The 144179-nt window shown below is 31.8% G+C and overlaps 9 protein-coding genes across 9 annotated transcripts; 5 read left to right on the top strand and 4 right to left on the bottom strand.

Annotated features, from left to right (window-relative positions):
• Window positions 1-3532: 3532 nt before the first annotated feature.
• Window positions 3533-11184, top strand: LOTGIDRAFT_230562 (hypothetical protein; the record flags this gene model as incomplete). The annotated part of the gene is made up of 3 exons (XM_009049062.1): window positions 3533-4201; window positions 9697-9808; window positions 10192-11184. The coding sequence occupies 2 exons, from the start codon at window positions 3533-3535 to the stop codon at window positions 9718-9720; spliced, it is 693 nt and encodes a 230-aa protein (XP_009047310.1). The 3' UTR covers window positions 9721-9808; window positions 10192-11184.
• A 3502-nt stretch (window positions 11185-14686) lies between these two features.
• LOTGIDRAFT_157304 (hypothetical protein) lies at window positions 14687-19720 on the bottom strand (the record flags this gene model as incomplete). Its single annotated transcript, XM_009049061.1, has 8 exons — window positions 14687-14699; window positions 15832-15908; window positions 16485-16624; window positions 16780-16895; window positions 17299-17435; window positions 17587-17691; window positions 18647-18743; window positions 19596-19720. The coding sequence occupies 8 exons, from the start codon at window positions 19718-19720 to the stop codon at window positions 14687-14689; spliced, it is 810 nt and encodes a 269-aa protein (XP_009047309.1).
• Window positions 19721-28883: 9163 nt separating this feature from the next.
• LOTGIDRAFT_111267 (hypothetical protein) lies at window positions 28884-42675 on the bottom strand (the record flags this gene model as incomplete). The annotated part of the gene is made up of 17 exons (XM_009049060.1): window positions 28884-28989; window positions 29440-29546; window positions 30078-30212; window positions 30698-30839; window positions 31245-31473; window positions 32079-32194; window positions 33288-33427; window positions 33718-33822; window positions 34362-34864; window positions 35376-35580; window positions 36042-36109; window positions 37032-37264; window positions 38121-38209; window positions 41018-41130; window positions 41349-41463; window positions 41997-42092; window positions 42547-42675. The coding sequence occupies 17 exons, from the start codon at window positions 42673-42675 to the stop codon at window positions 28884-28886; spliced, it is 2631 nt and encodes an 876-aa protein (XP_009047308.1).
• A 4195-nt stretch (window positions 42676-46870) lies between these two features.
• Window positions 46871-63893, top strand: LOTGIDRAFT_111562 (hypothetical protein; the record flags this gene model as incomplete). The annotated part of the gene is made up of 17 exons (XM_009049059.1): window positions 46871-46977; window positions 48738-48945; window positions 49690-49812; window positions 50666-50765; window positions 52453-52586; window positions 54095-54339; window positions 55180-55262; window positions 55661-55812; window positions 56072-56175; window positions 58072-58205; window positions 59669-59907; window positions 60735-60836; window positions 61315-61440; window positions 61763-61870; window positions 62316-62435; window positions 63024-63185; window positions 63705-63893. 17 exons carry the CDS (start codon window positions 46871-46873, stop codon window positions 63891-63893), a joined length of 2436 nt encoding a protein of 811 aa, XP_009047307.1.
• A 10733-nt stretch (window positions 63894-74626) lies between these two features.
• LOTGIDRAFT_111385 (hypothetical protein) lies at window positions 74627-87378 on the top strand (the record flags this gene model as incomplete). Its single annotated transcript, XM_009049058.1, has 21 exons — window positions 74627-74793; window positions 75142-75385; window positions 75812-75880; window positions 77607-77723; window positions 78112-78191; window positions 78326-78415; window positions 78668-78773; window positions 79409-79549; window positions 79774-79874; window positions 80120-80273; window positions 80628-80729; window positions 81405-81584; window positions 82015-82170; window positions 82811-82900; window positions 83166-83291; window positions 83578-83853; window positions 84504-84696; window positions 85137-85480; window positions 86045-86162; window positions 86647-86770; window positions 87210-87378. The coding sequence occupies 21 exons, from the start codon at window positions 74627-74629 to the stop codon at window positions 87376-87378; spliced, it is 3147 nt and encodes a 1048-aa protein (XP_009047306.1).
• A 1861-nt stretch (window positions 87379-89239) lies between these two features.
• On the top strand, window positions 89240-114567 carry LOTGIDRAFT_203463 (hypothetical protein). The gene is made up of 8 exons (XM_009049057.1): window positions 89240-89304; window positions 99723-99840; window positions 105378-105491; window positions 106538-106651; window positions 108831-108944; window positions 111174-111287; window positions 111636-113176; window positions 113203-114567. The coding sequence occupies exons 2-7, from the start codon at window positions 99732-99734 to the stop codon at window positions 111671-111673; spliced, it is 603 nt and encodes a 200-aa protein (XP_009047305.1). The 5' UTR covers window positions 89240-89304; window positions 99723-99731; the 3' UTR covers window positions 111674-113176; window positions 113203-114567.
• A 691-nt stretch (window positions 114568-115258) lies between these two features.
• Window positions 115259-119384, bottom strand: LOTGIDRAFT_230554 (hypothetical protein; the record flags this gene model as incomplete). Its single annotated transcript, XM_009049056.1, has 7 exons — window positions 119337-119384; window positions 117968-118393; window positions 117420-117612; window positions 116613-116814; window positions 116338-116418; window positions 115864-115986; window positions 115259-115540 (listed from the first exon to the last, which is right to left on the bottom strand). The coding sequence occupies exons 2-7, from the start codon at window positions 118350-118352 to the stop codon at window positions 115259-115261; spliced, it is 1266 nt and encodes a 421-aa protein (XP_009047304.1). The 5' UTR covers window positions 118353-118393; window positions 119337-119384.
• A 106-nt stretch (window positions 119385-119490) lies between these two features.
• LOTGIDRAFT_212681 (hypothetical protein) lies at window positions 119491-122863 on the top strand (the record flags this gene model as incomplete). The annotated part of the gene is made up of 4 exons (XM_009049055.1): window positions 119491-120157; window positions 120670-120891; window positions 121327-121501; window positions 121812-122863. Exons 1-4 carry the CDS (start codon window positions 119750-119752, stop codon window positions 122861-122863), a joined length of 1857 nt encoding a protein of 618 aa, XP_009047303.1. The 5' UTR covers window positions 119491-119749.
• A 3244-nt stretch (window positions 122864-126107) lies between these two features.
• On the bottom strand, window positions 126108-140266 carry LOTGIDRAFT_157294 (hypothetical protein; the record flags this gene model as incomplete). The annotated part of the gene is made up of 17 exons (XM_009049054.1): window positions 126108-126285; window positions 126599-126658; window positions 126993-127144; window positions 128153-128226; window positions 128620-128688; window positions 128903-128951; window positions 129231-129297; window positions 129908-129972; window positions 130408-130477; window positions 133184-133261; window positions 134045-134125; window positions 134696-134762; window positions 135045-135110; window positions 135535-135562; window positions 137243-137429; window positions 139990-140039; window positions 140147-140266. 17 exons carry the CDS (start codon window positions 140264-140266, stop codon window positions 126108-126110), a joined length of 1461 nt encoding a protein of 486 aa, XP_009047302.1.
• Between the last annotated feature and the right edge of the window lie 3913 nt (window positions 140267-144179).

The following is a 144179-nucleotide window of genomic DNA, read 5'->3' as shown; positions in this document are numbered from 1 at the left end:
AGCAATAAGGGAATAATAGTATTTTATTCGAACAGGTGTATGTTATTATTTGTGATCTATATTTTAAGTTGGTTAATGGTTGAAAAACCTTATGTCCATGTCCTACGATTATTATTAGACTTTTTGACAAGCTTTCGACAATTATCTAATATTTAGTACTTTAAAAGTAGTAATGTTTTTTTTTAAAATATTTATTGTTATACATCGTTGGAAAAAAGATTTCAAGCGTGATAGGGATCAGAAGAATTTTTATTAAAGAAAAAAATCGAAGTAAAAATCTTACAACAAAACTAAATGTATCGTTTAATAGATTTCCTCGAGAGCTACCAAATTGTTTGGGGCACAAGCAATTCACCAGTAAGGGTACAGGGGGTTGGGGCAAAATATGATTTTCATACGCTTTTGCCCCAAAATATATGTCAGAATGTGCCAAATGTATCCAATTTTCGAAAAAAAAATTAGGAGAAATTTTTCAGACGCTCCATGAGAGACTTGCGTCTCTGACGACTCCACAAAATTTGGATTCCGCCCAATACGTCAGTTTGCCCCCTATTTGTATCCATTGTCTCGGATGTCTGGCGCCGCCACTGGCCACAAGATCACAAAAGGTCACGGTATACGAGCCATCGGACTTTTGTACTACATTAATAGAAAAAAATATAGCAAAATCAAAATTCAGAAATCGTTTCCCAGTATTCCCAACAACATCAAAATTACATATTATATCGGTCATTTCAATATGACATTTGACATAAACACACCTCCATTGAGGTGTCGTTAGGGTCCAAAAAAGGTTTTGTGATTTTCTTCAACTACATACCTAGAGCTAGCCTATGATGCAAAATTTAAAATTTTCTACCGAGCCCTTTTCTAGAAATTCGTACATAAACAAAGAAGTAGGTGAATTTGGTCAATTTGGCGTGGTTGGCTATGGGGCGCTTGAAAAAAGTTGCAATTTCTGTCAGAAACAACAAGTTTTCATTGACATGGCTGTTAGTTGATGTCTAGAGATACAGGGCCCAACGGTATTCGGTCCCAGTGAGCTAAATAAAAAAAAAACACAACGGAAGTGTAACAATTTTTTTCTTCTTTTTTGTATTACCGTAGGTAAATTTGTAGTATCGTGTATTTTTTTTCTTTTTTGTTACAAGCAAAACATCATCTGAATTTTTAACAACATATCATAAACTTTAAAACAATTAGGGTTTTATTTCTTCTGATTCTTGTAAGATCATGAAATCCATGATGGCGTCGGCGCCGAACACAAAAAGCGATATTTTCGCTATTAAATGCGATACAATTACTATGAATTGTCTAAATATATATATCTTCAGGCCAAGAATCTAATGGAATCGTCAAATTTATGTAATGTTGATCTACATGCTAAATTCCAAAATGGCCACTGCGCATCTTAGATGTTTAAAGAGGAATATTCAAAATTTTACAGGCCCCGCGACTACAAACCTATTTTCATGCTTAGCTGATATTTTACTCAAACATGAAGCAGCTATTACTAGTGCTGGCACGGTGAATCGATGTATCGTGATACGACATGCCACGATACGAGTATCGTATCACGACGTCGTGTATCGAAACTTGACGATACCTTTTATTCCATAAAAAAGTTGAGATTTTTTATAAGTTGGGTTATGAAATTGTTAGAAACTTTTTATAAGACAGTGGACATTAACCACTTCTATCAACTATTTTACCAAATATCACAGTTATAAAGTTATAAATTAATATATATATAGAAACTTTGAAGATAAAATATTAATTTTTATCCCATTAACCCATATCGTGATATGTATCGTATAGTGACTCTTGTATCGCGATACGTATCGTATCATGCCATGATTGACCATGCCCAGCTATTACAGGTGTATACTGATAAAAGAAAAAACATATATATCAATCTATTCCTTAGAGCACAATGTTTCTTGCATTATCACATTAATCTTCAAATTTTATCTTGTGGGCGAATGGGCCTCCCTAGCTTGAAGGTTTTTCTTAGTTTCATCTTCTATGCTTTCAATAGGGAATAGTGGTTGTAACATTGCGTTGAAAAGTACATTACGAAAGCACAGGCACAGGACGTATAAGTTTATAGTTCTAGAAAATGGAACAAGATCGTGTGTTAATAAGTAATAACTTTCATATCTGTTGTTATCTCAATTGTGGATAATCTGAAATAGTATCCCTTTTTGAAATCATAGATTAGAGTCAATTGAAAAACATGTTATTCACAGTAAGACCAGCTAAATAAGATACTTATGTTGCAATGTTACAACCATTATTCCCATTCGCCCAGACCTATAGGATTGGATATTCATCATAATGCAGACATAGCACCCTTTGTTGTCCAGTTCAATACCACCAGTAATCAAGCAAGTAAGATACTTTCGGTTTCCTGTGGCTCCCTTCGTCAACCTACGCCTACATTTGGCCACACTCTGCCGAACAACGTGGGAAGATCGCTTGCGGTGAGAAACGGATCTTTGTCGTGTACCTACTCAAAATCGATCGCTCGAGGAACATCTGTGATTCGTAACCCCGCAATAATCCAGTGGTGGGACTCAATCTGGTCAAAAAGGGGGACGATTTGAGTCCATTCAAGACGACAATCGGGCCGATCAGAAAAATAAATCATCGGGGAAACTCTGGTTCAGATCGGGCCTATTGGTAAAAACAATTCTTGCTGAAATGGGGGTATAAGGTGGAAAAGGTGTTCTGAATAGTCAGTCGCTATTTACTTTGTTTTAGTTTTCATAGAATTCAGCTTTAATATATTTACGTCATTGTATGTCTATATTAGGTAATATAATTTTCATTGGTCCACGTGACCTTTTGTTGCTCCTCGTGTTAAATCGCCATATTCATTCAGAAGAGTCGCCTTCAACTTTCGCAGACATATTGATAATAATTTAAGGTCTAGAGACAAAACCCTTCAGGTACCTATTATATTTTATTTATAAATGTATTCAGCATATTATTATAGCCTAGTGTACATGTGTCAATGCGTTTTCTATGAGTATTTCCTGTTTAAAGTGTCAGAATTGTCTAGATCATAGTTTGCATTTCATAGACACAATTTTCCTGTCCGCTAAGATTTATTGTATATTTCCTAGTTATACAACGTATTTTCATAAGTCTCAATATATTGTCAGTTTCATATCTGTATTGTATTCAATATGTTAGGTAGGTAATAAGAGAATGGAACTTATAGAGCCAACTTGTGTGCGTTGATCAGTTAAGTGTAGTCTGTAGTCTTGCTAAACGAGGTTACGTGCCTTTAGTTGATATTGATTCTTATCAGTATAACTTTTCTCTTTTCAGAATAAAATTTTATTATTTCTGTAACATAATTCTGCTTGGAATAAAAGACATTACTGGAAGTTTGTCTTATCTAGAACCTTCTTCGCCCCCTAAGGATAGTCTGGAACATACAATTTTCTGAAGGGAATTCTGAGAGAATTTATTGTTTATGATTCCTGTTGACCAGTTATTTCCTGAGTAAGAAGAGAGAATCAATATGTCTGGTTCGGAGGAGACTGTGGCAGATGTCCATGCTGGTCCATCTATTGAAGTGGATGAAACGTCAGAGTTGGTAGATATCAAAAACAAAAGAAAGATTCTAAAAGGTCGAATAACACGAGCTATAAACCGTGTGAGAGAATCTTTGAGAAATAATGATACCAACATTAGAAGAATCAAAAGAGAACTGAGTGAAATTAAACAGGATTGTGAGACTGTGAGAACCTTAAATAATAGTCTTTACAATTTAGTTCTTTCTTCTGAGACAGTTAAACTTGATAAATGGGATGATGATTTACTTTCCACAATATTTGATGTGGAGGAAGAGATTGAAGATTACATTACTTCACTAAATAGACACAATCAGAGCATTCGTTCCCCATCTCCTGTTGTTGTGCCAAGAAACCAAGATTTGCTAGAAGCAAATGAGAATGACAATTTGTTGAATCCTACACCATCACATGTTCCCGTTAGTCCATCTATGGATGAGAGTCCCCCTAGTAATTTGTCAACTACATCAGAGATACATGTACAACCTGAGTTAAACCCCATTACCCATTCTACAGTATCCAGAGAAACATCTAGAAATGCTACTTCATCCTCACCTTCAAATAAACCATTTGACTCATGGATCGATGAGCTGAAAGAATACACTGAAACTGATCTGGTTAGTGAAACAAGAGACCTATCTATTGCTGAGGCTTTATTAAAATTAGAAGCTAGTCGTGACATTCCTTCTATTCAAATATCGAAATTCAACGGTGATCCATCTATGTATATTGAGTTTATGGAAAAGTTCAAAATTCACATTCATAATAAACCTCATTTAAAAGATGAAATGAGAATGATTCAACTAACTATGAGTCTAGAGGGAGAAGCAAGTCGTGTTATATCAGGTATGGGAAATCAAGGCATTATGTATGCAACTGCACTTAAAACTCTTAAAGAAGAATTTGGTCAAAAGAGTGTTATAGCTAGGACATTTATAAACAAACTGACAAAGTATTCAAAATTGGCGATTTCTGAGAGAAATAAATTAAGGGATTTTTCGATGGACATAATTAGTTGTATAGCTGCATTAAAAATGATATGTTATGAGGCTGATGTTAATGCTAGTGAAACTTTACGTTCTATTGTGAGACGTTTTCCGGATCCATGGATCACTTCATGGAACAATAGACTCCCTGACATCAGAGAGAAAGGAATCACACCTACAATTCGTCATATTAGTGACTTTGTTAGAAAAAAGGTTAGAAGTATTTTTGATCCTGATATTGGTGAAATCATCAAACCAGTGAAAAGTGACAATAATAGTAAACCCTATCCTTCACGTTCATCTAACTTTGGGAGATCAGTCAACTCTACTCAGAGAACTTTTGATTATAAATGTCCAGTGTGTGAATTAAATCACAGAGTATTTGAGTGTCCTACATTCAAGAATTTATCACATGATGAGAAGACAAAAAAGGTTGTCGAACTCAGACTTTGTTTTTCGTGTTTAAATAAAGGTCACATAACAAGAGATTGTCGTAATAAGAGACAATGTAATATTAATAACTGTACACGTCTGCATAATAAATTGCTACATACCGATCCAACCCCTGTATCAAGCACAATGTCAACTCTAGATAGAAATGGTATGTTACCTGTCCTTCAAGTTAAAATACGTTCACCCAATGGTCGATATCGTAATGGTAATATTTTCATAGACAGTGGAGCTACTGCAACACTTATACGGACACGATTTGCTAAAGATCTAGGTCTTCAAGGTCGTCCAGAGAAATTAGATTTAGCAGTAGTAGGTGGTAAATATATAGAGCAGAAATTAAGCAGACGATTAACTTTCTATGTGTCATCATTGGATGGTGGAGAAGAATTTAAAGTAGAAGCACATGAAATTGATTCAACTATCAACAAAGTGCCTCCAATTGATAAAGAATGGTTGAAATCCTTTGATCATTTAAGAGACATTGAATTTAATCATACATCTGGAGAAATAGACATCATTTTAGGTGTACAGTATAGCCACCTTCATGCTGAAGAAACATTGCGTCAAGGTTTACCCTTTGAACCTTTGGCAAAGAAGACCAAATTAGGTTGGTATGTTATAGGTCCTGAGAAAAACACTAAACAAACTCCTGTTTACTCTGTCAACTTAGTGAGCAAAGTTAACTTACAAACATTTTATGACTTTGAAACTTTAGGAGTCAAAGCTCCTGCTTGTAATTGTCCCATCACACCAATATCTTTAGAAGATAAACATACATTAAAGATCTTTGAAGAATCTTGTACATTGAAGGATGGTCGATATAGTATTGGACTCCCATGGAAAAGAGATCCAAGCGAATTACCTGACAGCTACCTGACAGCAGAGAAACGTTTAGCATCGCTCGAGAGACAACTACTAAAAGACCCAATTAAGGCTAAGTTATATGATGATGTGATTAATGATTATGAGAGAAATGGTTGGGCTTGTAAAGTGAATAAGGGAGATAACTACACATATCCTACTTACTATCTTCCACATCATGGAGTGTATAGACCTGATAAACTTAGTACTCCATTGAGAGTTGTGTATGATCCTGCCTGTATCATTAATGGTGTATCTTTGAACTCATTTTTGTGTAGAGGCCCCTGTCTAATAGGAGACCTTCTGAGTGTATTGATAAGGTTTCGAGAGAACAGAATAGCCTTTGCAGGGGACATTTCTAAAATGTTTTTACAAATATGGAAGAGAAAGACACTCATCTTCATCGTTTCCTGTGGCGTAATCTAGATTCATCAGTAGATCCAACTATATTTCGTCTGATGAGAGTTACATTTGGGGATAAATCCTCACCTGCAATGGCGAGTTATGTTATGCTTCATATTGCAGAACAAAACAAGGAAACATTTCCCTATGCAGCTTATATTCTTCAAAATGATCGTTATATGGACGACTTAATTCATTCTTGTGAAACTCAAGAAGAAGCTTTACAGAGTATCATGCAATTAGAAACAGTTTTAAAATCATCTGGTTTTAAAGTGAAAGAGTGGATTTGTTCGTCACAGAGTGTTGGTCAGAGACTCAATACAGAACATTCCGATTCCACAGTGTCTAAGAATATTCTACATGAAATATCATTTCCAGAGTTTGGAGTAAATGGAGAGAGTGGTAGTAACACAAAGACATTAGGCGTAGGATGGAATTCAGCATCTGACACTATTCATTTTTCTGTGAAAGATATAGACATCAAAACATTCACTAAGAGATCAGTACTTTCTAGAATTTCAATGTTTTATGACCCTTTGGGATTAGCTGCTGCAGTGACAATAAGAGCCAAAATTGCCATGCAAGAAATTTGGAGATTAAAATCATATGATTGGGATGATTTATTACCTGATTCATTGAGAGAAACATGGATTGACATTTTCAATGAGATCAAACAATTAGAAACTATAACCTTTCCTAGGTGTGTAAAACCCAACAATGCAGTTGGACTTCCAGAACTTCATGTATTTGGTGATGCCAGTATAAATGCCTATGGAGCTGTATCTTATCTATCATGGAATACAGACCAAGGAAGACAAACACGTTTAATGTCAGCCAAGGCAAGAGTTGCCCCCCTTCATCAAACCACAATTCCCAGGTTAGAGCTTATGGCATCTTTAATAGCATCCAGATTAGCAACAACTGTTTATACTGAGTTGAGAGTAAAACCTAGTAGAGTTATTATTTGGTCAGATTCGCAAGTGGTTCTTCATTGGTTGCGATCTGAGTCCGCTACATTAAAGGCATTCGTTGGAGTCAGAGTTGCTGAAATACAATCTACATGGGACATTTCCAGTTTCAAGTACATACCAAGTCGTCTTAATCCAGCTGATGATTTGAGTCGAGGTGTCCAAGTTAAAGATCTACATGGTAGATGGATGAGTGGTCCAACGTTTTTAAATTGTCCAGAATCTGAATGGCCTGTGGAAAGTTCAGAGTTAGATACTAATTTGAATTTAGAAGTTAAACCTGTTAAGATTTTGTGTCATGTGACAAAATCAGAACTATTTATTGACATTGCAAGATTTTCAAATTGGTCAAAATTAGTAAGAGTAACAGCATTTTGCTTACGTTTCGTGTCAAAATTACTTAAGAAGTCAAACATATCTGAGAGAGTTCTACAACCAGAAGAATTAGAGTCTGCTGAAAATTTGCTACTTCGTAATGCTCAGAAAGAATTTATATCAGATTTTGAGAATCGATTTCGAGACTTAACACCTTTTGTTATAAATGACATTGTTAGAGTAGGTGGCCGTTTAAGTAAATCTCGATTGGATTACGATGAAAAACACCCTGTACTTCTTACACCTGACTGTTACATTTCAAAACTTATTGTTCGTGAATATCATGATAAAAACAAACATTGTGGAGCCGAACGGACATTAAGTGATGTGAGAAGAAAATTTTGGATTATTCGCGGAAGATGTTTTGTGAAAGGGCTCATTAGAGACTGTGTAAATTGTCGGAAACTCCGTCAAAGTGTTCATCAAACTCTTATGGCTGATTTACCTGCTGATAGATTAAAACCTCATTCACCACCGTTCACAGTGACCAGGGTAGATTTGTTTGGTCTGTTTCATTTGAGAATATCCAGAAACAAGTGCACTAAAGCATGGGGAGTTATATTTTCATGTGGTACAACCAGAGCCATACATTTGGACATTGCTGAAAATCCTTCAACATCAGCTTTTCTTCATACTTTAAGGAGATTTGCAGCTCAACATGGGTGGCCCAGTGTTATTATATCAGATAATGGTTCAAATTTTGTTGGGGCCCAAAAAGAACTCAAACAGTTATTTGAAAATGGGAAATCTCAAATAGAAGATTTTGCAATGCTTCATAAAGTGTCGTGGAAGTTTAATACACCACTTAGTCCTCATCAAGGAGGAATGTTTGAAAGTCTAATCAAACAAGTGAAAAATGCTTTAAAAGTTTCGGTTGGAGAACAAACTTTATCTTGGAATGAGATGTCAACTGTATTTTCAGAAGTGAAGTGTTTAGTCAATAGTAGACCTATTACATTCTCATCCAGTGATCCAAATGACTTACAACCCATCACACCAAATCATTTTATTTTGGGTAGAGCTACAGCAGAAATTCCTCAAGGACCTTTTCAAGAAACAAAAAATTTGCATAAACGCTTTGAATTTGTTCAAACTATTGTAACTAGATTTTTTGATAGGTTAATCAAAGAGTATTTTCCTACATTAATGAGACGTGTCAAATGGCAATCTAAAGGTCGTCAATTACAAGTTAATGATATTGTATTATTAAGAGATTCTAATATTGCTCGTGGAAAATGGCAACTTGCACGCATAATTGAAGTATATCCTGGAACAGATGGCATAGTTCGTAATGTTAAAGTTCGCACTAAGTCTAATGAGTATAAAAGATCTATTCAAATGTGTTGTCCAATATTAGAAGTGTCAAATTTGTAAACTTTGTAATAGTATGTTTAGTTAATTAAGTTTATATGTATGTTAAAATATGTACTCCGTCACTCCTTGGCCCCTTGGAGGATTGTTCTGAATAGTCAGTCGCTATTTACTTTGTTTTAGTTTTCATAGAATTCAGCTTTAATATATTTACGTCATTGTATGTCTATATTAGGTAATATAATTTTCATTGGTCCACGTGACCTTTTGTTGCTCCTCGTGTTAAATCGCCATATTCATTCAGAAGAGTCGCCTTCAACTTTCGCAGACATATTGATAATAATTTAAGGTCTAGAGACAAAACCCTTCAGGTACCTATTATATTTTATTTATAAATGTATTCAGCATATTATTATAGCCTAGTGTACATGTGTCAATGCGTTTGCTATGAGTATTTCCTGTTTAAAGTGTCAGAATTGTCTAGATCATAGTTTGCATTTCATAGACACAATTTTCCTGTCCGCTAAGATTTATTGTATATTTCCTAGTTATACAACGTATTTTCATAAGTCTCAATATATTGTCAGTTTCATATCTGTATTGTATTCAATATGTTAGGTAGGTAATAAGAGAATGGAACTTATAGAGCCAACTTGTGTGCGTTGATCAGTTAAGTGTAGTCTGTAGTCTTGCTAAACGAGGTTACGTGCATTTAGTTGATATTGATTCTTATCAGTATAACTTTTCTCTTTTCAGAATAAAATTTTATTATTTCTGTAACATAATTCTGCTTGGAATAAAAGACATTACTGGAAGTTTGTCTTATCTAGAACCTTCTTCGCCCCCTAAGGATAGTCTGGAACAAAAGGTATACTACGTCTTAGAATGAAAATAAAATTTAAGAATTTTAAACTTGGCCATAAGAGCATATATTCATCAGTAGATTTACCTGGTGTCATAAATAACATAACAGGATCCTTATATAATCGGATATACTCATATTGACCATTCTTGAGAAATTAAATTTTATGTTCGTTGTATACCTAACAGAAGATTTTTAAAACGGTATCATAATTATGACAAAAGGATAAGTATTAACTGTAGTAGGTGTTATTACTTTCATTTTGATATTTATTTCGCAGTGGGCGAGGGGTATTAAACAAAAACTTATGTTACCAACCCGACACTGCGACAGTGGGTTTTAATACTAGGCTGATTTGAGTGTAGAGTTGCTTATGTTTTACATTATAGATTAAAAATTTTGACCTATTGGTAATACAGGTGGCATATTTTGGTAGATGTGGACAAATTTCAATGACATGTACTGGGCTGGGCCAGTTTCTTATCTGAGAAATCACATGTTGTTCGTTTCTTTATAATAAGGTTTTTTCTTACGAAACATTGCCATTGACCGACCAAGAACATTAGATTAGTTGGAAAACCTTGGACAAAATCACATCCATAAGATCTCGTGTACTTTAAAAGTGTTATTTAAAAGAAGCATCATACGTTTAAGGAAAAATAAATTAGCCGATTTGATCATTATATTACCTAGAGGTGTTTTGAAGTATATTAAAGGACCTCTCACTTACAGGTGTAACAGAATGTTCAAAATAGTTCATATATTGTTGGCTGGTTTACTCCTCTGGACCACAACTTTAGCTGATGTTGGAAGTGACAGTGGTGCCAAGTACATCAAGAAAGAATACAGCCAACTGGAAAAAGCTAGATTACTCGGACAAGCTCTATTAGACAACGATCATCTATTTAGACAATTAGAAGCTATATATTTTGCTTATAGCGATTTTAAAAAGACCCTACCACCAAGTCAAGCTAATGGTGTATTCGGTGAAATAGTTCTTGGTATGCTTCCAAAAATCTTACGTAGTCCCGGTTTACAAGATATTACTCATATCATCATTGATGAGGTTGGTATGGTTAGTACCTCTAAGGTGATGGAGATGGCTAAAGCGAATCATTGGCAGCTGAACAATCCTAACGTGACTAAAGCTTTTATGTACACCTACCAACAAAATCTCGACTATACGCGTCTTATCAAAAGAATAATGAAAGCATTGTTAACATTCAAACTCTGAAATGAAACTGTATTTTCTTTCCTTTTTGTATGTTCCTTGAAATAATGAAGCTTGGCAAAAAACACTTTTTCTATTTTACTTTTTCCTGAACTGATATTTTTATACGCTTACCAACTTATACGGTTTTAATAAAATTTTGCATGCATTTCGTATAATTATTTTAATCTAATGTTTTCCCTCGGGTGACCTATAACGTGGCTTATAGCGATCAGAATGTGGACGACACCCAAATTTATCATTTAGTCCTGGTGATTGTTCGCCTTGAGCCTTGTAACGCTGAGGTTCGTGCCTGGATGGCACACGATTTTCTATGGCTCAACGTTGACAAAACAGAAATTAAGCGCTTCTCCCACTGGGGGGTTGACCGACCATGTCAGTGTGTGTGTTTGTGGTTCAGAGATCCCCGTCTATTTCCAGGCCAGGAGTCTAGGTGTCATTTTAGACAGTGCTCTCCATGAAGTATCAGATATCTGCTGTGTCGTTCGATGGGATTTCACCTTCGCAGAATTGGTTTAATTCGTAAATACCTCACAAAGTTCACTACTGAACAGCTTGTTCACTCCATGGTTACCTCTAGATTAGATAAGCGTAATTTATTGTACTCCAGTACCAGTGGTAATCAAATAAAGCGTCCACAGCTTTTGCAAAATACTGCCGCGCGCATTGTCTCTAAACATATTACTCCTGTGCTTTATGATCTACATTGGTTACCGATAGAGTATCGGATTGAATACAACATTTTGCTGTTGACATTTAAATCAATACACGATCTTGCACAGTCATATTTGTCTTCCCTTATTCAGTGGCATTTGCCAGGCAAATCCCTACGTTCTATGGAACGATTTGAGTGCAAAAAGAAGGGTGTCAGGACCGGCGAAAAGTCCTTCGACAAAAGCGCTCCAGCTTTATGGAATTCATTACCAACAGCTATCAGAAAATGTTTTGAACTAGATTCTTCTAAAAAGAATCTCAAAACCCATCTTTTTGTGGTATTGTGCAATATTTTAATTTTTTTATACATTATCTGAATTTTCAATTTTCAAATTTTGTATCAAGCGCAATTGATAACTTGTTTTATTTTTATTTTGCCGTGGATAGTTACAATAAAAAAATATTATTATTAGTATCATTATATATAACCTAGCAATATAGCAATATGTCTTTTATCTATGACCCAATTATAGAAAGGTAAATAAATATTAGTTTAAGAGAGTCATACCCTTCATGATGATAACCTACATAATCGTTGTTAGGTTTTCAATGAGATTATATGGATTGTAAGACTCTAAATAATAAAAAGAATTGAGCCTCTATCTTAAAGAAAAAGAAAAGTATCAAGGTTTGCACAGTACGATACATGTTGTAATGTCTGTTATTTTTTAAAATTACTAGTTTTTAACCGAAGAACCTGTTTGTGTAAGGCTAACAATAAAACAATTACTTGGTACCAGTTGTCCAGGATTCTTTCTGCCAGACGGGCATCGTAAGCGTCGCCAATTTTTATTGTGAGTTGGAATCTTTCATTCAGTTCTTGTTAAGTGAGGTCTGTATTCTGAAAATGTATCGGTAGTTGCTAGCAGTCGAAAATACGTTTGCGCTCAGAATTTTGAAGTCATAAGGGTCACTTGTGCCAAGGTTTAATTTAAGACAATAACTTGATCAGCCTCCCCTAATAATAATAATAATAATAAGCATCACTTTATTAAGGTTTAAGGCCAAAATCCGGTATCGCATTTCGACAAACAAAATTAATCAATAACAAATATATATGCAATATAAAATTGATACGAAATGACATATATGATTATTCTTTATGCATTAACCTCCAGGCATATTCGTGTTAAAGATTTCTCGACAGTTGGAAACCGAAAAAACGAGCAGGCTAATGCCGCCCGTCTTCATTAGCCCACATGGTGCAGAAAAGTAGGACGTAAAACTCCATTCATTTCATTTCATTTTGTGGTCGCTAGCAACTAAATATTACAACATATTTCCAAGATAATAGACAATGTCGAACACATATCATTAAACCAGTATTGTGAAATATTTAGGACAAATTGTTAAAATCGCTGCGGTTTTCTGAACAGCTATCAAAAGTTATTCCGTTTTCTGCAAGTGAGGGTTGGGTATATGTGTTTAATTTTATAGCCTTCATATAATGATATATGTCAGAAAAAATCAATAGAAGTCCGGTAAGATACCACTTTTTATACGCCCACGTGAAATGGAAGGCGAATACTGTTCTCATACGTTGTAATATTAACATAAAGTGGCCTTATATGGGTATCGTTATCAAGGCTGATATTTGGTAGGCTACACAAAAAGTCATAAATTATAATAATATGATATTTTTGCTATTACAAGCGATACAGTTACATAAGAAATGTCTAAATATATATTTGTGAAGATTAGGAACCTAATGAAATCATTAAATTTATGATTTATGTATGATCTGCTTGCCAGAAATCAATCTTAATTGGCCTCCGCCCACCCGGACTGTTAACTATACCTTTGGTTTTAGAATAGATTACAAAACCATCAGGATACAAAAAAGTATCCAGGTATATAAAGACGATACTTTTCACAAAGATTACCTAATTAACAAGCCAACAAACGGATATTACTAAAAACTAAATGATTGCACTACGGGTTCAATATAACGTCTAATTTCTGAAATCTTTTAATCAGGAAGATGGAAAAAGTCGCACTTATTAAATGCCTGGCTTTCATTTCATTCAGTTAATACTGAAATATTATTTTTTGAATGTAATAGAAAGTAACACATCGATCTTCACAGTCTTCATTTATCCCTGGTTGAACAGTTTTGTTGTTCATACTGCTTCAGGAGCTGGTGGATTCAACAAGCAAACTGAAGAAGGGTTTCTTGAATCTGTATCAAATGGTTCCTGCTTGTGTTGCTGATAATTTAAGTGTCCAGGGTTTTGCTAATATGACCACTAGGTATGGGGGAGTGCGTCGGTGAACTGTTTACTTAGCTGCTACGTAATGAATGTTACTTCTACAGCTATGCCTTCCGATGCTTTAGAAGATGTTAGTTTTGATACCAAGTACAAGTACGACCGCGTTACAGAAGTTAAGAAGAGAGGGGACGATTACAGGAAATCTAGCATGGTGGGGGATAATGTCAAGAGATGAGAGGAGGAGAAGGATGATAAGAGGAAAGAGGATGATGTCAAGATGATTGGAGGTAGTGAGAAGTAGGAGGCTCGTGTGAGGGAGACGAGCGGAAGGGTAGTGCAGGGCCAGAAAAATACGAAGAGTTTATTTTTCAAATATATTTTTCATTGATGTTTTCATTTAGACCTTAAGGTTGATTTTTCAACAAAATACAATTAAACTATTTCCAAGGTGTTTTTTTTTTACATGGCTAGAATGGTTCGAATTTATAAACATAGTAAAATGAACAGTCCACGTGGTTATTACTCGTATCTATATTTGTTTGGGAAAATAGACTATAAGTTATCTAAGACACCTTTAATAAATAATAATAATGATATAAAAATATAATGATATAATAAATATATATGAATTATTGATTTATTATGATAATTTATTCTTGTCATATGATAATTGTTGAGTTGATTTTAACAAACAAAACCATTTCATAAAAGTTCATGTAGCCTAAGCCTTCAGAAAACCTGCCTGGAATGAAAAATTAATGTGGGTTAAAATACGACTATAGAACCTAACAACTTTTTCGTCCAATCAGCATTGTAATTTTTCATTTAGTGGTTCACTTAAAGGGATAGGCAGGCCATATTTTTTTATCAATTATACTTAAATCTCAGAAACTGGATTATTTTAGCTGAGCTAATCAGTAAATGTGTTCACAGCTCAGCGTTGAAATTTGAGCCTTCAACTCTATGTGTCAAGAATTATATGCGTTTGAATGTTAATATGACGACTTGTCAATTTAAGATACTCTGTGATATATAGAAAAGACATATATAGAAATAGTGAGTAAAATTCCTAGTTTGAAGTATTTTTTTTTTAAGGAATAATGTGATTTTGTACATTTCTAGTAATTCTGAAGACTATTAAAATATATTAAGACTAAAATTAACTCCCCAAAATGGCATACTTGTCTCTTTAATGCTTATTTTCAAATTAAACGGGCAAACTAGTTTACAGAAATCCATTTTCCAGTCCATTCCTAACAAGCTTCAATTTAATTAAAATTAGATCACAATTTCGGATCCTTTTTTTTTATATTTTTTATCTCCATTGTAATCTAACGAATTTTCTTCCACAGACCCGTTCTAATGACGCTGTCTTTAAATGGACTTTTGGTAGAAAACCTATTAGATTTCAATGAAGACTAAAAATATTAGAAAACGAAAACAGAAAAAAATGGAATCTAATTTTAATTAGATAGTGCAAGTGCCATCATGGTCGTAGTTTGAAATTACATGCTGTGATAGTATGATACCCAATGAAGTTTTTAGGTTGGCTGAAGTTGACTGGCGAATCCTTAAAATAGACATACTAGCAACTATGATCAACTGGACGGTGACCAGATTCTGACCGCTCGGGCCGACAAGGTCCAGATTCTACCATGGTCAAAGTTGATCTGAACACATCCTATATAGCATTACATTCTAACAAATTGTGTCAATATTGCAAATATCGTGATCTTAAAACAACATTGTTAGCTCAAAAAGAGTAATACAAACAGCTGAAATTGCTAGTGCAGATGACATCCAGGACAATAACTGGATAAAATTTAAAAGAAAAAAAAACTAAAAAAAGATATCCAAAAACATAAGCATTCTACCTTCCTAAAGTTAACGGAAAGGTTATAACTTTATTTGACGAGACTTGTTTATTCAACTTCTTCATAGTTTTATATCTCTGAAATCAATCAAATTAAGTGTATAGTCACATTATAAAATTAATCAACCGGAATGTAAAATACAAAAATCTAATTGAACTACGACTTTAGAACCTAACAGACCTTTTCATCAAATTAGAATTTTTTATAGAGTGGTTCACGTAAAGGGACAAGTAGGCTATTTTTTTCACCAATCATATTTAAGTCTCAAAAACTTTAATTTTTTTAGCTGAGCTAATCAGTAATAGTGTTCACAGCTCACCGTCGAAATTTAAGCTTTCAACTCCATGTGTGTCCAGAATTATCTGCGTTTGAATGTTAAAATGAGGACGCGTCAATTTAAGATACTCTGTGATATATAGAAAAGACATATGTATTTCAAAAGGAATTATGTGATTTTTGTACATTTCTAGTACTAATGAAGACTAATTATATATATTCAAAATGTCACACCTGTCCCTTTAATTGTTAAACATTTCCCAATCACGTAACATTTTGACTGGCAGCTAATGTTAGATGATTATAAGTAAGTTAAAAAAAGCAAAAATATTTGAGAGTAATGGTCTAAGGAATTCAATATTCTTGTAAAATCTTACCATAGAGGCCTTACAAATGAGGGCACTGGTTTCTTGATTAAATTGTGTAATATATGATTTATCTTTACTAACAGGAACGAATATCTCAGACTCGACATCATACATGTCAATATCTTCTCCTTTTCGTATATAAGTTTGACCTTTAAGTATAACAAAGCAAATTAGTTAAAATCTTAATTCAAATTAGTTTAAATCAGGTAAGAACGGACAGCATGTAAAAATTCATTTTGTACTTTTCTTTGTGAAAGTGCTTTCTTGCAGAGTAAGATTTAATACAATTTTGACAGCTGCTTACCATTATTAAAACTGGCAACGAAACATGTATTTTTAGAATTTTCCATCAGCATGCATTTCATAGACTTTGTATACACGATAATCTTGGGTGTTGTGGCTTTAACTAACTCAACAAACCTGAAAATAACAATTTGGGGAAATTAAACGTTAGTCCTCTTTACTAAGCTAATTAAATCCAAAAGACAGTGGAAATAAACAAAAAATAATTACCCAGTGGCGGAGCCAAAGTGGGGGTGGGGTGGGGTGGCAGTGGGGTTTAGGATCGCTGACTGACAGGGGAAAACAAGATTGAATTGACTTTTCTTTTCAAGCCTGCGTTCAAGAGAGAGTGAAACCCAGTCTAATTCAAATTACATCGGACTTTTAAAACGTTTCTATTAGCTTTTATTTTCAACTTAGCGAAGTTTGGTCTTTTATAATTGAATGAATACGAAAAACATTCAATGATAAAAATTGAACCTCGGAGCATTAGACTGGTGCACAAACGTCAACACGAACAGTAATTAATTATAATTCTTACTTTGTTGCTCGGTCATAATATTTATATAGTTTCTGTGGTAAAGCTTCTAAAGTATATGTTTTTCTTCTGACAGAGTATTCTGGTTCGATGATATCTGTATTGTATTGTGGTATCTCTCTACACTGTGTGTAGGTTATCTGGAAAATTAAATGATGTTATAACTTTAATTCAGACATTCATCTACAATACTTTGTTTATTCCATAAAAATTTCATTGTATCGCCGACCACTTTATACAATAGGACACGATCGGGGGTTACAAAAACCTAAATTGAGTACATTGTCCTACCTGCATTCCATTCTGTGAAATTTCAACTGATTCCGTCAATAAAATACCAGAGTTTCTTGATTTCGAATTTTCCAATCGCACGGTGCCTGATTCTGTTATTAAAAACTAAAAAATAAGAAATAATAGTGTAAATGTATGAGCCCAAAATTTTGAGGTACTTGAAATATCTGTCCGAAAACACATTTATTTTATGTCATTAGGCCCCAAATGCCAGGGCTAATGCCAGAAATCTATGCGGAATTATAAAGTAATCGAACAAACAGAAGAACCTCTTCAGTTTTGATCAATGAAGGATTAACAGAATATCAATATAGAGTTGAGCGATATGGGTATTTTTCTGTATCGCGTATATGAAATTTTTTATCTCGATATGTTCAAATATCGTGATATAGAAAATTTCCGGAAATGAACTCTTTATGATGTTATAAAGTATCTCGTTTATTGTTTCTGCTTAAAGGTATTTTAAAACTGGCGCATGAGACCAAAGCTCTAATGTAGGGTTATTCCTGATCCGACACAGTTATATTTTTCGTCTATTAAAACCTAGTGTTGCATTGCCGATGTTAGGCATATAATGTACGTTGTATCATTCTCTTATTAAACTCTAGCGTTTACAGAAGTATTGTAACAAAATGCCAAAAATAACTGAAATAAGGAATATATTGATGAGGTAGGTACACGGTTTCTTTTTTTTAGCTCAGCGCCAAAATCTCATGATATCGTCTGATATCGCTAAAATAACGTCATGATAATTATCGCAACGGTATACCGGTATAGGAAAAATGTGTTTTTCTCATACCGTTTTTTTAGATATTGTAATATCGCACAACTCTATATCAATATAGACCGAAACGTATGCCTGTATTCCAGCCTCTGCTAGCTATTTTGATAGTTGCTGATAAGTGTCAAAATATCTATCAGAGGCTGGAATAGAGGCAGATGTTTCGAACTACATTGTACACTAATATAGTTCACATAGAGAAAAAGACCATAAATTCGCGAATTTGATATTATTTAAACCAATGCCAATTTATCCAAAAATTGACCAATATAGACTTACCCGTGTATTTCCTACTCTTTCACTGCAGGGCTTTAAACGGTATGTATTTAATGGTAATGGTTTGTATCTTATTCGCTCTTCAGACACCAAATTGTTCCTGTAAAGTGAAAGGAAAATAAATATAGATGGTATAGTCGTTGGATAGTGCTGTAGACCATAGTAATACTAGAACGACTGATAATCAAAACAGGCAGAACTTGTATAGTGTTCTGTAATTCGCCGTTCGTGATGGTGGAAATTTAAAACAAGGATTGTACAATAAAGCTGACATTATCCTCCGCTCTAAAACAACATTAGGTACCTCTGGAGAATAAATATAGAGCACTACTGCTGCACCACAATTAAGTTGTCTGCAGACCTGTTTGCAGAGAATCAAGGGTTATGTATATTACTGTCTTGTGTAGCACAGGTGTGGGCACACGACCGGTCTTGTCGGAGACATTTGTCGCCGATTAGAGTCTTGTCTTGAGTTTCAACTACTGACACGGGCACCAGTCGTTTTCCACCTTGTAGATAATCACGTGCGGACATGCAATTGGAAGGAAAAGGAATCCGATTGGATGATGGCGGACTGTCTTGCAACTTGTTTGATAATATAAATCATGTCGTGGAAGCACGGGCACACGCTAGATTTTACTCAACATTCGTGTCGGAGACAAATATCTCCGACCAAAACCTCTTGTGTGTCAGCACCTTTAAGTGTTTTAATAATGGTTAATAAAATATATGCAAAAATACTATGTTATGTCAAATCTAGGTATTGTAGGCCTATGCCGAATCCACAAAACTAGTAACAGAGAGGTATTGGAAGAGATGAGTAAGAAAGTGTTAACAAAGGTTAGAGCTTGAACACATATAAAGACATAAAGCAACATTCTGAAAGGCAAAATCCTTAATATAACCAAAACAAAGGCATTCAAATTTCACAGATGAAATGAAAATGTGTTACCTTTCAATCCCCGCATTATCAGATGTAATGATCGATCTTGTAAGTAATTTCTTTATCATTTGAACACAATTTTTCGTGTCCAGTGTATTCGTCCTCAACAATCGCTGACTTTCTTCTCTTGCCATTTTAACGTACAATGTCGGTAAAATAGGGATGATTCGACACAAAATGTTCTCTTTTTAATATATAGCAAATCCTTTAATCCTGCTTGATTAAAGTGAAATTGTATCGTAGTTACTAATCTGACTTAATTAATTAGTAGCCGGCTTAATCCGTTTGACTTGAGACAGCATGATGATGACCAGAAGTTATTGAAATATTGTTTTGACATTAAAAAAAAACACAAACAAGTGAGGGTAGTTGTCAGAGAATGACAGTGATTATGTTTGCCCCTGGGTCCGTTTACATCTTAGTCAGGATCTGTTCACAATTATAAATCATAATTTTATAAGGTATACGAAATCTGGCGAAATTTATATTGGCAAACGTATTTTAGTGTAGATCCGGATTCTGAGAGAAGTGACACGACTAGCAATCAAGCAAGTAAGATAGGCATAGTCCATGCCCATTATGAGAGTCTGGTAGAAAAATTACCCCATGTATAAAAACAAAAGGTGATTGTTGCATATTTAAATAACTTAAATGGCACTCTTGTTTATAGCAAACAAAAGCCCATCAGTATGTAACAATCTAACCTCTCTTATTAATTGAACAGAAGAAAAATACCCAGCATGCTGTTCCAGATCGTTTATTCCATTTTCTTAATGAAGTATGAGTTCAAGTCGAGGCCTGTACATTTAGGAGAATCAAACCCTCCTTACCCTCAAATTGCAAGTGCAATATCTCATAACACCGGAACATCATTATCATATGTATCATCATTGACATATTATGCACTAGATTTAATTGGCAATCAATATTTGTATCATTACTGATAGACTAGATTTAAATATTATTATTATTATATGTATTATTATTGACCTCTATTATGGACTAGATAAAAACACTATTAATATCTGTATCATTACTGACCTATATAATGAACTAGATTAAAACACTATTACTATTTTCCCCGCATTGGAAATATTTTCACTGTATACCGTGAAATGCATCAATTGAGCTATTCAGATTTTCCTACCATTTTGAAAAAAAAACCTTGACCTCAAAGTGACAAATAACATGTGATGGCCCACCTAGTGACCAAGAAATTTGACAAATTTGACAAGTACAGCAGGCAATGTGTCTATTAAGGAGAAAAATAATCATAATCAGTTACTACCTGGAATTTTGATTTCATTTTAACACGCCCACATGGAATAGGGGTGTATATTGTCGTCACCCACGTCGGTCCGTCCGCCCATTTACTTTGCTCGTAAGCACTTTAGAAGTCACAATTCTTGATGGATTTTGACGAAACTTGTTATGAGTGTTTGTAATCAACCAAGGATGAACCCTATTGAAAATCAGAAAAATCGAAATATATTTAGTATGAGTTATTGCCCTTGTCGTTGAATTGCTCTTAAACACTTAAAAAAGCACAATTATTAACGGATTTTGACAAAACTTGGTGCGAGTGTTTGTAATCAACCAAGGATGATCCCTATTGAAAATCAGAAAAATCGAAAGATATTTAGTATGAGTTATTGCCCTTATTTTGAAAACGCGTTCGATTTTGCTTGTAAACACTCTGGAAGGCACAATTATTGACGGATTTTGGTGAAACGTGGTCTGAGTGTTTGTAATCACCCAAGGATGAACACTATTGAAAATCAGAAACATGGAATAATATTTAGTACGGTATAAGTTATTGCCCTTGTTCTTGAAAACGCATTCAATTTTTAGCTCGTAAACAGACTAGAAGACGCAATTCTTGGCAGATTTTGGTGAAGTGTTTGAATTCGCCAACATCAAAAATTTTTTTTCGTTGACGCCCAAGAAGGCACAATTCTCGACAGGTTGTAACGCAACTTAACGATATTGTTTATTATCGCCCATTGATGAACCCCATTGAAAATAAAAAAATGAGAACTATCATATATGAGTTATTGACCGCAATCTTGAAAGCGCATTAAATTTTTAGCTCGTATACTCAGTTCACACCAACGGCGCTTTGATGGCGCTTTAAAGCGGCGTACACAGCGGTACCAAAGCGTAACAAAGCTCGAAAGCGCCAGGGTCGTAATAGATCGTTGGAAAGCTTTGAGTAAAGCTGGATATTCGGCAAGAGCGCCAAAAAATTTTAAACTGTTTAAAAATTTTGGGCGCTCTGTCACGAATTGATTAAAGCGCCGAGAACGTATCAAAGCTTAACAAAGCGTAACAAAGTTCAGCAAAGCTTGACTCAAATCGTAGGAAAGCTTAACAGAGCTTTATTCAAAGCGGGGACCCCAGTTTTCACGGTCTGTCACCACTTGATCAAAAGCGGCATGAAATCGGCCATTTCGAAATTTTCCAATGCGTAACAGAGCTTAACAATGCATAACAGAGCTTGATAATCGTATCAGAGCGTGATTTAAAGCGTCATAACCGCATCAAAGCTTAATAAATGTGATTTAAAGCGTAACAAGGCCTGATCAAATCGGGAAATAATTCGTCCCCAAAGCGTAACCAATTCGTATCAGAGCTTATCAGAGCGTAACATTACTTAGGAGATCGTGATATTTTTTGAAAAGTAAACAAAAAATGATGGCGCTTTGCTCGCCGTTGGTGTGAACTAGGCATAAAAGGCACTTCCCGGATTTTGATAAAAACTTGGTAATAGTATTCATTATCGCCCAAAGGAGTTTAAAAGAAGTGTAGGATTGAAGGTTGAATATTTCATATCTCATACAAATTTAGTAAGTTTTGGTAGACATTTTACTAGCAGAACATAAATTTATGATCTTCAATTGATTCAAATAAATATGGAGCTGCAAAAGCATCATTTAGACAGTTAAATTATGTAAAAGTGTTGATTTTAAAATTAATTCTTTACTTTATGGGTAGCTAGTGCAAATTACGTAAGACTGGAGTTATGTGCTGAGAGATCTTGGTTCTGGAAACAATCCTGGCAGTCATATTTTGAACCTCCTGCCGTTAGTCTAAAAGATAATTTGGTCAATCCTAAAGTAAACAATTACAATAATCTATGCGGGTAATGACAAAATGGCAACAAGATTTAAATACCAGTAATATCTCTGTCATTACTGATCTCTGTAATAGACAAGATTTGAATACCATTAATATCTGTATCATTACTGACCTCTTTTATAGACGAGATTTGAATACCATTAATACCTGTATCATTACTGATCTCTTTAATAGACAAGATTTGAATACCATTAATATCTGTATCATTACTGATCTCTTTAATAGACAAGATTTGAATACCATTAATATCTGTATCATTACTAATCTCTTTAATAGACAAGATTTAAACGCAATCAATATCTGTATTATTACTGATTTCTATTATAAACTAGATTAATATAATCATTATCAATATCTGACATCTATTACAGATTAGATTTAAAGATCATTAATATTTGTATCGTTTCTGACCTTTATTATAGGCTGGATTAAAAGATAGAAAGATACTGACCTCTTTTATAGTCTAGATTTAAGCACCGTCAATATCTGTATCATTACTGATCTTTAGTATGGACTGGATTTAATGATCATCAATATCTGTATCATTACTGACCTTTATAATGGACTAGATTTAAAGATAGATCATTACTTACCTCTTTTATAGACAAGACTTAACCCCATCAATATTTGTATCATTACTGACCGTTATTATAGGTTAGATTACATCTATAGATTTAAAAATCCGCAGTATCTGTTCCATAACTGACCTTTACCATAGATTGATTTAAATATCACAAGTATCTTTATCATTATTTGTCTTACTTTAAATTAGGTCTAGACACCATCAATATCTGTATCGTAACCGACCTCTTCTGACTTTAACGCAAGGTGTCGAATCTGAACGACCAGACTCTTTTTCTGTGTCAGGCCCTCCGATCTGCATCATTGACGTGGGGAAACCAGATAGAAGAAACCAATGTTATGTCTCAATCTATTCTAGTAAGATATATAAGATTTATTGTATATATACGTTATATGTATATAGTTTCAAGAGAATGTCCGTGGGGAGAAATCCTAGATGGCATAAGTTCTGTCGTATCGCAAACCACGATCTGCGAGCTTTCTTTATTTCATCGTGATAAACTGCCTTAAAACTTGAATTGTTTTGGATTGTGATACCCAAATAAACGTAGGAGTCAACAGTCAAAATAGCATGTTCGTTCATTAAATAAAAAAAAAGTAGGCTTTTGGTTCATATTTTTGTTAGCAAAGATTAATATTTTTGTTTTTTCAATATTTACTTGGAGTTGCCAATCGGAACAGAAACGAGAAAGGTTGCCTAACTGAGATTGTAAAGTTTGTTTAGATGATGTCAATAGCACGGGGTCATCAGCAAACAAAAGATGTGTTAATTATCGATCATCCAATAAAGATGCCCCTGATGGTTGGAGGTATTTTTTTAAGTCATTAATATAAATATTTAACAACACCGGGTTCAGATTGCACCACTGTTTGAGGCCCTGTGTAGAAGTAATTCTACTTGATATATCACCATTGGTTTTAACCTGATAACTTGTCTTATGGTACATTGATTTTATTATATCAAAACAATGGCCGTCTATATTGTGATTCAAGAGTTTGGTAGAAAACGAAAAAGTCAAAAACGAATGACTCCAGCATTCCGGGAAATTTCCAGATTGTAAAATTAGATTAAAAATTTGTATATATTGATCAATGAGAATTTCAGACGAATTTTTTATCATTTCATTTAGAATGAGGTCAGGGTCGTTAGATTTATTATTTTTAAGAATTTTGACGGCTAATCGTAATTCCGAAGCGGAAATTGGTTTATTAATGTCACTATTTTTTGGCGGTAATATTGAACATTCATTTAGTCTTTTTTGAATTTTTGTCAAGTTTTCCCGGTTAATCTGAATATTTTGGGTAAATTGATTTGTAAAATGCTCTTCCCTTTGTTTAGTATCAATATTTGGAGATTTTTCCTTGCTTTATTTTTTATCTAGTAAATTGTTCACAAGCTTCCAATATTCTTTAGGGATTATTAGTTTCAAGTTCATCAATCTTCTTTATATTTCTTTTTACTTCCACTTAAATCTAGTTATCTTTTTATAGTCCTTTAACTCTGTGCATACTGCTGTAGCAAAACTTAATTTTGTGGGTTATTAGAGAGCAGCCAACTTGCTTTTTCAGATCGAAAAATAACCGCTTACAATCTTGGTCAAATCAACTATTTTTCTTTTTACGACGATTCTTTCCAGGTTTTATCAATTTTAAACTGGTTTTGGCGGCAGCTAAAAGTATATCATTGAATTCTTTAATTGCACTATCAACTCAATGTGGAGTATCGTTAAAGTCAGTTAAAAGAAATTTATTGGCTGATTTATTTATATTAAATTATTTCAAACGTTGACATTATTTATTGGTTGAAATAAAAAAAAAATGATTCTGCTAACATTTATTTTATTTTTCTAAGATCATAAAATGTAAAAAAAAAACATAAAAAATTAACAATTTGAATTAAAAATCGTCAACAACAAACAGAATGAAACCATGCAAGAAGAAAAACAACTATAGATGAAGTACAGGCTATATTCAAAACACGTAGCTCACACAAAGTATTTCCAATCACCCATCCTATATATTTTCTGTAGAAGTAATCCTTTTTGTTTTTTGAGTCAAAAATATCAATTACATAACATGTTATAAAATACAAATCAAAATATTACATTTTGCCTATATTTCAAAATCTGAAGATATTTATAGGAAGGATAAGTTCACAAATACTCCAATCAAATATTCAGTGAGGGCAAAAGTGAATAATCTTATATAAATTGAAACCAGCAAAATCACAATTCTACAGTCAAATAGCGTGATACAGGTGACACACCCAATGATTGAGTGCCATAAGGTGTTCCAGGAGTTTAGAGCTATCATTCTGGTGGAAAAATCTACTGTTTTCTTTTAGACTTATACTAAATATTATACAAAATCAGCATTTTATTCAGTAAGTTCAGTTTTTCTTATTCATTAATGTCAAATTTTTGTTCAATGTCAGTATATCATTTAGTAATGCCAAGTATTTTAATCAGTGTCAATATATATATCTTATAGTGTCAATTCTTATTCAGTCTCTAAATTTCATCTATGTTATTTATCTTATTGTTATAACTTACACAGTACCTATCAACAATTCATCATAGTGTTATTTCATATTCAGTGTCAACATTGTTTTCATTGTCAATAATTTATCCTAGAGTTATTTATTTTTCAGTGCCATTATTGTTATTGTAAACAACTCATCCCTGTCTTGTTCTTGTTCAGTGTCAACATTGTTACCATTGCCAACAATTATACTAGAGTTATTTCTCTTACAGTGCCAATATTATCTTAATAGTTAAGTTTATTCAATTTATACATAATATTCAACATCAAACATTTATCTTTGTGCTATTATTTATATAATTTAATTAATAATGTATTCTATTACACAATTTATGTATGGTTCTTACATGGAAGTAACACACACGAACGTAGTTCACAGCTATAATAGATTTATCTAATTAGCCTTTTAAAAATTTGACTTATGAAGTCCAGGTAGAGATTGAAAATGGTTGTGAACTGCGTTCACGTGTGTTATTTCCATTTAAGAACCATACGTAGTTTAGTATGAATTTATTTCATGACACAAACTATTGCTTTACATACTAGATGTATTCTTATATTGAATTTCAGGTACAGCTATTGGGTTGATAAACTGTCTATTTTAAACAAACAAAATGATAAATTGAATCAATTCTCAATAAATTAATAATCACTCACTGCACTCTCATACTAACATGTATCTTTATCTATATTAATTAAAGGTATATAGATATCTAAACATTTTCCTCCTGATGCAGGTCAATTTTTGCTGTTCATGATACTTTTCAGTACGAAAATCAATCTTCTGGTTCTGATGTTATTTCAGAAAATTATGCAGAAGTCATGACTGTAAATATCAACATATTAAGAGCTTTTCTTACCATAATTAGCACAGTTATGAACACATTTTCTAAGGAGCACAAAAACAGATGCTAATACATCTGTCATCACTTCTGCCCTTCCGTTTTTCTGAAAAACCTAATGTTGGATTTTTATTCGAAAAAACAGTTAAATTGACCTACATCAAAAAGAAAAAAAAAACAATTTAGATTGGTATATCCCTTTAATCAATTAAACAACCATGAATATGACCGTAAGAATATAATGATACATGAATTGAGTTTTCAGAATATAATGATACATGAATTGAGTTTTCAGAATATAATGATACATGAATAGGGTTTTCAGAATATAATGATACATGAATAAATATGACTGTTAGAATATAATGATACATGAATAAATATGACTGTTAGAATATCATGATACATGTCTAAAAATGACAGTAATAATATAATGATACATGAAAAAATATGACTGTTCGAATATAATAAAAGATGAATTTATATGACCTTAAAGATGGGTTCCCTTATTTTCATTTATATGAATAGAAAGTAGAGGTGTTCTAATAATTGCAAAAATACCAGTTTGTCTCATATATATAAGATCTATTGCAATAGTGACGTCATAAAACACATAGTTTAAGTGGAATTGCAAGAATCACAAATTGGATTGGTACAAATTTATGCTATCTGTGTCCCTTATACCTGTAAAATTTGCACAAAAGAAAGAAAAAAACAACTATATTTTACAAGCATCATTTCTACTAGCAAAACATCTCAGCATTGATCTTTCTCGGATTATCAGAACCCATTTATATGAATTATGAGTGAAGCTGAATTATTCACTTTCACATGCCAATCATGATAGTCAAATCTTCCATCATCATGTCTAGTTTCTTCTTTCCAGAATGCAGAACAAGTATTCCCAATTTACTCAAAGTTTTTTTTTTAATAATTCCAGGCATGAATCACAAGATTGTTTATAATGGCTGACAACTTTTGTTTTCTAGAAAAAAATAACTCTTTTGACATATAAAATGTTACCTAAAAAACTAAATATATTTACATAAGATTTTAAAATTTATAATAATTTTTTTCTAACTATTTCTGTACTAACTAAAATTCTACCTTAAAACAGTAAATAGTCATAGTCTCACATGAAATTTAAGTATGTGGGGTTTAAGCTTTATTTTAAGTCCTTAATTGTGAAAAAATGCCACGGTTAGCTGAATTTGAGCTTAATCATATGGTTGAGATAATATTTAGATGACTATATATTATATTCCTTTTGAAGATAAATGAAAATCTACAAAGAAAACTATGATGCACCATAAGAGAGGCACCAATTACCAATAACAGAAAAGTATATCTAGCACAATAAGATGAATAGATAAATGAATAATAATATACATATTTACATATGTACATATTATAACAATTGTAAATAGTAATTATAATTATGTACAGTAAGCTACATGTACATATTTACATGCTAAAAACAATTCAACTAAATACAAAAGAATGAACATTGTTGAGACCAAACAATCTGATGAAAATACAATTCTTTCATGTTTTGTGTCTGTAGACAACTCCACTGGCTGCCAATGATCTCATGAAATTTTTAAATATCTCAAGTTTAGAATCATATAATAATCAACCAATAAAATGCTGTGATCAATAAAAGATTTCCTTTCTACATTATATGTGAGTAAAAGCAAAACTATTGCTCACCATTCCAAATAATTCAATTAACTCAGGCCTTGCCCACTTGAAGAGGACACATAGCTCATGTTGTTTATTCGACATATTTATTTAGAAAACTTTAGAGCTTCTGGGCTAAATTCGACATAATATGATTTAAATAAGAATTTTGTCAGATAATGAACCAGATAAGAAACCTGCAAAAAATTGTATTGATAAAAAGACTTTCTTCAACATTTTTTAAATGCATTAAAAGGAATATTGTAGATTCAAATAGCTTCATAGGTTGAAACTATTTCCAATACAATCCCATCCTGCTATGTTTAGTAACACAATTCCCCCATACTTTTAAGTGCAATCTTAATAAGTGCAATATAAGGCATAATTTACACTTTTGGCATATTTAAGGCCACAGAGAATAAAGCATGAAATTTGGTATGATTGTGTCTGTTTGTTAGTTTAATGTCTAATGAAGTAGTATTGAGCAAGTCTATACTATACTCATGAAACATTGTTATCTCATGGAGGTAGATGATTTGGTTCGTAGGTACTCTAATACTACTGGAACTTTTTCCAACTTTGATTTGACTGTTTCAGGTAATAAGTCACTCTTCTGATACCTGTAATAAATAACCATACCAATTAAAATACTACATACTAAATCGAAATATCTGAGCCAAATAAAATAAATAGTCTGTTTTACAGGTCTTTTTAAAAAAAAAATTATTATTTATAATTTATAATTTATAAGCGCTTTTTCATATTTTCAACTGGAAAAAATCAGAGCAAGCGAAAGTATTTATAATTTATTTCCACAAAATGAAAGTAGGTTTTATCTATTCTCAATACATAGTAATCCCAAACTGTATTCACTAACGTACAACCAATCAAATGGCTGCTGTTAAAAACTTCAATGATACATAAGAGGCTTCATCAAGGTGTAAGTACGAAGTTCGTTCAAGCTTGATATTGTAACGACAAATTCTAGAAAAGCATATATTAAGATGACCATAATATGGTATACATTATGATATCTCTTCAATATTATTTATAATGATGAATATACTTACTTATAAAGTTTACCATGTTGATCAATATAAGTTACAGTGGTAGCTGAAGATTTAACACTTAACTGTGAACCATCATTAAACTTAACCCAAATCTCCCCATTACCATGCTGAGAATTCAAAATATTGAAATATAGTTTAGGAGAAAACTAGAGTGGAAATCTAAAGGTACTCTTTGTCCAATTTAGATAAAAAATTCACATAAAATTTTTGAGTCAAATAGGTATTGAATATCTGATCTGGTAATGATTTGGATGCAATTAGGTGACTCAGACAGTGCTTCTAAAAGTCTGTTGGCTTTCTCCTGACCCAGACAGAAAACCTAATCTAAATCTTGTTTTGAGCACAATTCCTTCACTAAACTTAACTCATTTAAAAGGGCAGTAAGTAAATATTTCATTATCAATAACGTTGTAAATTATACCCGAAAATATTTCTATAGTCTGATATTTACATCAATGTATATACACTTGATCAAACTGAATTCGTTTTAAATGTTTTAATTAAAAACAGATTGTACTCAGAGTTAAGGAAACAGCCCACACTAGGTTTGATGTTGGGCATCAAAAGACTCTACCAACGAAAAAATCATAATGCCCTTTCAAAGATACTTTTCATCTCAAAATTGACGATTAACCAACCTGAGCTGCCCAACCAATATTTGGTACAAACATCTGCCTGACAACTTCCTGTCTAGAATGTCTGGTATTGATTTCAGAAGAAGCATTAGACATCACTGTTAGTTGTGATGTCATTGTGTTGTTATGTGACATAGTCTCTGTCATAGTTGACATCACTGTACCATTAAATGATGGCATAGGCTGAAATAAAACAAAGAAAGATATAATATAGTGCTCAAATTGCTACTGATATGTTCTACCCAACTATACTTGTTATGGATGTCCACTTTATCAATGCATAAGGAAATATTTTGAAACTTTTGATGTGCCATAAATTGAATTTCTACCACCTAAAGAGCCCACTTTAAACAGATATTTAGAATATCACTAAACTTAAAAAAAAAAGGCATTGTCATGGTTTCATGATTTATTTTTAGCAAAAGCCTAGTCTTTTCTGATTTACAACTGTCAACGCCCCTCAGTCTAATGTCCTATCTAATTGACTGATAGAGGTCAACATGGTTAAAAATTCCCAATCTACAACCCAAATCCATGGAATCCTTTTCTAGAGGGCAAGCTACCAAATAATAAAAGTACTAGTTTTGTGAACAGAAATGTAGTCTTGATATCTCAGATACAACAGTGAGAAATTGAAAATTTACCATTGGTGATTTAAGTTGAAATTTGGAGCTATCTGATTCACTAGGTGTAGGTGTATTTTTATTATCACCAGGTGTTGAAGGTGTTTTACTACTCTCACTACCATCTGATGAATTTGGTCTCCTGAAACATGTTACATTATTTGATTATTTTGATTATTTATATAAGATTTGAACGACATATAGAAGCGAGGAGCACATATAACAAAAACACAAGACAATATCCCTTATATTATAATCTATACCTTAAAATCACTACTCCAACCACTGTGAATTTTTTGTTTAAATCTATTTTCACTTTTTACTTGAATTTAGCTTGGATGCCTTAATCTTTGCTTTTTTACCAGATACCTTTCTGAAAAAAATCTGATGCCTGTTTGTCTACAATCAAGTTTTTATCAGGTCAAGGGCAATAACTCCAAGAGTTTAAATCAAGCTTGTCTGAAATGATCATTACACATATATGCTACTTCCATCTATTGTGCTCATGTTGACAACTTGATAAGTAGACATGGGTATCTATTCTTACCTTCCAACAATAACAGGGAAGAGTTGTTCTTTCATTAAGCCTGTTTTCTGTACAGTAGTAATAGCAGTTTCTAATTCTAGACATTGATGTCGACACTGTTTAACAAATTCCAGACAATCTTGTGTCTCTAAACACAACCTGGATTCAGCTTCTTTTGATTCTAATGTTAAACTTGTACCATTACTTTCTATAATCTTAATACCTTTATTATTAGCTGTGTATTTAGCACCTACAATATCATATCATACATAAATCATTTACTCTTAATGTATAAGCTTATAGTGATTTAATCAACAGCATTGTGGCTTATTGTTTACAGAATTTCTGTCCAGGGCACAAATACACGTATACAGAATGCAACACATAAGTGGATGACAATCGCTTTGAAAGTTCATGACATTGACCATGACAACAGCCAATAAAATCGCTGACAGCTTTCAAGAAAATGGCGCAGAAAATTTTCATTCAATCAATCTAAACTTTGCAATAAATAAACATAACAAGGTGTTGACACGGATGGAATTTAGTGTGGATATGTTTTTCTATGCCTGAAGCGCATATTTAACTCGTGGTATGTTCACAATTTGAACATAAATTCTGTCTACACTGTGTAGACCTATCAGCCTAATTGCCATATTTTTAATGCCTTTAGCTAATGTTCTACGATTGTGACTATTATTGGCTATAAGTATTCGCTAATATATAATCCAACCAAAACGCTGCATTTACAAACTTCTGTGATACGAGACAGGTGGCTATTTCAATTGAGGTATAAGACGAATTCATAAGATTCACATTGTGAAGATAGAGCTTTGGTCAGGAAATTGCACTTACCTTCATAGAAAATTGCCTCAAAGTCAGGTTCAGGGGAGTTTTCCATCAACATACATTTAGCTCTGTGTGTATATAAGGTTACTTTGGGTGTTTTAGATCGTACTAAATTCACAAATCTGTAAAAAATATGAGGATTTCTGACTTTCTATGCTTTATTTAGAAGATATTGATATTTTTTCTAGTATTTACCTGGTAATATTGTAAATAAACTACTTACCTGGCAGCATATTGATATTTTTTCTAGTATTTCTCTGGTAACATTGTAAATAAACTACTTACCTAGCAGCATATTGATATTTTTTCTAGTATTTCTCTGGTAATATTGTAAATAAACTACTTACCTAGCAGATTATTGATATTTTTTCCAGTATTTCTCTGGTAATGTTGTAAATAAACTACTTACCTGGCAGCATATTGATATTTTTTCTAGTATTTCTCTGGTAATATTGTAAATAAACTACTTACCTAGCAGCATATTGATATTTTGTCTAGTATTTCTCTGGTAATATTGTAAATAAACTACTTACCTGGCAGCATATTGATATTTTTTCCAGTATTTCTCTGGTAATGATGTAAATAAACTACTTACCTAGCAGATTATTGATATTTTTTCCAGTATTTCTCGGGTAATATTGTAAATAAACTACTTACCTAGCAGCATATTGATATTTTTTCTAGTATTTCTCTGGTAATATTGTAAATAAATTACTTACCTGGCAGCATATTGATATTTTGTCTAGTATTTCTTTGGTAATATTGTAAATAAGCTACTTACCTAGCAGCATATTGATATTTTGTCTAGTATTTCTCTGGTAATATTGTAAATAAACTACTTAACTAGCAGCATATTGATACTTTTTCCAGTATTTCTCTAGAAATGATGTAAATAAACTACTTACCTAGCAGCATATTGATATTTTTTCCAGTATTTCTCTGGTAATATTGTAAATAAACTACTTACCTAGCAGCATATTGATATTTTTTCCAGTATTTCTCTGGTAATGTTGTAAATAAACTACTTACCTAGCAGAATATTGATATTTTTTCCAGTATTTCTCTGGTAATGATGTAAATAAACTACTTACCTAGCAGCATATTGATATTTTTTCCAGTATTTCTCTGGTAATGTTGTAAATAAACTACTTACCTAGCAGCATATTGATATTTTTTCCAGTATTTCTCTGGTAATGATGTAAATAAACTACTTACCTAGCAGCATATTGATATTTTTTCCAGTATTTCTCTGGTAATGTTGTATAGGTAAATTTTTTGGAAGGTAAATCTGTTGGTGGATTAGATTGATCTGATATTCTAGTACCATGTCCATTATTAGGTTGCCACATAGATATCTGCAATATAATAAATTTGTTATATATAAACAATATTAGCTATGTGGACTCTCAAAAGGGATTCTGAGTTGGAAAAACTAGTTGTAGAGTAGTATAACAGAATCTCTTAATAGAATAATAGTACTATTGACTACTATATGACTACTTAGTCTTTAAATGGCAAGAAAATATTTTTGTCGCTTCACTTGAAAGAACCTTATATTTACAGTGCAATTATGCATTGTGCACAACACCCCATGTCAACCTTTATACAACTTTAATTACTTGACGTTTACTTGACATTTACTTACATTTTGACCATCTGGTGATATCAAAAATATCTCTACAACTTTTTCTTCTTTACCTTTCTGTTTTAAAAATTCTAGGCATACTTCATTAGACTCTAAAATATTCACCTAAAATCACAGAAAAATAGATATGACAGTAAAAACATGCTTGGTTTGAATTTTTTTTTCCATTATATTTTATCGTATTATATTCTCTTCAAAAACCAATTGTTAACGTAATCGTATATTAAAACACATTCTATAATTCATATATTTATTCAGCTGTACGTCTTCACTCCAGGGGGATAACACATGAAGTAACGATATTAAAAGATGAGCTCATGCACGAAGCCATTACATGAATGTGCTATGAATATTCATTTACATGTTGAATATTCATATATGTTAACACCAATAACCGAAAGTTAAAAATCATTATATGGTTGCATGTCCAACATTTAAACGAGATTGAAATTAATCTCTGCAGCATATGGATTAATCAATTTTAGATGCCAAAAATCTTATTAGATATCGGATTTAAACTTTGCAGTTTACAAATGTAATTGAGTGCCAAATTCATACTTTATCATAATTCCAGGAAACTAAGAAAGAACCCCTGATTCATACTAGATGAACTTTTTCTGAAAATAAATATGCTTACTACATACCACTGCATTTTTAGTCTTCTGTCTAATAGGTCGTAGTCTTTCCGCTACAACTGGATTGACAAACGTTTCAATTGAACCACCTTTAGATACAGTATTATCACTACTAGCAGACGGTACTTCCCATCTAGGACTCATTAAATCTTGCACTAAACTTTTAGTACTTTTACATTCATTTTGTTTAGAGTTAAACTCTATAGGTCCTGGAAGGCCTTTTAACTGTGAAAACTTGTCCATAGTTTGGGAATGACTACTTTCATTTTTATGTCGTTCATGCATACTGTTTGTTTTTGAGTCTGAATTAAAACTGAGCACTCTTTTAGTATTTTGAAGGTTAAAATCCAAGTCTCCCTGCGATGATAGATCTGAGCTACCACTTAAATAGTTTTTAGATGATGTCACATGACCATTAGAACTACTAGTATCTGTAGATGACCGAAGTCCAGTGGTCACTACTTTGCCGATATCACTGCTATGGATTGAAGAAGTACCACCATTTGACCAGCCTGATGAACTAGGTGTTTGTGATGTTTCTTGGTATCTAGATGGATCAAATTGTTGTTTACCATAAAAATGATTCATCTTAGCTTTCAACATTTCAGATTCTCTTTCACTGTAATAATCATTATAAAGTTTAATCAATAAAGAATTATTAGAGATGAATGATATGAAATATGGATGTCATTTTGGCTACATCTATATAACAAAGAATAGTCTTTCTTAATCTTTTGCCAGTTGATCCAATCATAGATAAACTGGATATCAGATTATCATTGTAAAAAGTGATAACTTATCAATTGAAAAGGTTAATAACAAAAGGATATAAATGCAGATGGAACAAGAATATAAGATAAGCAAATAAAATAACTCTGTCTTGTTTTGGATTTTTAAATTGTGAAGAGTGAAATTCTTGTCTAAATTTCATACTGATCATTATTAATAATAATAATTCTTCTAAAATCATTACAAACCTGTCTCTTAGTCTCACTGGAGGTGAAGGTGGGTGACGAAAAACACCATTAGAATTTTTATTAGGCTGTGTGAACATTTGAGCATTACTTTCATATCTATTGGTATTTCTGTTACATTTGTCATTGTTTTCATCCACCTCACAAATATCAGAGATAGGAAAAGCTGGGAAAGGTTTGGATCTACTACTAGTAGTTGAGGTGGCTCTAGATGACATAGTACCTTGACCACTGTCCATTGACATCTCAGCATACTGAAATATAAACAGTTAGGTAGTCAAAATATTATCAGTAAAGAAAAATTGCTTGGAATGTAACAAATCTTCACATTATCAGGTCCTTATGTAGATGAGTTTGAAGCACCTTGTCAGTAAATTTATTTCATGGAAATTTTTCCAGGAAGCACTCAATGATGACAACCGAATGACAACTTTCAAAAGACCTGAAAACATTTCCTTGTTTTCGTCAAACAAATGGTGGTTGTAGGTCCTAATCTCAGTCGGCGTGTGAAAGTCTTGTAACCGTGAATAAGTCACCATTTCTCATTATGTATGGATACTGATAATCAATACTAAGAAGTTTAGCCAAGGACAAGCTTGTGAATCTATTTGTTGTCATCCTTGTAGTAAATTGTTGTCTCTTTTTCAGCAATTATTTAGATAACATTTGAATTTTATTCTGCATACAAAATAAATGGAAGAAATATAAATGGTACCTTTTTAGAGATTTTTCTAGATATAGTTGGTAATCCTGATCTGGTCATAAAAGGATGTTTAACTAAATCTGTAAAGTTAAACAAGATGATTGTCATAATAATGGTTTGATAACACAATAACTCGAAAATAATGTAATATCAAGACTATCATTTAATATCATGTACTGCAGCTTGATATTAATTATTTTTCCAACTATATAGCTTTAAAGCCAAGGTTCCGGACCCTTTCAGGTAGCAATCCCATTCCAGAAACTCAGATTAGATTGTGACCCTTCAATGTAAAAACAAAGCTTCAGGTTACAATCAATTTTATTGTGATATTGTAATCACAGTTCAATATTTGACAGCAAAAGCATTGATCAATGTGATTGTCGTGTCCATTTCTCAGTGACGAGTTTTAAACACAGTACAACACCACTCAGCACAACAATCATGTCCTTCTCTATTTGTAATGTTATGATGACAATCATTTCACAAACCATATCAATTTATAAAAAGTCAAGCCTGTGACCCAAAGAAAAGTGTGTTACGACCCAGAGGTTGCGAGTCCAGGCTTTTAAGGATTCAAAAGTGTGTAAAAAACATATGACTTATAGCTGTTTTTTTTTTTCACCATTTAAATTTCCTGCTCAATATCAAAATTTATAACCAAGTTATGTATCAAAATGATTAGTAATAAAAACATTTGAGTTTTTGGTGGAATTTTAGTCAATCAATAAACTTGTAGGTTGAAAACAATCAATCAAGAATAATCTCTTGCTGGGTGGAATTTAGATCTTTCAGAGGACCCTTGATAAATAGTGGATCTTAAAGGAGTGGTTATTTCAAAAGAAGTTGTCTGATTTAACATGTACCAAGTCTTGGTGCATAAATACATGATAAAAGGGACATAATTTGCATTAATCTGTGGTACAGTGTTTTTCTGAACCTGTGTTACGAACAAGGGAACAGTAGGGTACTGTTGTTGTGATAAATAACCATTATTCCTACCTTTTAAAGAAATTCTGTCTTTAGGATTTTTTCTCAGTAAAGATTGGATGAGATCTGTGGCTTCAGGTGACAGATGATTGGGTATTTCATAATCAGCTAAGATTACTCTATTTAATGTACTTTTTACAGCATCTGTATCAAATGGTGGTTTCCCCACTAGAAATGTATACAACATACATCCAAGAGACCATACATCAGCTTCTAAACCATGGGCAGATCTTGAAGCTACTTCACTATAAACAATGAACAAAATATAAAACAGTTTTAAAGACGGGTTTCCTTATTTTTTAGTGTCAAATTAAGCAAACTCTTTGATTAATTGGTGCTTCTAGTGAGTTATCATGCATTCTTAATCATATCATCATGTTATTATTGCATATAATTAAGTGTTCTAACCAATCATAAATGTCCATGTATGTACTGTCTGGATAAACAAAAACAAGACTTTTTTGATCTTTCTTGATCGGTCACTCATTGGAATTCTGATGGTAATTCTCTTCTAAATTAGCTTATCTGAATTAATTATGGACATGTGAGACAAACTGGTATTTTTCTAAGTCATTAGAACACCTCTACTTTCTATTCATATAAGTATTAGCAAATTGAAAATAAGGGATCCCATCTTTAAGGCAAAGATATTTCCGATTTGAGATTAGAAATAGAAATTAACTAGCATAAAATGGCTCAGCTGGCTATCGTATTATATTAATAATATTTTGTTACTATTTTTTTTTCAAACTATAGCCAATAGATCAACACACTGAATCACATTTATAATAATATAAGTTTAAGCTTATATAATATGTCTTCTTTGGCTTTGAGCCATATCAATGCTTGAATCTTTAAACCTTTTGATAGACAGGTTTTTTTTGTTCTGCAGTTTAAGATACAACAAATATAAAAAGAGTACATGATTTGCAGCCAAAAAAAGAGAAGGAGAGATGATTTTCAACCCAACATTGTGCCTTTATGATGGAGAGAGAGTTAAAAATAAACAAATAAGACAGAATTAAATGGCTTCTGAGGGCACGAATCTCCCAGCATACACCCTTTAATTCAATAGTCATAGTATTAACAATAATAACTTACGGTGAAATATAGTTAGGAGTACCACACATGGTAAAATGTTTCTCATCTGGAACTGATAACTGTGTGGCTAATCCAAAATCTGCTATTTTCTATAAAAAAATATTGTTGTTAAATGGCAGGTGATCATCATTTAGAACATTTCAACCCTTTTCTTTCCATTACACATTTCTGGATCCTTGATCCAATACATTACCACCCTGACACCTATAAATTCTTACTATTTCCTAATTTTCTCATAGATTTTTCCCTTAAAATCTAAATAGTCTTTAAGTTTATATAATATGCATAATGTATTTAAATTCCAGCAATGGACAGTTATGTTTAAATGCAAATGAACTATAACGAATGGAGTTTTACATCCTACTTTTCTGCACCATGTGGGCTAATGAAGACGGGCAACGCCATGCAGGTTGCAATGAGGGAAATTCTACCAGGACAGAGGTATTAGCCTGCTCTTTTTCGACGGGGGAGAAACCAGGTTGAAAAATCTGAAGGTATTATCTCAACCTATGACAGGACCTTCAGGTTAGAGAGCAAGCGTGTAACTCACTGAACAACCATGGCCCCCATGTTTAAAGTGATACTAGTCTTAGAATGAACATGAAATTTAAGAATTATAAACTTGGCCAATAAGAGCATATATTCATCAGAAGATATACCTGGTGTCATAAATAACATAACAGGATTCTTATATAATCCGATAAATCTAAAAAACTTATTAATTATCCATAAATATGCACTAAACTATTGAAAAACGCTTAATATTAAGATTAAGTGTTTTTCAGTAATTACTTAGTTTTATGAATTTTCAATTTTCTAGATTTTACAGGGATTCTGTTGTAACTTTATGACACCAGGTTAAGTTCACTGATGAATATAATAATACTCATTCTTGAGAACTTCAATTTTATGTTCATTCTAAGACGTATTATCACTTTAAAACCAAGACCTTTTTCTACTTAAAAATGGATCAATAAACGGAAAATGTGACAAACTATATACCATATAACTTACTAAATTATTATCTCGACTCAATAAAAGATTAGACAATGTTAAATCTATTATAATATACCATGAGAATGAATATAACTTACTAGATTATTATCTCGACTCAATAAAAGATCAGACAATGTTAAATCTATTATAATATACCATGAGAATGAATATAACTTACTAGATTATTATCTCGACTCAATAAAAGATTAGATAATGTTAAATCTCTATGTAAAATACCATGAGAATGAATATAACTTACTAGATTATTATCTCGACTCAATAAAAGATTAGATAATGTTAAATCTCTACTATAATATACCATGAGAATGAATATAACTTACTAGATTATTATCTCGACTCAATAAAAGATTAGATAATGTTAAATCTCTACTATAATATACCATGAGAATGAATATAACTTACTAGATTATTATCTCGACTCAATAAAAGATCAGATAATGTTAAATCTCTACTATAATATACCATGAGAATGAATATAACTTACTAGATTATTATCTCGACTCAATAAAAGATCAGATAATGTTAAATCTCTACTATAATATACCATGAGAATGAATATAACTTACTAGATTATTATCTTGACTCAATAAAAGATCAGATAATGTTAAATCTCTACTATAATATACCATGAGAATGAATATAACTTACTAGATTATTATCTCGACTCAATAAAAGATTAGATAATGTTAAATCTCTATTATAATATACCATGAGAATGAATATAACTTACTAGATTATTATCTCGACTCAATAAAAGATTAGATAATGTTAAATCTCTATTATAATATACCATGAGAATGAATATAACTTACTAGATTATTATCTCGACTCAATAAAAGATTAGATAATGTTAAATCTCTACTATAATATACCATGAGAGGAATGAATATAACTTACTAGATTATTATCTCGACTCAATAAAAGATTAGATAATGTTAAATCTCTATTATAATATACCATGAGAATGAATATAACTTACTAGATTATTATCTCGACTCAATAAAAGATTAGATAATGTTAAATCTCTACTATAATATACCATGAGAATGAATATAACTTACTAGATTATTATCTCGACTCAATAAAAGATCAGATAATGTTAAATCTCTACTATAATATACCATGAGAATGAATATAACTTACTAGATTATTATCTCGACTCAATAAAAGATTAGATAATGTTAAATCTCTATGTAAAATACCATGAGAATGAATATAACTTACTAGATTATTATCTCGACTCAATAAAAGATTAGATAATGTTAAATCTCTATTATAATATACCATGAGAATGAATATAACTTACTAGATTATTATCTCGACTCAATAAAAGATTAAATAATGTTAAATCTCTATTATAATATACCATGAGAATGAATATAACTTACTAGATTATTATCTCGACTCAATAAAAGATTAGATAATGTTAAATCTCTACTATAATATACCATGAGAATGAATATAACTTACTAGATTATTATCTCGACTCAATAAAAGATTAGATAATGTTAAATCTCTATGTAAAATACCATGAGAATGAATATAACTTACTAGATTATTATCTCGACTCAATAAAAGATTAGATAATGTTAAATCTCTACTATAATATACCATGAGAATGAATATAACTTACTAGATTATTATCTCGACTCAATAAAAGATTAGATAATGTTAAATCTCTATTATAATATACCATGAGAATGAATATAACTTACTAGATTATTATCTCGACTCAATAAAAGATTAGATAATGTTAAATCTCTATGTAAAATATACCATGAGAATGAATATAACTTACTAGATTATTATCTCGACTCAATAAAAGATTAGATAATGTTAAATCTCTATTATAATATACCATGAGAATGAATATAACTTACTAGATTATTATCTCGACTCAATAAAAGATTAGATAATGTTAAATCTCTATGTAAAATACCATGAGAATGAAGATAAAACATTCCTTCAACAATCTGCTTCATAAAATGACGTGCTGAAATGAAGAATCATATCAATTTATCAAATTATGGTTAGACCAAATTATAAATTTGGAATAATTTTTTCTGTTAATAAAAATGTTTAATCAATTTATCTGTTCAATTCAAAGCACATACTTCTTCATTAACCTCATGCTGAAAGGCATATTTTTGGTCTTTGGCACATGGATAACTACAATTGAGCTATATCATTTAAATTTAAGTTTTAACATACCTTCATCTTCAGATAAAACTTTACAATGTGTTTTTAAATAGCGCTGTAATTCACCATTATGACATATCTCAATAACTAAATATACATAATTATTATCTTCAAAATAATTATATAACTGGAAGAAAAATATATTTATATCAAAAACTTAAACTAAGTCTTAGTTTTTATCTGCTGACCTTATTTCAGATAGAGCATCCAATAGTCATAGTGTGGTTATGTGAAAGAAATGTCGTTCATAGGTTCTAATCACAGTCAACAGTAAAAGTGAAGTGATCTTGAATATGGCACCTTTCTTCAATATTCCAGTTGCAGTGCTGCAGATAATACAGAAAAGACTAATGTCAAAGGGTAATGACCAAGGACTAGCTGAAAGACAGAAACCCTGTGATCCCATGTTGTTAACCTTTGAAAAAGATAGTGAATTTTCTCATTTGATCTAAACTTTTTGGTAAATATAAGGTTTATGAAAACCTGTTGAAAATTAATGGAGTAGTATTTTGAGATCAAGGGGGGTAACTCAAATTGTTGCAAACTGTCCAACTTTATTTTTTGATGGTATCTTGATAGAGAGATGATTGAATATCAATTTTAAAGTTCAGCTGTGGATTTGAATCATTAGATTATAATCAAAAAAAATTTTCAAAATACCTCTAAAATAGAAGGATGCTTTAATCTGGAATGGATTTCAACTTCCTTTTTAACTCTTGTTACCATACCAGCAGCTTTCATCAACTTTTTATCTATCTGTAAAAACAGATCATACATAATGTAACATAATAATTAAATTCAGATAATATTGAAACAAAAGATATTCTGAAGATAACCAGACTAATCAAGAGTGTAAATGGCATCAAATGAAAGAACTATGAATATAAAGTGTAAAGAGAAAAAGCCAGTCCAATTCATTCAGAGAAACACATTTGATAAACTTAAACTGTTATAGTCTGGTATTGTCATAGTTATAGAAATAAATCACAACATCTTGTAAGAAATTGTTTCCCAATTATGTATATTTGTGAAAAATATAATTCAGTACAATATGCCATAGCTAATTCAGTCATCCATCAAATGCCAAGTACAATGAAAAATAATCATTCCTCTCTTACACATACAAATTGATATCATTCATGATGCAATTTAAAACTGATGACATATCAAATGCAGCTTTAGATGTTTTACAAAGCATAGATCTACTTACCATTTTGATAGCTACTTCAACACCAGTTTTATTGGACCTTGCCCTGTATACACAGGCAAAGGCCCCCTTCCCCAGAAGGTTGAGGACCTGGTAGTCCTGAAATGATATGGAATAACGTTTTAAACACATTTAGAATTAGGTCTACATTATATAATGGCAACGTTTAATATATTGAGAACATGTGGGAAGCACACCTTAATTGATTCAGCCATATCAAAACTAGACACTAGCGGTTGTTAATTTGAAAATATTTCAACCACTGGATGAATGACTTGTAAACGCACTGTCAGGATTGATTCTACTGTATTCAGGTAGAGTATAATGGAGGTAATTAGAGATTAATTAATGAGTCTAATCAAGGCTATTTAACTTTTACACATAATCCTAATAGCTCACTAATGATATCCAACTGCACAGATGTACTGCACAATTAAACATGTCTTGACCTAATGATGATAAAATTTTAAATATGAACTCTGCAAATAATGTCAAAAAATGTTTCCTAACATCTTTCACATGCACAAGCTTATATGAAGACAATGTTAAACACGTAGAACATGTTAATTTATGTTTGAGCTTTCTTAACTCAATCAAATCACCAATCAAATGCGAATCGGTCAATCAATCAGTCGAAAATAGCTCAAGTTCTTTTATGAATATGTATACACATACCGAATTTCATTTGATTCCATCAAAAAATCTAGTTAGAGAGCTTTTACAAGCAAATATAGGTTAGGGGTATAAAAATGAAATGAATGGAGTTTTTACATCCTACTTTTATGCACCATGTGGGCTAATGATTACCAACTGTCCAGGGATCTTTACCGTGCACACAAGGTCTCGGTTTATTGTCCCATCAGAACGACTAGACGCTTTTTTCTATGTCAGTCCCTCTGACAGGGCGAAACTGACTTGAAAAATCCAAAGGTATTATCCCGCCCTATATAGCTATTTTGAACTCACAGAGTTCCCTTGTTTTTTTCCCCACACAAAGTCCAAAAAACCTTAGACACTTGGTTGACTTTTTAATCTTGTTCCTAAACTAAATAAAAATTATTGTTGACAGCTAGGTAAACAAGATATTTGAGTAAAAAAAAACAAGTTGGCTATTAGCTTCTTAATCGACTATAACCTATGTTACATTCCCCTAAATTCCCAAAATAGCTTTGCTTAAAAAAAGAGTCCACATATTAGTTGGCTAATATATGTATGTTTTGATCACCTTTCATACATATTGACCAAATATGGCCTATATGCAATTCTGCCAAATTCACCAATTTGACTCTTGTTTTACTATTTTCCTACTAATTAGACTCCAAGGACTTCAAAAAAGCGAATTAAAATCAGTTAGTTTGAAAACTAACTATTTGCAGTCTGCACAGTGGTCCACAAGAAGTGCTAAATTCATACTTGTCAACTGTCATTTTTCCTATTCTGAAATAAACCCCACATAACTCGACCAGTTTAAGAGCCAGGCTTTATACGGTATATAATTTGAAAAATCCTAAAATAATCCCATCATAAAACCTATCATTTATTATACTACCGTACCAGCACCGGCAATTATATTAATAATCAATCATACCTCAGCTAATCCAACTTTAAACATAGAAGGGGAATTACCGATATTATTTTTTGAATCAAAAGAATCGTTAAAAAAATATGTCTCCCATCTGGACACAAGTTTATAAATTTCTGCCTTTACTACTAGGCTATACAGTGACCTAAATTATTCTTACCACAAGACTTGACATAATCTACACTTGGAAGGAAAGTGGCTCTTTATAACAGAAAATCTGCAATATTTGGATTCAGGAGTCCTAAATATTTTCTATTATGGCACCGGTACCATAATAATAGATCAGATCTTAATAGCCTAGCATTCTGTTCAGTCTGCCTCTTCTTTCCTAGATTCCTCAGCCTGAGTAGGGTAGGACTAGTCAACAAAATGAAAATAAACTAGATCTCAAATTCTGATTTTCATTTAAGAAACAGGGCATCTAGATTTAATACTTTATACACTATTTAAATCTGCTATCCACATTAAAATCGATAAATACGGATAAAAGAGGCATAACCGTTTTTCGTTCAGTCCACCATGTTTTGTTTTTAACAGGATCGGACATGTCAGTTGAGCTTCAAGTTCATCTTGACAAACAAGAGAAACGAATGTAAACCATTTCAAATGAAGCCTACCTCAATTCCTTCGCCCATTTTCAGCTACATAAAAAAGAGCTATTATGTAATTCTCCCTGATATTATTCCAGACAAAAAGTCTAAGTAATCATGACTAAAATAACGGTATCGATTATAAATTAATCACGAACTTCTTGTTTGTTTTCATTTGAGAAAACCGTTCATAGAGCGCGCCTCGTAATCTTACCGGAAGTTAAGCCGCAGCAAATGTCTAAAACGTAGTCAATATAAAATATACAAGGAAGTAACCATGAGTTTTCTATAGATCACTTTCTACAAGCAATTGTATTAAAAACCACTGTAGTAAAATATTTAATATCCTTATTCTACTAAGATAAGATGAGTTGATTGCTTGAATTCATTAAAGGGACTATTGCTCCATTTCGGAGGTTGATAAATAATCTTCAGAAGTAATAGAAATATTAGCAAATCCTCAAATAAACTAGGAGGACGAGTCGTCTTTTATACACACAAACGCGGAAAATTCTGGCCACATTGGATCGAAGGATCAAATTTCGACGGTAAACTGTGAACACTATTGGCGTAGCTTAGTTTATTGTAGATATAATGTACTTGGACTTCTATGTCACTATCTGATTCGTCTGCCATTATGTTGTCCAGCTTCTCCAGAAAATGTGCCTCAACTCACGTGGACATAGTAAACGCGGCTACACGTCATTTTTTTTTTGGCGTACTGGTCACGTTACCCGCTTCCGAAAATTTATCTGCAGCATGTGCGTTTTGACTCTTAAGGCTTGTGTCCACATACCGTGGCATGCGTGATTTATGTTGCGTTTTCATACCGGCTAAAACTCGTCCGCGCCGCGTTGTACTATGTCCACATGAGGGTATAGGCTAATCAAAAAATCAAAAACACTAATGGTATGATTCTTGCCGGATTTTGACAAAACATGGTTTTATTATTCAGTACCGCACTGAAGATTGAATATTTGCCTTCTAGAGTTTTTATGAGCTCAAAATTGAACACATTTCAAGAACAAGGGCAATAACTCATACTCAATATTATTCAGTATCACCCTAAAGATTTGCATTTCAAATATTCTATATCATTCTTTTAAACTAACTTCACAAACATTGCTCTATCACTAGAGGTTACGCCTACATGCCTGTGCCTGTGCTTTCGTAACATTGCTTAACCGCAATATTACAACCTTAAATTCCTAAAGAGTTCAGAAGAAGTGTATAACTGAAAGTTGAATACTTCATACTGGTGATTGTTACTGTACTGCTAAATATTTTTATTCAAAATCAAAGCTGCCATTGGACATATATTACCTCGCCTGGCAAGCTATCTTTCTATAATCTTATTGTTTTTAGGTCTTTTGACTACGAGTACGAATTTCCATTTTAACATATCAACCTTAACATTGCTTTAACCCTAGCTGTGCCAGTGCTTTCTGTTGGATAGTAACTTGTTACCTTTCAACCACCCTAACCACTAAAATATTCTCAATTGCTGAGAACATTTTTGCAGGTTTCATAGAATAATATCATAATATTGGGAAACCGGGACAGTTTTGGGGAAAGTTATTCTCTGTAAATTGGTTACGGATTATAATGCACTGCACGCACTTGTAATGATATGTGGATACGGTTTTATTTTACAGAAGTCTGCATTGCCTGCATTAATTAAAATTTAACTTATTTTTTAAATGTAACGCCATTGAATATAACTTATTGTAAATATTTGCGTGTCGCATATTTTCTAGATTTTTCCATCATTGTTGTCTCAAGATACTTTGTAAATTTAGCCAATCAAATCCGATTCCGCACTTTGCCGCAATTGCACTCATCGAATCGGCGATGAACAGAGGCGTTGTGATTCACGTGTTCTGGAAATTTCTTGGACTGATTAGAAAATTCTCGACTTGCAAGCTTGTATGAATAGCTATTGAACATTTTTCTGTTTAAGCTAATACGTTTAATATCAGTTAAAACGAAAATCGCATTTGATATACCACTCAAGGACAACATTATTATAATTTTCAGATTTGAAATTTATTGATTAGAAAGGCTTGAAGAAGATTCACTCAGAGGAGAAAAGGAAGAGTCACATTTCAGAAGTAAAAGGAACTGGAACTATTAAAAGAGATAAAAAGACGACAGAATGTCTGTTGTTGGAATAGATTTTGGAACCTATTCATGCTACATTGCAGTAGCTAGGGCTGGTGGTATTGAAACCATTGCCAATGAATATAGTGACAGACAAACTCCGTAAGTAGATAAATAAACCTTTTTTTTATTCATTTATTACACTAGTTGTGCATAGATTGAGATACTTACAGTGGTTCCCCACCTTTTCATTTGAGGCTATTTGAATTTGCATTAAACTTGCTACAAAACTTTTCTATTATGGAATGTGTGTAGCAAATCCTGTTATAAGATTTTGGATAATGAGTTGATTATGATAATCCACATCAGAAAATTAACCATTCACAAATAAATTTATAATTGAAAAGCATAGTAAACATGCCAGTCGAGGAGGCCTTAACTTAAAGCATTTTGAGAATCTAAAATGAAACTGAAAATAACCATAAAGAAGAACTTGAATGCAGTAGCTCAGTAGGACCTTGTTAAACATATGGCTATCCCTACCTAACCCTAAAGTAAACCACATATTTGACACTATCCTCTCAAAAGTCTGTGGGCTACACTCTACAGGTATTTTTGCAGCACACTTAAATAATAAAAAAAATAGATGCAATTGGTCTGCCTTCTAAAAATTATACGAAAAATTGTTTCATATCTTGGGTGACAATATAACCTTTACACTTGATTTTTCATGACAAAATTCTTTCTTGGCATAATTTTAAGTGGACATTGGGAAAAGTTCTGCACAAATATACTGATTCTAAGTTCATATCTTTGGTCATCATCTGACTGTTTGAAAGTAATCACACCACTGTGGAAGAATAATGCATGTGATAATGTAAAACAGAATTCATGTCAACTGATTTTTAGAAGTAATATGGGTGCTGGCCTGATTGTCAATGACTTAAACCCAAGAGTAATTATCGAAAAACATGTATTACCAGTATAACAAGATTAACAGATGACTGTTTTTACTAATATCTACCAGATCATCTATTACTATCTTTAGCTCAGTAAATAATAATGTAGAGATAAAACTAAGGTTTCTTTTTGTTGGCACATCAATATAGTTATTGTAGAAATTTAGAGACCCACATCTTGTGGACATATTTTTGTTCGTTTTAGCATCTACCTGTCTATCATTCAGTTTTTCTTCTAACACAGTAAATGTTATAAACTAAGTTTATGTAACAATTTAAGCTTATGTAATAATTTATGAGAAAAGTCTTGAAAAAAGTGATACCAGCATGCCATAAAAAATTTCATTTCCTGGTTTGGATGTCAAAGTTGAACAATGAATGTCAAAACGACAACTTTTTGTGGAGATCTAATTATTTATTTATGCAATATTCAAAAATAAATTTAGTACGGTACACTGTATACAGATATATATAACATTATTAAGCTTATAAAATATGAAATCTTATATTGTAAAATGAGAAGTGAAATCTGCACATTAATAAGATCAAGTCCCATTGGATAGATAATGATCTTACAATTGTTTAAAGGGATACATTTGTCTAAAAAATTAACCAATAACTATAACTGTACTATAATTTTATATTGAACTGTTAAATATTGACAGTATATTGGTAGTGGTGATGCTGATGCCACTAGGGGTACTTATAGAGGCAGGAAAACTTGGGCTTTAGATTCCAAATGTGGAAGCACATTGTGAAAGTCTTTCATTGAGTGTATGAGTAGGTTCTCCTCCAGAAATATTGTGAAAAAAAGAAATGCATTCGGACACATAGTTTGAGGCAGAAAGTGGGGATACAAACAATTTTTTCTGAGGCCCCCTATTTCCCTAATTTGAATTTTATTTAACAGGCTACCGCAATTTTCTTTTTGAAGAATATTATTCAAATTATTTGATTTTGTAGATCATACATATCATTCAATGAGAAGAATAGATGTATGGGAGTTGCTGCTAAACAACAAGCTGTGATGAAGTTTAAAAATACTGTTGCTGGAATCAAACGTTTAGTTGGTAGAAAATATAATGACTCTAGAGCTCAGAGGGAAATGAAGATTCAATTCTCACAAAATGATATTTTTCATGATACTAAAGATGGAAATATATTTATCAAGGTATGGTTGTATGTAAAATAATTTACTTTCACACTCCATTGAACAATAATATAAATATTAGAAGTTATATATGCAGTAGATTGGTTTTCAAGGAAATGAATTAACAGAAAATGTAAATTATTTTGACCTCAAATTTTCCTTAAGATCAATGTATGAAATATTTTGATGTGCAATGTTAACTGTGGCATAGATTTCATTAGAGGGACTGTTTAATGTGCAAATCAAGACACTTTAAAAGCTAGAAGTTTTCTTTTGAACTAAGCTTATAGTCACAGCTCTAAATCCCATCATTAAGAAAAAAGCTCACTGCATAAATTTGTTTTACAAGCTGGATAGAACAAATAGTTAGATCAACCTTTTAATATTGGTTTTGAGAAAAGGAGAGCAGAAGTCTTCAGTCATTGCAACAAATGAAGCATCTGATCTGTCAATTCCTTTTTTTTTTTATAGAATTATGAAATTGTTAAAGGAATTATAAAGAGGTTTTCTAAAAAAGTTCTGTGTATAGGGACATTGATATCATCTGTTTGCACTATTCCAATCTTCAGAAGGGCCTAATGTGATGCAAGCATATTTTGTGATTAGTGACGTCATCGAAAACTGTGGAATTGCAAGAACCATGACGTCTGACTGAAAATTAGAATGGTCCAAATTGATGCTGTCGGTTTTCCAGAGGTTTAAGATAAACCTCTTTATAATCCCTTAAATATAAAACATATTGATTAAAATCTGTTACATTTGTAGGTGGATTATTTAGGAGAAAATCAACAGTTCAGTCCAGAACAAATAACAGCCATGTTATTTACTAAGTTAAAATTAACAGCTGAAGCTGCATTAAAAACTAAAGTAGTTGATGTTGTTATATCAGTAAGTAAATTTCCACAGCTTCAAAATTAAGATATAGGAAAGTTGGAAATTACAGTGCAAGCTACAACTGTTGAAAATGTTAACTATTGTTAATATTAAAAATAGGACCAAGACTCTATGCTGTAGCATCTTCACAATGGTCAAGGTTTTACAATGTTGTCATATACCTTGAGTACAATAACCACTTTTTTGTATCACTGCAGGTTGTAAAGGCAGTGATTTAATTAGATTGTATGCTAGTGAATCAATCAGCCCATGACAGAAAGTCTGTAAAAAATAAGCCATATAAACAGTCTTTCTGTTGACTCTGATTGGCTGCACAATCCAATCAAATCGCTGTATTCCGTGATACAGGAACAGTGACTATTGTAGTCAAGGTATAAGACAAAGTTCGTAATACCTAGACCATTGTGAAGATGCAGCAGAAAATGTCTTTAAAGATGGGTTCCTTGTATTTTAGTGACAAATTAATCAAACTTTTTATGAATTGGTGTTTTGAATGAATTATCATGTATTCTTAATTATATCATCATGTTCTGATTTCATATAATTAAGAGTTTTAACAAATCATAAATGTCTATGTATGTACAGTCTGGATAAACCAAAAAAGGACGTTTTGATCTTTCCTGATCGGTCACTCATTGGAATTCTGCTGACAATTCTCTTCTAATTTAGCTAATTATGAATTAATTATGGACCTGTGAGACAAACTGGTATTTTTCCTAGTCATTAGAACACTTTCTATTCATATAAGTATAGAATTTTCATTTTCATAAATGGAAATTAGGTAATCCATCTTTAATGATTTATTTCAAATATTTTTAACTTATTCAATTGTTTTCTGAAATTTTAGGTACCATCATATTGCACTGATGTAGAAAGGAGAGCATTTTTAGATGCTAGTCAAATGGCAGGATTAAATTGTCTCCGTTTATTGAGTGATACTACTGCAGGTAGGTGTGGCATGTTCAATTCTTAAAAATTCTTCAGAAAGGTGCAGTGCATTGGATTATATTTTAAGTCTATTTTGCTTTATAATTGTGGGACCGGAAACCGGAAGTGTCACAGTTCAACATGTGCAAAAAGTTCAAAATCGGCTCTAGAAGGTGCATTTTTACGTTGATTTTCATTTTTAGTGTCTGTAATCTCTGATCTGATAGCACTTGCAAATTTTGCACTTTTTTGATCAAATTTTGCATTTTGTTTTTGCATCGATTGATCTAAAATTTAAAATGCAAAGAGATATCATTAAGTAAATAACATGTTACTGTCAAATATTTAGTGTTAAAATGGTTAGTGAATTTTACAACCGGGTAATCATCTGCAATAACCATTTGTTACCTGGTTAATTACTAATGATTATAAAAGGAGTTAAAAACTACATTTGCGGAGGTAACTCACCGTTTACTAAACTAGAGTAACTGTAAATGAATACCCAGGAAGATTTTGGTTAGTTCCCTGCGAATTGTCTGTACAAATCAACAGATACCAAACAAACCATTGAAGCGTCTGCTTCAATGTAAGATTACGAGGAGGCCTGTCAGAGTTCAGACGTACTGGTTCCGCACTGGTATAAAACTATTGTCTCAATGAATATTAATAAGCTTGAATTTTCTGTCAAAATTGCTCTCTTTTTACTTCTTATAAAATTGACGGTTAACCGATTATCTCAAATCAGACCTGGTTAGATGTGAAATACTACCTGAAATCGGTTAACTGATTAACCGTTTCAACACTACAAATATTTTACTTCACTTCCGGTTTTAAACGGGGAATCAATTGAAAGTACCACCTACTTCCGGTCGAATAACTTCCATTTTAATTGAAAAAGGTCAACGAAATTTATGCTGATCTTAAGTAAATACGATTACAAAAAAACAAAGAAACAAACATCCAGACCAAAAGCGATACTTCAGCTGCCATATTGAAAAAATACGCTTTCGTAAAACTCAAAATGGGCCTCAGTGTAATTGTTGATAGCTCAAATTTGATGTGTATGTTTTCGCAATCGATTGCACAAAAAACGAATGTGTAGGGTCAAAGGTCATTAACCTTGGCTATCATATGATACTTTGACATTTGACCTCCAACATGTACTTCCGGTTTTATAGCTGGACTTCTCTAACCTAGAGGGTTAATTTTTCTGGTTTCCTAATGTGCTTCTCATGCACTTGACATTGATATATACAATCTTTTTTTGTGAAGCAAAATAGAAATCTTGATTTTTTTCAAATTTGAGTTTTTTAAAAAAAAAGTATTTTTGTCTCTTTGAGCTTGGTGTATGTATATCTTATGACCTATTTGATGTAGAACATTGATATTTGGAATACAACTAGACACTTTAAATATGAATTCACAAAAAAGTTGAGGTGGGCGTGGCACATCCGAGTTGAATTACTAATTGTTTACATTTTGGGGCAGGGGCATAACTCGCATAGGATATGTTTGTTCAAAAAGGGACTTTTTACACAATTACCCATCCTTTTGGCCAGATATTAACCTACACCAATTTTTATAGTAATCTTATAAAAACTTACGTCCATATTAGAATGTGGGTGTATAAAAAGTTGTTATTCAGTAATCTTATTTAGTCTAGTAGAACCTCACTGATCATCATTTGTTTGAACCATTATTTTGTAGCTTCCCTAGCTTATGGTATTTATAAACAAGATTTACCAGCTGAAAATGAAAAAGGTCGTAATGTAGTTATTGTTGATATGGGGTATGCTGCTTTACAAGTTTCTATATGTTCATTCCATAAAGGTAAATTAAAGGTAAGTTGACTAGTACATGTATTGTTATATTAAATATGTAGATATATGTGAAGAATATTCACCTATGTCAAGGCTTGCTGTCATATAATTGTCAAACAATATCATAGATAACTACCTGGTACATTGTGACATAATGCCTGGCAGGCACCATTAATCTCTATTCAAGTAGGCTCATAAATCCAATAAAGTCTATAACCTTGGCTCTGAACCCTTTTTTTCTCCATAGTCTCAAGTACTCTTGATAAGTGTATGTTATCTCCTGGTATCATTTTTCTGATGAAACATGAAAATAATAACTAAAACTTGTGAGGAAAGTGAAATGATCTGCCTTGGCACTAAAAGTGTGAAATGATGAAAGCTTTAATCCATTCTCTGAGAAACATTGATAATATGTTAATAAGATAAAAACTATTTTTATTATTAAAGGTTTTCTTTCATTAATATTGATGTTTTATTAATCAATATTATTATTATTATTATTAATGTTAGAAGTAGATCAACTTCTAAAGATGAGATTCTGGCTCTGATCACTATATTGTTCTTTATGAACCATTGTTAGTCTGTAATATCACTTAGATGGAAGTTAAGGTTAATTTGTCATAGAAAAAGCTAATAGTATAGATTGCATTTGTTTATACACCAAGAGACATTTTTAGACTATAATGAAATATTTGAAAATTCTGCCTAATGTTTTTGAAACATGAAGATTTATTCTATTTGGCAAGATAGCAACATTTCAGTTGTTGACATGATATATTTCAATGAAACTTGATGTGTGTATATATTGATGTTTCTTGAATAAGTTTTATTTTCACAAATTTCAATGAACATAACTTGAGTATCAAAATATGTCTACTGTTTTGATAAAACAGTTCTAATATATATATAGCATTGGTGAGATCTATATGTTATAACCATATTGTTCAGGACAATACATTTGTGAGGTAAATGATTTAGAGATGCTATGTCTAGTGCTGTGTATCATCAATCATCCCACGATACAATATGTATCACGATAGTAGTGTCAGTATACGATACATGTTGCAATGCAAGGGTCACGATACACTACACATAGTGATATAATGTGATGGGATAAAGATTTATCATTTTAACTTCAAAGTTTCAATATATATTAATTTATAACTTTATAACTGTGATATTTGATAATATAGTTGATAGAAGTGGTTAAGAGTCCACTGCCTTATAAAAAGTTTCTAACAATTTCAGTGAAAAAAATTGTTATGTCATAAACCAATAAAGTATTGATATTGAGATATCATGCGATATGGTATGTCCTATCGTGATACATCGATTCACTGATATATTGTGCCAGCACTAGTATGTTAGTGAAATTTTTTGCTGTATGGACCCTGTTGGGAGTATTTAGCTTTTAAGGCGACCACTCGTTACTATTAGAAAATAAACACTATTATGGATAGGAAGGAGTAGTATATCCAGAATTAAAGAATATAAAACAATTTACTATTGAATACTAATTAATGTTATAGGTATTGGCTGTAAGTAATGATCCAGATTTAGGAGGTAGAAATTTTGATCAACTCTTACTGCACCAGTTCTCTGAAGAATTTAAAACTAAATACAAGATAGATGTAATGAGTAGACCTAAAGCTTATATTAGACTTTTACAAGAGTGTGAGAAACTTAAGAAATTAATGAGCGCTAATACTCAGAAAATTCCTCTGAATGTAGAATGTTTAATGGATGATAAAGATGTCACTTCTGGTATGGACAGGTATGTTGATTATTAGTTATTAGTCACTGTTCCAAATTTTCTCATATCTGAAACATGATGGTTTATCATGTGGCCTCTCATGCCCCTTTAATGACGCTGTCCTGGCAAAATTTCCCTCATTGCATTCTTCATGTCATTTTAGTCGCACATAATGGAGAATATATTTGCATCAAAATATAGTCAAATGAATGTGTCCAGTTAAGGCTCAGTGATATTAGTTCAAGCATTAATGTATCACGATAATATGGGTAATTGGGTATATGTAGCTATAGTTTTTACTGGTTTTTGAAACAAAATTATGATCTAGAAATTTTAAATGTAACATAAAACATCTGTTTCAAATATTAAGTTACTTATTAAAATTGTGTAGATGATCTTATCTGAACAAAAATATAATGATATATCATGATAATTACCATATATCAAGATATGGCGATATTTCAGTATTTTTCAGTTAGGCAATATAATTAACAATACGAATTCCTTTACTGGTATATTGCCCAGTCCTAAGTCTAGTGGATCAATTCACTTGATAATAGTACAATATAATTGTTTAAATGTAAAGAGATTGTCTTACAAGACAGTGAATTAAATTACAAATTGTAAATCAAGCTCCTAAATCGTTCTAGAAATAAAAAAAATTACCTTGGAACAGACAAGCTTTGATTCTACAAGTATAAAAACTGATACACAAGCTATAGTAGACTTGATACGAGTTGGTGTGTTGCTTGTTACAAAATTCTATCAAACGTTAAATACAAACTTCTCAAAATAAATAGTTGTGACATATTATTGTGTTAAAAGAATAAATATATAAAGCATGTTATTTGTTCATTGTAGAACTACATTTGAAGAGTTAGCAAGTAAAGCAGGTTTATTAACAAGAGTAGAGAATACAATGAGAGCTATACTAGATTATTCCAGTAAGTTCATCTTTAGTATTCACTGTCCTGATATTGTAGTATATCATTTGAGATAATAACAGGGTTTTCTTGGTTTAAAGATCAAAACGTTTTGAGTGGTTGCATTGGTGGTAACAAAACAGTTATATGTTGTAAGAAATACTGTTTTATCTATGAAGTTTTCATCCAAGAGATATTTAAAAAGCATTTAGTTTATCCCTCGACAGTTGTACATTAAAGAAGAGGAGGCTGTCCTGACAAAAATCCCTCATTGAACACTGAATGGCATTGCCCCTTTTGCACTAGCCCAATGGTCCAGAAAAGTAGGATCTAAATTTCATTTGATTGTCGACACAGAAATATTAACAGGCCTATAAATGAGCTAGTTTTTGATAATAAAAATGTTGATTATATTACAGATGTTAAGTTAGGTGATGTACATTCAGTAGAAGTTGTTGGTGGTTCTAGTCGTTTACCATGTGTGAAAGCCTTGGTAAATAAAGTATTCAATATGGAACCCAGTACAACTCTCAATTCAGATGAAGCTGTATCAAGGGGTTGTGCTCTACAGGTAGGTAAAAGTTTAGTAAAAACTTATGTCCGTTTTTGTGCATGGTATTGCTCAGTTGGTTAGAGTGGTGACATTTTGACATCATTTGTTTGGTTAATTGGAGCAAGAAATTATCTAGTATTTTATTTTGAGTTAGTGGATTTGAATAAGTCCTTCTTTCCTGAATAGACAATCTAGAAGATGCATGAATGCTTTGCCATAAAAATAAGAATTAGGTATATGATATGATATTGAGCAAGACAAATTGTTGTCATTTCAGTGTGCTATATTATCACCTACTTTCCGTGTTCGAGATTTTAATATCACTGACTGTCAACCCTATTCTATAACATTACATTATACTGGTTCTGTAGAAGATGAAAAGTAAGTCAAGTTTTTGTTATTTTCTCTCTCAAGTCTTTTGTCTATATGTAAATTTGGCTACAGTTTAGTGACTTTAATCAGTCAACTTAATTGAAAGTGATGGTGTAGTTCTTGGATATCTGGTAATGTTTACATACGATGTATAGCTTGTGCACTAAAAGTGTGAAATGATGAAAGCTTTAATCCATTCTCTGAGAAACATTAATAATATGTTAATAAGATAAAAACTATTTATATTATTAAAGGTTTTCTTTCATTAATATTAATGATGTTTTATTAATCAATATTATTATTATTATTATTAATGTTAGAAGTAGATCAACTTCTAAAGATGAGATTCTGGCTCTGATCACTATCAATCTGATCAAAATCTCTTAAGTGTTGTTGTTGTTCAAAAGTACTGTCTGTAATTCTGAAGAAATTGTGTCTTATTTATTCTTCCTTTATTTCACTAAAGGACTTCATATTAACTTTTAATATGTGTTAGAAAAAGCTGGCACATTTCACACGGAGCCCAGTTGCACCCACTGATCCAGACTCAAGTGAAGTGAAATGATGAAAGCTTTAATCCATTCTATGAGAAACATTAATAATATGTTAATAAGATAAAAACTATTTTTATTATTAAAGGTTTCCTTTAATTAATATTAATGATGTTTTATTAATTGTGGGACTTTGCTTTTAGCAAAGTCCCAGTTTGTTATCGAAATGTCCCTTCTTTTTTTTTTCGTTTCGTCCACACCTTCCTGTGCTTAGACTGCAGTAGTTGCAGCAACGTTTCAAATTTCATAGACCTTCTATATAGGTGACGATGTGCATAAATATAAATTGGAACATTTTTGCAAAACTGGAAGTGCCACAGTTCCACATGTGCAAAAAGTCGAAAATCGGCTCTAGAAGGCGTATTTTTGCATCGATTTTCTTCGGGTTTTCATTTTTACAATCTACCTGTAATTTCTGACCTGATAGCACTTAAAAAATTACGAAACGAAAAAAAAAAGAAGTGTTTTAACATTTGGATATTTTCGATTTTGACCTTTGTTGACATTTGTTGACCTATATCTTTTGACCTGTATTATGTAGGAGCTTGTCATTTCGAACATAACGTAACATTCTGAATATCAATTAACCTATGCAAAAAAAATTGAAGTGGGCGTGGCACATCCGGGTTAAATTACTCATTATTGACATTTTTGGCCAGGGGCATAACTCGCAAAGTATACATTTGTTCAAAATGGAACTTTGCATACAATTACCTCATATTGTGAGCCACTTTGTCTTAGAATTTCGGTTGTTTCCGCTTCTTAGTTCAAAAAAAGGAACAGGTTTTGGAAATTCAAAATTTTCAATTTTTGACCTTGACCTTTGTAGGATCAAACGTCATTGCCATTGGCTTTCTATTTATACTTTTATATTTGCTGTCCTATAAAAAATGAAAATTTCCCAACTTTAGACCGTTCTTGCGCTTGAGCTAATTATCGTGGAAGGATGATTTTTTCGGGGTCTTTTGCAATTTGCTACATTTGCAAAGTCCCACTCTGTGCCACGAGTGGCTCTAGTCAATATTATTATTATTGATGTTAGAAGTAGATCAACTTCTAAAGATGAGATTCTGGCTCTGATCACTGATAATAATTTACCAGATCATCCATCATATTACATTCATACAAAAAGTTGTTGCTGTGTACCATCAGCTGTCAAAGCAAATACTTACAGGACAGTATCCCTTGGAATTTTATATCAAAGAAATAGTTGTCTGTTTCTTTTTGGGTTATTTAGAAAAAATGTTGAATCTACATTCTTATAAAGTCAAGTTATCAAAACAGACCTGTTTATTATACTGTCTTATCAAATGATATTTTAGTTTATAATTTTGTTTGTTTGAATTTATTTTAGTTCCTTAGAAGTGTTCTCTAAATTTCATCCCATACCATTCTCTAAGATGTTAACATTTTATCGTAAAGAACCATTTGAATTAACTGCTAGATATACATATCCTAAAGAGGTACCCTATCCATCAGATCTTATAGGTAAGCTATTATATATTTAATACCCTATCCATCAGATCTTATAGGTAAGCTATTATATACTTAGTACCCTATCCATCAGATCTTATAGGTAAGCTATTATATACTGAGTACCCTATCCATCAGATCTTATAGGTAAGCTATTATATACTTAGTACCCTATCCATCAGATCTTATAGGTAAGCTATTATATACTTAGTACCCTATCCATCAGATCTTATAGGTAAGCTATTATATACTTAGTACCCTATCCATCAGATCTTATAGGTAAGCTATTATATACTTAGTACCCTATCCATCAGATCTTATAGGTAAGTTATTATATACTGAGTACCCTATCCATCAGATCTTATAGGTAAGCTATTATATACTTAGTACCCTATCCATCAGATCTTATAGGTAAGCTATTATATACTGAGTACCCTATCCATCAGATCTTATAGGTAAGCTATTATATACTTAGTACCCTATCCATCAGATCTTATAGGTTAGCTATTATATACTTAGTACCCTATCCATCAGATCTTATAGGTAAGCTATTATATACTTAGTACCCTATCCATCAGATCTTATAGGTAAGCTATTATATACTTAGTACCCTATCCATCAGATCTTATAGGTAAGCTATTATATACTGAGTACCCTATCCATCAGATCTTATAGGTAAGCTATTATATACTTAGTACCCTATCCATCAGATCTTATAGGTAAGCTATTATATACTGAGTACCCTATCCATCAGATCTTATAGGTAAGCTATTATATACTTAGTACCCTATCCATCAGATCTTATAGGTAAGCTATTATATACTGAGTACCCTATCCATCAGATCTTATAGGTAAGCTATTATATACTTAGTACCCTATCCATCAGATCTTATAGGTAAGCTATTATATACTGAGTACCCTATCCATCAGATCTTATAGGTAAGCTATTATATACTTAGTACCCTATCCATCAGATCTTATAGGTAAGCTATTATATACTTAATACCCTATCCATCAGATCTTATAGGTAAGCTATTATATACTGAGTACCCTATCCATCAGATCTTATAGGTAAGCTACTATATACCACTAGTTTATTTCAAATCTTGGTGAAGGAATCTAACCCAATGAGCCTTTTCACTTGTAAACACATTGTACAATGTTTTTCCAAATTTGGATAGAACTTGGTATATGCATGTAGATATGCTTACAATGTAAAAGTCAAATCTTGGCTGGCAAATATTTGGTCACAGATACTCCTGTTCTTAAATTTGGGACAATTACTTCATTTTGATCTTTGGGAATCAGTTTTATTCAGGCCGTTTTCTAATTTTTCCCTCATTGCACACTGCTTGGCATTGCTACTCCTCAACTCTATCAGGAATACATTTTGAAAAACGTAATATAAAGTAATATTTGCTATGCCATTTCCAAAAGTCCTTAATGCGTAAATAAGAAATGTATCCTCTTTTTTTCAGCATCTTTTAAGATTAACAATATTGTACCCCATGCTAATGGTGATAGTAATAAAGTAAAATTGAAAGTAAGAATCAACAATCAAGGTATATTTGTAATACCGTCTGCCAGTATGTATGAGAAACTAGATCAAGATGAGGACAAAGATCAAGAGTCCATGGATGTTGATGATGAAGAAAAGAAAGCAGAAGAATCTAGCAGTGGAGAGACCATGAAATCTGATGACTCTCCTGAATCGGAGGTATGTTTAGTAGAGCTAGAAATTCAAAATTGGATTCTTTAATGGTATAGCTAATCATGTATTTATTACAATAGTTATAAGGTAACATGGGAGTGAAAACAGTAATACAGTACTTATATGTGTCCGTTCAATTGTAGGTACCAATGCAAACTGAAGCTCCCAATGATGTTGATGCCAAGGCTAAAGAAAATGACTCAACTAATGTGAATGGATCTGAAGGAAAAGTATAAACATTTGAGATATTAATCTTATCAGTTAACATGCAGTTTGAGACCTAAAACTAAAAAATTACAAATGAGTTAAAAGATAGAAATGGTTAGAGGTGGAGGTATTCTTAAAAAAAAAAAAAAAAGTAGTACTGCAGCCAACAATAAACTTCCTTGCACTAAAAGTGTGAAATGATGAAAGCTTTAATCCATTCTCTGAGAAACATTGATAATATGTTAATAAGATAAAAACTATTTTTATTATTAAAGGTTTTCTTTAATTAATATTAATGATGTTTTATTAATCAATATTATTATTATTATTATTAATGTTAGAAGTAGATCAACTTCTAAAGATGAGATTCTGGCTCTGATCACATGTGTCATTATTCATTGGTACTGTCTGAATTTTTGACAACATTTGTCATGTGTACATTCTTTCCTTTGGATTTCACATATAGAATTTTTATTTCTCTAGTTGATATTTGTTTGACTTCTGTTACATTCTACGGCACTAAATGTCAGTCAGACATGCCTGAATGTGGACTTGACAGTCAGTAAACACATGAAGAACAGACTATTTATTGTTATTGTGTGTATTGACAGGAAGAAGAGAAGAAGGTAAAGAAAGCTAAGAAGACAACACGTAGTATAGATTTACCAATAGAATCTAGCTTTTTACAACTACCCAAACACCAACTTACAGCACATACTGATTCTGAGGTATTTATCATTATATAATATGGCTATTTCTATCAAGATTCATTCTGCTGTTTGGATCATTGATATTTAGGTTTTTTTATTTTCCAAAGATCCAGTTTTCAAGATGTCTCAACCAATAATCAGAGGTGTTCCTTTTTGATTTTTCATTTTCATTAATTTCATGAAATAGTTCCTCCTTTAGCAAAAGGGGTGTCAATGAACACTTAAATTAAAGGAGCCAGGTCACGTATTCTTGGCGCTAGGATGTCTTAGGTTTTTATCTTCTGACATTGATTCTAGGACATCTTAGTGCTAAGATCATTTCGAGAATACATGGCCAGAACTTCATGCCTTATTCAAATCAATCTCCCCATCCAACACCTGGAAAGTCAAGACTGAGAGAAACTACCTACATACATTGCAAACCAAAATTTTAATGTGCAATTGAAACCCAGTCTGTAGTAGTAGTGATGTATTTAAATGTGTCTGTGTATTTTAGTTAAAGTTTAATAATCAAGACAAGCTAGAGAAAGAAAGATTAGATGCTAAGAATGCTGTAGAAGAATATGTTTATGATATGAGAGATAAATTAGGTGGAATTTATGAACAATATGCTACAGAAGATGTAAGTAGACATTGTCTCGACTCTCTGTAGTCTAATTCTTGAATGTAAACTCTAACAGATCAGCACCCCTCATCGAAAAAGAAAACTTTTCTACTGGGTTTGTAAAGTCAGAACCCCTTTCCATATAGTCCATGTAGCTAATAATTCTAATTTGATGTGATGATTTTATCTTTTTACACTGATTAATAATGATGAGGTCCCACTAGTTCAATAGCTTTTGTGGTTTGAATTCACATCACATGGCATGCGAAACTTCAGTTAGGGATATTAGTACTGTACAAGTTAGTAGAGTGGTATATTTTTATGACTATTTTGTATTTAGGATCGAAATGCATTAACACTGAATTTAGAAGATACAGAGAACTGGTTATATGAAGATGGAGAAGATGTGAATAAAGAAGCCTATGTTGATAAATTGAAAGAAATCAAGGTTTGTTGTGTTGTCTTTATGTTATAGATGTCAAAGGTCATTGTTTGCCATTTTCTGGAGTTAATTTTTGTCTTGAATATATGTAAGTAGTGTACAGAAGTAATAGAACTGCATGAAAATTGCATAATCCCTTCAAATTTACTTCAAACCAAAAATTTCCATTTCTATTTCTTTATATGTCTTTATAAAGTCGCTGTGAACACTATCGCTGATAAGCTTAGCCAGCTTCTGAGACTAAGGTACAATTGGTCTAACGAATGGTGAACATGTCCCTTTTAAGAATAAAGTTAATAGGTATTGTTCTGCTATTTGATTCACATTTATTTAATGGTATATGAAGTTGGCATATTAATTAGATGAAGCTGTCTAGCAAACTTAGCTAGACAAAACCTGAAAATAACCCTAAATCAACCCCACCAAAACTATTCTATTTCTCTCTTTATAGAATAAAGGTGATCCTATTAAAACAAGATATCAAGAAGCCCAAGTAAGACCAGCAGTATTTGATGAATTAGGCAAGAGTATTCTACAGTATAGAAAATTCCTAGATGAATGGGCCAAGAAGGTAAGTACAACCAGACTTTGTTGTTTGTTCTTTTAAAATTACTTGACAGAAAAATATAATGACAAGCATTCAAATAGATACTTGGGTGGTTAAATTGTCAGGCCATTTCCATTTAGCTTTTTAGCATAATATGATTTTTGGAGACACATTTTGTCCAACATCTTTCTTCAATAAATTAATTATCATTTTAGAATATCATTTCCTACCCAGAAATTTCGAGCGAAAATTTCTCACATATGGCTGAATGTTGAGTTCTAAAACTTCGAATTTCACAATATTTTCTCATAGATGTCAAATACAAGTCAATCTAAGAAGTTTTAAAACTGATATTCCAATTAACATTAAAAAAATCAGAATAAAATTTGAATAAGCAAGAAAAACATTAAGGCAGTAGTAATTCCAGACCAGAGTTATGATAATGTTAAGTTTTTCTGGAATTAAGAGAGTTAGACTCAGAATGGAGTCTCTAATGCACATTCAAACGTCAGAAACTTCATTTTCTTTTTTTTTTTTAAATAGAAATGCACCTTTTTTATACATATATAGACATATTTTTTGAATTATTTGTAATATACTACTTGTTAACAGGATGAGAAGTATGACCATATTGATAAAGCTGATGTAGATAAAGTTGATAAATGTGCTAGAGATAAAATGGACTGGTATGAAAAACATCTCAATTTACAGAAACAAACTCCATTACATCAAGATCCACCCATCTCATCTCATGAAATCAATGAACAAAGAAAGGTATAGTTGTTTTGATATTCTTGAATTCTTTGTTCAAATGTTCTTTTTGCTTCTGTCTTGCCTTGTCTGACCCTGGTATAGTATTCATTTCCTTTTCTGACGCTGGTATAGTATTTATTTCCTTGTCTGACCCCAGTATTCATTTCCTTGTCTGACCCTGGTATAGTATTCATTTCCTTGTCTGACCCTGGTATAGTATTCATTTCCTTGTCTGACCCTGGTATAGTATTTATTTCCTTGCCTGACCCTAGTATTCATTTCCTTGTCTGACCCTGGTATAGTATTTATTTCCTTTTTCTGACCCTGGTAGTTATTTCCTTGTCTGACCCTGGTATTCATTTCCTTGTCTGACCCTGGTATTCATTTCCTTGTCAGACCCTGACATTCATTGCTTTGTCTGACCCTGGTATTCATTGCTTTGTCTGACCCTAATATTCATTGCCTTGTCTGACCCTGTTCTGCTATCTTTTGAGGGAAAGTATCTTGTGTATGTTGTCTCACTGTGTTTTGTTGTTTCAGGCTCTGGATGCAGTATGTAAATCTATTGTAAATAAACCAAAACCAAAAGTAGAACCTCCAAAAGAGGAGAAAAAGGAAGAGAAAAAAGATGATGCGAAAAATGGAGCTGGTGATAAAGGAACATCAGAAGCCAATGACTCTACCAAACCTCCAAATCCTAATGCCACACCCGATATGGAAGTTGATTAATGATACATGTTTATATATAGTAAATTATTATAATTTTTATGGGCTATATAGACTGGCATCATTATATATGATACATCAACATATTTGATGTTCCCGTTCATTCTCTAACATTGTTGCTAGCCCAGCTGAAAATTGTGCAGTGACATTAATGGCGAGGGACCAAATAATTGATAACAATACAATCTTCATGCCTAATTGTTATATAATAGCTGAACAAATTATGCATCATATGTACTTCTTGACAAATTTCAGCACATATTGTAAAGCATTAGAAAATAATTTTAAAGCCCTCTATTTATTGTTATATGTTTGTCCTTTCATGGATTGTAAAAATTTGAAGCTAGACAGTCGAGATTTGCTGGCGATGTTAGTATCTTTGTATTATAGCCATCATTATCATGACTGAATATTTGTTGTTAGTTGTTAACTATCATAGAACTGTCACATTTATATCTTGTGTATAAAATAAAATTTTGAATTATGTTGAAACATGCTACATTTTTAGATGCAAACCTTCTGTGGTTTCATGTACTATTTATGCAATGGAAGCCACAAATTTGCAGAGTGTATAAATATTGGTGAGATCTGATGATCATTTCCCAGTCTTCCTCAGCCCACCTTTATACTAGTGTTACGATGAATCAAAATTGCTGTTAAATTTTGCTGTGTGATTTGTTTGTTTTTATACGCCCACATCTCTCTATGTGGACGTATATTGTCGGCACCCCCGTCCGTCCGTCCGTCAGTCAACATTTGCTTGTAAAAGCTCTAAAAAATAGATTTTTTGATGGAATCAAATGAAATTCGGTATGTGTATACATATTCATAAAACAAAGATCAAGTTCGTATTTGAACTATTTTCGACTGTTAGAAGCAGAGTTATTGCCCTTGCCCCAAAATCTTGAATATGCTATTACTCTCTTAGTTTTCAACCGATTTTGATGAAACTTAAAATGGATGTTATTGGACTAAAATCGAAAGGTTTAAGAAAGTTTAGTTTACTTCTGATTAAATTTAAGGCTTTTTCAAAATTAAAGCCTCTTACGTCAGTTTTGAGGGGTTATCGTAAGTGCTTCTATCAACATCATTTGGTTGTAAACGCTCTAAAAACTAGATTTTTTGATGGAATCAAATGAAATTCGGTATGTGTAGACATATTCTTAAAACGAAGATTTTAAGCCTTAAGAAGCAGAGTTATTGCCCTTGCCCCAAAATCTTGAATATTTACCATCCGCATGCCGCGGTGGGCGTATATGGCTGTGGTCCACTATCTTTATGACTACTACTACTGCAAAAGTTATTGTGTGAATGTATCAAGATTCTATTGCATTATGGATTAATTAAAACTCTTCATTCCTATCAACTTTAAAGACCATTTTTCAGAAATTTTACGCTTATAAATACATTTTATTTAGTTGAAAAATCGACCTGTAACACTTATTCATGAAAAATTAAAGAATTTTGAATAGTGTATCTTCGGGTGAAATTTCCTTTCACACAAATTCACCTAAATGCCTTAAAACCATTGCAAGTGTTTTATGCCAATTTCACATGCTCTAATGGAGGAGATCTAATTTGGGCTATTTCTCACAATTAAGATGCAAAAAAGCCAAACTTGAATGTCTTTGTTTAAGCCCTTGACTAGTTGTAAAGGGTTAATTCATTTGAAAACAATATTGGACATGATTTATAAACCGTTTCTATTTAAAGGTATATTTGTGCCATTTTATTTTAATCGTACCTTAGTCTCAGTAACGGGATTTATTTTTTTAACCAATCAGCAATAGTGATCATAACTCACCATCGAAATTTGAGCCTTCAAATCCATCTGTGTCCAGAAGATATTGACGAGTCGTCTTTTCTTGAGAAAATGTTATATTTTTGTGATATTTGACACTCAAATATGTTTGTCTCCGACTCGAATCTTTAGTAAAATCTCGCGCATGCCCGTGCTTCCACGAAAAGATTATCGTGTCGCCGACAGGATTTATAATATCTAGTTTGATAATGTCTCTGAAAATTTTATCGTCTGCAAAACAGGCCGATCAAATTCCTTTTCCTTTCAATTGCATGCTCCGCACATGAATATCGACAAGGTGAAAAGGGACCGACTGGAGATTTCAGTGCCCGTGCCAGTCGTTGAAACTCAAAACATGACTCTAATCGGCGACAAAAGTCTCCGACCAAGACCGCTCGTGTGTCCGTACCTTTAGAATGAACGTAAAGTTTGAAAATTTTAAACTTGGCCAAAGAGACCATATATTCATCAGTAGATATACCTGGTGTCATAAATAATATAACAGGATCCTTATATAATCCGATAAATCCTTAAAGCTTATAGTAATTATCCATAAAATATGCAATTAACGCATAATATTAAGATTAAGCATTTTTCAATAATTACTAAGTTTTATGAATTTTCCAGATTTTTCAGGGATTTTGTTGCAGCTTTATGACACAAGGTAAGTGATGAATATTTACTTATATTGACTATTCTTGAGAACCTAAATTTAAGACGTAGTATCACTTTAAAATGTGGACATGAATTTGAAACACTGTTTATATTATGCTTATTTGATTGGTTTGTTGAGATGTGTTGTTTATTTGAACCAATATATAATTGAAGTGATTTATTTGCAACAGACTCCTTGATGCTGTATGAGATGCATAGAAAGAAAGAGGCTTGTCCATAAAAGATTTCAATACCCTTATGATCGTTTTCATTAAGCATAGACCTACTGCTGGTAACTCTGTAAATTGTTGTTGTTTATCATGATAATGAACACAATTACTGAGTAGTTTTGGTAGTGGAATTCATAATATATTATGTTACAAGGTTAACAGAATTTTGTATTTGATTATACACATCACATATTTGTGAGGTAATCCTGTAGGCGGGTAAAGATAGGCCAGAGAGGAGGGGGGGGGGGGGGATACAAAATATACTTATTGTATCGATAAACAATATCACATAATGCAGAAAGTAACTTTTATTTTGTATTTTATCATATGTGTGATTTGTTCTGTTTGTGTATTTGATACACAACACGTGATTTGGTTAACCATAGCAGCATAGGCCTACTGAGGTTTTCTGTTGTCTATTTCATATTCAATATGCTGTAATATATGTGTCTAATGGTCTATACCGAAAGATCTGTCTCTATTTTCGCCTCTGATAGTTATTTGGACAGATATCTGGCCCTGTAAAATGAAGAATTTCCACATCTCCTCAGGTGCGGGTGTTTTAAATCCAGATATATTTGGAAAGATGAATATTTTTGTAGATGCCATACCATCATTTTTCCCAACACAATTTATGTCACGTCTGCGGTTCCACCTAAGTATTTTTTTAACCAAAGTGATCTTGCATCGGCCATTTAAAAATGCGTGTGCATCCAAAAGTTCAAAGGTCACAGAATCAGGTGATACTAAAACATCAAAAGATACAGTGATGCCCAACACTAATTTACAGTCTTCGTAATGGAAATTTAATCTTATATTAGAAATCTTCGGAGGTGTGGAAAATCCCCATTTAACAGGTTATATATTTTTTCTGACTCTACTCTTCTTCTGGCAACCGTCACCAGAGGCTGGAATAGAGGCAGATTAATCGGACTCAATGACATAGATCTACAAGCATACATTATCTTTCATAAGAACTACAGTAAAGATCTAAACGTAGAAAGATTTAAACATAAATGAAAAAATCTGATTAATTATATAAAGTAGACCTTTTAGAATTTTGCACATTGTAAACATACCCATTCTAAGGAAAGGTATTTGAAAATTGTGTCCAAATTTGGTGGTTGTTTTAAAATATAGAAATGTAAACATCTTTTAGGAGCAGTATGCAAGATTTTCATTATCAAAAACGTCGTGATTTTGCCGCCTCATTTACGAAGCTATTTGTAAAAAACACTGATTCCTATACTTCTTCTAATTGACTTCTTATACTCCTATGCCTTCTCCAGTCTACCTTGTAGGCTAGATTAGATACTACAATGGACTTGCCTTCATCAACATCTGAAATATTTAGGTTTTCACAACGATAGGCTACGTCTTGCAGTGGAGGGGCAGAAACCGTTTTGGCGCCCCCTCAGAAAACTTCACCCTTCGGCAATCGATCTAAATAAAGCATTCAAACCTCATTTTAGGCAATGATGCAAAACCCGATAAAGAATTTTACTACTTAATGGTAGGGGAAAGGTGGGTAAACTGGGCCATCAGATGTTCAATGACTTATGATAAAGTCCTTTCCATTCGCTACTCAAAACGAGGCCTTAGTCACGTGTTTTTTGGGCGTCGAAGCTAAATGAAAGTCAGAGGAAATAACTTTTTCCACTTTCTGAAGTTGCTATTTTGGAACATGGAATTAAGGGCATACAAAGTATACTATTGTCGAAATATTTGATCTTAATTCAGGACGATTCCCTTCTTTGGATGTCAAATGTCTTCAGATGATATGAAATGAACACTTGCTACACTAAATAATATAGATGTGTTAAATTAAAAGGATATTCCACTTTTTGTAAAAATAAATTCATTATCAAAAATGAAGTAACTATACCTGAAATTATTTCTAAAGTAATTTTATACGCACACGTCTCTCTATGTGGACGTATATTGTCGGCACCCCTGTCCGTCCGTCCGTCAACATTTGCTTGTAAACGCTCTAAAAACTAGTTTTTTGATGGAATCAAATGAAATTCGGTATGTGTATACATATTCATAAAACGAAGATCAAGTTTGAATTTGAACTGTTTTCGACCGTTGGAAGCAGAGTTATTGCCCTTGCCCCAAAATCTTGAATATGCTATTCCTCTCTTAGTTTTCAACCCATTTTGATGAAACTTAAAATGAATGTTATTGGACCTAAATCGAAAGGTTTGAGAAAGTTTAGTTACTTTCGTATTAAATTTAAGGCTTTTTCAAGATTTAGGCCTCTTACGTCAGTTTTGAGGAGTTATCACCCTTTAACCTCTTTACAGTAAGTGCTTCTATCAACATCAATTGCTTGTAAACACTCTAAAAACTAGAGTGTTTGAAGGAATCAAATGAAATTCGGTATGTGCATACATATTCATGAAACGAAGGTCCGTCGGACGAAGATCAATTTCGAATTTGAGCTATTTAGAAGCAGAGTTATTGCCCTTGCCCCAAAATCTTGAATATTTACCATCCGCATGACGTGGTGGGCGTATATGGCTGTGGTCCACTATCTAATTTTTCTTTTTTCTAAACAATCGCAGATTCGTCGATTTGTGTAGTTGTTAGTAGTGTGGAGCCAATCAACCTTGTCCACCAGGACATTCTGGGACTTATCTGGAACCAGTGGGGGTTGAGCCACTGCCGAATTATAGAGCACATCAAATACGAGAATTTTGATAATTCTGATTTACTATTCAGAAGATTTTCACTATTCAAAAGATTTTCACTTTCAGGCATTTCAGTTGCCATTTTTTCTTGCACGAAGGTGACGTTATTGGAACGCAGTATAAGGGACATAACTCTTGCAAGTTATTACCAAATTTATTTATTGCACTTGTCTTGTTTCGTTTTATAGATTTATGTATTTTGTTTTACGGTTCTGATCGTCTGTACTTGGTATTTATTTTATTCCAGATTTTACCATAAAACTATACTTTCGATTTCCCTAACAGATCCAAATTATACATAATAAAAAAAAAGATGCTGGACAACAGATTAAAATATTTCGTTTCATGTATAAAATGGCCATTCCGGATTTTATCAGAAACCTTTAGTTTCGTCGTTTTTGTGCAGTTAGGCACGATGCGGCAAGTTGGGCAATGCGGCAAAACGAACCCACCGAAATTGGAGGCATAAGGAAATTTTGAACTTCCGACATATTGCCTTAGGTTGTCCAATTTACCAACCTTTCCTCTACTATATAGCTATATAATAATATATCTAAAGTCATAAAGGGATAGTTAAAAGGGTGGGGTGATTTTAGTCTTGAATAAGTCTTCAGAAGTACTAGAAATGTACGAAAATCGCATAACGCCTTCAAAATTACTTAACACTATTTTTACATATTATGTCTTTTCTATATAACAGAGTATCTTGTATCGAGTATATATGACGAGTCGTTAACATTCAAAGGCGGATAATTCTACACACACGTGGATTTGAAGGCTCAAATTTCGATGGTGAGCTGTGAACACTATAACTGATTGGCTCAGCTTAAAAAAAAACCTGTTTCTGAGACTAAAGTATAGATTGGTCAAAAAGAATGGTGCATTTGTCTCTGTAAGAAGAGCATAAAATAGCTTGCCAGGCAAGGTAATATACGCCCACTAGCAGCTTTGGTTTTGAATCAAAACATTTGGAAGTACCGTAACAACGTCCAGAATGATATATTCAACCTTCAGTCATACACTTCTTTTGAACTTTTTGGGGCAATATTGAATAATAAAACCAAGTTTTGTCAAAATCCGACAAGAGTCGTGCCATTTAGTATTAAATTTTAAAATTTGAAAGCGTTTTCAAGGATAAGGTCAATAACTCCTATAAAACGGTTTTTTATTTTCAATAAGGTTCATCCATGGGTGATAATAAACAATTTCACCAAGCTTCGTCAAAATTGTCAAGAATTATGCCTTCAAGAGTGTTTACGGGCTTCCTTATTGTTTGTTATAGGATGAACCCTATTGAAAATCAGAAAAATCGAAAAATATTCCGTAAGAGTTTTTGTCCTTGTTTTTGAAAAGGCTTTCAATTTTTTGCTCGTAAACACCTGAAGGCATAATTCTTTATTCTTGACATTATGACAAACCTTAATGTGAGAGTTTGTTATCACCCACGAATGAATATTATTGAAAATCAGAAAAACCGAGAAAAATATTTAATGTTCTGTGTTCAATCTATAGCCCGTAAACTCTCTAGAAGGCTCAACACTTGACGGATTTTGACAAAACTTGGTGTGTGTGTCTGCTTTCACCCAAGGATGAACACTGTTGAAGAATTGCAAAATATTTAGTAAGAGTTATTGTGGGACTTTAAGCAAAGTCCCAGTTTGTTATCGAAATGTCAGTTCTTTTTTTTTTTTTTTTTTTTTTTTTTTTTTTCTCGAAAGTTACACACCTTCCTGAGCTTAGACTACAGTAGTTGCAGCAACCATTCAACTTCTCTAGACCATCTGTTCCTTAAATATATATTGGAACATTTTTGCAAAATCGGAAGTGCCACAGTTCAACATGTGCAAAAAGTCGAAAATCGGCTCTAGAAGGCGTATTTTTGCATCGATTTTCTTTGAGTTTTCATTTTTACAACCTACCTGTAATTTCTGACCTGATAGCACTTGAAAAATTACGAAATTCGAAAATTCGTCGCTCACTTTTTTCGATCAAATTTTTCGATTTTTTTGCAACTTTTTTGCTTTTGCATCGATTGATCTGAAACTTTAAATGCAAAGAGACTTTACTAATGTAAATAATACGGTACGGTCAAATTTTGTACGTCAGTTCCGCTTTTGAACAGGAAAGCGACTGAATTTCAAATCTACTTCCGGTTGAATAACTTCCGGTGTAATTTATGTAGGTCAACAAAATTTAGCTGATCTTTAGCAAATAAAATTCTATGGCCGATTTTAAAATAAAATCCAGACCGGAAGTGATACTTCGGCCGCCATATTGAAAAAAGACACTTTTGTAAATCGAAAAATGGGGCCTCTATGAAGAAATGGGCGTGTATAATTTTGATATAAATTCGCAACTTTGGACTGCTCTAGCACGTGACCTAATGCACCCAAAGGGTTAATTTTTGCGGTTTCCTAATGTGCTTCTCATGCACTTTACATAGATATAAAACAATTGCTTTTTTAAAGCAAAATTGAAATTCGTGATTTTTTCAAATTTGAGTTTTGTTTTACCATATTTGTGTCTTTTTGATCTTGGTGTATGTATATCTTATGGCCTATTTTATGTAGAACCTTGATATTTGGAATACAACTAGACACTTTAAATATGAATTCACCTATGACAAAAAAATTGGGGTGGGCGTGGCACATCCGGGTTGAATTACTAATTGTTTACATTTTGGGGCTGGGGCATAACTCGCATAGGATACGTTTGTTAAAAAAGGGACTTTGCACACAATTACCTCATCCTTTTGGCCAGTTTGTGTTAACAACTCAGTTGTTTCAGCTTTATAGTTCCAAAAAAGGAACGGGTTTTAACATTCGGATATTTTCATTTTTCGATTTTGACCTTTGTTGACATTTGTTGACCTATATCTTTTGACCTGAATAAGCTTGAATTTAAAACACAACATAACATTTGGAATATCAATAACCCTATGTAAAAAAATTAAGGTGGGCGTGGCACATCTGGGTTATATTACTCATTATTGATATTTTTGGCCAGTAGCATAACTCGCAAAGTATACGTTTGTTCAAAATGGAACTTTGCATACAATTATCTCATGTTTTGAGCCGCTTTGTCTTAGAAGTTCGGTTGTTTCGGCTGATACTATCATTTGTGAGGTCTGACGTCTACTTTCGGTATTAGAATCTTCTAAAAAATGAAAACTTCTCAACTTTAGACAGTTCTTGCACGTGATCTAATTATCGTGGAAGGTTGATTTTTTCGGGGTCTTTTGCAATTTGCTACATTTGCAAAGTCCCACTCTGTGCCACGTGTGGCTCTAGTTTTCTTGTTTTTGAAAAGGTTTTCAATTTTTAGCTCGAGGACACAGATTATGACTCTAGGCCCTATATATGAGATCACCTAGAAAAGTTCAAAAGGAGTGAACGCTGAATATTTAATACTGTTGATTGTTACCATAGATATCCTATAATAGTTATATTATGACATCTATGATTGTAACTGTACTGCCAATATTTTTCGTTCGTAATCAACGCTGCCAGTGGGCGCATTATTTACCTTGCCTGGCCTTCGGGAATGAATGAAAGACGTGATCACAACTTATCTGTATCGTATGTTCACATTTTGAAGGCGGAAACGAGCTAAAAATGATTTTAAAACATTTTGAATATTTAAAATCATAATTTAGCCTATACCGTGTCAGATGAGGATTTTCTCCGACAAGTGTTAAATATTATGGGTTTCCTTTTTTTTTTCGTGTCAAATTAAACAAACTATTTGACAAATTGGTGTTTTTAATGAATTATCATGTATTCTTAAATCTTTATGTTCTTCTCGCATATAATTAAGATCTTAAATGCTCATGTGTGTACAGTCTGGATAAACAAAAAAAAAAGACTTTTTGACCTTTATTGATCGGTCACTCATTGAAATTCTGCTGGTAATTCGACTCTTCTAATTTAGCTAATTATGAATTAATTATGGACATGTGAGACAAACTGGTACTTTTCAGTCATTAGAATACCTAATATATAAGTATTAGCATAATCACTTTTATAAATGAAAATAAGGGAACCTATCTTTAATACACAGGGCTTTTAACACCCCCTTGAAGAATAAGGACGCCTCTCTCTGTCGGCTCTGGTGTCCCGTGATTTTTATTAGCTGGTTGAAATAGTTTAGATTTAAACAATGTCCACAACGTATTTTAGATACGTTGTCTTATTTTATAACTCCTATTTGCACCTGTAAGTGTAGATCTGCTTCTATGGTCTACTCCGACATCGTTCTGTGTAAAAATTGATCGCAATAATCAACAGTTACTGTGGACCACGTGGGTTCGACGTCAAGCACCGAAATGATAAACAGGTGCGTGAACCAGGCAATCTGCATAAGGAGAAAGAATAAACCCAAAATTGATTGTTGCCCAAATAAGATTAATGATAATGTCTGTAACGAATTGAAACATGTATTTTTGTATCGATATTAAAGTCAGGCATGGCGATTTCAACTATAATGACCAAGTTTTAACGAAAGTATTGTGATAATGCTAGTTTCTGGGCCATTGAATTTGCGTCACACCGCGGAAGTTTTGACCTATTTTTTGTCTGGAGCCCGATTCTGATCGCTTTATGAAGTTGCATTCGATCATCGGATGAGAATTTATCTTCATGGGTAAAGACCCAGAAATAGAAAGGATTGAAGTGGTGTCGGAAAACAAGTAAATGACAGATTTTGTGTAACGGAAAAGCTACACAACTATTTTCAAAAGTGATTTTTCCACACCGAGTCGATGAGGGATCCGCCATCTTGGACTTTGTCAAGAAACAAAGAAATGCCAATGGCTCAAATCGATGTAACTGGTAAGAATTTTACTCAATGCTTAAATGAATTATTGCCATACTGTAGTTTTTTTGATCTAATAGTCTCTGTTTGTTGGTAGGCCTAATTCAGCATTGGTTCCTAAATGGATAAAGACAGATGCCAATGAAATCACTTATAAATTGATATAAATCTCCCCCCCCCCCCCCCCCCAAAATTGGCCCAGAGGCATAGCCCAACCCTTCTCAGAGCTCATAGCTTCTCAGCTCAACTACTCACATTACGAAGCATAAAAATAACTTAAAAACAGAAGGCTATGTGCCCAGAATTTAAATTGACCCACATTAAATTCATTTTTGGACTGGAAATGACCTACATTTTTTAGACTGGAAGTGGAACTGTGGAAATCCACCTCCTCTCTGTTAAAAAAAAAAGAATCACATTTCAAATGAATAATTTTTGATCTAAGCTTTTCATCAGCAACATTGGTGGGATTCAAAAAAATAAATAGAATTGTAGGTTTGACAACTTTGGGTTTCTTTGTGGATTGCATAAAGTTGTTATGACAAAATGATTCTACTCACAGGGCTGGCTGAATTAGCCCACAGAGAATATCAAGCTGGTGATTATGAAAACTCTGAACAACATTGTATGCAGTTATGGGATCAAGAACCTGACAATACTGGAGTATTATTATTATTAAGTTCTATTCACTTTCAATGTAGGCGATTAGACAGGTAATAAATCCTTAGTTTGTTTCATTGTTTTAAATGAAGATAGTAACTAGGGCTGGAACTGCATGTCTTTATATGAATATATATGGGAATTTTTTACATCAATATCTTCAATTTTGATAGATTTGATTGAGTTTTAAGTATGTAATGATATGAATAATAGTGATGAGATTTTCAACAGATTTGATTTTTATGCTGGTCACAACTTAGTTATTTCCAATGTCATGGTTTAAATAAGCTGATATTGGCTAAAAATATCAATTATCAATTGATCAATTATGCTGTATAATTGGATATACTTTTGGACAATCATAAGTTTTATATTCACCTTGTTTTCTTGTACTTTTATAGATCTGCACATTTTAGCAAGTTAGCTATACAGATTAATCCAATGTTAGCTGAAGCCTACTCTAATTTAGGCAATGTTTTTAAAGAAAGAGGACAACTACAAGAAGCTTTAGATAATTATAGACATGCTGTAAGATTAAAGCCTGATTTTATTGATGGATATATTAATCTAGCAGCAGCCTTGGTAGCAGCAGGAGATATGGAACATGCTGTACAGGCTTATGTCACTGCATTACAGTATAATGCTGTAAGTTACAGATTTAATTTGCATTGAAGATAACATAATCATACACATACAGCAGAACAAAATGACATCTTTTTCTGCCCATAAATGTTTTTGATGAGCTCTATGACTAATGAAAATGAGGCTTAATGTCTCAACTCATTTGAGCAAAGTTAACTATCTCATTGAACAGTAGAATTGTGTCGACAACAACAATATAGAAGATTCCTATCTAATATTCGGCATATATCTTCATCTTGTCTGGAAAGCAATCATTCAAAAGGTAGACCTTTTCTAATCTGTACTTAAGTACACTAAATTCATTAAAGTAGTTCACCAAAAGAAATGACTCTTTCCTTTTGGGTCTGGGTTAATAATAAAAACATTTAACTATTGAAGGAAATCGTGTAAAATTTGGAAATATTTTCTTAAATATTATTTAATTTGTAGGATTTGTATTGTGTGAGAAGTGATCTTGGTAACTTATTGAAAGCATTAGGAAGATTGGATGAGGCCAAGGTAGAATTTATATCTATGAATTAAAGAGTAACATATTAGCTGCTTTCCCTTATTATTTGCACTTCATTACAACAATTTGGATAAAACATAAAAAAAATAAAGTAATAAATCAAATTAGCAAACTTTAAAAAATAACACTCTTCCTACCTTTAAAATAATAGTTGAAACATTTCCAGTACTCATTCTTATATTATGGGATGTGAAAAACTGCTTAAGAAAATTGATCTGGAGAAAGAAAAAGGATGCCTTTTTGACATAATTTATCTTAGATCAGTTCTGTTTTGAACAAACACAACTGATTATCTTTATTTAAAAATTATTGTATCCAGTTGGATTATTTAGATTCTTTTTACCAATTTATTTAAAATATCTTGTTTGTTTTCTTCTTTTTCTTCAAAACGGATGAATTTTCTTTAATGATTCTTAATAAAAAAGAAGCACTGCTGCTTGTTTATCAATGGTGTGAGGTAGTCATATCAGAGTTATCTTTCTTTGTGTCTCAAAATTTCAAAATTCTCATCACTTGTTTTACAAATACCATGGTTTATTTGACCTGACAGAAGATTGCCAAGACATGATATGGCTTCCACAAAGGCCTAACCAATTCCCCTCTTTTTACAGATAGCGAAAAAGAAAAGCAATCCGAATCTGAACTAAAAGGATCTGACGACAGACAATTTCTAGTAACATGTATTCTTTGATAGTTTTGATGCATTTATTGGTTCACATTGTTTTCTGGGAAATTTGAAATTTTTAGTACTTTGAACATTGATCTTGTTAATTTAAATACAATGTCCATGAAATCATTGTAGTTTGCAAAGAAATTTTCTGAATGAAGTTACCTTTTAGTTCTGATGATTATATTTTGATGAATTATGCAAGTACTGGAAATGTTTCACAATGCAGCTTGTTTTGTGTTCTATTTAATGTGAAATATTATAAGGTATTTTTCCAACCATACTAATTCTAATTTTTTTTCTTTACGATTTCTGCATTAGTTCTAGATTTGTGTGTGGGTAAAATGTCCTTTCCAGAGATAAATGAAACATCAGCATACCTACTACCTACGTTAAAATTTCAACGGTATGACCCAAGATTATTATTGCTATTTTCAGCCAACTGGCAGGTATTGTATGTAACAAAACAATGTAGAAAAAATATATCTAAAAGATATAAAATATTTGGCTAAGTGCCCTAAAGTTAAATTCTTACAAAAAAATCTACAAGATATATTGACCCTTCTGCGCAGCGACAAATAGCGCTTCAGCGGACGCCTTTATTTTTTGCGGACGCATGCGGTCGCGCGATACTCTTTTCTTGGTGGGATGGGACTTTCATCAGAAAGATTTAATTGAAGGGTGGGAATCCATATTTTAATATTATGTTTCTTTTTTAGACTATCGAGCTAATGTGGTTTTTGGCTTTTTTCCAGATTTCTGAATGGAGTCCGACGCCACCAGGAGTTGAGTTATTGAATAGATGAGGGGGTTAAACGTTTGAAATATCTTAAAACTTGAAAAAAGATCAAAACTTTTAGCCCCCTGTGAAAAATCTGTTGCATCTTTAGGGCGAGCGCTTAGGGAGCGGCAGCAAAAGCGCAGCGGCACTTGAGCAAGTGCAATGCAGCGGCGTCTAGCATAGGGCTGTCCCTTTCTTCAAATATTTCTCGTCTCAATATTAATATACTTTTTTTCTCCCCTCCCCCTTTCTTTTGCCCCCCTTTCAGGCTTGTTATTTGAAGTCAATAGAAACCTGTCCAAACTTTGCTGTAGCATGGAGTAATTTAGGTTGTGTGTTTAATGCACAAGGTGAAATATGGTTAGCAATTCACCATTTTGAGAAGGTAAATTCACTATTTCACATGATTCAAATGAAGAGTAATTTTAAATATGAAGAGATCTATTGTTTAACATATAGTTTCTATAAACTATGAAAAGTTGACTTTATGAGGATTAGTTTCTAAGAACATATTCAAGAGAATGAGAAGTAATTTTTTTTATAAATTCATAAACTTTGAAAATAAATTTTAGTGATCATTTATTTGGTTGAATTGAAAGGATTTCTTGATAAAACATACATTCTCTGAAATGTGCTAATTTTAACATGTTAATTGCACCCAATGATTTTATCAAGGTAAGCTGCAGTTTAATTTTTGTGTTATCAATTGTTTGCCCAACTGCTGCCAAGCTTTATATGAATCTTACTCTTAATTACTATTATATATTTTACAGGCTGTGGCTTTAGATCCTAATTTTCTTGATGCCTATATCAACCTTGGTAACGTTTTAAAAGAAGCTAGAATATTTGATAGGTACTATTTGATTTATCCAAACTTTTGGTTTGTTGGTTCTCTGATATATCATGCATTTTTATTGATGTTGAAAAGTTGGAAATACTAAATAAAAATGGAATTAATATTTTATAATGCATCCATTGTATTTTCAGAGCTGTAGCAGCTTATTTAAGAGCACTAAATCTAAGTCCTAATCATGCTGTAGTTCATGGCAATTTGGCCTGTGTTTATTATGAACAAGGGTAAGTATATGTTATAAACAAATAATTGAACACAATATTTATTTTATTGAACAGAATGTTTTAACAATTTACATAGAAACTATTATTTAGTGACAATAACTAATAAAATTATAACAATTTATTAGCCATGTGGACTCTCCAAAAGACGCATACTAACAACGTCACTGAAAAACTACTGGGGTAATAAAATTGTTTATTAAAACTTCTATTTGTAAATGTTTTCAATATGAATAATGTTCAAATGTTTTTCAGGTTAATTGATCTAGCTATAGATACCTATAAACGAGCTATAGAATTACAACCTAATTTCCCTGATGCCTACTGTAATCTAGCTAATGCTCTAAAAGAAAAGGGACAGGTTTGTGTGTTCATTGTTTTAAACTGTGTCCAAACACACTAAATATATTGTTGATATTGACACACCTCAGATATGTCTCAAACAAGTTATTATAATACTATTTTCAGTTGACATCATAATTTCTGTACCAAGAATAAAACCTTTACTCAAGTAAAATAAAGTCATTCAGAATCTGAATAAATCATATCTACGGCGGCCATTCTCGCTACACCTGACAATAACCTCGTATGCAGCTGGCGGATAAATCGAACTTCTTTCAAATATTAGATCATGTGACAATAAATTTGTCAGCTTAATGTTCGTCTCCATTGGTGACATCTTACTAGTCTCTGACACTCAGACTTCTGTCTACAACGAGGATGGAGTCTTCAAGGGAGATAATTAACATCTGATGAACTATATTTTGTAAACTTGCGCCTTACAATAAAAGAAGATTTTCTTCCATCTACATAAGAGGTTATTGTCAGGCATAGCGAGAATGGATGCCGTAGAAACAATTGAATCTGAATGTAACACATTGGATTGCCTAGCACCATTCCTTCAATATTTTCCCATTACAATCATACTTATTACCCCAATAGACTTAGGTGTTTGTGTATTTTTATGCTGTTGTAACATGTAAAAAAATATTGTAGGTGAAAGAAGCAGAAGAATGTTATAATAAAGCATTATTACTAAGTCCTACCCATGCTGATTCTCTCAACAATCTAGCTAATATTAAACGTGAACAAGGACATACAGAATTAGCTGTAGAATTATATCTGAAAGCCTTGGAGGTAAGTCTGTCATTTTGTGACAATGATGTTCTTTGCAAAATAATGAAATAAGTTTAGGCTTGCAAATATGTTCAAAAAAAATTCTTCAAATTTAAAGAAGACATATATCTGAAAGAACACTAATAGTATAATTAGTCTGGAGCTAAATTGCTGACCTTGACCTCATAACGTAGCTGTTTTGATGATGATGTGATTATTACACCATGAATATTTTCTGATTTAAGGTGTATCCAGAGTTTGCTGTTGCTCATTCTAATTTAGCTAGTGTACTCCAACAACAAGGAAAACTTCATGAAGCTTTACGTCATTATAAAGAAGCTATTAGGTATGAACCGTGGACTAGATAATTATTAGATTATTGTAAGATATAGTAAAGTCTATATATATTTTACTAGCTTGGAAGTTAAACTGCATTTCCTTACAGGCCTTAGACATTCTCATGGATGGTTTAATAGGATCTCTGTGTTAAAAATGACAGGTCTGTTTAAGTCATAAAAGAGTTGTCTGAATATCTCTAGATTTTTTTTCCTGATAAATTTGAGGAAATTTCAATATATTCTATAATTTCAGGATATCACCAACATTTGCTGATGCATATTCCAATATGGGTAATACATTGAAAGAGATGCAAGATATAAAAGGAGCTTTAGGGTGTTACACTAGAGCAATTAAAATAAATCCAGCCTTCGCTGATGCCCATAGTAATTTAGCTTCTATTCATAAGGTAAGCACTTAAAACTTCAAAGTTTTCAGAGGTTATGCGTTTCCTTGTGGCTGTAGGAACAACTTAATTAGATGCTAAGTAACCAGAAGGTCTTGGAATTTCTTAACCTGGTATTTTCCTTAGAAGTGATGCATGTCACAGGAGCTGACATAGAAAAAAGCATCTAGTAGAACAGATTAAGAGGCTGTGATTGTTACAGACCCTTTGACAGTTGAAGATGAAAAAGAATAAGTTAATACTCTTGTTCTTGATATCTTGTCTTCATTAGCCCAATGTAAGCAAGAACAGTAGGTCCACATTTCATTGTAAAAAATACACTTTAAAATTAAAGAAATGAATCCGGTTTTATTGTAGGATTCTGGTAACATACCTGAAGCTATTGCCTCTTATAGAACAGCATTAAAATTAAAACCTGATTTTCCTGATGCTTATTGTAACCTAGCTCATTGTCTACAGGTAATGTATTAACATATTTTAACATGGTGTGGTTAATTTAACATAGTAGTCAAATTAACATAGTGGTTAATTTATCATAGTGGTCAAATTAACATCATTTAACATAGTCGTTAATTTAACATAGTGGTCAAATTAACATCATTTAACATAGTGGTCAAATTAACATCATTTAACATAGTGGTAAATTTAACATCATTTAACATAGTGGTCAAATTAACATCATTTAACATAGTGGTCAAATTAACATCATTTAACATAGTGGTCAAATTAACATCATTTAACATAGTGGTCAAATTAACATCATTTAACATAGTGGTAAATTTAACATCATTTAACATAGTGGGTAGTTCACCATAGTGGTCAAATTAACATCATTTAACATAGTGGTCACATTTAACCTAGTGGTCAAATTAACTTCATTTAACATAGTGGTTAATTTAACGTAGTGGTCAAGTTAACATCATTTACCATAGTGGTTAAATTTCATCATTTTGAAATAATTTTTTGTCTAAATCACCGCTGAATCAGAAATGATTTGGATGAATTAACACCCGATGTCATTCTGTGACTGAGTTTCTCATCAATTTGAAGAGTCTTCATAGCTAAAAATGATTAATAATAAATGATGAACTAAGTATTAAATCAGAACTCAATTCATTGATTTATAATCTGTAGATTGTGTGTGATTGGTCAGACTATAGTAAAAGAATGAAGAGGTTGGTTCAGATTGTACAAGATCAACTAGAGAAGAATAGATTACCATCAGTACACCCTCATCATAGTATGTTATATCCTCTAACACATGGTATGAGAAAAGCAATAGCAGCTAGACATGCCAGTCTGTGTCTTGAAAAGGTAAGTTGATCTTCAACTAAATGAGTGTGTGCTGCCTGTATTGAGCTGTAATGTAGGTCTTTGCTTGTTACCCTGGAGATAATGTGATGATCAAGTGAAATATTGACACAACCAAGTGGGATATAGTACTCAAGCTGGATATCCATTTAAGAGCACAACCTCCAGGATACTTTGATAATAGATTTACTACATTTTGGGGATAATAATTAATTACTTTTGAGGAATAATTAACTATTTTATACTGTTTCAAGTTATCTAAATTCAATTGGTAGTTAAAAGACTTTGGTATGGTTTTTACTACATCAGTTTTTTGGTTTTTTTTTCAAAAACAAATCACTGTGAATGTCTTATCACTATTTCTTTAAACAGATATTATCAAATAGTACTATGTAAATCTTATTAAGTTTATTATTTGACTATTGTATTATAGATTAATGTGCTACATAAACCACCTTATCAACACAGTAAGAGTCGAGATGAAGGTAGTAGATTAAAGATTGGTTATGTTAGTTCTGATTTTGGTAATCATCCTACATCTCACTTAATGCAGAGTATCCCAGGACAACATGATACTTCTAGAGTTGAGGTCAGTTTCCACCATAATTTTATGTCTTAAAGGGGTATTCGGCTTTTTTTGTAAAACATTTTCATTATCAAAAACGTCGTAAATTATACCTGAAAATATTTCTAAAATATGCTATTTATATAAACTGAATTTGTTTTAAAAGGGTTAATTAAAAACTGAGGGTACTACTTGTTAACTAATCAGTTTGAACTGGTTTCGGTGATAGACTTTATAATGGCTTGATGTTATGAGTTAAAACCTCTAGAAAACGCATGAGACATATTTCTCTGCAATAAATTTATTTTACTTTAATCCGTACAGTAGTTTTCTATCAGCTCGCAAAAAGCATAACGAATTTTAAAAGGTTACGCAATCTTAAACGTAAAGTTTTGGCGTTAAAAAATTCATGGCTGGATTTTTTTAGTTAAAATTTTTACAAATTTGAGCAAAAGATTTTTTCGACCTACAAAAAAAGTAGAATGCCCCTTTAATTCTTTTAAGTTCTTAAAAGGCTTGATTAAAAAGAAAAAAATCTCTTTTTTCTTTTTTACACTTTTGATTAATATACGAAATATACAAGTCCCCAAAAGGCTATAGGTAAATATTTGATGATAATTCAAAATACATTTACATTTAAAAATAGATTTTGATCTCTTTTCAGGTATTTTGTTATTCTTTAAGTCCTGATGATAATACAACTTTCAGAGCCAAATTAGTACGAGAAGTTGAACATTTTGTTGATTTATCTCAGGTATGTTCTCTAGTTAACATTTTATTTCAATTCAGAATAAAAACTGGAAAAATATTTTTTGGGGCATTCATGGTGTTTGTTCAAGGCACAAGGTAGAACAAAATCATATAATACATGATATATATATAAGATATTTTATATTTCTTTATGTGTTTTCAATAATATTCTGAATTAGGTTTCAGTGTATGTTCTTTGAATATATTTGCTCCACTTCAGCTGTTATTAATTTCTCAGGGATATTAATAATGTGTTGTTTCTATTATAGATACCATGTAATGGTAAAGCAGCTGATAAGATCTATTCTGATGGTATAGATATATTGATTAATATGAATGGTTATACCAAAGGAGCTAGGAATGAATTATTTGCACTTCGACCTGCACCTATACAGGTATTTTAACTAGAAAATACGATAGCATTCATTCATGAGATTCTTTAACTTTCAAGATCTTGTTTAATGGTGTTTCATTTGATATTAAAGATATAGATCTTAGATCTGCCATTTTTAGGATTTTAAACTCTGTTTATGTCTTTTACTTTGGGTCGGCCATTATGAATTAGGAACTATATGCAAGTTGCACTTACAAAATGACTTCAATGAGAAAAGATGTAGAAACATAGGTTTGAAATTTTTCGTATTTGCTTTCTTTAATTCATTTGGTCTGTATCTGTTGTAGGTTATGTGGCTAGGTTATCCAGGTAGTAGTGGTGCCTCATTTATGGATTATCTCATTACTGACAGAGTTACCTCCCCATTGTCTCTATGTGACCAGAATTCTGAAAAACAAGCATTTATGAGGGACACATTTTTTATTGGTGACCACAAAAACATGTTCCCTCACATGAGAACCAAAATAGTAGTGCGATCAAGTGATGGTGTAATTAAATTGAACAATATTATATTAAATGGTGTTGATTTAGAACCTATTAGGAAATTAGCAACTAAAACCGAGGTAAGGGAGGATTCATGTACTACATTCTCATAAACCATATATTGCCTTAAAACTTTGTTTGGGTTTACTGGTTGTATTGAATTTTGAATGGATGTGCTTTTATGGTGTATTGGTTACCTCTTGAATAAATTGGAATCAGAAGTTAATCCAGTAGGAAATATAATTCATACTCACTGAAATGTTGGAAATCTTATTTCCTAGTAGAATACTCCAGTATGGATTTTACTGAAAGTCAGGTGTGAATTCTATGATAAATACATTGTGTGGTTGAATGTGATTAGAAAAGAAAACAATTGCGTGGATATATGGATACTGAACTTAAATAAAGGAAATAAACTTCTTTTAATACCTTGAATGCAATAGCCACCTTTCTTGTATCACATAATATAGCAGTTTGATTGGATTGTACAATAGCCAATCAGAGCCCTCAACAGAAAGACTGTCAACATTATGTCTTTATAGTGCTCTGATTGGTTGTATTCGCTAGCGTACAATCCAATTGCATGGCTGCATTTATAATCATCTTTGATACAAGGATGGTGGCTATTGCAGTCAAGTTATTAAGAAAGTTAGTAATAGTGATTGTGATACAACAAATATTTTTTTGAAATTTGAATTAAATAATTGAGTTCTATACAAATTATTTTCAGTATATTAAAATTCAATGTTTACATGGTCGTACCACTGATGGTCCTAATGGAGAAGCTGCAGAACTAACTACAGAAGTTATAGATTTACCACAGGAAGTTATCAATGCATTTGAGTTATTAGTAAAAGAAAGTCAAGCTAGTGCTACTATACAAGATGTCGTTGTTCAAAATGGTCTTACTACTAGCATGGTGAGTTAGCTTAGTTCAATTATTTATTTAAATTCCAAAGAATATTTGTAAGATGTGTAGCAAATTATCTTAAGGTGTCCTAATATTGGTTTTCCATTTTTATACGCCCACATTATAATGTGGATGTATGTTGTCATCACCCATGTCCGTCTGTTGGTCCGTCGTCCACAATTGGCTTGTGAACGCAATAGAAAATACAATTTTCATCTGATTTGAATGAAAAAGTTTAAGAAGGCTGTCGTTAGATCCTAACAGAAGTGGCTTTATTAGAAATAGAAGCTAATAACAAAAACGGAGCAAAAGCTTGGTCTTACTTTAATTAGACTGGTCCACCGTGGTGAAATAAATATTCCAAAACAAAAAAAGGGAATTTATGAAATATGAGTTGACAAACCCAAGTCATTGAGTGGCAAGATTTGTCCCAGATCAACCTACATAACTTAGAGTTTAGGTTGAAAAATGCCATATTTATGTCCACTAACATAATATATATATTTCAGACTGATAATAAAACAGCTACTGGTGAAGAAGTACCTCAGAATATAATACTATCATGTCGTAGTCAATATAGATTACCAGAAGATGCTATTATATACTGTAATTTTAATCAACTGTATAAAATAGACCCTGCTACCCTAGAGATGTGGTTAGAGGTATTAAAACAAGTACCTAATAGTTATTTATGGTTATTACGCTTTCCAGCTGTAGGAGAACCCAATATAGTTCGTTGGGCACAGAATTTTGGAATTCAACAAAACAGATTTATTTTCTCAAACGTTGCTCCTAAGGTAATTATGTCCACTTTGCTTTTTGTGAGGTTCTATTCCACAGTCGGTTAGAGTGTTGGTTCTTTACATGATATCATTTGCTTGTTTACGTCTAGCAAATAGCGGCTGTCGGTTCTGTCAGGAATTTCGATTACCTTGAATAAGTCATCTTCACTCATAATTCCAGTCGACCCAGCTGTAAATGGGTAGAGATAATCTGGGAAAGATTAATGCCAAGAGGTTTGGTCAAGGAGCAGCTGGTAGAAACGATCCATAACTGTGAACCTAAGTTGTTATCCCTGTAAAATATAGTTGTTTCTTTTGCTATATTCAACAGAGATATTGTAAAGAAGTACCAAAAATTCAATCTTAACAAAAATTGTACATATGCTTTAAAGATCTGGTTTATTTAAATAAAGTGTTTAATTTGGGTGGAAAATGTTTTTGCCATCACAGATGCTTTTAGTGGGTTATGTAAATGGGAAATTTAGGCAAATGGTAAGTGAACAGTGGAGTCTGACGCTGGAAGTGTCAAGATCCCTGTTCTTTCATTCTAAATAAATATATTTATCTTTGTAATTGTAGGAGGAACATGTAAGACGTGGTCAGTTAGCTGATATATGTTTAGATACACCATTATGTAATGGACATACTACTGGTATGGATATATTATGGGCTGGTACACCAATGGTTACTCTTCCTGGTAAATATAATCTTTATTTCAAAATCAAGAAACACAAAGACGATCAACATTCAAACATCAGAACAGCATATAAGATTTGAATGACATATAGAAGTGAGGAGCACATATAACAAAACACAAGACAATATTATGGAATATAACACACTTTTTTAATAATTATCTATTATCTCTCTTAATCACTTAATATTACCCTTTTATCTATTGTCCCTCTTAATCTCTATATTGTTTCTTGTTGGTATATATTTTGTTATGTTTTGTTCTCTTGTCATTACATCTGATGACGACAAGTGTATATTGTGTTGAAACGTTATGTGCCCAACCTTATTAAAGACATGTATTATATTTCATAATATTGCCTTGTGTTTTGTTATATCAGAACAGCATTCTTATGTTACCCAATCACAGCCTATATTACAGTTTTTACTATGACCATCTCTGTTCTAAAAGTAATTTTGTAATGAAAATGTAATATTTTATTTTGTAGGTGAAACCTTAGCCTCTAGAGTGGCTTCCTCACAACTACACGCATTAGGTTGTCCTGAATTAGTGGCTAAATCTAGAGAAGACTATGTTAGAATAGCAGCTGAATTGGGCAATAATCCTAAAAGGTAGGTTGGCATTGTTTCTTTCATTCTGCTTGTAAAGTGTGCAACTTTCAGAGTGTTCACATAGCTAATATTTTTATTTCAGAGAAACTTGACACTATTAAGACATTATATTGAAAATACAATTAAAGGCATATACCATAGTGACATCTTAATTTGGCCAAGTTTTTCTATAATTGCAAAGAACATGGACATCTGAGGACAGGAAATTGGAATGGTAGATTTGGAAGCTATTCATGTTTTATACTACACATTAGAGAGCAACAAACTGTTTATGATTCAAAGTTTAAATAAAGGGGGGGGGGGAGGGGATGGAACCTGTTCAGAAAGATGGAACCTGTTCAGAAGTCATCAACAGAGGGTCATCATTGATAAGTGTATAATAATAGAATGATAATCACAATATAAACCGCTGTTAATTATGATTGGATTTTATTTTCAGATTACAAGCTATGCAAGCTAAAGTTTATCTAGCTAGAACTATGAGTCCACTGTTTAATACCAAAATTTATGCGTCTAATTTAGAAGATTTATATGAGAGAATGCTATCTAGATATGATAAGGGTATGGAACCTGATCATATTATGGGAGAAATGAATGGTGAAAAATAACCTGGAATCCTAGATCTGAAGACATATTTTATTCTACACCAGTCTTTGATAATACATCTTTGTAAATTTTAGAGATGTATTTCTTGATAGAATTTCTTCAAATTTCATGATATCTCACAATGCCAAGAATTTTTATTCAGTTGTTAATGAATGATTAACTGAATTACTGTAAATTTTGATTTTATTTTCAATTTGTTCATTTTAATTTCCAAATCAAGGAGTGTCTTTAATTTATTAATTCTTTTAATTTTGTGTCATTTGTTTATATTAAGTCAATAAATTTGGCTTGTAAATATTAATAATTGCTTTTGTACATTTTCCTTTACTTTTTATCATGTTATTAGTCTAATTTGTGCTCTTGTTTGTGTTTGGTTTGTGTTAGATTACAATAGATGAATTTACCGGGCAAAATAACTATAACAAAACCAAATTGTTAATCACTTGATATTCCAGAATAGGATGAGCAATACTGTATTTTAATTGGATTAAAATTTATATCCTCCAATCATTTCACAGTTGATTTGATCCAGATTGATTATTATTTGGAGTTTCTTTAAACAATTTGATGTTTTCTTAGCACCTTGCACATAATATAATCTTACACAAATATAAGAATACTATGTAAACCTATGTTTTGTTATCTACCTATGCCACAGTACTGTATATATATGTGGTATATTTTGGTGGAATTGTTGAATTACTATATTAATATTCACCGTTCTATAGTTACTAATAAATAATGTGCTATCATTTAGGATATACAACCATGCCCTAATAATTATTTTTTCCAAGTGAAAGTATTTCTTATGGGTTTGCAGTTTTAAGAATTGTTGTTTCTGCCAATTTATATGTGATACTAATAAAGTAGCTTGGTTCTTGTATATATTTTGGCTTTATCTAACAATTATGCATGATTATTAAATGAAAATTAAATCAAATGTCTTTTCTTTGATAAATCAACGACCATGTTGTGATGTATGCACGAAGTCTCAATGGCTGTTTATTCTTCTATTAATATGGATAATGCAGAAGAAGAACATTTTTGAAGTGTATAAGACTACAGGGGGAAGCTGTATTTGATTTCCTCTTTGCAGACCCCAAAGTTCTGTAAAAAATATTTCTTGGATACCCTTCTTTATTTTGTTTCTCCATAAAAAAAAAAACAAAAGAAACCTAAAAATCCACTTCATTTACACTTTTGACAATTGAATCAACTTGACAAAAACTTCACTGGATTTAGAAATTTATCATTAACAAAGGCCACCTTGACAGTTGACTTGGGTTTTGGATCTGTGCTTGAGACAATTATTCTGAATTACAAATAAATACTATTTGGATTTTGTCTTGCAATACAACAAACGAATAGAAACCATACTTTAAGCTATGGGAAATAACTCTGCAGAAGTTAACGCAATTGGACAAAATTCTTTTCCCATTCAAAGTGAAAAAAGTACAAGCCTGCGTTACTAGTTACAAGTCAAAAAGAGGAATGATATGAGTTGCTCTCATACTTGCAGTAGTAAGTCACATCTATGAGCATGGAGATACACTTTTGCAAACATCACTAGGCTACACTGCACACAGATAAAAACGGCAATAATGAATGAAATTATTTTCATGTTATTAATATAAAAATAAGTTACGAAGTCATAAATATAACTTTTCAAACATTTTCATGAAACTTTTAATCTTTAACTTACAGACAATCATATTTCAATTAAGCCGATCTATTTTGATGGTATACAATTCACAAATCCTTTTAAGTAATGTTAACAGTTATCACCTACCCAAATATGGTCATAAGAGACACGCCCACTTAATACGCGCGAATTTGTCACACATAAACGAGTACAACACATTCAGTTGTCTCACGAGAAGAGAGAAGACGAAGAAACTTTGGATTTTAACAAATTTTCGACTTAAAAGGTTTGTATTTTACTTTTATTCCTATTCATGCTTAATGTCAGTACTCTATTTAACAATGTCAAACCTGATTTGTTCTGTTGATGACAATTGTGTGGATGAAAATAAAAGAATGGTGTGATAAGAATGACTGCAAAATCATAACATTTCGAACTTGGGTTGTCAACTTGATAAATAAAATTAATCTTATTACAAAAACTGATAGGCCAAGCCTAGCCAGGGTCTACACATTTTTTTGATTCCACATTTTTAGTTGAGTTGCTGGGGTCGGGAACGTCATAGAGCTAAAAAGTTAAGTAGGGCCAATCTTACTTGTCTATGTTTCTTCTAAAGAATTCCTTGTTAGTTAATAAGGTGAGGAAGCCTTGTTGAGCTTCTGGTCTTTGACTTTGATTGGTATCTACTCTATCATTTGCAACTAAGTATTCCAGTACTTGCACTTGAGTTAGGTATTGTTTCACAGTTTCTTTGTGGTTTGTTTTATCATTTTAAATCAGAACATTGTTTAAATGATCAAAATATTGGGTTTATTATAAGTAGAAAAAAAGTTCATCTTTAACTGGTAGACCTAAGAACTATTCACAAATATCTGTTTAGAGTTGAAAATAAATGACAAAATTAATATAAACTATTATTGGGATAACCCTGAAGTGGTTAGTATCTATGTCTGAAGAAAGGAGAGTATCATGTTATCTCTGGTTGTCAGTTTTAAGAAGTTTGTGAATGACTCATTTCCCCTCTATATTACTACACAGTGAATTCAGTTGTCTGATGTTAAGATATTATTTGATATGTAGAATGGCTTAAACATGAAGGGACAAATCTGAGTAGTTTACATCTGATTTTGGCTTCAAGTCAAGATACATACAAGGAAGTGTCCAACCATTTTTTTTTTGATTGTAAAATGCCAAAACGACTGCAATAATGACAAGTAGTCTATAGTTGTGAGGAAATTGTCTGAGATGAAAATTTTCACAGTAGCATCTGCAGAACAGATTTTATGAACAAAATGATAAAAATCAAATTGAAACTGTTTCAAACAGGGGGAAATTTTTTAATGTCACCTAAGTTATCATTTGAAGTTAAAACTGAATAAAGATCTGAAATGTAGGAGAGTGAGCCAGAAGTTCAATCTTTTATTGTGTCTTTTCAAAATGAGACATGTGTCTGTATGAAGTTTGAAAAGGAAATGACATTTTATTAGATTATATATATTATGTCTAGATAATTGTTTACTAGATTACTCATTCTTTATATTATATCAGGTTCTCTTCCTTAACATATCATACTCCAGATATTACACTGTAATAAGACATTTTTTTGTCTGGATTTTCTAATCTTAACCATGTTGCTTAAATGGAAGGGCTTGTCACCTCTGTCAGCTTCTGAATTCTATGGTGTCTAAATAAGTCAAATTTTGATAAAGGCTGTGATATTTTAATTAAGCCTTCAAATCACAATTTAAAGTCATTGAAATGTGATTTGAAAGCTTTGTTGAAATAAAAGGTGCAGATTCAAAATGATTCTGAGCTAAGTTGTGTGTGTTATTCAATATAGGACCCATACATACTTTGTATGTTTCTGGAGAGCAATTGAATATATTTTGGTGAAATCTGGGTACGGTATATGTTTGTTTGCAGTTCTTAATGCCTTAATAGTGCAGCATCTGAGAGTATCTGATAGATTCGGTGTCCACAGTCTGCATTGCACTCAGACGACTGAAAAAACCCAGTTGCCATCTATTGCTTGTAGTTCTACGTCCTAGTGCTCAAAGATTTTGTTATCAACCAACAGTTGATTATATGGCCTTGTAATATAAATTTCGCGCTTGTTTACTTGCGCCACGCTTCCACAACAATGTTACTCGGGCATTGTTCGACATGCGCAGTGCAAGCTCATAAATGAACAGTTTCGCGCTTACCCGAGGAAGCTTTCACATGGTTGCCGGCAAATCTGATTCGAAATTTGGCAATTATTTTCATATGAATTTAAATATCAAATACAAAATACTCCTGAGAGTCTTTGTCTTTGGGTTGAAGGAAATATTAACCACTGGAAAAGTTGATGTTTACAAACAATACAGAAGGGCATTTTCAGTCCTAAAAGTGGGTAATTTTCACAAGAAAGATTGGTACTAAAAGGGATGAAAAGTTTTTTTATATATAAAATTATTCATTTTCATTCATGTAGAAAAATATATGTCACCTAGTTTGACTTCAATTTAAGTCGCATTATTTAGGCGTAAAATCAGTAGACTGTAAAATCAGTAGACTGTGTCCAGTACGTAGATTGTGAAAGTCTGAGTGGTAAATATAGGGGTGTACAGGGTGTTTACATGGTTTAGATGATTGTAATGTAAACATGTCAATGAGATAAGAGTTTGGTGTAATAGACCTAGAAAATCTTTAATTGATAAAACTGCACTGATAAAACTGGTCAACATTTTATCTGGAGGGAAATAAACACTCAAACTGAAATAATTCTCTTATTGAAGCTTTAGAGGAAAGATACAAGGCTATTCTTAATATTCTGTTCAGGAACAAAATGACATGGTAAACCACCCACCCCCCCTTGATATTAGTTACCATAGAAAAGTTCAAGTTAAGCATTATGCTTTAAGATTAGAAAAAGGTTTTATAAAATTTGTATCTGTATAAGGGACACTTGAAACATTCATTTGTACCAATGCCTGTCTGATGTCAGTTGTTCCTGTCATTCAACCAGAAACCATGACCAGATTATTTCAAGAACAGTCATTGGTTCAATTACATAAACCACAAACATCCATGTTAAATACAGTCAAAACCTAAACTGCTGATGATACAGAATAATAAGGATATAAAACCTCATTTACATATGTGTTTATCGTATATGTAAATAATGTGATCTGAACTGGATGTCATTCTGCCAAGGTTTAACCTCAATAGTTAATTGTGAGAAAATTAGACACAAATAGTTATAAGGTGACCAACATTCCATTTGACATTCTTCAAATAATTAAAACCTATTATACATGTAGTTGTCTCTCAATACAGATTAGAATTTCTGTTGACCTATTGTCTTAGCACATTCTGTATTAAAGTGAAGTTTGATGATTTTTTTTTAACTGAACCTGAATATCAGCTTCAAAATGGAACTCATAATCTTAGAATGACTAAGAACAGACTTCTCTCTAAGCTTCATTGATCAAATTTTGACTGAAAATTGTTTGCTGTAAAATTAAGTTTTAAAGTGATATTGTAAGCTCATGTTTTTATTTTCTCAGGTTGCAAACTTTTGGTAAAAAGGAAAATGAAAAGCCGATGAAATTGTAAACCTTGAACAATTTTGTTGTTTGTTTCAGCAGCAGGCAGTGGGTGCCATTTATGATAAATTTTTGCATGTAGACTGAATATTTAAGGCCCCAGTCAATGATGTTATATTAAAGGTTGTTGTTTACATTTGACATACCGGTATTAAATGTCATAATTTCAAACATTTTTGTATGTGCCATACCAAAATGGCAGCCATTATGAACAATTTCTTTCGGTCAAAAAAAGTCCTTTTGTTGAGGATATAAAATTGAAATATAGGAAACTAAAACTTTATAATAAATAATATTACAGATTTAATTTCACACCTTGAATTTAAACTATGAATTAAATTCATTCAGTAATTGTAACGGCAGGTGTCTGTTAAAAGTGGTGAACTCAATTAACTTAATACAAGGTTTCACTTTGGTAAATAAAACTATTAAACAAGTGTTACTGATCTTTATTGAACCTACCCAGGCCAAGGTTGATTGATCCATTGAGTAATCTTGAAAAGCTACACCTTTAACCAAATAGTTGATTGTTTACTCAAGTCACCTTATTTCAATAAGTCAATGGTAGTACTGTGGTTTAGGACTCTTGACTTTGTCTGCCAAATCTATGTCTTTCTAAGCACCTTTATAGGAAGGTTCAAATCAATTAACTTAAATTTCCTGCAAGTGAATTTGGATAATGATAATGCTTAATAGCGTTCTTAAGACATCTTCACTCCGCTGACTTTAGCTAGTCTAAATTGCTATAATGTACTTCATGGTTTTGAATCATTATTTCTAATTTTTGCATTCATGTCAGGACCATGATACCATCAGAAACCTTTAATTCTGACAAAATAAACCGATGCAAGATGAACCCTATTTTATAAACATTGTTTTTATTCAAATTTGGCCCTATCTGTTCCTTGGACATGATATATGGAATAAAGTGGATGAGATATCAGCACGTTCATGGTTTAGTTTAGGAAAATGTTCATCATATTAAAAAGCCAACTTTAAATTATGGTATCTGTACAAAGCTTAACCATCATGATTCCATCACAAAATTGTGTTTTCTTTGTACAACCCTGTAAGTTATACCTACACCCTCATAGTTTGTTAGTACCATGATCTTTTTATTTGCCCACAATTCAAGTACATGGTAACTTGCTTATTTTTGTTTGATGATTATTATTGAGCTCACACGAATGATGATTTTTACCATTCAACTATTCGATTTGCATTCGAATATTAGATATTTTCAATTGAAAAATTGCATTGAAAACTGGGCTATTGACGACTGAACTTAAACTTGGTTACAACTTGCTTAGAAAAGTTTATGTCATTGAAAAAGAGATTAATTATATTCCCGATGCTTCTCGAGGAATGCTTAAGTCCTGAAACAATAGATGATTAAATTATATTGAAAAATATCAGATGATAAGAAAGTTATCAGATGCTTTAATCTTATTGGACAATAAAAGATGTCTATTTTTATCAGCTAATCAGTTTCTTACTTTCATTATTTTTACTTTCGATTTTGATGTGCAGGTAGAGATGTTCAAAGGTTAATCCTTTAATTATCCAGCACTTGTAAATCTAACAAGATGTGATAGGGGTTGCGAAGGACTTGATATCACAATTTATTTTTGATAAAATGCTTGAAATAATTTTAAGAAAAATGTCCATCATTATATTACAAAGTAAACATTGATTCCCCTTGATTCGTATCTGTTCAGGTCAAGGTCAGTACGTCTTAAAATGCGTTCCATACTATCGGCATAAAATTCAAGATCGAGCTCTTGCATGCAAATTTGATGTTGATTTTTGAATGAAAGTTGCAGTTTGAGGTGATTGTTAGTTGCCTTGGTCTATGGTTCATTTAGAGTGAAGAATTTTAGACAACCCTGGTTCTTGTATCAGCCGACATCTCAGCTTGATTTCCATTACGAAAATTATTATCAACAGGGGGGGGTTTTCAAAACATCGAAATGTTATAGCTGTTCAAACGTATAGATCTAATGAATCAAGCATGTGCAATTAATCGAATGGTAAAATCCGATTTGAATATTCGCAAAAATGCATTTGAATTCAACTATTCGTGTGAGCACTAATTATTATCTGGTGATATGAAGGATAAAATGTTTTTATTTTACTAGACCTTATTAATTTCCTTTTTTAGCAAGATTTCATTAAAACAGTGACAATAATAAAAGATATTTAGTTAAATAAAAAAGAGTTGACAGGCAGCTGTCCCTGTAGGCAATGTTTCTATAAAATTATGTTTCTATATATAATGGTGAATCATACTAGTTGTTATTGATTGAATATATAGTTGACATATTTTACTTATAATGTTATTAATCTAAAAATAGACATTGATAAATTTGACTAATTTACAAAACACATTAATACGTAATTAATATCCTAAATAGATATTGATGTTGAATATACAAGATACATTAGATTTTTGGAAGTCTTATAACAAACAACACAAGAGGTTTATTATGGTATAACTCACTTCTTTAATAACAAAGCACATAGCGTATATTTTTATATGTTGCTTTGCATATATGGCGTTAGTTTATGTCTGTAATGGCACCTCTGATCTTTAAGTTTGATTCAACTTGTTTGAAATCTTGACAGTGAGCTTACTCTTCATTTAGGCACCTCAAAACTGTTTTCAATCATCCATATTTCAACTTTTTCTCCCAGTTAAAATTTTAAAGTGTTAACAGGTCTCATATAAGGCAACAAACTCTTGGTTAGTACCTAAATTAATATGAAATATGTCTATTATGGATATGGAATGAGCATTTTTCAACATTACCGTACAATTAGAAATCTTAATCAAGATTACTCTTTTTAGACACAGTAGGCGCGCCAGTTTTTTTTAAAGCGTGAAGTCATTTTGATTGTAAGGAATTAAATTAAGTGACTGGGTTAGGTAAGGATTGTCATTTTCTTTAATGCCCATTTTTGTACCATGGCGGTGCAAATAGCCACGACCAATGTACTAATCTGCAGGAAAAGTGCAAGTCTGCAAGTCATCAGCGTCTGCTTTGGTGTGAGGCATTTCTTGTGGAGGGGAATCGTTGCCAGAAAAAAGCATTTCTCCCCACTGTTCACCTTAATATGTTAGATTGGCATCTCAGGACCTCAATGGCACCAACAATTGCATTCATAATCCCAAAGGAGACCATTGGATAAAAATTGCAATTTTTCAATATCCATATTGGATATCCGTCACTGGCCAAAGAAATGTTGACAACTATGTAATGATTCTATTCATAACACGACATTTTAGAGGTTTTATTTGAATAAGAAATGAATTACAAATATTTCGCTTTTTGATTTAATTACAACAATTGCAATCAATCCAGAAAAGTAGTGTATCCATTGGCCACAAAAATTGGCCGGCCACTGAAGTAATGACGAAGTCGCAATTGACCAATGCCGCATTTGAACATCCGGTTTTGAGGCTTATTTAGTGTTAAATCCCTTTGACAAGGAGCAATTATTGATTTATATTTCCGTTAGCTTCCGTGAATTTCTGAATTATGTAAATGAAGTAGGTCACGTTACCTTATATGGTAAACGTTCAAGAATGCAGAAGTTGACTTTACAACTCTCAAGAATACAGTGGTTGAACTTACATCTTTCACGAATGCAAAGTCAAGAAGACAGTTGATATTGTCAATAATGCAAAGTTAAGAATTCATTTTTGTAAAGGAAAGTTTGAATGGTGTCTGATGTGAAATAAAGTTTGAAAAGTAAACTATCAATATCTTTGTAATAAGTACAGTGACTTTTTGATTTTAGGAAGGTTTATTTTGTAATTGTCTAATGTTGAAATATGACTGAAGTCGAGGCCTTGCTTTCAAGTTTGACTTTGTAAATACTTCTGGCAACGATCCCCCCCCCGTAATTTCTTGGAGTGAGATAAGATTACGGAGAGGATATCTCTACGTTTTGGGCCAGACATTAAATGTCATTTATGGCAAAAGTTTTGGTATCCACACAAAGCTGAACCATTAATTAATTAGTCCATCAAGACATTACACAGTACCACAATACAGTTGTAACCAGAATGCAGTTGAAGAGTTGGCCTTAACCTACATATTTTTTGGGCTACTGCTGTGTAAATAAAAACATGTGAAACTTATTAATTACAAGAACTGTTTATATTTGAAAGGACCTTGACCTGTGACATCTGTAAGATATAAAGATTAGATTTAAACAGAATATTCAAACAGTTCTAATTAACATAAACAAAGATACTGTGTTATTTCTATTAGGTTGATTTTTTCTGATTATTCCAAATGTTCACTCAAAAAACAAGCCATTTTTTATATTTGTCAGCAATTTCTCCCAGTTGATTGTTTTCGTTGTGTGCCTGCACTCTTGAAGAGACAAAACTCCAAAGAGCATCAACATCCAATCAGAGTCCTTCTTTATTTAAAGGTATTGCATGTGAAGTCACATACAAGTCAACATGGTATAATAATTTAATAATAAAAATATTTTGATTGGGAAATCTTCTAAATTATAAATAAAAGTTATGTCTTAGTTTCTAATGGTTATTTTTTGTATCATGAAGTTATGAATATTCAGTGTTGAGATCGGTTGTTACAATTTATTGTTGGTAAGTTATGCGCGGAAGGGAAAACTTTCTGGAAGAATGACCTTACGAAAAATTACACTGTAGAAAATGTTTTATATTTAATCAATTATGAAATTTGATAAACGATAATCGAAATTATAATTCCTATCAACGATAATCAACCAAAATAAATGATAAATGACCAACTGGAAATTTTCTGTCTCCTCATGTGCCCGCAGCTGGTTAATAGCATCTTATCCCATTGTTCAGGTATTGTTATCTTGTTTTATCATATACTGTATAAGGGCATGTAGAATATTTATGACTATATTTATACTTAGAGAAAATCTTTGAGGAATGTGTAGAGTTATGGACCAGCTATTTGAGATTTTTATGGTAGTTGTATTATAAGACAGTACAAACATGAATGTTGGTTATTTCTCAGGTTGAGTCTAAAATAAGCTCTGACATATTGTCTGTTGTTTATAAACTGCTTTGTTTATATTTATATAGTTACTCAGACTGTATGTTTGAGGTTTTCCTGTTGACATTTTGTGTTGAAACCTTCATTGATGAGTGTGATGTAGATGAGAAATGAAACTCCCTAAGAGGGACAGGTTCACCATTTTCTGCACTGATTTCTAGTCTTCAGAAATAATGGCCAAAAATAATGCAGATGATTCTGGACACACATGAATTTGAAGGCTGAAATTTCGACAGTGAGCTTTGAACATTATTATTGATTAGCTTACTCTATAAAATTACCGTTTCTGAGTCAAAGATACGTTTGGTCAAACAGATGGCCTGTCCCTTTAACTAGCCCTGAAAACTCCTGATGGCTTGTAATACAGGTGTGAACACAACACATGCACTGACATGTCAATTTGGGACATAGCTGTGATTCAAACTTCAAACTTCCAGATTATCAATATAGAAACAGACTGGGAAATCCATTATGGATAAAAAATTAATAGACAAAATTCTGAATTTTGTAATGCTGAAAAAACATGGTTTCTACATATTAAGTTTTGTATTTCTACTTGTAACATGTAAAATCTTTCATTGATTTTTAAGTAGAAGAATTTTGAAAAAAGTTTCCTTTGAAATGCATTTAATCATACAACTTGTTAAAATCAAGTTATAGATTATGGACAGGCAAACTAACAAAATTTTAGTAACAAACTCATGGAGAAACAAGAATTCTTGATTTAATTTTAAAGGAGAACAGTTGGGTTTTTACTGTAAGCCTTTTGAAATTTGTTTGAAATCATACATGCTTGATTTTAGAACACTTCTTGTAGGATGGAAATTTTCCAACCTCTGATGTATTCAAATGATATTGATACCGTATGATATCAGTCATCAACCAGGACAATATATTCATGTTGATAAATCCTATTATTGTTATCTGATTCTATTTAATATTAGTACATATGATAACTAGTCAATATCAAATATATCATATTGGTTTCAAATATTGATTTAAAAATTTTTACCTTATCCTGGTACCATAAAGTAATATAGTCTGTCTAAATGACCAGAAACTAGGCCTGGGTATAGATTACCAAATTGAGATCGTTTATCGATGGCAGACTACCGATCAATAATAGATTAATAATCAAAATAATTCAATTGAGAAACCCTGTAAATACTTCATTAAAAACTACAAAAATTCTCAATTTCACTGGTAATTTTTGCGTCATTCTTGCTTTGATCAGTTATTATAGCTTATTGTGGCTTGTTATATGCTCAAAGGAAAATATACGGAAGAGATAACTACATGTGTATGGGTACAATGGAGAAAATGTAATTTTAACATATAATCGATTATGAAATTTGATAATCGATAATAGAAATTATAAATTCCTGGCGATAATAATCGACTAATTCGATCATTTTACTCAGCCCTACCAGAAACTGTCAAAAAGGTCACAGGCTGTAATAACGAACAAGTCTATTTCCCTCCTCACATTTATCCATATTCTATTAAGATGCTACAATACATTCTATTTGACTTCAAGTCAAAATAACATTTCTTAGCAAATTTTTTGTTATGAGAATAAGACGTGATAATACACCATATTAGTAATAAATAGGTTAAAATTAGTGTGTTTAAAGGTTATATAGTGTGTGAAATATTCTAGATGAATATGTACATGCTTTTATATATTATAAAATATATTTAAAAGTATTTTTGAATTAAACTGCGTACTTATATTACCAATCTTATACATAATGAAGTTAATACAGCAATGTTTTATTTGGATATTAAAAACTTTGAGATAATGGATGGGAAATGATATATTATTGTAATGAAATTCAAAGTTTCCTTTTCCTGTACTTTATAAGCTGTAATATCAATTGATAGTCCTACAAAATGTTTAGATTCTCAAGGATAGTTTGGTTTGGTTGTAGTAAAATTATTTGTGAGAAGGTTACATTGCCCTGACATTGCAATAAAGGATAATGATTGGAATATAGGGGTCAAGCTAAACAGTGATTGAGATGTTCAACTGTTCTGTTTTCTACTTTCAGATATAAAAGATGGCCACCACAGCTAAAGTTAACCCTGATTTATTAGGTGATATTAGTAAAGGTTCTGATTTGAAACATGTTCAGCTAAAAGAAAAAAATCCATTACCATCTAAAGAAGGTAACTTTTACTTTATGATCATTTCATCCGAGTCGGATGAAAAAGAACAGAATGGAACTCATAAAATTTGGTAGTCTAGTGTAAATGGAATCTGTTCGTGGAACCGTTGTCAAGTCATTAAGGGCCAGCAAACAGTAAAAAAAGACGCTTATCTGGTTCCAAATTGCTGGTTACTTTCAGAAGGGTTAGAATATAATCGGTTTGAAATTAGAACCATCGCTGGGGTTAAAAAGAACGCAAAAAAACAATGAATTGTATTCGAAATTCACCTACCTACTGGTAGATATTATACACCAGTAAATATTGATAATATTCACCTGTAAATATTGATAATATTCGCCAGTTTCATACAAAAGTGCGTTATAACCAAAAATATTACACTAATACTATATGTTGGAGAATGAGTTTCCCGAGTTTCCTGAATACGGGAAGGCCTATACATATTATAGACCATAGACCAGAGCGGATATGTACTAAGTAATGGTTGTATAGACTATAGCCACCTACTCTGATTCTTATTGACACCCCTGCGTTGTTGCACGTGAGTCTTGACATCTTGAACTTTACCCACAGTTTTATCAAAACATACAAAATGACTGCCAAAGGAATTTTTTCTCCTTAATAACCTTTTTGTGAAGAGTTCCATTTACAGACTGTTAAAACACTATTATTAAGTGTTCTCGGAAATCTTGTAATCTAATATAAACAGTGGAAACATTTTATGTTAGTTGCGTCCCTCCCAGTTTAGATGGAGAACGGAACACTTCCGAGACTCCTTATGTAAACAGGGATATAGCTGATATACTTTTTATTTGATAGGTTTATTTGACACTAATAGGCCGATAATTTTACAAGTGGACAAGATTGTCATAAGAGTATATTTTTGACCTAAAAGCTTTCTTGAGACTAACTTGAAAGACTACACTGAAATAATTGGTGTGGCAGCAGGGCAGAGCATGCTCATTAAACCAGAACATGTGATACTATTTAATAATTTGACTGTAATAGTGATAACAAGAATTTACAGTGAATATTCTAATAAGGTCAAACTAAATATTAGGAATTGAATGGGAATAAAGCTGGGTAAAGTTTCTTTAGGGTGTTGTACAATAAAACTTTTATTCAGTTAAAATTTATTGAACAAGTGTTTGTCTGTCTAACTGTTAAACCACATTGCTAGAGTCAAAACACACACTAGTTTGACCTGTAACATAATTTAATCTTTTCAAACAGATTTGACATTTGAGTTTTTAGCACATGTTTGAATTTTAGCTCTAGATAAAATAATGTATTTAGCATACATAGACCTAGTTATCATTTGATTACAGTTTTTCATTGCTAATTAAAGAGATTGTATAGAGGTTTCCTAACTTGTTTATATGTATTGAGGACACTGATATCATCAGTTTGCAACATTCAAATTTTCAGTTAGATGTCTGACTTCAAATATGATTTATCACACATAAGGGCCTTCCTGATTACTGATGTCATCAAATATTTAGTTTTAATGGAATCAGGAAACACAGATGTCTGATTGAAAATTGGAATGGTGGAAATTGATGCTATCAGTGTCCCCTATACACATTCAAAAGTTCAAAAACCTCTGTACAATATCTTTAATATACCGATATGATGAAGGAAATTAAATACAGATACAGTAGTTAGTTTTTGAAACAGTTAATTAGTTGATAACTGATAACTGTCAAGTTGAAATTCAGCATTAAAGTTAGCCTTTCTAACTATTCTTCATTATTAAATAAATATGTCCTTAAAACATTTTTTATATGTATGACAGATCATTTAGTTTCCCCTTAAATGACAATATTTTGAATTCTTTTTATTGATGGATTATGAAACCAAGTTAGTAATAAAAATGCTGTTTCTAAAATTTCCTACAATGTAAGATCCATAGTTAGTGCAATTACCCATTCATACAAATTACTACCAGTTACATTGTTTAATGTGTAAAATTAGAGTAACATTATCTTATGTGTAAAATAAGAGTGTAGTAACATTGTCAAATGTGTAGAATAAGAGTGTAGTAACATTGTCAAATGTGTAGAATAAGAGTGTAGTAACATTGTCTTATGTGTAAAATAAGAGTGTAGTAACATTGTCAAATGTGTAGAATAAGAGTGTAGTAACATTATCTTATGTGTAAAATAAGAGTGTAGTAACATTGTCAAATGTGTAAAATAAGAGTGTAGTAATATTGTCTTATGTGTAGAATAAGGGAGTAGAAAATAAACGTATTTGAACCTTAGCCCTAATGTGTTAATATTGTGACTCATCATATAATGTGAGGTGGTTTATAGTTGAGATACTGTACTTTATTTATTCTATTTGATCCTACAATGGAAACAGCAACTAAAAACAAACTAAACATAAATCTAAAATATTAGAAAAAATATTCTAATGCTTTAGCTTTTTTTTCCTCAGAATTACCAATACCTGAATATTTTGAATCCACTCAGTAATTCTCTAGATATAAAATTTTCACCAAAGCAAATGTCATGTCAAGAAAATGTATAATACAATACAAAGGAATAGTTACGCATTCAGATTTTCGATATAGTGTCAAACGATTGCCAAAAAGCACAATGATCTCAAAATAGACAGGCATGTCAACAAGAAATGTTTGGCATTTATACAAGTCAACTTGGCTAATATTGACAGTTTTTGGCTTTATGTAATTAAAATGTTGTTTAAGAAAAGGTAACAGTATGTTGGTTAGGTCATATTCTATAACCTATGTTGGGTGGAGAGATTTTGTATAACTTTTGTTATCTTCTTTTACAATATGTTTCATTCGAGCAAGACTGCCTTTAGGTTTAAAATATCATAGAAACTTTGTGGACACTACATTCTTTTATACCTTTGAAAAAAAAAAACATACAGTTGCATAGAAATAACTGTATAATGTACAAGATAACTAATTTAATCAATTATATATTATAACTGCGTTTCCACTGACAATTGTGAAGGAAAGCTAGCTGTAAGCTAGCTTAGAGCTAGCTTTATTGCCGAACACGTTGCGTTTACACTGAGTTTTTCTAGTTCCCGAACGACTTTGGTCTCGATCATAAAGTCGCACATTATTGACAGCACGCGATGTACAAGACTATCGTTAAACTCTTTACTTATTTTTAAGTAGACCTTTTTGTCTCTGATGGTTCCATCCAACAAAGCTTGAATATCCTCTCTGCCCCAAATTTCTAAAAGGGAGAGAGTCTCTTCGTCTGTCCATCCGTTTGCTATGGAAGCTGCCATTTTTAAAGTTGCGCGCGCTGCCGGAAAGACAAGTACGCCCCCTATTGCCGAACGAGAAAAAGCCGGCTTTTTGTGTTTCCACTGAGTAAACGAAAGCCAGCTTTCATTTGGCCCCCGATAAATTGCCGAACGAGAAAAGCTTCAATTGCCGAACTGGTACGGTTCCCGAACACTAACGCTTCGGCAATTTGTCAGTGGAAACACAGTTAATGTTTCAGTATTTAATAGATATTTTGTATGAGAAAAAAAGTTATTACTCAGTTGGCATTGTGAGATCATTATTTGGAAATATTTAAAATCTTAATACACTGATAGTCGTATATTCCTTTTACACTTGGTTTGAATATAAGCAACCTGCAGCTTACCCAATAAAAATTGCTTTTACCACCAGTGCTGTACCCTTCCCACTTTCAACAGATTGCGTTTGCTCTTTAGCAAAAAAGTGTGGAAAAAGTCTGCTGGCATGCCAGATCCCAATCAAATTTTTACTAGGCCAGGCAAGCTTAGACTTAAACCCATTTACAATTATATTAAATTGTGCTCTAAAAATATGAAGTATTTGCATTACATGGTTTGTGTAGACTTGTCTCAAACCATGTCTCATTTCTTCCTTGTATTGGCAATAGGTCCAAATAAAGTCTAATATATAGTCTTAGTCACAGACTAGTGCACAATGAGTCAATAAGGAAAAGGTAATATTTTTATCAAAATGATTTCCTATTTCCACTATATAACCAGGATAAAGTTTGGTTTTGAACTTGTCAGTCTAGCAAGTTAGATGCACACAAAACTAAAAGTCAAGAGTTCAGTTTCAACATCAAATAAGATCATCAATCAGATCTGGAATCCCAAACTTGCAAAATGTACATGAAGTTGAATAAAAATCTTGTGAATAAATTTGTGAATAAATGTGCTTAGAATTGTTTGATCCCTCCATATACAGAATTAAGATTAAAGTAATCAGTACCAGTATTCAAATTAGTGCTGGCACAATATATATCGGTGAATCAATGTATCACTATACAACATGCCAAGGTATGCGCATTGTATCGCAACGTCATGTATCAATATTTGGCTACCTTTTATTACATAAATAAGTTGTGATTTCTATAAGTTTTATGATATTACAATTTTTTGCACTTTTTATAAGACAATGGACTCTGACCACTTCTATCAACTATATTACCTTTACTATATAAAGTTATGAATTAATATATATAGGAACTTTGAAGATAAAATGTCCATGTTAATACCAATACCCCTTATCGGGACCCTTGTATCGCAATACATATTGTAATGTGACATGATTGACGATTCATTTATTTAGTGAGCCGCGCTTTTTATAGGTAAAATGTGCAATGATTAATGTTTTTGACATGCATATTATTCGACATTAGCATTATATATATATATTTTTTATATATACATTTCAAACAAATATATGAATACATTGACCAGATACTGTTAAACATTGACCAGATACTCAAACATTGACTAGATACTCTTAAACATTGACCTGATACTCAAGCATTGATGATTGACCAGATAGTCAAGCATTGACCAGAAACTGAAACATTGACCAGATACTGTTAAACATTGACCAGACACTTAAACATTGACCAGATACTGTTAAACATTGGCCAGATTCTGTTAAACATTGACCAGATACTCAAACATTGACCAGATACTGTTAAACATTGACCAGATACTGTTAAACATTGACCAGATACTCAAACATTGACCAGATACTGTTAAACATTGGCCAGATTCTGTTAAACATTGACCAGATACTCAAACATTGACCAGATACTGTTAAACATTGACCAGATACTGTTAAACATTGACCAGATACTGTTAAACATTGGCCAGATTCTGTTAAACATTGACCAGATACTTAAACATTGACCAGATACTCAAACATTGACCAGATACTGTTAAACATTGACCAGATACTGTTAAACATTGACCAGATACTCAAACATTGACCAGATACTCAAACATTGACCAGATACTGTTAAACATTGACAAGATACTGTTAAACATTGGCCAGATTCTGTTAAACATTGACCAGATACTGTTAAACATTGACCAGATTCTGTTAAACATTGACCAGATATTATTAAACATTGACCAGATACTGTTAAACATTGACCAGATATTATTAAACATTGACCATATACTGTCAAACATTAACCAGATACTATTAAACATTGACCAGATATTGTTAAACATTGACCAGATACTCGAGAACTGTTTTCTCTTTCCAGATGTTCAACAAGAGAAGAATCACCAACAGCTAGTTGATGGTGTTGAGAAGTTTGATGCCTCAAAATTAAAACAAGTTGAAACTCAGGAAAAGGTTGTTTTACCTGATCCATCAGGTATGTTAATGAAACACAAAAAGATTTTAACTTATTTTGTCATTTGAGTTGTTCAGCCTAGTAAATAGGCTTACTTAGATCTAGACTATTGTCTATTGTATAGAAACTATGAAAAGTATTTCATATCCTATTGTCAACCAAAGATAAATCTACATCTTCAAGTTAAAGGGAAAGTCTGATAATTATATCAGTCAGAAAATGTAGGTGCTCAAATTAAGAAAAAGTATAGACAAAAATCTAGTCAGGTTTGTCCCTAAACTAGAACTGGAGAAAATAATTGAGAAAACCTAATGTTCATATTTAGAATGCCAAAGCTATCTAAAAGGTTTACAAAAACTTTTTACAATGGCTATGTTTTTTAGTCGGTGTTCAAAACTAATGTACAGATTTTGGCAAATTAAATGCCAAATTGTAGAGAAAAATGTCAGTAACTTATTTGAAGGTTTCAACTAAAAATATTAAGTCTTTATGAGTCCCAAGTTTGAACTGCTTACTAAATTATAAGTACACTCCATTCTTGAATAAACTGTTTAAAACAAAGTTTGATCAAGTAGATACATATAAACATTTTGTAAAAATTTTACATACTGCCCCTTTAATACTGTTTGATGGATAGTGTATTGTGCTGTGAGTTGTCTGATGATTAATGTGAAATGTCAACTAATGTTGAGACAATAGATGACTGCAGAAATATTTACTAGGTAGTGGGGAATATAGAAATTTCAGTTTACCAGGGTCACTAAGGGTGGCCAAAGTGGCCAACAATGTTAAGGTACTGCCAACTTTAAAGATGGACAGTACAATAACTACTCAGTTTAGTTTATTTTGAGAAAAGAATAACCACTGCTCTAATTCCTTGCGCAGTGATGCAGTGTAGGCTTATACTATATCTACCCTTTAATGGCATTAAGTTAGACATCTTAATTTAATAAAAGGTACAAATCAAAAAGTATATCCCTATTTACAGGAAGATGAACTAACTCTCTGAAGAAAAAAGAAATGCTCTGCTATCTGGTTTATTGATTATTATTTTTTTTATTCATCAGTGATAGCTAAAGAAAAGACAGAGACTGAGCTGAGAGAAAGAATTGGATCTTTTAATAAAAATGATTTAAGTCATGCTCAAACTGTAGAGAAAACAGTTTTACCCAAAGCAGAAGGTGAGTTAATAGCACCGGTCTTTACAGTATTAAAATCAAGATACGATATAGATTCTAATCATATATAAGGAAAATGGAATTAAAGAAAATTCAGATTATATACATGTAGGGTAAAATATATAGGTAATTCAGATTATATACATGTAGGGTAAAATATATAGGTAATTCTAGATATTCAAACAATTCAGATTATATACATATGTAGGTTAGAATATCTAGATAATTCAGATTATATACATGTAGGGTAAAATATCTACATAATTCAGATTATATACATAAAGGGTAAAATATCTACATAATTCAGATTATAAACATGTAGGGTAAAATATATACATAATTCAGATTATAAACATGAAGGGTAAATTATCTACATAATTCAGATTATGAACATGAAGGGTAAAATTATCTACATAATTCAGATTATGAACAAGAAAGGTAAAATATCTTCATAATACAGATACGTATACATGTAGAGTAAATTATTTAGATAATTCAGATTATATACATGTAGGGTAAAATATCTACATAATTCAGATTATATACATGTAGGGTAAAATATCTACATAATTCAGATTATGAACATGAAGGGTAAAATATCTACATAATTCAGATTATAAACATGTAGGGTAAATTATCTAGATAATTCAGATTATATACATGTAGGGTAAATTATCTACTTAATTCAGATTATGAACATGAAGGGTAAAAATATCTACATAATTCAGATTCTTAACAAGAAAGGTAAAATATCTACATAATTCAGATACGTATACATGTAGATTAAATTATTTAGATAATTCAGATTATATACATGTAGGGTAAAATATCTACATAATTCAGATTATGAACATGAAGGGTAAAAATATCTACATAATTCAGATTATCAACAAGAAAGGTAAAATATCTACATAATTCAGATTATCAACAAGAAAGGTAAAATATCTACATAATTCGGATTATGAACATGAAGGGTAAAAATATCTACATAATTCAGATTATCAACAAGAAAGGTAAAATATCTACATAATTCGGATACGTATACATGTAGAGTAAATTATTTAGATAATTGAGATTATTTACATGTTGGGTAAGTTTAAGTGTATATACATTCATTACATAGATAATTCAGATTATTTCTAGATACTTGTAGGGTAAAATATCTAGATAATTCAGATTACATATATATACATGCCTAATTATGTAGATGATTAACAGCCATTGAAAGGTCAGGTTTACATCTAGTTTTTCCTGAAAACTTGTACTTATTTTCTTAACATTTCCTCATTACACTTGATTTATCATTGTTCATTGTTTAGATTAAAGAACTGGTTTCAGGAAATATTACTTAAAGGGATTGTAAAGAGGTTTTCTAAATTTTGTTTGTGTATAGGGGGACATTTGCACCATTCCAATTTTCGATCAGAAATCTCTGAAACCAGCAATTCCACTAAAACTAAGTGTTTAACGTCACTTATCGGAAAATATGCTTCATCACATAAGGCTCTGAGTGATTAGTGACATCATCAGGAATTACTGATGCCTGATTGAAAATTGAAATAATGCAAATTGATGTCCCGATACAGATAATTTTTTTTAGAAAACCTCTCTACAATCACTTTAATGTCATATGCCTGTTCTTTTGCTTGTAATGTAGATAGTCACTGGTAATAGAAAATATTAGATAATTTTGGGTGGACATATGTTCCTTAGTGTTGTTTAAGAATTTGTTAAAAAAAAAGAATATGTAGATTACCAGTACTGGTAAATGAAAATTCATATACCACGTGTGAATCAAATAAGTAGAAATTTTAAAAAGTCTGACAAATTGACAAGCTTTAAGTGTTCCAATATGATTAGATTGTCATATCCTCCAAATAAATACTGTTACAACAATATTTCAAATATGTTTTTTTTATTAAAATTCTTAGTGTATATTTTGTCAAAATCAGTCCTTTTGGTCACTTTTAAAGCTTGATTTTGCATTAGAATGTTTTATTAAGATTATATTAGTTCCCAGGGCCCTTTAAAACAAAAAATCTTAGTCAATTTCGTAGTAAATATGGTATTTCTCCATGTTGAATTCTACAACAAATTCTTATGGTAAGATTTTTTGTGTAACGGGGCCTAGACCTTTTAGTTATAATGTCACTATTTATTGTTAATAATTTGATTCTTGTAGATGTGAAACAAGAAAAAACTCATCAACAGCTGTTAACTGGAGTAACTAATTTTGATCACGATCAGTTATCTCAAACTCAGACCAAAGAACGTACTGTTTTACCTGATACAAGCAGTGAGTTATTTTACCATTATTATGTCAACTAATAATATTCATTGTTATCATAGTGATCTATTATATTAGCTTATTGAAATATGATATCCTAATTACACACGTTTTGGGCTGTGCCATGTGCCAATTAATAATTCCATTTTCTTGTGGGACATTATATTTTAAAAGGAGAGAATGTACACAGCATGGTTTGCAGTCCACTGTATATGTGTTAAAATTGGCTGTGTTAAGAAAGAGCTTTGTATCAAGAATTTTATAGTGTTTTGTAGACACTGAATGGATTTCTCATATGAAAGAATGTTCTTTCAGAATTCAAATGAAATTTGCAATCTATATTTGATTTACATTGAGTGTTTTTCATTGATTTCACCTACTTAATAATTTACACCCACATGGAAATGTGGATGTATATTGCTGTCGCCCCGTCGTCCGTCTGTATTTCTGGTATACAAATAGAGGCTTCAGCTTTTATCTGATCTTGAGTACGCTTGTAGATATTGATAAATCCTCAGTCAAGTTCGAAATTTGTAATAATCGGATGAACGGTTTCAGAGTTATGACACTTGACTTAGTAAAAATTTGCCTTGTATGCACAATAAAGGCTACATTGATCCCATCTTGATGAAACTTAGTATGCATGTATATATTGATGAGATCTCAGTCCAGTTCAAAATTGGTAATAATTTGATGAACAATTTCAGGGTTATTGCCCTTGACTTCCTAAAAATTTGGCTTGTAGGCACGATATAAACTACAGTTGATGAAACTTGGTATGCATGTATATGTTGATGAGATCTCAAGTTCAAATATGGTAATAATTAGTTGAATGGTTTTGGAGTTATTGCTCTTGAATTAATTCAAATTTGGCTGGTAGGCCTGAAAGACATTACATTTTTTATCCGATCTTGATGAAACTTGGTATGAGATCTCAGTAAAGGTTGAAATTAGTAACAATCGCATGATTGACTTCACATATTAAACCACTACAGACTTTGTTATCATTTCTGACAGCTGTTAGTGGGCGTATGTTACCTTGCCTGGCAAGCTATAGTTTGATAACCCGAAAAAAGGGTCTTCAAGTTTTTAAACTGAACATCAAAATCAAATTTATTTTCAACTTATTTTAAACAGTGTTAGCTGAAGCAAAAAAAGAATATGAACATCGTGGCAATATAGAATCTTTTAAAAGAAGCAGTTTAAAACGCACTACGTCTATAGAAAAAAATACGTTACCAACTTCTGACAGTAGGTCTAAAAGCGTTTGAACTCTGTTATACCTGTCTTGACTTGATTGTTTGACTATTTGAATTGAAACCAGCTTGCACACTTATCTTATTTTATTCCATTGTTTAATCTGTATTCCTTTCTTACCCTTCTTTCTTTAAGAATTCTACTGTGGGCTCTTATTGTTAATACATATAAAAATCTATGTACAGAATTTTAAAGGAAAGAATCCAGAGCCATTGGTCATATTCTCGTGTAGAACCATGCATGAGAAGTCTAGTCCAAACACTGTATCAAACACCAGAATTCTTTACACAATGTCCAACCCATGAATGATAGTAGCACATTCTACTGAATTTGTTTGTATTCTGTCTGTAACTACTTCTATTATACCTAATTGTATCACTGGGAAACAGTAACTCTAGGAAACCATAAACTGTAACACAGATAAAGATAAATGTTATTCCTCAATAATTGAAAAATACATTGCATTGTGACTGAACACTAGATACAGGGTTTAAGCAAGGCCTTCTCAATTAGTTTAGGTAAAGGGCCAATTGCAATTGATGAATGAAATAGAGGAGCGAGTGGATCATTTTAGCGTGTGGGGTCAAGGGGCCCGAAAGCTCTAATGCTTTACCCCGTTTTTTCACTAATTTTAATCAAAAAAGCATTGCAACAAGTTCATTGGTCAAATCAAATTAATGACAGGGTTAGTGGTTGAAATGATGAGGTCAGCCATAAGATATTTGCAAAAATATCTTGTCGACCCCTATAATTGCATTTGTCCATTTGTAATATATTTATCAGTATTATTTCTTTTCAATTATTCCAGAAGTAAATGTTGATAAAAATACACTAATGGAAAATATTTTGAAGGGTCCGTTTCATCTCAAACAGAAGGCCTGGCTTTTGTGGTGGAAGGGAGATAATTCACAGAATTTTAAGAGTTACCCCCCTTCTTGATATAATGTTAGAAGTCTGCAACTATGTGTTCCTTTTTTTCAGCTATTAATCAAGAAAAACAGGATATTGAAATGAGAAAATCTATTGAAGGTTATCATAAAGATAATTTGAAGAAAACTGACTGTGTTGAGAAAATTCACCTTCCCTCCAAAGATGGTAAGATTAGTCAATAATGAGACCTACTATACAGTAAAGTTAACTAGTTATATATTACATACAATGGGGTCGGTGCCAAATTGAATAATTTTTTTTGGTGTCTGAACTAATGTTTTCTTATAACATATTGTTTATGACCCTAGGAGAATAACTATCAAAATATGTTTCAGAGATCAGTAATATAATTATAGATATTGCAGCATTATGGTTTATGCTTACCTACTTGTTATTAAGTAATAAATGGATGTTATTTGAATGTTACGGATTATGTTGTATTAGTTGTTTGGTTTTTTTAACCTGATTTCAGATTTGAATTATTGGTTTCACCTGTTTAATTTTATTTTTCAGAAATTGACCAAGAGAAAAGACTGAGCAGTGGTGTTTAAGAATCAGTTGATTTGTGACATAATTTTGTGATTTTTAAAACCATCAAATGTTATTGTATATACCAATGTGTAGATTTAGTTACTTTGTATAATATTCCTTATATAATCCATTATAACCTGCATTTTCTTAATGCTCTTTTATTATATCCATTTGCTTTGACTTAAAGGGATATAGTTGTTTAAATATTTTCTTTATCAGATGATTGAGATCCTTTAATCCATCCATATCACTTTTCAGAATTAAAAACTGATGTTCCATTCCCCTATAATTAAACAAAATTAAATTGCACTGTTTTTGACTAATGTTACTTCTTGAGATTTATTTACATTCTCGCCTTCAGTTGATATAGATATTTAAAACATTTTTGTTATACACTCTGTTAGTGATGACAGTCTAAATTTGATTGATATATATTTTCATTGCAGACATAAAGGTATTACTATAAGCTGGTTTATCAAATATTTAGATGACTGAATCCCATTAAGGAGATATAAAGATATATCACTGCGATTATTATCTAAGAGTATAACTTTTTGGGTTCCTGGCTAACAGTAATAATTCTCAGCCTTAGAAATAGGTCTTGACATTCCCTTTACATTGCTCAGTACAAAGCAAAGGAGGTCACAGGTTCCATATTATTGTGAAACTATTATGTATTGGTACTTAGATTTTTTTATAAACAGAAGTTAATATTAATTTCAAAATCCCTCCTAGAAGCTTTTGTTCATTATTTTGGTCACATTGAGTAAAGTTTTATTTGCAGCATAGATTACTCATATTTTTCTTAAAAATTCTGAAACTTTAGTCAGATACTCTTCCTCTCCTTATATTATTGTAATTTTTTTTCTTTCATTTAATGTACTGCATCGGTTTCTCATTTGTTGCACCATTTAATAGTATTTTGAGTTGGCATTAGGTTTTTAGACCATTCACTTATTAACAATAATACGTTTTATAGTCGTAATTCATAAATGAATTTGAAATGCAAAAAAAAACATAACATGTAGTATATTAAACATTGAATTGTTGATTTGGAGAACATGATTGTGCTTGTTACTTGTTAGTTAAAATTTTTGTTGTAACTTTTGATAAAGCTAGTCTAGCTTGCCAGCTTCTTGTTATATTTATGTCACCTTTTTCTTTGTTTTTTTTCTTTGTTTTTTTTTCATGTATGCTTTGTACTCAATATGATTAAAAAAGTAAGGCATTCATATATAGCTACAAATAACAAGATTAAAGTGAGATCTTGCCTGTGCATTGTAATTAAGTCAAAAATGATAATTTTATTGGTCAAGGAACCTCTAAAATATCTAAAAAATTTCAGTGAAAATGACACTTTGGTATTAAAATTAATTCAAGAAATTTCTGAATTTTCCAATCCAAATTCTCTGAATTTTTAGTTAAATTCTTAATTCATACTGACCTTGAAATAGCTGTGAAGGTTTGTTCATGTGAATAGCTGCTTTTGTGATGATTCAAAAAGTTGCTTTCATTCCAAAAATTTCTGCAAATTGCTCAGAATTTTTATCTTTCAATTTTTTTTAAATCAAAAATTAATATACAGTATGATAAAACAGGAAGAAAATTTACCTTAGGGTAGATGGCAACCTTGACAAAGGGGTTTAGATATTGAACTCAATTTTATTTCAAGAGATGTGTACATATTGAATATATCTCTGTTCAAGAGGAGTTTACATATTCAACTCGACTCTGTTCAAGAAGGGTTTACATATTGAATATAACTCTGTTAAAGAGGGGTTTACATATTGAATATAACTCTGTTAAAGAGGGGTTTACATATTGAATATAACTCTGTTAAAGAGGGGTTTACATATTAAATTTGACTCTGTTTAAGAGGGTTTACATATTGAACTCGACTGTTCAAAGGGGTTTACATATTGCACTCAATTGTGTTGAACTCAACTTACTTTAGTGCCTATCTTTACAGCATTCAAAAATTTCTATGCAATTTTCAATTCCAATATATATTTTGTTTAAATAGACATTCATTAGGCTTAAGCTTAAATTTAGCAGGATTTTCAAAATTGATAACTGAAAGTGAATTTTAAAATCAATAGTTTGATGATAATCAGTATTACTTTAGTTCTTTCTTATTATGCTTTTAATTAGAGCTTTATTATGATAATTTGCATTATTCCAATATTTTAGCAATTATACTGAATTTTTTTTACATGACAATAAATATTGATTATGTATCATTGACTTATCATTACACTAGTTCTATAAAGTGGGTGAAAGTGGTTGTGTGTATATATTAAGGTAACTTTGAGCCAATTACTTTCCTTCCCATTTAAAATCTCAATTAAATTATATTTTCCGCACTCTATCAGTATATCTTGAGTGTCTAAGACAGATATAATTCACATAAAAGTAGCAAACTTAATCACCAAGTGTATATATCCAATAATTATATAGTTTATAGAGGATCTTAAAGAGTGCTTATGTAAAAATTATGAAATGAGTTGCCAAATATAATAGGGGGGAATATTTGATCTGGCAGCAAATTTCATCAATTTCATATTACATAAGCACTTGTTTGATATCCCCTATAAACTAAATAATAGAATACCTACAAATTTAACTGAGTCGTGGACTTCAAAGAATGCCATGTTGTTCTGTTAGTTATGACGCCAAGGTTGGAAATTTCAATGTTTTGGTCATCCTTAGAGGTAGTATACCTTTAATAACCACTATACTTGTGATCTGGGCAATGAGACCCTTTCAGTAATAGTTACAATTTGAACTGACCATATTCTGTAATTAAGTTACATTTAATTAATGTTACACAAAATCATCTCATCTCATGAAATTTGATTTAAAATGAACAAAACTGTTGTCATTATGGTTTTATGAAATAATACATAATAATAATATTTTTCGTGCTATGGCCCAGCAAATTCAGATAGATGCTCAACATGTTTTATATACCCAGGGAGCATAAGTATAAGATAGATAGAACTTTTAACTTGAACATCCTGCCTCTTAATGCAAGTCAGAAAGGAGAAACTTAAGATCTTGATGCTATTTGATCTGCTGTTAAATTAGACTAGGCAAATGCAGCTGTTCTAAACACATTTATTACATTGCTTGTTGTTACTTGGTGCTCTCTGGCTTGACCTTCTGCAAATTTCAAGAAAGAAAGATTCGCTGAACTGTCCATATATTATTTATTATATAGGCTACATATTTGAGCTCACAATATGGGAATATGATGTTCAAAGAACTATTATTGAAGACATTTCAGAATGAATCTTGAACCATAATCATATTAATAAAACATATCGCATAAATACTAAAACTGAAAGATTGAATTCTTGAAAAGATAACATAATGGCATAAATTAAATACATTTACGTAACAATAGCAGCAGCAATGATTATAAAACATCACATTTACACAATTTCAGTTCTTGATCACATCATTAGACTATTTCTGGACCCGACATAGGCCCACCTACCTCCAAGGATAAGAGAGTTCGAAATTCTCACATCCAAGAAGTGGCCTATACTGAAGATGATTACTGAAGATTAACATGTTGTTAATACATAAAGATCTTCAGTATTTTATTTGGTGCAAACACATCCTTTTACTAAAATATTTCCATGATCATAGTCATATAAAACCGGCCATACGTAATAATCAACCTTATTAGCACTATTCTTATCACAGGCCCACCATAACTTGTGTTTTACGTCATCATACTGAGGATCGTCTGCAACAAGAGTCATTTGTGGTTGCTGCAAGATCATTTGCCATGTAACCCGCGATGCTTCACTTATATATCTATGTACGGCTTTGTTGCTTAACAAAGAACGTTGATCTCGTGGAAGACTCTGTTTAATATTCTGAAATAAGATTTACAAAGGTAAGTTTCAATGAGATTGTTTCAATGCTGCGACTGCTACAATCAGGGCGATCGAGCCCCGTCGACAGGAATGAATTGGTGCTGGGGCTCAGATTTCGTTCTCAGAAAAGGCCCAGAGAGCTAATTTCTGACAATTTTCAGTTGCCAAAACGTATCAAAATCTTTTTGATTTTGTACAAAGACACTGTAAATTAATCAGGCTACACGAATTTCATAAACAGACCTACAGTTTTAATTTCTGGGTTTGGGATTCCAGACTTTTACAAAATTCGTGTTGCTTATGAATTCCAATTAAATACTCACCTCCACAAAGTCGAAAGGGTCCAAATCATCACAGATCTGCCGCAAACTTATTCTTAGAGAATCTGTCATTTCATCTGGAAGAGCAGCAATATCCCCATTTGATATATTCTCACAAATTGATTTCTGAAAATAAAAACTAAATAATTAGACTGTGTTAAAAATTTTCTTGATGCATGATTAGCCAAAAAAAAACTGACCCAGTCACCAATTCGCAGATGTAGATCTGTCTGGAAATGTATTGTGTAAACGTAATGCACCCACTGTCAGGAAGGTGCAAGTTTTCTGAAACCAAAAGACATATCACTTTTTTCGCACAATTCCCGAAAAACTAACCAGTTCACACAACTTTGTCAAAGGCTAGAAAATTTCTTGAATCATTTTAAAGAAAGGATACAAGACTGATGAAATACAACCATTTATATCAAATTACAGTTTTCTGCAAATAAGCTAGTTCACGAAGTAAATATCACTAACCGCTAAGGATGGTCTTCTAATTAATTCTGCTATAACTGTTTCTAAGTAGTTGTATATATCTTGGGAAGCATGGTACGATCTCTGAAAATATACAATACTTTCAAGGAGATCTCTTCATCTATCTGTCAAAATCTAAATTTGGAACCAAAATTATAAGATGACAACAGAACTGTAACTGTCCCCAAGTACAAGGATCAAGGCGTAAATCAGTAAGACTGCCTGACTTAATTGAAAATTCATTTGAGAAACGAATTTGAGCATCTGTTTATTCTTACCATAATAATATCACACAGGAACTTGGTTATAGCTTCTTCATCCATGCCTGTAGTATCTTCTAGATTCTCTTTAGCATCCATCCATTCTTGACTTTCTAATGTATCATATCTCATAGCTATATTCGTCGGTCGACATCGTTCACTGATATTTTCTGTATAACGATTATCGGTTCTGGGTATGGGTTTTACACTACTCGTTAACCTGTGAAAAATATATTTACTCTGCATGGCGAATTCTATAGTAGCGTCATTCTGAACACAATAACCTACAGAAGCTATTCCAAACGAGATGATGCGCAATGTGTGGGCATATATGTTTATTATTTTAACACTTTAGCCCTGCTATTTATTCACACATAGAGCAGTGCTCACTCTACGGGTTACAGGCTTTGAAGGATTCTCTTCCTATTTAATTAGTGGTTTTGTATGTATCAAAACTAACACGATGTCGAATTTTGAGTTGATCAAAACAAATTTCGACGCACTTTTGGAGGAATTAGCAAATCTGTCTTTTTCTGTATTTTGTGTTCATCCAAAGTTTTTTTAATCAATATGACAAAAGACAGATTTAGATGGCCTGAGATGAATTTTGAGCACTCAGAGGGCTTAATTTTCAATACAGAATAAGATGTCCCAACGCTCCCCAGCCCCTCCCCCCTAATTACTGACCGCTTGATTTCGTCATCCTTGGCATACAAATAGTTGCCATTAGGTGCCCATGTTTTACATACTAGCAAAAAGTGGACCGTGATGTTGACGAGATGAGATTGCCACCAGATGACATATCATTCGGTAGATTTCACTTACTTTTGCTTTAAAGTATCGTTTTCTTTTTTGGTGTTGGTTAATGTGACTTCTAAACTCTTATAATCTTGACGAACTCTTTCCACTGATTTCTGTGCTGTATCAAAACCTACTTTATGGCGTTTGTATTCATCTTGCACGGTTGCATTGATGTGCTGCAAATCCTTGACTTCTTTCTGAAGCTTTTCTACTTTAGCTGGAAAAAATACTTGTATGTACACAGAAGTGAATTGCGGTTTGAAGGAAAACCAACATAAAAAGACTATGCATTAAGGTTTAAAAAGTAGACGAGTTTGCTATTTTCATTTATACGTCAAGATTGAATTTTTCAACTAAATTTGCTGAGCTGTGGTGAAATCAGTATGTAAAAAGTCACAAAACTGGAATTTTCTTGATTTCTTTTGGAACAAAAAACGTCTGGAGCCTACCACCCTGAATATGAAGATTTAAACCGTCATTTCGAAAGCATGCCTTATGGCCATGAGCATGGATGATGCATTTGAATCAAGAACTATCAGATTCTGAATATTGTTGCGAAGTCTTGTACATACCTTTCAATGAATCGTTTTCAGTCTTAGTTTTATGTAAATCGTTAATAATAACATCTCCAGGACCTTGAACCTTTCCAGGTGATGACCGCTCATCTGATGATCTTCCGCGAGATCTTCTCAAGTCTTCATTTTCTCGTTTAAGTTCGTCTAATTTAACCCATAACTGTCCCATACCACCAGCAGTACGAGATGGTCTTGGTGGAACAGCCGGCTTCTTCGTGCTCGACTTGGTAGCTTCAACCAAGAGCCCATCAATCAATGCCTTGGCTTTCTCTAACAAATGTTTACTCTGTTGGTCTCTTTTCTTCAAAAGGAATACATTTTCTAGACTTGAACTAAAGTTTTTGGCTTCTGTGACAAGATCTTTGGTCGCGTTGGATGACATGATGATTTTGATTCTCTCTAGGATCTATCAACGATTCCTTTCTGAAATTAGTAAAAAGTTATTATCCTGATGAAAATAAGTCAATCGCATCTGTTTCCAAAACAACTTTCAGGATATTTGCCATCTTTTTAATACCAAAAAAGTTTCTTGAGTGGGCCTTTTCTCCTGGGTGATTGTTGGAAACAAAACTAATATCTTAAATCTAAAAATTATTGGACCTAGTGAGTCACATAATCTTGATATTCCGTTTTTTTATGTTTTCATCAGCAAAGTATAGAAACCATAACGTGTTAAACAATTCCCATATGCTGAATATCCAATTGTGTAGAATAAAGCATGAATCATGACTTTATGTGATAAAATGTCACTTATCCAAGTATTTAGCTGCATTTTCTGAGTCATCAGCATCAGGAATATTGATTTTATGCAAATTCAGTCAGCAAGATCAATTTACCTCCAAGAATTATGTCTGAAAGTCTTAGTCATTGCATGAAAGAAAGTATAAAAAATCTGTATAACATAACCTACAAGTAATCATTTACAGTTGAGGCCTAAAATACTAGGCACCATCTAACTATCTGGTAGGGGCGGGGTTCGTTAAAGTAATGTTAAGAAGCCTAGAAAGCACAATCAAGATTACAATCTATAATATCCAAGACTAATTTTAGCTCACGTGAACATTGGTAACCCGTACAAACCACTACCACTATATTACACACTCGTGCATTGAACAATAGATTTTCGGTAATTTAATACAGTTGACAAATTTCTTTTAAAATGCAAGAAGACTTCATCCTTATGTTAAACATTTCAACCGGTAACCTTTATCTTGGAGGTTATTATAAATAATAGTCTAACCTAGATAATATATATGCACTGGAAAAAACATATTTTAGTCAGGAATAAGTGGAAAATACCCGAGTAGAAAATAGAATAGTTATTATTAAGAAACAAAGTATAAAATATAATATATATAATTCTTACCGTGTATCAGATGATGTAGAACGAGTGACAAAGAATATTCAGAATTCCCAGTTCTTCGTAAAATCGATATTCTCTATTATAATGACCACGCGTAAGCTATATTCCCCGACAACGACGGTTATTCTCTGATAGTCTGTTAAATTTGGATACAAGCAGTAGATTCATTTATGTAAATTGATTCATAAGTCATAGCATGTCTTGAAAATTGATTCAAATTTGTGTAACACTAATTCTTCATTGAAATATTGTCCTCGTTGGATTACTTGACTTGTATAAAGTGCAGTTGATATTGTTGATTCAGAAGCAGACGACATTTTCTCCGAGAAGACGCGAAACAGGCAATTATTATTGATCGCTTTACAGGAATCCATAATTAATGTGATCTAGAGTCATTTCTAAACATACTGTAGATCATGGCGGATAGTGATAGTACCAAGAAAGACCCACCAACGTCACCAAAAAATCAACCAGGAATTCAATTTGGAAATCCAGGAGGATCTTCGACGTCAGTTTTGGAATCACCGGATACTGAAAATGCAGTGGAATATCAGATTGTTGCTGCCATAGATTTTGGTACAACATTTAGTGGATACGCGTATTCATTTGCTTCAAACAAAGAAACTATACATGTGAATAAGAACTGGGGACAAACTCAAGGATTTCTCTTGCACAAAACACCCACTTGTTTGTTGCTTAAACCTGACGGCCAATTTGATTCGTTTGGATTTGAAGCTGTATCCAGATACAATGAATTGCCCGAGGAGGAAGCTTGTGATTATTATTATTACGACCGTTTCAAAATGAAACTCTATGATAATAAGGTATGAAGAGAAAGCTTTAGTATGATTTAACTTCTTTCATGCATGATTGCACCCATAAGCTTTATGTGGAAACGGTAAATTCAGATATTGTGAACAACTATTGCACGATCGATATCGCCCGTAACCTAATCATTATATGACTCAATATGTCCCTGTTATTCTAATCGTGTAATTGCGTAAGAATCACAGTCGACAGTTCAAAGGCTATTATCTTTATAATAGTTGGCTGATTATGACAATGCTTTGTTTATTTCGGCATATATATCCGTTTTTAAGAGTCGAACTAAGATCCTTTCAAACATCTGTTGCGAACCATTGCATTACCTGTTTTCTTTGAAAAGTTGATTTTCATTTTCTTTACCCTCCCTTTCAGATTTTAGACTATGAAGCCTTCACATTCACATTTTGAATTTCAATCCCTTTGAGTTTATTTGTCTTATTCATCGTTTTCTAAAATACGAATATCATATTTAGCTATTGTTGAAATAAACCGTATTATCTCATTTTTACAGGATTTAAACACAGAAATCACAATATCAGATGCTAATGGAAAATCTCAACTAGCTGTTGATGTTTTTGCCAATTCCCTTAACTTCATTAAGAAGCATTTATTGAGGGCCGTGGGCGCTCATCTTGGTTGTGATCCACACCCCGATACAGTTCGTTGGGTTTTAACAGTTCCTGCTATCTGGGATGAGAATGCTAAGCAGTTTATGAGAGAAGCTGCCCATAAGGTGAATTGATGTTCTGTCTTATCACCCAAACCAATAATACCATAGTTTCATGATATCATTTTCTCCTGAATCAGAATTGAATCATTTTTCCCCAAATTGATCAGATCAACTTTGATTTAGTTTTGGTAGAAGTTAATATGGCATCAAATTGAAGATAATTTCTTTACATGTACGTGTATTTACTTTAGGCAATATATTATAAAAGCGTAATAAGTGAACTAGCATATGGGTGTGATGCAAGGTTACCGCTTTAGACCTTTCATTTTTGCGCTTTGTGTAAATGACTACGGACTATATAGAATAGTGCATGCTTACACATTTATTAAACAGGAAATTAATACCACATTTTTTATGACCTCGATGCCACTTAAATATTGACTCTCAAATCAATGGAGAAGAAATAACAGATTTCCTTTGTTCTATTTATATCATCAGGGTGGTTTAATCGACAAACAGAACAGTGATCAGTTGGTGATAGCTTTAGAGCCCGAGGCAGCATCTCTGCATTGTCGAAATTTACCGTCAACTAATTTCCTGGGTTATAAAGACAATAACTTAGCCAAGCCAACGTTTGAGCCCGGTACCAAATACCTGGTCGTTGATGCAGGAGGTAAGGAAATGTAACAGCCATTCTCGGGGAATATTTATTTGCAGATATAATGTAGTAGTTTTGAATAAAGATAGTTTGGATTTGAATCTGCTTTTAAGTATATCTGCAGTCTTATTTACACTTAGTAGTTAAATTTCTCCCTTTATTATGACCCTCTGCATTTTCCTTGGTAAATATAGATTGTGAAGGAAATCTGCATCTGCAACATTGAGTTCCATTACGTAGTACTCCCTTGGTTATTATTTACGAAATAGAATTACGCATACACATTCCAATAACTAAATTCTTGGTTTTCTTTATTGTATTCCAGGTGGTACTATTGATGTCGTCGCTCACAAAATTAGGAAAGATGAACGCATTAAAGAATTGTTCCGAGCAACTGGTGGTGCATGGGGCGGTACAGTTATAGACCGACAGTTCTTACTGCTTCTCATCAAAATATTTGGACAGGATTTCATCAATATATTCCAAAAAGAGTATCCCAAAGATTATGTGGAACTCATGCAGGATTTTGAAATTAAGAAAAGGGGAGATAGTGACAGTGTCCGTGTATCTTTGCCTTATAACTTTTGTAATTATAAACACGATGGTGTCAGTGTTCAACAAGCCATTAAAAAGTACGCTACGGACAATGAAAACGGAGTGAAATTTTCATCTGGAAAGTTGGTTCTGACCAGTAAAGTGGTGGACTCGCTGTTTTCAGACGCTTTAGAACAAATCAATGATCACGTTGAACATTTGTTAGAAAAACCTAAAATGAAAGATTTGAAGAATCTCTTCCTTGTAGGTGGTTTTGCTGAATGTATCCGTCTTCAAAATTCTTTAAAATCAAAATTTGGAAACAGACTGACGGTGTTAATTCCAGATGAAGCCAGTCTGTCGGTTGTTAAAGGAGCTGTAGCTTTTGGCCACGACCCGAGTTCTATCTGCCAGAGAATTTGTCGATACACTTATGGAGTTGGTTCTTATCTTCCATATGAAGAGGGGGAACATAGAGAGGATCTAAAGGTTGTCTCGGATGGCGTAAGTCTCTGTAAGAACATCTTACAGCCTTGGGCAGAAGCTGGTGAAACTATTGGCTACAATGAAATTTGGCGCGAAACGTACACACCAATCATCACCAACCAAAAAGGAATCATTTTCGAGTTTTATCGATCCCAGAAGAGAAAGGTTCGATACACTGATGAAAATGGGGTGGAGAAATGTGGTTGTTTGGTTGTGAACATGCCCGATATGACGGGCGACAAAGAGCGGGCTGTAGATCTAGAAGTAACATTTGGTGGAACAGAAATTAAAGTTGTTGGTTTTGACCATACTAGCGTCACCAGACAAGAAACTTACATTGACTTCCTTGCATCATAATAAGTTTATTTGATACCCTTTTGCAATACACATACAGTAATCTTATATGATATTATTTTTCTACACAAGCATTATTTTCAACGAAAATTACCAACAGATTTCCTTTACAGAAGTCACAACACTAAAACCAAAAGATTTTGTCGCTGTTTGAAATTGCTTTAGTTATACATGAATAGAGAATAAGGAAATTTCGAGAGGCTAATAGAAGAAATTGTATATTGTAATTTGGGTGTTGTTGGGTGATGACAATTATTGGGATACCTCATAGTTTTGTTTAAAATTTAGTTAGTAGACAAATTCTTGTTAGTTTAAATACAGTGAACCAACATGTAGCAAATCAAATAGTTTCTCGACTTAGTGTATACCTCCACAGCAAATTATAGACGCAATCAAACCCAGTGTATCCGATATAGGACTTTGCTTCAGAAAATTTCTCGATTTCTGGACCCCAAAAAAAATCCTTCCCAACTTGATCGTGGTCTAAATGAAATGGGAATAAGCTTAATATAATATATATGTTTTTGATTTGATTTACAGAAATCATCTTCTACTTCCATAAAAAAGGTTGTAAAATTTAGTCTGTGATGCTAATTATATATAACTCTCTTCAAGTGAAATGATTTTATTAACTGAATGATACTAATTAAAAATGTTTTATTTTGGATATTAAACTTCATTTGCTACAATTTGGTGTTCCAGTTTCTACGTTTCCCCTCCTTTACACTATAAGAATATTTAATGCCCTTTCTTCTGATGCCCCATAGCTTATCCACCAGAAAATTTATTTAAGACTTTACGGTCATCTGGGTCAAGAACCAGACTTTTGTGCTACAATCGTTTTAGAAGTTCAATTATTACAAGACCTGAGATCTCTCTGGTTTTTACATGCTGAGAACTTACAAGACACTAATGTTAATGTATAAAAACACATTCAATGAACCATGTTCAGCGAAATCTGTAAATTGTTACTTATCTAACTGCGAAATATAGCAGGTGGTCGCCTGAAATTTTACACGCCCTCACAAGGAATTTCAGTTAGTTCCAAATTTTTGTCTATCATCTGTTAATATCGTAACAAGCAGACAATCTTAGTCAAGCAAGACAAATAGCTAAAAGAAATCGTGAAAATGTCACCCAGTGGATTCTGTACAAAAATCACAGAATTAATCACACTCATTCAAGATCTCATCAAGTAACCAAGTTTTCATACATATTCGATCACACTGTTATACTGTTATCTATATGACGAGTCCATTTTGATGTCAAGAACAATACCTCAAAAAACTATTCATTGGAAATCGGATATTCGTGTTTATTGCATACACATTCAAAAGACGGACGAAAGGCGAACAATCATTTAGGCTTGACGACAATCCATAATATAGTGTTGGGGTGTAAAAAATTATCTTTCACTTAACTGGTGCAACCGTGAAAATCAAAATTGCTATTAGTATATTCACTTGTTTTAATATTGTAAAATATTTATATATATACAACAAAACGGTAATAATATAAGTATACGACAAAAGTAATTTAAAGCCGAAATTTGTATATTTAAGATATATAGAATACCCCAGAATAATGAAATACACCATTTTAAATTACACTCTATAATGTACAAAACTCCACACCATAATTTATTACAACACAAATGAGTGGCAATATACTCCTACTCATTCTGTAAAATTGTGAGTAAAATTATTTTCAAAAAATTGCACAATAAAATGTCTCTATTGAATAAATATCAAAAGAAAATAAATTACAAAACATGTTTTTATTGTCAATATTTTTTTTTAGGAGAATTGGAATACAGCCTCAAAATAGTACTGTTAGTCTAAAAATGTCTTTGTGTTGATAAAAATATATTCTTTTGTAAGTTTACATTGAAAAGAAACACATTTGCTGGAAATTGTCCTCTGTAAAAACAAATTTTGAAGACATAATGTGTGCTAAGACTAACAGTAATAGTTCAAGGGTGCTATTCCAATTCTCATAGAAATAATGGGAAAAATTCAAAAGAACTTTTTATTTTTCTCAGACAATAATTATCAAAATTTGTTAGTATTTTCTAAACAGTAAACTGTTAACTGACTAAATAATCCTGAAATGAAAAGTGTTATTGTTTTTTCTGGGCCAGCGAATATAATGAAACATGACTACTGAACAAGAAAAAAAACTTATCACATTACAAATGCATAGTGGTGTTTTTCCTTATAAATCTCAGTTTAGACTTTATGAATACATGTATAACAATAACACCAGGATGCCTTACAATAACCACAAACAGGAAGGTTTCGTTTGGTGTTTCTCAATGAATGGTTTAGCTTCTCATGAAATTGGTCCTAATACAAGTGGAATGTCCATACGAGTCACATGATAATCTTTAAAATATCAGGTACAGTTATTCTATATCAACAATATGATTGTGTCGCTAATTTAATGATATTTTTTACCACAATTACCATAGCCAAAAATTTTTTGATGAAATTGCTTGTTTTATCAGATTTTACAATATTTTTCCTTTATTATTTAAAACATATTGTTTAGGTGTACACTGAGAGGAGTGATTGCTATTACAAATACATTGACTATTAAGGAAACTTTAGCGAAGCATAAGCACCAAGGTCCTTATAAATTTGTCTATGATACAGGGAGTGTATCTTGATCATTACAGGATCTAGATGTCACCTTGAATGAGGTGTATCTTCTTCAATTCAGATTCACTACAAATTTTTGACTTTGTATTTTTTATGAAACATATGACTGAGAAAATAGTAGTACATGTATATCAAAAAGGTAGAAAATACTCTACACAAGTTTTATCACAGATTTGTACACAGTCCTACTGAAATCTTCAGTTTCTAATAATTGTTTTTGAATATTCAATCATAAATAACAAACAATTTGCATAGCAAACATAACTTCATGAGGGTATATTTCCAAATATTAATATCACCGGGCCAACTCTCGAAAGCAGTGGCGCAGGCATCAGAACTTTTATTACGTTGAGGAGGATTGAGGAAGAAAGTTTTAAAAGGTAACGTGAAGTTCATATAATGATGTTTTATTTTACACGAGTTAAAAAAACAAAAACATGTTATAATAGTTCATATTATTATTAAAATTCAATGGTTTGTATTTTTGAAGTTGAAAAAATAATCAAAATATTTTATAAAATTGGGTCAACATTCACAGCCGAATTTCTATATATTCAATTCCCAAACCAATTTTGGTAGTAGATAATTTAACTAGTTGTATTTTTTAGTATTTCTCGGGTTGTAAGTTTTAGATGTTCTGTAAGTGAGATCATGGTATTATTAGTAACTGTTGATAATGTTGTGATGACTTTTTCAACCACCTCTAAATCCTCATCTTCACCTTCAGATAACCTTTTTAATGCATCCCATAAACCTACTACAGATCTGAAACATTACAAAATTTGTATACTTAAGTGATATCAAAATAGAAAATAGAATTGACCTATTGCAGCCTGTATCATTACTGAAGTTTGACAAGTAATATTTTTGCTCTGTCTGACCTTTGAGATATGCTTGGATGGTTTATTTAAAGAAATAGGCTGGGGGGCATTTATGATGGAACGCTTTTCAGTTAAAGACATCCATTTAAATACTTCTATTTTTTTCATTTATAGTTTAGGACTCAAAGGCAATGAGATTCATTAATAAAGAGGGAATTTAAAACTACATGCCAAACTAAAACACTTTGAATACATACCCTACAATTCCCATCAATATCAAAAAATAGTCTAAAAATTTCTGAGACCTTGTTAAGGACCTGTAAAAACAAAACAAATAGGCTACAGAGATCTAATATTTACTTATGCTTTAAAATTAGAACTTGATTTTTAGCTGCAATCATTGAGCTGAGTAAACCAAAAAAGAAAAAAAATCCACAAATCAATTGAAAAATTAAAACAGAAGCTGAAACATGTTGTTACACCAAGTTTCACTTTTTGCAATCTTTAGACCTATTTCAGCCTACTAAAGTCTACTTGACAAACGTATTAATGTAGTTCCCAATAAAGTTTGAGTGTGAATAACTTTCAACAGACTCATATACACATCATAATTTTGAATTGAAACATTGTGTTGAAGAAGTAGAAACTTACCCTTTAAATATATATAAATGGAAGACACCAGGTAAAATAAATGCTAGTAAGGTACAACATGTTGAACCAATTAATGCCATTAAATTAGAGAAACTTGGTATTAAGACCACAATTATACCAGTTAATGACACCATAATACATCGTAATATATTCTAGAAAATAGAAAAATGAAATTTTATAAAATAGGAAAATGATGCATTTCATTTCATAGAAAAGGATATGAAACATGACAATATATATTCTAGAAAATAGACTATATATAATTTAGAAAAAATGATATCGTAGGTTACTGCTTGAAACCTCGTATGTCATATTTAGTCATTTTCACTTTCTGGTACCGTTAGAAAGCACGTCAAATCTTGTGATCAAAATTTCTTGTTCCTAGCTTCATTGTAATTAATTCAAAATAACATGTATATTAACAGTCAGTTTTAAAAGCTCGTAAAATATCATATACAGATGAAAACAGAAAAACCTGTAATAATACGAGTTATTGAGAGTATTACCATATAAGGTTTAAATTGTCAAAGATTGAAAATAGTAAATATGATTTTAACCATACGCGTACAATCAGTTTTTCTCGAATTAAAGTAATTTCATGACATATAATGTCATACGAGGTTTCAAGCAATCATATACATTACAAAATAATCTTATACATGGCATATTAACATATATATTCTAGTAAAATAAGATAGAAAGATAGTGGACCTCAGCCATATACACCCACCACGGCATGCGGATAGTAAAAACGAAACATCAATTTTAAGTTTCATCAAAATCGGTTGAAAACTAAGAGAGTAATAGTATATTCAAGATTTTGGGGCAAGGGCAATAACTCTGCTTCTAACGGTCGAAAATAGCTCAAATTCGAACTTGATCTTCGTTTTATGAATATGTATACCCATACCGAATTTCATTTGATTCCATAAAAAAATCGAGTTTTTAGAGCGTTTACAAGCAAATGTTGACGGATGGACAACATGGGTGCCGACAATATACGTCCAAATAGAGAGATGTGGGCGTATATAAAAATCAAACTATTATAGAAATTACGATATATTCTAAAGAAAAAGGAAATGACACAATAGAAAACGTTCTACAACATGAAATAACTTCTGTTTATTGAAACAATACTAGAACTAAGATAAAATACTAACCCCTCTCCAATAATGTTTGTCAGCATCAGCTATTAAAATTCTTTCTAATATTTTCATCACAGGAAACATCATTACTAAAATAACAATACAGTCATATGATGTCTCCTCTAGATAATTTATTAGTCTCTGGGATAATCTGCATCATTTTTTTGTCTCCTGTATGATTTGTTAGTCTCCTGTATGATTTATTAGTCTCCTGTATGATTTGTTAGTCTCTTGTATCATTTTTTGTCTCCTGTATCATTTGTTAGTCACCTGTATCATTTGTTAGTCACCTGTATTAAGAGTTAAGAATTTAAGAATTGAAAAGTGTAGGCAAACACTACTGTCCTTGCAAAATTCCTCATTGCACAATGCATGCATTGTCCGTCTTCATGAACTTGAAGAGGTGAAGAAATGGAGGACACAAAACTCCATTTAGGTCACTTAGTTGCATACATGATAATATGGTGGTTATAAATACTAACCTGGGTATGTAAATAACAGAGCTAAACATAATGATGACTTTACAACCATACTAAAATCTACAGAACTACCTGAAATATTGTGAGCATGTGGTAATAACAATAAGAAATATATATATATATATAAAGTAAATATATATCAGGGTAGGATAAGATGATATTTTTACCACAGTTGATTCTATTATTTAGACAGAAAGTTCAACAGTTTACAGAAATACATAAGTACACTTAATCAAAATGAATATACCATATTGGACATATTCTGATCTTATTCATAACAACTTACCTTTTGGTAAATTCAAAGTAATAATTGGATTAGTCTGTGGACCAAATGACTGAAATTAAAAGAATGTATGAATGATAACATTGATGGGTATAATTACATACATTATGTATGGCCACAATAAATTTTTTAGTTTATGAAGATTAGAGTAAATCTGTGTATAGTTCCTACCCTTTTTTGACTTATAGAGCACTGGACTTAGATAAGAGGAGTATTTTCCATGTCATCCATGCATTAATGAGAGACCAAATTAACAAAAATACAAAATTTGTCTTCATAAAAAAAGTAAGCTTTCCTTTTCAATAAATTAAATGACATAGAAAATAATTACCAGATATCCTGCAGAACCAAATGTAATATATAATGTTGTAGCTAATACCATAGATATTATAAATATTCTGAAAATATACAAAACATTTTACTATAACATAATACAATAGTAACAAGTTAAATCATTTATAGAATTGTAAGGTTCAAATCTTATGTATAACATATTCTTTTTGAAAATACAGAACTAATTCATTCAAATTTCAATGTTCATGAAAGGAAAAAAATCAACATTTTTATCACACAACAGTTGTGTTCTCAAGTAAATAATACAGGTTCATAAAAACTGTATGAACTCATAGCACAGGTTAATAACAATGCAAATTAGGTCATGTATTTGGAAATTGTTCCAAATAACATAATATTGATTAAAAGTATCAATTTAGTAATAACATTATTGTTGTTACCAAGATCTTTTTTGTAACACACAATGACATTTTGTAGAAGGCTGACCTCAAAATGAAGGTCCTATATAGAAAAAGTGCAAGGAATTTGAGAAAAATGTGCATTTAATGATAGTTGTGATATGAATAGAATCTTTCACTCGTGCTTACGTTGTATTAAATTTTATGAAATTCTCCCCAAGGTTCAGGTAATATTAAATCTGGCAACTCATTTCATAAATTTCATATTACAAAAGCACTCGTTTAAGATTCTCTATGTATGACCTGTGAGCCTTACTTTTTAAATTTGTGTCGTTTTTCCTGAGCAACAGATGATTCTAATGATAATATCATACCAGCACCCTGAAATATAAATAAATAATTTGACAACAAGAGTGTATAATAAACATTTTGCAATAATTTTACTTCTGTTCAAATGTTTAAAAGGGTAGGTGTGCCATTTTTGGAGTTGATTTTAGTCTTTAATAAATGTAAATAGTCTTCAGAAGTACTAGAAATGTACGAAAATCACATAATTCCTTTAAAAATACTTCAAACTTGGCCAACAAGAGTTTACAGTGGACATACCTGGTGTCATAAATATACAACAGAATCCCAGTATGATCAGAAAAATCCAAAATGTAATGTAACGTTAAGGATAATGACTTAGTTTTATTGAATTATCAGATTAAAGGGGGTTTCTGTTATAAAGTTATGATACTGGCTAGGTCCAAAGGTGAATATATACTCTTATTGGTAAGGTTTTACAATCTGGATTTTATGTATTTTTCTACTCACCTCATAACAATAAATAGCTATAGCCAAGAAAAATGGAAAACCTTTTATGGACATTTCTTTGGGATGGATTCTAAAAATAAAAATCAAGAGAATCACAGTATACCACTTGAGTAATATATAGAACAAAATAAAACCTAAATAATAACAATTATATTAGTACTATGTTAGTATATGGGTTGTTAATTTGAAATTTCGATTGCAAAATAAATTTTAAGCCAAAAATGAGAACTGCACGAAAAATGACATGAGCAAATGACAGAAAACTAGCACCAATCTTACTATAGTGGAAAACAAACTACTAAACAAGGAATGGTGATAGTGGATGGAGAAGTTTATCAAGTTCAAAAATCTCAGGTTGTGGACATTGTGGATTTTGGATTTTCTACTAAATGGTTGTTACTGGCAACTTGGATAAATTGGAATAATTTGACTGAAATACAGTTCTAGATATCTTGTTTCATTTATTTCCTTTTGGTTATTTTATTTATTCTAGATGCCTAAAGGATTATTATTTCATCTTATTTCAGATCAGAACAGAAGAAAAATACAGTTCCACATTGTTTATCCCATTTTGTAAATGAAGTATCTGTTCCATTACATTTGGAAGAATCAAACCCTCTCTTCCCAAAAATCTAACAAGTGGTTGCCTAGCAAGATACACCCACTTTCCTGATACATTTTCAGTATATCAAGGGCGGTCACCAATCTGTGATTTAAACAAACACACAAAATTCTGACATAAACAGTCACGTCTATTGCATTAACGAGCCAACAAATTTTGATGAGTTTTTACTAAGTAAAGGGCAATAACTCAAATTTCGTTGATCAAAAAAATTGTCAAATTCAATCTTGACTAAGATCTCATCATTATAAATGATCACAACAAATTTCATTTAAATCGGATGATTCATGATATGAAACAAGTTTGATAATTGTCTCAGATAGTTTTATCGTCAGCAAGACTGATCATCGTGATCCAATCAGATTCATCTCCTTGCAATGGCATGCTCCACACATGATTATCAACATGGTGGAAAACTGGAGATTTTTGTCTCCTCGTGTGCCCGTGCCAGTCAGTGAAACTCTTGACAAGACTCAAGTCGGCGAGAAAAATTAACGACAAAATTTTGCCACAGAATTTTAGGCTAGAATACAAAGCGCCTCATTATCCCCAAAATTATCCCCATCAGACTAATTCACCCTAGGTTGAGAACCCCTGAACCCAATACTATTTTTTTTGTGATGATTTGTAACTGACATTAAATGTGAGATCCTAGACCTTGCAGTTACTAACAGAAACAGAACAAAACAGAATATCTAGAGATTTATTTCAATCAGATTTTGAAAAACAGGATCAATAGAGGTTTGTCTTAAATCTTAGGAATTTTTTTTTCAGATATATTAATTGCTAGTTCATGCAATAAATTAAAATTTTGATATTTCAGAAGTACTGGTATCCTAAGCCCCAACATTAGCCTGATTCAGCTTGTATTTAACAATTACAAGACATAAAGAGCCATAACCAATACAAATAATTTGCTCAATTTGAAAGTTGAATGATCTTAAAGAAATACCTTCAAACATTGAGAAAGGGAAACAAGTGGTTGCCTAGAAAAATACGCCCACTTGCCTGATAAATTTTCAGTATATCAAGGGTGGTAGCAGTACCAATTTGTGCAAGATATTGTTGACTTAATCAAACTCAAAATTTCATAAAATTCAGACATAAACTTTCACCTCTATCGAATTCACGTCACATTCAACAAATTTTTTATGTGTTTTAAGTAAGGGCAATAACTTAAAATTCTGTTCATCAAAAAATTGTCAAATTCAAACTTGACCAAGATCTCATTGTAATACTGTATCCTCTATTGTGTTCAAACGAAATGTGCTGGGTTTTCCCTAAGTCAAGAGCAATAACTCAAATTCCATTCATCGAGAAATTGTCAACTCTTTGTTCAAAATCTCATGGTAATAGATGATCGCACCAAATTTCATTAAAATCTTAGTCAAGGGCATTAACTCAAAGACCTTTCATCGAGAAATCATCAAATTCAATCTTGACCAAGTTCTCATCGTTATAAACGTATTATATATTGAATTATACTTCAAAATATAGAATGAAAACATATTCAATACATTGGGCAAAACCTAGTTTGTCTGAAAATTCCCTAATGAATTCTTTTGATATCATCTGAAAGTATGTTTTGTAATGAAGGCATACCAAGAATGTTACAGTTTCTACAGATTGAACGAAATTATCTCTTTTCAAATTTGTATTCTTATTATATTTCATCCAATTAATTACCTAGCTCTAATGTGAATTCAGGACATTTTATTCTAATTTATCATGAAATATAGAAAATAATGAAACAAGCAATTAATATATCTAATGTTTAGAAACCTCCACCAAGTGTTATATAGTAAAATCAACTCTTACGTTACTCTAGAATGAATATACATATAAAATAGTCTATTAACAGAAGCATAAATATTCATAAGGTAGAAATAGATAGAAACAATTAAATTAAATCTTCTGCTCCAGTAAGTTCAGGCTTTCATTGATTTGTCTATCATATCCCATTGCTGCACTTCCTAATTTATAATAAGCATAATGTATTCACATGTATGTTATAAATTAAAGTTTGTTGTGTTGATATTTAGTTGTAAATAGCTGTATTGAGTTAGTAAGCAAAAACACAAACTTTGTTCATTAAAAATGCAACCTAAGCTAACTGCCACAATATATAATAACATATTAAACAAGAACACTTACCTTACTGTATAAAGATGTTCAAAATCAAACCAAAATACAACACCAAATGCAAAAATATTGGAAACCTGTGCCATCAAACTGAAAAAAATTACTGAGAATGAAAACTTTTCTGTGTTTAAGCCCAGTTTTTTTTTTTTATCTATTTTACAAGTATCTTTTTTATTCTAAAAAAGGGACTTAGAAATGAATCAAATTTCAAAAATGTGATTTGTCCACATAAAAAAATTATAAGTGAAAAACAAGGAATTATTCATATTTTCTTCAAACAACTGTGACAACTTTTGTGAATTGCTTCAAACAAGGATTCAACCTCTTTTACTGAAGTAAACTAGACAGAACAAATTTTATTTCATATGCATTTTCAGGAAACTTGGCTGAGCTGATTGTAAACAATGAAAGGTAATTATGGTCTAACAAATATCATATTTTATATACAGTACAGTCTGGTTTAGTAAAGTCTAAGATCCTAGTCATTTACAACCATTCTGAAAATGGATTCTGAGTCTGTGTCACTTGTTTATAAAGCTTTGCCCTGAATCCGAAATCAGATTTTGAATCCAACAAACTTCCTAACTTGGCAAAGTCGTTGAAATTGATAGTTTGTCAAAGATGTTATTTTTCTGTGTCAAACCTATTCAGTAGCTGAGATATGTTACCATGAAAATATTTGATATTAGAGTTCTCAATGACCTATCCTTACCCGCAGAGGGTATGTGATTAGAATCAGCAGGAGTATCTGTGGGCTCAACCATCTTGCTTTTCGAATCAGTGTCAATTGTTTACAAATCAAGTTTCATATTTCTTGTAGATAAGTAGGGCCTAATTGTATCCCTTTGAAAATGAATATCAATATATAATTACCTAGATAAAGCTAAACTGTTCAAATGTCTTATTAATGTGAGTAAAGTTAAAGGAGGTAGTAAGATAGCTAACCAACTGAATCTGTAACAAAATAAAATCAATTTAAATATATTTCTAACAACCAATTAGAATCAAATACTTTTACTCATAACATTCATACAAAAAATAATAGAATTTTACTTAACAAAATATATTTTATGCAACTGACATCTATTTTGCAAAAAAATATAAAATAATAAAATTCAATTATATCACAAATTCCCAAAAAGGGAAAACCAATTAAAACTATATCATTGTCCTGTTATTTGACGTTTCGGCTTACTGCCTTCTTCAGAAACACCCAAAATAGATCTCGATCACATCTTATTCCGTTATTTTACTAACTATTTAAAGTTTAGAATAGTTAGTAAAATAACGGAATAAGATGTGATTGAGATCTATTTTGGGTGTTTCTGAAGAAGGCAGTAAGCAGAAACGTCAAATAACAGGACAATAATATAGTATTAAAATTCAATATAAAATCAATCAGCAAGACTTCTGTAATGGAAGTTAAACATATTTACTCAGGGGATATAAATCTAGCTTGGCTCATTTAACAGGATTGAAAAGCCAACAAAGATATTCCATTTGTTTACAATTATAGTAACTTACATGCTGACTCCTGTAATGTAGTCTGATAAATTTTTAACTATAAATATTAGATAGGCACAACAGAAACCTAAAAATAACAGAAATTCAAATCTTACACAGAGCATAACATACATTGACAGAGATTGGCAGACCTTGTCCACATAAAGTGAAAATTTTACATCAAAATGATTACAAATTATCTTTTGCGATAAACAAAGTTATATATTTAACGGGATTGTAAAGAGGTTTTTCTAAATTTTTCGTTTATCCGGGACACTGATAACATCAATTTCCACCATTCCAATTTTCAGTCATTGCAATCTTTAATACTGTCCAAAAATATGCAGAAATCTTAATCAAACTTTCTTACCAGTTTGTGAAATAACAATTGCCATATCAACTAACAGCTTTCCTATAGGCCCCATAGCATGGAATCCTGAAACAAGATACATATCTCAGAACGTGACATTACTTCCAAAAATTTCTAACAAACTTACAATATAGATGAAAAAATAACAAAAACTTGAATTCTCAGGAAATCCAGTTGCTTAGAGTAAACTTAGGCAGAGAATCTTACCACAATTTAGTTAAATACAGGATAATCACTAGTATAGTTGATTACATAATTAGAATAAACATTTATTTTAAGTAACTTTCAGTTTAAGGCAACATTTAAATTTAAAATATTTTGCAAATTGAACAGAACTATAAGCCTATGAATTTTACATCATGTTCATCACCGATATCTTTAGATAACTGAAATGATTTTGTACAAAATCTGTAGAATTTGTGTTCAATAGCAGAGGAATTAAGTCCACACAACCGCTTTGAGAAAGATTGACATGAATCTAAATACTAACCTACATCACCATAGGTTAAATCATCTCCCTTAAAAGATACAAAGTAAAATTACAAAACTGTCAAAATAGAGTTAATAAATAATAAAATAAAAATACCAAATAAATAATATTAGCTATGTGGACTCTCTTAAACAAATGTAAAATGAAAATCTCAGGAAATTTTTGGTGAATGCAACCACTAAATAAAAGTGGACCCCCCGAGAGAGGTAGTACTTAACATCAGTTAATTTTGGTGAACATTATAAAAGTTTATTCTGGGTAAATGAAATTCTTCATGACAATAACATACTTTGCTAGTAAATAAATAACAAATATATAAGGTAAATGTGAATCTAGCCTGAATGTGCCACGCCCATCCCATTTTTGTCACATCTGTTATAATGTTTACAATGCTAAGCTAAATAAAAATTTCAAGCGTCTAAAGTTATTAGATCATGAGATATTCATACTTTCATGTTAAAGTCTTGAGATTTTACGGCAAACGTCAAATTACGCACAGTTACTATAGAAGTCAGTTCAAAATATCTAGTGTTATATACCATTGGAAAGAAGAGATAGCCCGTAATAAAGATATATGAGAAATTTTGTCATATGTAAATTAAGTCACGTGACACAGCTCTTTAAAATTAAAAATCGCTATTTTCAAATGGCTGTAAAACCGAAAGTTTACATTGCACAGCAAATCTGAAGACACCATCGGATAGATCTCGTCAGGGGTAACAAGTTTTGTGCGGGTCATAAGGTCACCAAAAGTCAAGGTCACGAATTATGGGCCTTAAAACATTTTGCATTCACTGGATAAATATGACCGGAAACATAAGAAAAGTAAAATCAAAATTCAAAAATCGGCTTCCTGAGAAGTGTTTGCAATCGATTGAAGATAACATAGACATCAACATCACACACATCTGATTATCCCCTAAGGCCCAATTTCTCGTTTTTCAAAAGTGAGTCATATCAATATGGTGGTTGACCTGTTACTTCCGGGTCAGATTTTTTAAATAGTATATCTTGCATGGGCAATTCTAGCTTATTGCAAAAAGAATTTTTTAAATATCTTCAAAATTCCGGAAGTTGAAATTTTCAGTTTAAAAGCGAACAACGTCTAAACCGGAAGTGATATCGAAAATATGAAAATAGAATTTACTTCGCAATCAAAATGACTATTTACCTGTAAATTTTCAGATTGATTGAAATTAAATTGTACAAGTTAAAAAAAAACTCAAATTTTGAAAATCAAAAAGTCAGCGACAAAAGTCAAAATTCTGAAATTCTTGAATTGCCAATCTGTAGAACTCAGTTCAAAGCAGTTAACTTAAAAAAAAACATTTGCAAAACAAAGCAGTGTGTTCGATAGAACGCACTGCAATAACCGATCAAAGTAAGGATATACTTTTATGACACAAAAATTACCCATGAAATTAAGAATTTTGAATTATTTTTATCATTAATCGATTATTGATCGGTAGTATGCAATCTATAATCAATCTCAAATTGCTAATCAATACCCAGCCCTAGCCTAGAGTCTTGACATGATAGTACTACAAGTATGGCATCAATTTTGTATTTTTAATCATCAAGCCAAGCCGTATATGGATTTAACCTAAATTCTATATTATACTGTTTATGTTGATGTATAAAGAGTTATCTAAATCAACAGGGACAGTTTCATTAAAAAAAAAGAATCTCTACACAAAAAGTGACTCACAATTGGTTTAGGTGGGTCTTTAACTCGAATCATCATTTCTCCTTCATTAATTAATTCTTTATATTCCTCTTCATGTCCCTCAGTCAAACCATCATCAGTATGAATATAAGATCTTTCAGTATTACTATCTAATTTCTTACCCATCAACTGATATTTACAATCTATTATCAGTAACATAGCCTTAACACTGAAAGATAAAGTAATATTTACAATCTATTATCAGTAACATAGCCTTAACACTGAAAGATAAAGTAATATTTACAATCTATTATCAGTAACATAGCCTTAACACTGAAAGATAAAGTAATATTTACAATCTATTATCAGTAACATAGCCTTAACACTGAAAGATAAAGTAATATTTACAATCTATTATCAGTAACATAGCCTTAACACTGAAAGATAAAGTAATATTTACAATCTCTCATTTACTAATGTTGCCTTAACACTGAAAAATAGAGTAATATTTACAAACTCGCATTTACTAATGTTGCCTTTACGCTGAAAAATAGAGTAATATTTACAAACTAGCATTTACTAATGTTGCCTTTACGCTGAAAAATAGAGTAATATTTACAAACTAGCATTTACTAATGTTGCCTTTACGCTGAAAAATAGAGTAATATTTACAAACTAGCATTTACTAATGTTGCCTTTACGCTGAAAAATAGAGTAATATTTACAAACTAGCATTTACTAATGTTGCCTTTACGCTGAAAAATAGAGTAATATTTACAAACTAGCATTTACTAATGTTGCCTTAACACTGAAAGATACAGTAATATCTACAATCTGTTACTAGTCACATAGCCTTAAAGAGACATTCCGCTTTTTTTATATCTTAAAAATTATTTTGCTCAAATTTGTGAAAACTATAAACCAAAAATAATGGATCCCATAACATATCTGAAAGTTTTAACAAAAAAAATCCAAGCGTTAATTTACATAACCTTTTAGAGTTTGTTTTTTTCCTTTTTGTAAGCTGTTACAAAACTACTGTATGGATTTGAGTAAAAATAAACGCTTAATTGTAGAGAAACATGTCTCCTACGCTTTCAGCTAATCATAACGAGCTATTATAAAGCCAAACACCGAAACTAGATCAATCTGCTTAATTAACAATTAGTACTCTCAGTTTTTAATTAATCCTTTTAAAATAAATTCAGTTTAATAGCATACTTTAGAAATATATTTCAGTTATAATTTACAACATTTTTGATAATGAAAATCTTTTACTAAAAAAGGCAGGATGCCCCTTTAACACTGAAAGAAAACGTAATATTTTCTATCTATTATTGATTACAGATAAAATAATATTAAATATTCAGATATCTTTTATATATCAGGTTTATTGTATTGGAACAAAATCATTATAAAAATTAGGCTACATTTAAAATAATAAACTAAAATGTCTAAAATCAACAATAACTTATTCCTGATCACAGTTCTCCGTGGTATTATGGAGATTATAATTTCAGATTAACGTGGTGTAGCCTATATTTGTGCATATAAGGATCAAACATCTAATTTCGTCAAAATTGAAAAACGCAAATTCATTTTTTTTATGCTAAGACATTTCCTCAGATATTCTACAAAATAATTAAAATTGGTTTTCTCTTTTTGAATCCCTCACCTTGACCCATATCTAATGAGTAACCAACCCATCTTATGCTGACACGGAATCAGCTGGTTTATCACTTGACTTCGTTCAATTGACTACATTCTAGCAGATGACACTTAGAATTCCGATTACAGCTCGGATTATTAGGAAATTTGGTCGATAAAAAATTGTATTTGTATTTGTATTTGTAATTGTATTAATGTCTACTTTAGACATTAATACAATTACCTTGTTTGAAACTACTGGAATCATTCTACTAGCAGATATTGTATAAATAACCCATGTTTATCAAAACAAGCGAATGCGGAGGTCACGCGAGGCCGCATATGTAGATTATTAATCATGTGTGGAGATGCAGGAAAAATAGGATAGCACGAAATTAGGTTACTTAACTGTATATACAGTCAAGTAACCTAATTTCGTGCTAACCTATTTCTATGCATCTCTGGAAATGATTTATAATTGACAAATACAAAATGGCGGATTTCACTTATTACCAAACGTCACAATTTTTTATCGGCCAAATTTCCTTATAATTCCAAGTGTCGTCTGCTAGAATGTAGTCCAATAAACGAAGTCACGTGATCAACTAGCGGATTCCGTGTCAGCAGAAAATTTCTATGGAACACAATGTGGGCCATATTCTTATGTTGTTTCATTGACTTTTAGAAATAAATCACGCTACGTATCTTTTTTGTACGTCACTATTATTTTTCAAAATCATGGTTCTTTGAAGGAATTGTCACTAGTTATAATATATTATTAAAGATAAATACTAAGAGAAGTTAATTATACCACTGGGTATTCATACAACATTTATTTACTTATTTATAGATCAAACATTGTACACGAAAATTTGCCGCCGTTGTCGAGTTGGTTACTCATGAAAAATGGGTCAAAGTGAAGGATTTATAAAGAAAATCGAAACAAACCAATTTTAATTATTTTGTAGAATATCTGAGGAAACATCATAAAAAAAAATTCTGTTTTTTTAACTTTGACGAAATTTGGAGTTGAATCATTATATGCACGTAAATAGGTTACACTACTGTAAAAATAATAAGCAAGATGTGATTATGATGTGATATTGCTACATTGTATCACTAAAAAGGAATAATTGTTTTACCTTATAAAGCCTACAAATGTCATTATCAGGGCCCCTTCAAGTATTCCAGCCTGAAAAAAAGAGGATCAATTTAATTTCGCAATTGGAACCAAATAGGACTGTACACAAAACTTATTTTAAACTTTAGAGAATGTCAGATGTCAAAAGTCACACAAACCTCTTTAAAAGCAAATGGCAATCCCAAAATACCCGCTCCTATGAATGAAATGAAAATATTTGCAAATATCTTAATACTGTTCTTGGATCCACCTGATCCAGAATTCGTTGGGCCTGCCATCGTTGTCTCCGTTTATTCTCTCCGCTCAAATTATTTTATAATTTTTCCATATATTTCACATGTTTGTTTTGATTTGACCGATGTCAAAATGATATCTGCAACGTGGAAGACAACGCCATCCAGTGGGAAAATACCCCGAGTAATGTTTAAAGAAAGAGAACTTTGAATATATAGACAACTATTAACTCATTTATCTTGTAAATATGTGTTGAAAATGGGACATAACTTGGGAAGTCGTCCATCGGTTGAGACAAAAATTAACCCTTTTCCGCATATTTTTGTTGCATATATTCTTTAAATTTGAATCTAGTATCACAGTTTATAACATTGTCTTAATTTCTTATAATATAGATATACATTTTATAACATAGAGTTATATTTGTTATAATTTATACATATATAGATTTGTAACATTGAGTTTATATGTTATAATAAAGATATAGATTTTGTAACATTGAGTTTATATGTTATACATTTTGTAACATTGAGTTCATATGTTATAATAGATATAGATTCTGTAACATTGAGTTTATATGTTATAATAAAGATATAGATTTTGTAACATTGAATTTATATGTTATAATAAAGATATACATTTTGTAACATTGAGTTTACATGTTATAATATAGATATATATACATTTCAAGACATTGAGTTATATTGTTATAATAGATATAGATAGATATTTTATTGTATCAATACGTACCATAAACATACATTATTCAACAATACAATGTGAAAAATAAAACACTATGCAGATTTTAATGTGATAAAAAACAATGTGGTAAAACATTAATAATGATATTTTGAAATAAAATAGGTTAATAATAATGCAATAATATATTGTTATGATATAGAAACACATGTTACATATTTTGTTTTGTTAATAAGTGTAGTATATAGTCATGTAGAACATAGTAATATAGGCAGAAACATCTGACTCTAATCCAACATCTGATAGCTATTTTGAAAGTTGTTGACTGGTGCAGAGACAGAACAAATAGGCCCTGTATAGTGAAGATTTTCCGCATATCCGAAAAAAAACCCCTACAGTGTATTTACTTAAATCGGATGCACCAAAGCCAGATATATTCAGAAAGAGATCTTTATGTCACATCTGCAATTCAATCATTTTTTTTTTTTTGCGAAACTGATCTCTTGTCAACCAAAACGCCAAGAGTCACATCATACGAACAAAACGAAATGATACCCAACACTAATTTACAGCCATCGTGAATGTAATTTAATATCCTGTAAGACAAATGCGCATCTTCGGAGTAGTTGAAAATCGCCATAAAATAGGGTCTAGTTTTTCTGATTCTGACGGAGTAGAGGCTGGTGTTTCGAACTATTAGTACAGTCAAGTAACCTAATTTCGTGGAAACCTATTATTCGTGGATTTCTGGAAACGATTAATAATTTACATGAGCGACCTTGCTCGACCTCCGCATTAGTTTGTTTTGATAAACATGGGTTTTCTCTACAATATCAGCTAGTAGAATGAATTTAGTAGTTTCAAGCAAGGTAAACTGTATTAATGTATACTTTGACAAATACAAAATGGCGGATTTCAGCTATTACCAAACGTCACCATGTTTTATCAGCCGAATTTACTTATAATCCCACGCGGTAATCGGAATTCCAAGTGTCGTCTGCTAGAATGTAGTCCAACAAATCAAGTCGCGTGATCAACTAGCGGATTCCGTGTCAGCAGAAAATTTCTATGGAACACAAAGTGGGCCATATTCTTATGTGACTTTTAGCAATAAATCACGCTACATATCTTATTTTGTCAGTCACTAATTTTTTTTAAATCGTGGTTCTTTGAAGGAATTGTCACTAGTTATAATGAATTGATATTAAAGATAAATACTAAGAGAAGTTAATTATACCACCGGTTTCCATACAACGTGTTTTTCTCGACTTATTTATAGATCAAACATTGTACACGAAAATAGGTGACGCATTCTGCCGCCGTTGCCGAGTTGGTTGCTCATGAAATATGGGTCAAAGTGAAGGATTGATAAATAAAATCGAAATAAACCAGTTTTAATTATTTTGTAGAATATCTGAGGAAACATCTCAGACATAAAAAAAAAATTCTTTTTTTTTAACTTTGACGAAATTCTGTGTTGAATCCACGAAAATGGGTACACCACTGTAATATAGGAACACAACTTGTTACAGTGTTTAAATTTGTCGTAATATAAAATACATTTTGTTACACTGTATAAATTTCATATAATATAAGAATACCTTTTATATTACTGTTTTAGTTTGTGATAATACAGTTTTATAACTGTTATAATTTATCAACACATCGGGCCTACAGTTTTTCTTTTAACACTATATCAATTGTTGAATTGTTTTATGGCCATATTTGTAGCACTGGTATAACGTTTATTAATTGCAAAAGAGCCACATATTATATTACAAAAAAAATATAATATATTATAAAAACCAACAACAACAAAGGGCATTTAACTACTTAAAATAGATAGGAACATGAAGATTGTCAAGATGGTGAATATTTAGGTCTTAGAATCAAGCTAAAAGAAATAATGAAGGGTCACAAAATTGATCAGCGTTTAATTTCAAAATCTAACTTATGTAAAGGCGTTATCAAATGACAGGGGCCAGTGGTCTTGTGAGAAAGTGTTCTAGTCACCACGTACCACAAATTTAAAGCAAACCGCTCAAAGTTTAATGTTCAAGGGAGATAAGTTCTGTAATATAAAAAATTTCCTAAGGCAAACACTAAGGGAAGTAATCTTACTCAGAACAATATTTAATAAAATAATGTATGATACCATATTAAACACACATTTCTTACAATGAAATAATTCCTGAAAAGGCGTAAATTTCAAGTGTTGTTGTTTTTTTTAAATATAAAAATTAGAAAGGTAAACAACAATAAAGGAATAAACTCAGAATATATTTTATCGAGATTGGATGATTGACAAGTTCCTTAAGCAACGGCGACGACAAACAGACGTTCCAAACTTTAACAACAAGATACTTATAGCTAAAACTTTCAGAAAATGGAATTCTTCCAATAGTTTTCACTAGTTACAGCACCTAACATTCACAATCTGTGGAGAAAGAGTGGGGAAGAGAATCATCACAATGACATGCTTTGCATTAGTTTTCTGCAATTTCGTAAATGGAGGTAATTTTGTCGGGATTGTTAAATCATTCATTTATTTGTTGTGACATAGAAAACGTTTAGTAACACTGTTGTAATTTGTTATATTACATAAAACGTTTTGTAACAGTTTTAATTAGTTTAATATAAAATACGTTTTGTAACACTGTTTTAATTAGTTATGATATAAAATACGTTTTGTAACACTGTTTTAATTAGTTATGATATAAAATACGTTTTTTAACATGGTTTTAATTAGCTATGATATAAAATACGTTTTGTAACACTGTTTTAATTAGTTATGATATACAATACGTTTTGTAACACTGTTCTAATTAGTTATGATATAAAATACGTTTTGTAACACTGTTTTAATTAGTTATGATATAAAATACGTTTTTTAACATTGTTTTAATTAGCTATGATATAAAATACGTTTTGTAACACTGTTTTAATTAGTTATGATATAAAATACGTTTTGTAACACTGTTTTAATTAGTTATGATATAAAATACGTTTTGTAACACTGTTTTAATTAGCTATGATAGAAAATACGTTTTGTAACACTGTTTTAATTAGCTATGATATAAAATACGTTTTGTAACATGTTTTAATTAGCTATGATATAAAATACGTTTTGTAACACTGTTTTAATTAGTTATGATATAAAATACGTTTTTTAACATTGTTTTAATTAGTTATGATATAAAATACGTTTTTTAACATTGTTTTAATTAGTTATGATATAAAATACGTTTTGTAAACAGT

This window comes from Lottia gigantea, assembly GCF_000327385.1.
Source record: "Lottia gigantea unplaced genomic scaffold LOTGIsca_13, whole genome shotgun sequence".
NCBI classification, from domain to species: Eukaryota; Metazoa; Mollusca; class Gastropoda; family Lottiidae; genus Lottia; species Lottia gigantea.
This window is presented reverse-complemented; position numbering and strand designations above follow the sequence as displayed.

What these genes read in the sequence shown, in the direction of transcription:
- LOTGIDRAFT_203463 (XM_009049057.1), top strand. Translation starts at nt 99,732, where the DNA reads ATGGCCACCACAGCTAAAGTTAACCCTGATTTATTAGGTGATATTAGT. An exon ending in TGTTTTACCTGATCCATCAG is followed by an intron (nt 105,492 to 106,537) that starts GTATGTTAATGA and finishes TTTATTCATCAG; the next exon opens with TGATAGCTAAAGAAAAGACA. An exon ending in TCACCTTCCCTCCAAAGATG is followed by an intron (nt 111,288 to 111,635) that starts GTAAGATTAGTC and finishes TTTATTTTTCAG; the next exon opens with AAATTGACCAAGAGAAAAGA.